The 125,553-nt window shown below is 53.6% G+C and overlaps 5 protein-coding genes across 10 annotated transcripts in view; 3 read left to right on the top strand and 2 right to left on the bottom strand.

The window, feature by feature from the left end:
• Positions 1-4,870: 4,870 nt before the first annotated feature.
• On the bottom strand, positions 4,871-10,596 carry MYL3 (myosin light chain 3). Its single transcript, XM_046652195.1, has 7 exons — positions 10,395-10,596; positions 8,068-8,095; positions 7,785-7,934; positions 6,817-6,990; positions 5,452-5,529; positions 5,300-5,342; positions 4,871-5,099 (listed from the first exon to the last, which is right to left on the bottom strand). Exons 1-6 carry the CDS (start codon positions 10,539-10,541, stop codon positions 5,314-5,316), a joined length of 606 nt encoding a protein of 201 aa, XP_046508151.1. The 5' UTR covers positions 10,542-10,596; the 3' UTR covers positions 4,871-5,099; positions 5,300-5,313.
• A 14,409-nt stretch (positions 10,597-25,005) lies between these two features.
• Positions 25,006-50,551, top strand: PTH1R (parathyroid hormone 1 receptor). 5 transcript variants are annotated; one of them, XM_046681149.1, is made up of 16 exons: positions 25,062-25,161; positions 27,369-27,425; positions 29,757-29,879; positions 40,461-40,563; positions 42,618-42,743; positions 44,482-44,592; positions 44,703-44,821; positions 44,989-45,083; positions 45,263-45,458; positions 45,985-46,138; positions 47,725-47,785; positions 48,124-48,190; positions 48,471-48,565; positions 49,240-49,381; positions 49,478-49,519; positions 50,028-50,551. In XM_046681149.1, the coding sequence occupies exons 3-16, from the start codon at positions 29,805-29,807 to the stop codon at positions 50,403-50,405; spliced, it is 1,764 nt and encodes a 587-aa protein (XP_046537105.1). In that variant the 5' UTR covers positions 25,062-25,161; positions 27,369-27,425; positions 29,757-29,804; the 3' UTR covers positions 50,406-50,551. The 5 variants fall into 5 exon arrangements, with proteins under 5 accessions (XP_046537134.1, XP_046537105.1, XP_046537095.1 ...); XM_046681178.1 differs by lacking the exon at positions 29,757-29,879 and having other exon boundaries at positions 25,006-25,161; XM_046681158.1 differs by lacking the exons at positions 25,062-25,161; positions 27,369-27,425 and adding an exon at positions 28,603-28,739.
• Positions 50,552-66,226: 15,675 nt separating this feature from the next.
• CCDC12 (coiled-coil domain containing 12) lies at positions 66,227-122,934 on the bottom strand. Its single transcript, XM_046684390.1, has 8 exons — positions 122,798-122,934; positions 122,446-122,644; positions 87,959-88,026; positions 70,966-71,045; positions 69,245-69,306; positions 68,757-68,791; positions 67,616-67,692; positions 66,227-67,518 (listed from the first exon to the last, which is right to left on the bottom strand). Exons 1-8 carry the CDS (start codon positions 122,893-122,895, stop codon positions 67,436-67,438), a joined length of 702 nt encoding a protein of 233 aa, XP_046540346.1. The 5' UTR covers positions 122,896-122,934; the 3' UTR covers positions 66,227-67,435.
• On the top strand, positions 97,234-98,783 carry LOC124251506 (THUMP domain-containing protein 3-like). The gene is given in 3 exon segments (XM_046684379.1): positions 97,234-97,694; positions 97,696-98,713; positions 98,716-98,783. Coding segments are annotated over 3 exon segments (1,509 nt in total). The 5' UTR covers positions 97,234-97,271.
• A 1,921-nt stretch (positions 122,935-124,855) lies between the features above and the next one.
• Positions 124,856-125,553, top strand: part of NBEAL2 (neurobeachin like 2) — a 29,782-nt gene continuing 29,084 nt past the window's right edge. For both annotated transcript variants that reach the window (XM_046684360.1, XM_046684343.1), the window contains exon 1: positions 124,856-125,109. In XM_046684360.1, coding sequence (XP_046540316.1) covers positions 125,059-125,109 — 51 coding nt within the window. In that variant the 5' untranslated portion in view covers positions 124,856-125,058. The remainder of the gene's footprint in view (positions 125,110-125,553) is intronic.

The following is a 125,553-nucleotide window of genomic DNA, read 5'->3' as shown; positions in this document are numbered from 1 at the left end:
GGGGGGGGGGGGGGGGGGGGGGGGGGGGGGGGGGGAAGGGCATGCTTATGTTCAGCTGGACCGAAGTATAAAAATCAGGAAGTTGGCCAAGACCTGAGACTTCCCAGGGGGCACTGTCTCCCCTATCTCTGGAGTCCTCGAGTCTTCCAGCCGCCTCACTCCATACCCCCAGCCCTCCATAAAGACTCTGATGAACGCATTGTCACCAAGGCCTCAGTGGATATGTGGGGTACCCAGACCCATAGGCCAGAGAAGGAAACAGACTGAAAGAAGATGGTGGCACCTCAGGCATCCTCAGTCAGGCCAAGCCCTTCCCAGCCCTGACCTTCTGGGCCCTTCCCCATCCAAGGGGCCTGGGCCCTGGCTGCTGAGACTGGAGGGGGCGTGTTGGGCGGTCAGCCCTGGGGAGCCTCATGTGCACACACTCACACACACTCCACATTCCGGTTGTGCTCTGTCAGCATTTGGGCAAACCAGGATTGTGTGGCTTTGGGAGGGCAGGAACAAATAACCCCCAAATCTGGGCGAGGGCGGGCCTGGGCTGGTTGGAAGGGGCTTGGGTGGACCCCAGGAGTCACTTCTGTGCTGGGTAACCAGGTTCAAGTCTGGGGTTTTCCTCCTGTTCTCTGAGGTGATTGGGTTACACTCCCCAGGGTATGGCAGGCCGGCCCTCTACCCAGACAGGCACATCCTTGCCCCCTCCCTTCCTCCCTCCCCACCAGCCAAGGCCTCAGGACCAACAGCAGAGCAGTCCAGCCTGGCACCCCCAAGCACCCACTTAGGCAGCATGAGGGCTGCCTGTCACATTGTTGCCCAGTTTCTTTTGCCCTCCTCCTCCTGCCCCTCATCTCCATCCCCTGCCCCTTTGATTCCATACACTCCGTTGCCTGGACCCTTTGCTGCTCCTCGTGATCTCTCTTAAGGTCTGCATCTGCCTTCTGTCAGCTCCTCTGCTGCTGAGTGCTTGAGCCCTACAGTCCAATTTCTCGTACCTGCAGGCTGATTTCTTTCCTTCTTGTGATCTGCTAAGATTTTCCTCCAACACGTGATTTCCTCAAGACCCTGCCTGACTTCATTCTACCTTGGCCTGAATTTCTGGCCTCCTTGAGCCCCCACTTTGTGCCATCTGATCCGTGTCCCAGTGGTGATCCCAGGATCCCTGCAGATGGCGTCTGGGAGAGAGGATGCAGGGTGTGGCAGGCTGCCAAGAGCCATGAATCGCCATACAGAGATGTCAGAGCAGAGGAGGGACAGTTGGTTCTGGAGTCCTGAGGAACTCTGCCCCTGGTCCCCCAACCCCTGACTGCCCCAGTGACCCTCTGGTTCAGCCTGGACCAGGACTAGAGAAGTGAATATTACTGCCACCTTAGAGAGACCTCAGAGATCAGGCCCCAAGCCAGATGGGGGAAGTGAGGCATAGAGAGACCCCAGACCAGACCCCAGTCTTCTGGGGCATGTGACCTGGCACTTGAAGCACAGGGGGGACCAGACTGACAGGAAGGCAAACGCCTTGCCCCCTCCCATCCTTTCCATCGGCCACAGGGCCACAGGATGGACCACCCTCCTTGGGGGAGCTGGGACCAGCGTTTATGCAACTGTGGGGAGGCCACAGCCTGGCTGGCAGTGCCACCCGCTCAGCACCAGTGCTGACTCAGCAGAGCTCCTCAGCATGTACACACTCAGACATGCACACAAACAGACACAGACATGCACGCATACAGAGGTGAACACCCACGTGCATATGCATAGGCACACACATACACAGGTATACACACACTCATAGACATACCCACAGACACAAATACACAGGCACACTTGTGGACATATGCACACACAAACACACAGGGACACAAAGAAATACATACACACTCCACCCAGCCAAGGCAGGTGGGAGGCTGCTGAGTGATGAGAACCCTCACCCCGCAGCTGAGTCTGGGTCCCTCCACCCTATCCACCCTGGCACTCACACCCACAGCTGCTGACTTGAGCCCCTGAACGACAGCCCACACGCGGTCAGCACAGCCACAGATAGCAGGTAAATGGCCCCAGAGTGGCAACATGGCCATGGCTGGGACAGAGACACATTCTAAGTGGAGTTGAGCCCTAATAGGTAGGATCAAACAGCCCCAGCCAGAGCTCATCAGACAGAACAGCCCCGCTCTGGCCCCGCCAGCACCCCCAGCCCACCCTCTCTCAGTCCACAAGGAGGACTGGTGGGTGGGGGCTGCAGAGTGTCTTGGGGGGATGTGTGGGATGCTCCCTTCCACTTCCAAGCCAAGCCAACTGGGCTAGTAGCTCCCAGGAACTAGGGGAACCTGCCAGGAGGCTATGTGTGGGGGAGCACTGGGGACACCTTAGGACCATCCTGGAAACTGGAGGAGGGGAGGCATTCTTGAGAGAGCAGGACACATATCCCCTGGGATCCAGAACATATATGAACTTGGAGGCAAGGCCACTTCTTGCCTGGAGATGAGTGAGAACAGGTGCAATCCCTGCCTGCAGGACTCCGGCCCTGGAGGGGCGTCCCCAGAAAGAAAATACTGAGACCACCCAGGCCTATGTGGCCCCTGGAGACTTTTGAAGGAGAGCTCAGCTGTTCCTGGGCTTGGTGTCTAGGAGCAAGGTGGCTGGAACAGGCAGGAGCTGGAGGCTGCCCACAGGGGTACTGTCCACATCAGGTGGCCCCTGCCGTGACTGGGGTCAAAAGGGAGCCTGCTCTCCTCTGTGAGGGTCCTCAGCCACCAATTGGCCAGGGAGGCTATCCAGAGTTCAGCAAGGTCACACATGCACATCGAGACACCCCCACTAGCTGAGGCTGCCACAGTGAGGCCACAGGTGCCTCAGTTTCTGCCCCATCAGCCGGCCAGACTATGCACAATGAAAGGGCAGATCACGGCCCCTCCCCTACCCCTGAACCAGCTCTGGGGCTGGAGTGGACTGCATTCAGATAAGGAAAGGAACCCGAAAGCCTCAAAATCCGCCCGAGCTGTTGCTGAGAGTGTTTTTAAAAATGACCTGGAATCCAACTACTTCTCACCATCTCCGCTGGGCCAAGAGTGCACCTGCTTCTCTCTCCTGGACGCTCCTAATGGGTCTCCCTGCTTCTGCTGGTGCCCCCGATTCTGTTCGCCACACAGCAGGCACAGTGATGCTGATAAGACATCTCCCCAGAGTAAAGCCCTTCCCAGCCCCCGGGCCCTCCATCACCTCTCTGACTCACATCCGGTCACCTCCCCATCGCACTCTGTGCCTCCATCTCAGAGCCTTTGTGCCCTCTGCCAGAAAGTCTTCCCTCAGATGCCTGCATGGCTCCCTGGAGCAGATGCTGAAGCACCCCACACAAGTGTTCCAGTCTGCCTTTGGGGCCCTGCCCCATACCGTGAATGGGAGCTGGTGGATAAATAATCTGGTTTCCTCATCCCTTGGTGGGACAACTCCACCATCTCCTAGAGGTCCCAGCGGGCTGAGCCCCATTGCCCACAGTTCCATCTGGTCCCATGCACCCTGTAGAGTCTTCCTTCCCTTCCCAGCTGCTCTCCCATGCTCCCTGGGTCACCTCCCAGGGAGAATCTTTGTGTTCAGGTCCTTGTCAAAGCTCCGCTTCTGAGGCAGCCCAGCCTAAGGCAGTCCATCTCGTGTCTCTTTTTTGTTTTTCTTTTCTTTAACAATAACTCCCCATTCTCCCCTCTCCCCAGCCCCTAGCAACCACCATTCCACTTTCTGTTTCTATGAATTTAACTACTCTATGTACCTCATTTAGGTCCTTCTGTATCTGGCTTATTTCACTTAGCATAATATGCTCAAAGTGCATCCATGTTGTAGCATGTGTCAGAATTTCCTTCCTCTTTCAAGCTGAATAATAGTCCATTGTATGGATCTACCACATTTTGTTTCTCTGTTCATCTGTTGATGGGCACTAGGGGTGTTTCCACCTTTTGGCTATTGTCAATAATGCTGCCGTGAATGTGGGTGTATCTCCAGGGACCCCAGCCTCTCTGCAGGGCATTGCTCTTTCTCTCCATCAAAGCCCTGTGCTTCACCTCCTCCAGGAAGCCTCCCCTCACTCTCCTCACTGGGGTCCAAGGGGAGGGGAGGGGCCCTGGCCCCAGAGCAAGGTGTGGGATGGGGCAGGGGTTTGCAGAGGGTATGCATTGCCTCCTGTCACTGCAGGGTCTGCACACTTGCCTTCTGCTGAGGAGCCTGGGGCTGAGGAAGCCACTGGTGTACTCCAGGTGCTTCCCCACTATGACATTTACCTCTGGCCTAGAGCCACACTGCAGGCAGAGTACCTCGATTTCCCCATCTGAGTCAGGCAGGGGTCTAAGGCCTCCTCAGTTCTGACAGGCTGGGGACAAAGTTAGCTCCTACCCTGCCACCCATTCCCAGTATGACTCAGGTGAGGCCCTTTTCTGCTCCGGGCCTCAGTTTCCCCACTTGTGACATGGGTGGTTCTGGGCCAATGTCCCATGGTTCCCTCATTGCCAGTCGTGGAGTGAGACAGCTCAGACAGTGTTCTCAGGCTCCCAGTGGCATCTCTGTGTTTGAGGCCACAGCATGGCTGCCGTCTCCAGAAGGCGGGGAGGGGGGGCCCAGGCCTCTTTTAGCTCAGTCTTGCTCCTACCCTGGTGGGCAGGCTCAGAGGGTCTGGCACACCACAGGGGGCAGTTTTGATGGGGTGAGCAGCGTTTCAAAATGACTCCCCTGGTTTTCTCCACGGCTCACCATGTGTGGCCCATAGATTTTACAGAAGTCAACCAAAGGACCACAGAGAGGAAAGAAGGAAGGAGGGAGGGAGAGATGGAAGGAGAAAAGAAAAGAAGGATGGAAGGAAGAGAGGGAGGAGGGCGGGAGGGAGGAAGGAAGAAGGAAAGAAGGAAAGAAGCCATTTATTAATGAGGCCCATGGGGTGAGGACAGAGACGCAGTCACAGGTAAGAGCAGCCTGCGAGGGGCGCGAGAGGACAGCCATGTCGACAGGCCTGCAGGGCTGAGCAGAGAGAGCTTGTGCAGGAGTCTTGATGAGCTCCCTCCTTCCCACAACTCCAGGCTGCTGGTGTCAGCATCAGGAATGGGAGACGAGCTGTCCCCAGCGTGGCCTCCCTGAAAGCAAGGGCGATTGCAGGTTACAGTGGAGGGGGTCGCGCAAGGCAGCAGGAGGTCAACTGAGAACTGGAGCTGGTGGAGATGGGGAGGTGGCAGCAAGGGATTTGGATGACAGAGGCACGATGAGGACAACAGGGCTGAGATCAGCAGAGGTGGCAAAGGTGGCAGCAGGTTTGGAAGGGAGTAGGGGGTCTCACCTGGGGTGAGAGGTTCAGCTGGCCATGATGTGCTTCACGAATGCTGGAAAGAAGGGGAGAGTGGGTGGCAGGGGTTCAGCCCTGGGAAGCCAAGGGTGGGAGCCTAGGGTCCCAATGCCCCTCCAGCAGATCCCCTGCCCTGCTCAGTCCACCTTCATAGTTGATGCAGCCATTGGTGTCCTCTTGCCCAGCCATCAGTTTCTCCACTTCGTCTTCTGTCAGCCTCTCACCTGGTGGGGGTGGGAGGACGAGTCAGCACCCCCCAGAGGTGCAAAGGGTGGGAGACCCACTGAGCCTCCCAGATGGTGAGTCTGCCTCTCCAGGATCCCCACACCTCATGTTGGCACAGCCATCTGTGCTCACAAGGCCTTGACCACCACCCCTATTTCTGAGACCAGGAGAAACAATGATAAGTCAAAAAGGGTGGGGCAGGGGGTGTAGGCCTGGTGCTGCCTCCGAGCCTGGGCTCTGTCCATTACAGTGCCATCTTGGTGTTCAAGTCACCAGCGCATCTTGTCCTCTGTCCTTGATAGGCTAATGGGGGTAGAACTGGGAACCTTGGGGGATGACTGTAGAGAGGACCAAGAGACAGCACCACTATTCCCCAGACAAGTCTGGCACTTTCCTGCCTCTATGCTTTTCTTTTCTTTTCTTTTCTTTTTGAGGAAGATTAGCCCTGAGCTAACATCTGCTGCCAGTCCTCCTCTTTTTGGGGAGGAAGACTGGCTCTGAGCTAACATCCACGCCCATCTTCCTCTACTTTATACGTGGGACACCTGCCACAGCATGGCTTGCCAAGCAGCGCCATGTCTCACCCAGGATCCCAACCGGCGAACCTTGGGCCACCGAAGCAGAACATGCAAACTTAACCGCTGCTGCCACTAGGCCGGCCCCCATGCCTCTGTGCTTTTGCATGTGCTATGCTGGTTCCCCACTGTAATGCCAACTGCAGTTTCTCCCCTGTCTCATAACCCCCAGCCACACATGCATACACATAACCCCAGAGGCCAGCACAATCTGAGTACACAGTAGGTGCTCAATAAATGTTGGTGGCAGGAAAAAGTCTCTTTGACAAGACACAGCTGTTCGATAACATTTGCTGTAAGAAAAAGTCCCTTGGAGAAGGGGCGTGCCTGCCAGCCAGGCACCTGATAGTGGGGATCAGGATGCCCAAGAGGCAGGCACGTGACCTACTCGGCCACTCAGATGATGTGGTCCTGATCTTGAGGCAATGAACGCCAGGACTGAATTGATCCTCCTGGATGTACCACTTTGCCCCACCCTGTCCCCAGAGCTGTGCCCATCCCCCTTTGGTTCTGTGAGCTGCACCAACACGCTTTCTTTATCCTCCACCTAAATTTCTAAATTCCCCACATTTCTATCGCCTGCCACAGAGGCACCTTGACGGTGTCACTCTCTATTTCACAGATGAGACACAGGCCCAGCAGGCAACCACGTGGTTTCTCCCAGGATGCCGGTGGGAAGGAGGAGTAGGGGTGGGAGGAAGCTGCCCTCACCCAGCGTGGCCAGCACGTGGCGGAGCTCAGCGCCCATGACGGTGCCGTTGCCCTCCTTGTCGAAGACCCGGAGCCCCTCCACAAAGTCCTCATAGGTGCCCGTGTCCTTGTTCTTGGAAATGTGCTGGAGCATGGGCAGGAACGTGTCAAAGTCCATCATCTTGGTGTTAAGCTCTGTGGAGAGAGGTCCTGAGTCCCACTGCTGAGGGGCAGGATGGGCACACCCTTCCCCTGTGCCTTATAATGGGGAGCTATTGCTCTCACATGGTTTCCAAAGCACTCTATACCAGTTTGCCATTTACAAAGCACTCCACCATCACAAGGCACTTTACAGTCAACCAAGAAATGCATTGTTTCCATCATCCTTTGCTGTTCACGAGGAGAGTTTGCTGCAGTGGCACCACAATTCTCCTTTTGGGAAACAGTCCTCCCCAGTGTCATTTTCTTATGGACTCCACCCTCTCCCTGCTACCTGTGACTGGTCAGGAGCAGCTGGGCTAATCAGAGATCCTCCCTGGGACTTTTGAACTATGGCGAGGGCTTGGGTCTTGCTCCACCTTGGGGCAAAGCAAGCAACCCTCTCTGGCAGGGTGATGAGGGAAGCTGGCCCTCACCCACAGAGAGATGCCGAGGAGGGGCAGGGGGAGCATGTGGGAGGCAGAAGCCAGGAGGCCCTAGCTCGCCCTCACACCAGCCACTGAAGCTAGTTTGCACTGTCATCAGTGCCCCACGACCAGGAGGCCTGATGAATTGGCATGGGACCAGATGATACAGTGAACCATCACTGGTAGTCACCTGGTCAGCATCACCTGAGACTGGCCTCAGTGTCCTCATCCAGACAATGGCAGGATGTCAGGACAGTGCACAGCAGGGAGCTTCCATGTTGTCCTACTACAGATGGCGGCCTACCCCTAGTGGTCTTCCGGGGACCAGCACTAATGGCAAGGTCTCAGGCTGGGTGTACCAACCTTCCTGCTTCGGCTTCCCCAAGACGCGGAGCACCTCGGCCTGCGTGGGGTTCTGGCCCAGTGCCCGCAGGACATCCCCACACTGCCCATACGTGATCTTCATCTCACACTTGGGCGTGCGGTCGAACAGCATGAAGGCTTCCTTGAACTCTGCCGGGAGAGGGTGTGAGCTGTGGACGCTCCCAGAGTCAGCCGGCCCCCCTCACCCCACACTGCTGGGGACTCGGACTGGGGACCCCGGGCCCAACCCTGCAGCCCCAGGGCTTAAGGCCTCCCCACTCACCTTCAATCTGCTCCGGTGTAAACTCGATCTGAAAGGAGACCCCAAAGATCCTGAGTGCCTCACTAAGAGGGTGGGGCCAGGCCTCCTCCTGGTCACTCCTTGGCCAGCCCAGGCCTCATCCTCTCAGCTGTCCCAACCTGCCCCTATCCCAGCATCCCAGCTTCCACCACCCAGGACCTCCTGCTGTTCACCTTGACACCCTCCTGCCTCCTCACCCCTGCCCACCTGCCCAGCCTGCAGGCCTTGGGTCTGTGTGCACCCAGATCCTGATACCTGGTAAGCAACAGCTGGGGAAGTGGTGAGGAGGGAAGCCTGGTACCCTGAGTCCCCAGCCCAGGAGGGGGCCTTACCTGATGACCCTGGTACTGGATAGATGTGCCTCAAGTCACAAGATCTGACCAGACTGGCTTTGCCACCACCACCAGGCCTGGGGCCCAGTGGGCGGGACTGTCCACATGTGTGAGACAGGAGGCTTCATCTCACCAGGGTGGTCGGGGCCAGGACAGGAGGAGCAGGGTGAGGGTGCAGGCCGGGCAGGGTCTATCAGCGTGAGAGCATATCCACAGGAAGGGGTGTGTGTGTGCATGTGTGTGTGTGTGACGTACATGTGTGTATACATGTGCATTCACATGTGTGTGCATGCATTTACACAACTGCCCCTCACAGAGCCCTCGAAGCGGAGCACTGTCGCTCACACGGCCCTGCCTACACCTAGGTGTTACCCACCCCGGTCCTGCAGCACAGCACGAGGCCAGAGGTGCTGTTGAGTGTTTGCTGAGGCCTCAACAGGGCCACCTGAGGTCAGGAGGCCTCTTGGGACCCGGTTTCCCCCTCCTCACCCGATACCAGGTCTATTTTTATCACTGCAGTCACTTGCTCCAAGGTCAAGGTCGCATGAGGGAAAGAGCTTGGGGGAGGGGGCGTGACTGGCACACCTCCCACTGCTGTGTCCTCAGAGCCCCACCAACTCCATAGTGCACACCAGCACAGAGGGAGACCTGCCCTGCCACCCTCCGTGGTTGTCCCCCTGGCTCTCTGGTTCAGTCCAGTGTGGGGAAGAACCAGTTGTCAATCCTGGCCCCCTGAGAGCTCTCTCTCCACCAGGAAGCCTGCTGAGATTAGGTTCCCTGGGCTCCCGCCTCCTGCCCTTCACCAGCCAGCCCAAGGGGGAGAAGCATGGGGACATATGAGGGGCCTCACTATTCCCTTTTCTCAGAGGGGAGACTGTGCCAACCTCAGATCCAGTGAGACTGGACAATGCCACCACAGGCCCAGGGATGTGGGCCCTTACCAGGGAGCCTGTGACACAAGCCCGGGGCCTGGGGGTGGTCAGGGGTCAGGGAGCCAACTCCAGGGAGCACTCGCTATGAATGATTCCCAGCAGCCTGCTAGGAGGGCTTATTGTTCCATTTCACAGCTGAGGAAACCAAGCCTCAGAACAGGGAAGGGCATGGAGCAGAGTTGGGATTTGAGCCTGTGTCTTGAGGGGCAAGCGAGGTGCCTCCCGGAAGGGCTCCGGAACAGAAGGTGGATCTATGCAGATGGGTTGCAGGTCTGGCTGGGCATGCGGGAACCATGAGGAGCTGGGAGGGCTCCTGGGCCGCTGAGCCAGCAGCCAGGGCAGCAGTGGCCGGTGGCCAGCCAAGAACAGGAACAGGCAGGACGCAGGGTGCGTGCTGCTATGTGGATGCCACAGGTGGGAGTCACGGCTCGTCCTCCAAGTTTAGACTCTGAGAAAGACTTCCAAGCCAGGGAAGGGCTCCTGGGGCTGCGGTCACAGCTCCGAGACCAACTTCCTGCATGACCTACCTAGCCTGTGCCTCAATTTCCCCACCTAGAAGCTGAGACCCTACCAGCTTTGGGGCAAGGTATCTTTGCAGGGAGGAGTGTGATCCAGGCTGGCAGGGGTCTCACTTCCCCTTACCCGGGACCTTGTCCACCCTGGGGAACTAGGCATGGACTTAAGACCCAACAGCTGGACAAGGAATATCCCTGCCTGACTGCAGGTGTCAGGGGACAGGTGGCTGCAGGATCCCCCAAGGATGTGAGGTCCAGAGAGAAAGGCAAGAGAGAATCAGTTTCCAAAACCAAAAAGACATTCTCTTCAGCAGCACTGGGGGAGTCCTGCCTGATGTCTGACCACCATCCCTCTTGCTGCAGCCCTCCTGATGCCTGAAGCGCCTAGGGCTCATCTGACCTCTGAAAGGAAGCTTCCAGCTTCAATCCAGCACTCACTTTCTGGAGGCTGGCCTGCTACTGGATAGGTCCACTCTGGAATCCGCTTACCTGCCGGGTCTTTCCTGCCAAAACCCAGCTCCCACACCCACCTTGATCTTGGAAGCATCAAACTCCGCCTCCTTGGAGCGATCGGGCTCAGGTGCAGGTGCAGGTGCCGGGGCCGGTGCAGGAGCTGGAGCCGCCTTGGAGGCTGCCTTGGCATCATCCTTCTTGGGCTCTGGCTTTTTGGGGGCCATGGAGGCTGTAAGCACAGAGGGGGACGTGGAGAGAAGGAAGCAGAGAGCAGGGTAGGTGAGCCTCTGGGGCCTGGCCTTTATCCTGCCTGGACCCCTCCTGACCCCAGCCCCACCCCCGCAGTGCACAATAGGGACAGGGCCATAAAAGGACATTGGCTAGGCTCAGGGGCTATTTTGGGGCCTGGAGAGGGCATTGTTTAGGCTCAGGAATGGGTGGGGGAGAGGGAGGGCTCTCCATTCCTCCCAATCACCTGTTGGGAAGAGGGAGGGGGAGGGGAGGACAGAGGCCGCTGCTCAACACACACACACCCCCTCAAATGCACACACACATACGTACAGGGGCCCTGCTGCCCCTTAGCAGGTCAATAAACTGAACAGGTGCAGAAGGTCGCACCAAGTGTGTGTCGTGTGCTGTGCTGGAGGCAGAAGGACTGGGATTACCTACACGCACCTCTCGAGTTAAACTTCCCATCTGTGCATCGAATTCCCACGTGCCTGAGTCTGTGTATCTACATGTGTGTGTGCTGGGGGGAATCCATGTGTGTCCGTGTATGTTGTCTCTGTGTGTCTGGGTGTTGGTATGTGTGTGTGTGTCTCTGTGTTTCCATGGTGGGAGGGCCTGTGTGTCTACGTGTGTTGTCTGGGTGTCTTCATGTCGGGGGAGTCCATGTGTGCTGTGCCTGTTGTCTCTGTGGAGGGTGGCCTGTCCTATCTCTGGGTGTTGGCTCTGTGGGTCTGTGTCTGGATGTTCACACGTGTGCACGTGTGTGTGTCTATGTGAATGTGTCTGTGAGTGTTGCTTCTGTGTGTTTGTGTCTGGCTGTTTAGAAGTGTCTGTGTGTGAGTGTCTGGTCCTGGCTCACAGGCAGCTGCAGCCCAGCCATGGGTCCAAGGGTCTCTGGGAACATGCTAAGGGGCAGTGGAAGGGAGCCGCTCCCTCAAGGACAGTCATTCAACTCAGTTCAACAGCCAGACAGCCCTACAGCCTCCATGAGCACCTTTCTGGTGTTCAGACAGGTTTCACCCTCAGTTCCTATTGCCCCCTCCCATAGCTACCCATGACCCACTTTCCCCACAAACCTCAGGGCCTGCTCCCTGCCAGACCCTCATTCACACTGTACCCTCTGCCCGGAGGGCCCCAGCTCCTCCTCTACCGGGCTCATTCAGGGCTCAGGCCCATGGCCCCCTCTTCCAGAATGCTGTTCCCACCGCCCCGTGTTTCCCTCTGTCGACCCTTTTGGTGGGGGGCCCTGAGGGGTCTGCCTCTCTGAGGGACCTCAGGGGGGTAGGTGAGGTGTGCCTCCTCCCTCTCAGTTCAGGGTGCTCATCCCTAGTTCCTTCCCTCGTGCCCACCCTAGAGTGCTCAGCCCTCAGCACACAGTAGCGACAGAGTGCAGCGTGGCCCGGCCTCCATTTGGGGCGGTGGGGGGAGGTGGGAGAGCTGAGGTGGCGTGAGCCCCTTCCAGGCACAGAACTCTGAGAGTGGGGACATCTTGCAAACACATTGGGCACCGTTCCTTGCCCAGCATCTGTGCCTGCGGGTGGGAAGGAGGTGTTCCTTGTTATTTTTAAATGCCTGGAGCCTTTGATAGAAACTTCAGAGGCAATGCCCCACCCCACTGCCAGGCCCCGGGGGATTTCCCGAGTGTGGAGAGAGGCTGGAGGCTGAGGGGAGGAATCACAGGGGCCTGTACCTGGGTACCCCCACCACCTGCCTGCTGGACCCAGCTCTCTCTCCTCCTGTCACTCAGCCTCATGGTGAGGGGGACAGCAGTCCAGGAATGGGCCAGGCCCCCTCCCAGCTGGAACACAGGACATTCCTCTTCTCATCTGGAGGGCAGAACACCCCACATCTGGAAATTTGACAACATCCGGTGCTGGGAGGGAGGCAAGTTTTTCACTTTTCTTCCAGATGTTTGGCAAGAGTATTGAGAAAGAAAGAGCTTGGGGGAGGGTCCACAGAGATGAGCCATAACACCACAAGAGGAGCAGACAGCCAGAGGGGACATACAGAGAGGGGCCTCTGGGGGGCCCCATTGCCCAGGCCTGCTGACCCTCAAGGACAACTGACTCTAGATGTCCCACGGGGACTCCAACCACCCACAGGCCCAGCCAAGAAGATACTTCCAATTCCTTTTCATCCATCGTGGGGGAAACCGAGGCCCAGGGCAGAGCACATACACAGGGTCACCCAGACTCCACAGCTCGTTTCTTTCATCCACCCACAACTACTGTCCCTCAGAAACTATCCAACAGCAGCTTGAACAGTGGTAGGTGAGTGACATGGGCCTCCTGGGCCTCAGTGCCATGACACGAGGTGGGCAGGCTCATGCAACCAGCCAGAGCCACACAGCACCACCTTCCTCTGCCTGTTGGGGGTGTGGGTAGGGTTAGTGGTGTCTTGGTCCTCTTCCTTTATCTGCTGGGCAGATGTAGTCCTGCAGAGGGGACAGCGTGCACAGAGCCATCTCCACTCCCTCCCCAGGGCTCAAATGGAGGCTGGGGCAGGGCCTCTGACTGTTTGAGCTCTGGCTCCTGGGAGCAACAGTGCCCCAGGGAGCACCCCACAGGACCACTCTCAACCTATAACTTATGCCCAGTCCCCAGCAGGGACTGCAGAGACCAGCCAGAGGAGCCCCAGGGCCAGGCCCCTTGACTGCCAGCAGGCCAGGAGGAAAGCGGCGGGGTGGGCAAGGGGGCAGGCAGGTGAACGGGGGAGGGGGCGTTGGGAGAGGGAAGGGCAGGCAGTGGGCAGCAAGGACAGGCCACACAAGGCTTGGCACTCACCTTTCTCTCCTAGATCCCAGCCCAAGCTCTGTGCTCTTCAGGAAGGAGAGCCCAGCAGGCAAGATCCTGTGGCAGGGCCTGGGGGACCTAGAGAACCTGGGGGCAGGGGTGGGGGTCTGGAGCCACCCCCTTGGCTCCCCCAGCTCCAGTGTCTGAGTCGTGACGCAATCTGATGCAGACTCACACGTCCCACATTCCAGAGCCGTCTGGTAGGGGGCAGTCACCTTACCTCCCCCTGCCCCCAGCCAATGGGAATGCTGTGGGCCCTGACTCCTCAGGGGCCCGTGGATACAGGCAGGAGAGTCCGGGCCACACTGGCCTCCTTCTAGGTTCTTTCCAGACTGCCGTGCCTTTGCACAGGCTGTTTCCTCCCCCTGGTACCCTTGTCTGGGACCCTGGCCATAGCTTGCTCCTTGTCACCCCCTGGTCTCAGTGAGATGTCACCTCCTCTAAGAAGCCTCCTCAGACTACCCTGGACCTGCTCCCTCTGCCCTGTCTCTCCCCCTGACTCCTCATCCCTGCATACCCTAAAAGGAGCTTGTTTCTTTGTTCTCTTGCCTCTTATGTGGATCCCCCCCACCCATGAGCATCAGCATAGGAGGAATTTTTGTTCTTCCAGAGCTGTATATCCCTAGAGTCTAGAACAGACCCCAGTACACAGTAGGCACTCCATAAATATTGGATGAGCAAATGTCCCAAACATCTCAATGTGCCCGCCTCTCACAGGGGGCAGGGACCCCTTGCCAAACCCCATCCCTGGAGTGGGGCGAGGGGAAACTGGGGAGGGGGGCATTCGCTGACTGACTGACAGGAGTTCTGGTGACAGCAGGGGGCATCCTGGGACAGCAATGCAGCCAGCAGCTGCCCCTAAGCCCACCTGCTGACACCTCACCCCAGGCCTGCCCTTCATGCCGCTCTGCATCCAGTGCTGAGACTCCTCTCAACAGCCTGAAGAGGTGGGGGGTAACCCCATGGTAGAGGCAGTGACCGGCCCATGATGACCAGCCAGCAGGGGGCATAGAAGGGACAAGAACCAGCCTTTGGGATCCTGAACCCAAACCCCAGATCCCAGGATCCCAACCTAGACCCCAGACTCCAGACCTGGAACCTGGAACCCCAAACCCAGACCCCAGACTCAGGTCTCAGGATCTGAATCCCAAACTTAGAACCTGGAACCTAGAACCGAGGACCAGACTCCATTCTGGGAACCCAGACTCCAAACCCCAGGATGCCAAACCCAGATCTTAAACCCCGACTCCAGGCCCGGGACCCAAAACGGTAAACCCAGACTCTAGGTCCGCAAACCCAAACCCAGACCCCAGACCCAGGACCCAGGACAGGGGCTGCTGGTTTTCCAGACTGGCGCTGCCTGCTGCCCTGTGTAGACAAGGGTGGGGCAGGGGAGGGTAAACTTTTGGCAAACAGCAAGCGTGAGTGCTTGGCAGACCTTCCTGGTAGTGTTCAGAGGGGCATGAAGAATGTCCCTCATCCTGTCAGAGCCAATTTGGGGAGCTCAGAATATGGTGGCCACGTGGAGGGAGTGGTGGAGGGTGAGGGGAGGGAGGAACGGATAAGGACTGGCTGTCTCTTGGGCCCAGAAGCCAGAAGCAGCAAAGGAGGGTCGGGCTCCCCACGTGCCCTTGTCCCCCCGGCCGCAGGCTCCACAGGCCGCCCTGGCCCGCCCCGGCCCGCCCCTCCTGGCCCATGGCCTCTGGGCTGGGACACAGGCCCACACTTCCCGGAGGAGTCGAGAACGCGGCCTGGGCCAGACCCAGAGCCTTAGAAGTAGGTCAAATGTTGCTGTGCAGCAGGTCCTGGGGACCCCGTCTGGGCGTGGGCAGGCCCAGGGGCTGAAGCTCACCTACCAGGGTACACGTGCATATCCACATAGATGTGAACCCACCACTGCAGGCTGGGTGCCTGTAAATATAGACCCCCAGGCAGGGCCTCTAGTCCTTGCCCAGCTGCACAGATTGGGGGACTGAGGCCCTAAGAGAGGCAGGAGCTGCCCAGCAACTCTGGCTAGAGGTGGCACGAGGCAGCCACGAGGACTCGGAGAAGAGGAATTTCTGCACCATCCCACATCCCTGGAGCCCTGAGTGGAAGTCTGACTCCAAGGAGGACTTCCCAGCAGGGCTGCTCTGCCACCAACAGGATGTGGCCTGCTTCCCGGAGGCACAGCCCCAGGTCTTGAAGGATGGGAAAGAGTAGCCAAGGAGGAGGCAGGAGACTCTATGCTCTTGTGACCCAGGCTTGTCCTGGCTCCTCTTGGCCTCAGTTTCCCCATCTGTGCAATGGCCATGTGTGGGACCAGAAGATAGTCACTGTCCCTGAGTCGCAGCCTGTCCTTGCCACCCCCACGCCACACACAGACAACTCTGTCCTCGGCAGGCCAAACACAACCCTCAGGCCCCTCCCTCTGCCCACTGTGCTGACGGGGACCAGATGCTCCAACCTTGTGGTTCTGGGGGTGGGGGTGGCAGGGCCCAGCGGGCTGGCAGGCAAGCCTTAGGTTTGGCCCAGGGACCTATAATCAGCTCCTGCCCCTCTGATCCCGGCCCAGGACTGACGCTTGGGGCTGTGGTGTCCTGGCCAGCTGTGGCCACGGCCGCTATATTTGGGAGTCCAAATGAGCATGAGGGAGGGGTGGGCAGGCGGATCCTCCAGGGACCAGTGCCTCATGGGGGACAGGATGGGGGATGTTGTTGGCCAAGCTTGGTCCATTATGGAAGGAGGGCATAGTCTTAACTTCAGGGGCCCAGTCTGAGGGGTATGCTCTGCTCTCAGGGGCCTGGCCTGGGGGTCATCAGCCCTGCTTTCAGTGGCTGGTCCACGGAGGTAGGTTGGAAATATGAGTGCACGAGAAAGAGAACGGGGGCTGACGAGGGTGAATGGGAGTGGGAAAAAAGCTCTTGAGGGGTAAGGTTTAGGGTAGAGGGGTCTGAGATGGGAGGGGTGGGAGGAGGGATGCCAATGTGCTGGGCAACAGAATGGAGAAAACAAGGCCTGAGGCTGAGGTCAGAGGGAGTGGAGTGAGGTGCAGCCCCAGCCCTGGCTTCCCAGTTCTGCCTACTGGTCCAGCTTCCGGAGGGGGCCCAGCCCCTCCCCCCAGTGTGGCCTGTGGCCTCCCTGAACTGCCCTGGACATTCTCCGCCACTGGGCCAAACCCTGTACTCTCCCACCAGCAGTTTCCCAAAGAGCAAATATTTATTGTCCTTGGAAGAAAAAAAAAGAATCCCCTTTTAGGATCGGGGTCTGGGAGCTGCTATTGAGGCCTGCAGGGACTCAGCAGCGGCCCAAGATGACCAGAAACCCCACCTAGACAGGCTGAGGGTGGAGGAAGGAGAATGTGACGTGAGCTGGCTTCAGAGGAGAGGGGCCATGGCTGCCCCAGGCCACTGGGCAGGGGCTCTGCCCATGCCTCCATTTCCCCAAGACTTCTGCAGATAGGTCTGGTGATGTACAGACACTGTAACCATGGCTTGAGGTACAAATGTGTGTGTGACCGTGTAGATGTGTACCATCTATGTATGCTTACGTGCATCTCCGCGGGCACGAGGATGGGAACACACATGTGATCATCTGGGCATCTGTCGTCTCATGCGCTCACGTGTCACACAAGGCTGTGACCACACATGTGTGTGAGCACGCCTGGGTGCTCCTGGCTCTGTGTGCGTGTCCATCTGTGAGCCTGTTCATCTGTTGGCATGGGGCGGGGTAGGGGCATGTGGACACAACCTCTGTTGAATGGCCAATTCAGTCAAAAATGCAAGTAAATTTAGCAGGGGAAAAAAAACCCCGTCAGTCAGATGAGGAGTCTGAATTGGGTGGTTGTTTGACTGGATGGACCAACTGTCTCAGGCAAACAGTTCACACTGGCTGGGAGGAGGGACTGGCTCCCTTGGGCCATCATAGAGAAACTGGAGACCGGGGACCCCAGACTGTGGCAGAAAAGAGTCACAGGGACTGAGACAGAGATGAGGACAGACTCAGAAACAGGGCAGGGAAGGTTGTTGAGGTGGGTCAGAGACAAGGGGAGCGCCCAGGGCAGGATGTAGCTTCCAGAGCCTACCAATAGCAGACGTGTGCTCACGCACAGCCCTCTCGCCCAGCCTCAGCTGGGAGCCAAGTACAAGGCAGACTCATCCTCACCTCTCCCCCTCAAACAGTCTGAAGTGGACAGGAATGGGTACTAGACTGCAATGCAGGAAGAGAGGATGAGCACGGGCAGCTGTGACAGAGGGGACAGTGACAGGAATGAAGGCAGTGCAGGTGACAGGGAAAGCAGTGGTGGAGGTGAGGCAGGAGGGTGACAAGGAGATGACAGTGGTGATGACAGCAGAAGAGGCAGTTGTGGCTGGGAAGGCCTTCCTCCCTGTCCGCTTGCTGATCCCACCTAGCTGTAGTGCACCACCAGATCCAGGGCTGTCCCCACTCCATCCCACCCAGCACAGCTGTGTCCTTGCCTCCAGTGTCCACACAAACACCTTCTGTGGCCTAGGGTGTGGAACTGCGTTAAAAATGGCCTAAGACCCCAGCCAGGAATAGTTAGGGTCAGTTCCATACCTGCCCGTATGGGTATTTATATATTATTTATATAGCCCGCCCACCGGGTGTGGTCATGTCTAAAATACACACACACACACACACACACACACACACACACACTCGGAGGATACACCACTCAAGCTAACCCACCCCTGCTGTGTGTCTGTGTGTCTGTCTGGAGATACCCACTGGTCCCAGGACACTCCCCATGCCACTTGGTCCCTTTCCGTCAACACTGAGGTCAACAGGAATCACACTGAAGTATGTGTGTGCACACATGCACACACTCACTGGGGAACCTCAGCCCACAGGTGCTTGGACCAAGAGCAGTCACACTCCTATGCACACACCTTTAAAAACAAACCCTTATGCTATATAGATGGCTTTGCACAAATGTGCATACACATGTTTGCACACACATGCTCTTTGAATACATATGTACGTGCATTCAAATGCCTTTGCATACACATACACACACACACAACACATCCACGAGTGTATAGCTATAGAAAGGGCTCTGGGTGGGAATTAGGAGCACTGGGAAGGAGGAGAGAAGCTGAAGGCAAGAGAAATCACGGAGCCGTAGCAGATCTGTCTGGTGAGGTCCAGGTGGCAGTGTGAGCGTATGTGTGTGTGTGACTGTGAACATGTGTGTCCAGGTGTTTGGGATCTTTCGATTGCCTCCTCCCCCAACTCCCTGGAGGGCCATCCCACCCCTGCCTTGTTCACAGAGGAGAAACAGAGGCCAGAGCAGAGCAGCTGGGCCTGGGGAGGTCGGCGTCCCCAGGTTCAGGGCCTGCAAGCCTTAGCATCTGTGTTGTTCTTGGCACGCTCAGGCCAGATAAGGACTGGGGTCAGAGCTCGGCTCTCGTGGGAAAGGACTCTCTGGAAGGCTTCCGACCCATTCCTTTCCCAGATCTTGGACCCCAGAGCAGGCAGGAGGGCAAAAGGGAAAGTGGGATGACTGGCAGACAGGCAAGTCCCAATCAGGGGCCCTTGAGGGCTGAGAGGAGAGCACTGCAGATTCAGAGACTCAAGGTACCTGGGAATGTGGAGTGGCCCTCAAACCAGGCCAAGGACCCCCAAGTGCAAGGCTTGGAGCAAGTGGAGAGGGGCGAGGCCAGGCATCCAGCTCCCTACAGCATCTGGACTTGAGACCCTCTGCTCCAGAGAGGCTCATGAGGTTCTGGAGCCAGGGCTAATGGCCAGGGACTCTGTGTCCAAGAAGTCTGCAGCCCGGGTGGATGCAGAGGCTGTTTGCGGGAGACAGTCGGAATGTTAGGGGGACACCAAAGCATCATGCCCCATCCAAAGCAGATCATGGGCGCCCGTCCTGGGATCAGTTGTCAGGGCCAGCAGGGCACCCAGTTCTGGCCCCGCCACTGACTCTGGAGCCTCTTCCCCTCTGGAGACCTCAGTCTTCACACCTGTACAGTGGGGCAGGCTCTTGGCTCAGCTCAGCAGGCACACAGTCACCCCAGTATGTCAGTTTGAGGCATCCTTGGACCTGAGTCTCCTCCTTCCCCGCTGCTACACCAACCTTTGCCCCCTGCCCAGGTCTCAGTGCCCTGCAGAAGGCTGGAGCTCCTTTGCTGGAGCTTGAGCTTAGAGTTGAGTCAACAGGAGAAACAATGGGCTGGAATTCTGTGTGAACACAGGGCTCATCCGAGGCTACAGATAAGTGAAGAGGGACTGGGGGATTCCTGCGCCCCTGGGGAGATTGGCCTGATAGCAAGCCCCACTGCTCTGAAGAGGGGCCCTGCCTTCAGGGGTCAGGTCTGAGGGGACAAGTAGGAGCCTCTCTGATGGGGGCAGCAGGTCCCTCCCCCAGCCCAGCCTCACCTGGCATGCTTATGGCCCCTGCCTGGCCCATAATCATTGTAGACACAGGCTGGGGTCAGGAACCACGAAGAGGAGCCATTCATTGCGGCTGCCAAGAGCCCTCGCCACCTCTGATACCCCCTTGCCTGACCTTGGGGTCCAGAGAGAGGGCATGCTCCTCTTCCCACCGCCATTGCTGCACTGAGGACAGTGGCCGCAAGGACGGCTGGGGTGGCCTGGGCTGGAGCACTGGGGTGGGCCCTCCCTCCCAGCAGCCCTAGGCCTCCCAGGCTTCAGTCTCCCATCTAGGAGCTGGCTCCAGTCCCTCCAGCTTGACCCTTGGGCTGCTCCCTGATTTGCTAAGAACTTTCCATCAGATGGGTTCAATCTCATAAGGCTCCCTGGAGGAGAACTTTCTAACAATCTTTGACAGGGAATGTCCAGAGGCCAGAGGAGGGTCCTTCTGAGATCCTGAGATTCCCCCCTTCCTCACGGGGAAACTGAGGCTCAGAAGAGGAGGGCCCATCCCATAGCCACTGAGATAGGGCAAGAGGGAACAGGGTGTTTGAAGTCTAAAACTCCAGCCAGTAACTCTTCCACTCCCGCAGAGATGCAGGACAAGATGACATTTTTTTCTACCATGGAGGAGTCAGCAGGACCACAGAGATGACTGTGAGTCCCCAGGGGCTCACAGACTCTTAGGATAGAGGCAAGAATCAGGAGTCCAAGGTCTCACTCTCCTGAGGGGTGGTGGGCAGATCCAGGAAGACCTTGAAGAGGAGGGGACATTTGAAGGGCATATGAGAGCTGCCAAGCCAAGAAGGGGAGGGCAAGTCAGACAGCAAGAAGCAGGGGCAGAGGTGCAATGTCACTGAGGGTTCAGGCAAGGGGAAGCGGGGGTGGGCAGGGACGTGGCTGAAGCAGAAGCGGGGCCTCCAGGTCTCCACGCCCAGCCCAGTACACAGTAAGTGCTCAAGCGTTTGAGGAATGATCCAGGGGGCCACAGGAAGGCATTTGAGCAAAGGAGTGGCCCATCAGGGCTGAGCTTCCAGAACATTTCTTTCTCTCCTCTTTCTGCTAGGTCATCACTTCCTTGCCCCCTCCACCTCCGAATAGCCCTCTGTGGTTATGCTAGAATCAGAAAATTGATGTGGGGCACTGAGTTGGAGGGGCAGGGGTGGCCACCCTTCCATCTGGGACCCAGCTCTGCTCTGGGCCAGGAATGGTTTCCAGAGCCGGCTGTGGGGCAGAGGGCATTGCTGGTGGGGACAAGATATGCTGGATGGCCCAGAGGTCAGTGCTCCTGTTCTCTGCCTCTGCACCCCTACACCAGCTCAGGAAGGCAGGGAAGGAAACGGGTGCAGTAGGGGTCGGGGAGGCTGAAACCACTGGTCTCCCTACGGAGAGCATGACTGAGTCTGCAGCCTTCGGGACCTCTGCTTTCCACCTGGGATATCAGCCTTGAGCTTTTCACTCACTCCTGAGGAGGGAGAGGGGGCCTCAGAGATGCAGCGGTGACCCAGCCTCAGCCAGTGCCCCTCCAGCTCTGGGGAAGTCTCTGAGCTATGCAAAGCCACTCTCCTGTTATCCTTGGAACCTCCTCCAAGGTGGCAATCCACCTGTCCCAGGTCGCAGCCCTTCAGCCTCTTCCACTGTTGATGGGAACCTCAGAGGGCCCTGGGTGTTGGGAAGGCCTTGGTACTTGGTCTGGATGAGCTGGGTGACCTCTGGCACACCGCTGCCCCTCTCTGGATGTCGCTCTCCCACACACAGTTTTATAAACTTCCCCAAAGTGCTTCCCCTTTCTGGCCAGTTCAGCCAACGTCCATGGTGCCTCTGGGCCAGGCTCTGTGCCGCATGCTGGATAGCCAGGCGGACACAGCCCTGATCCCAGCCCGAGATGTTCCCAGTGTCATGGCCAGCTCATTGCTTCACCCAGCTAGTATCCCCTGAGGCATTTAGAATGAGAGGAAACTGAGGCCCAGAGAGATAGCCCGGCTGTCCTCAAAAGGCCCAGCCTGACCAAGGACCACCCACATAGAGGGTCCGTCCACCAAGCAGGGCCCAGTGTCCAGACCCAGGGGACCCCCACCCAAGGTCTCCCCACCACAGCCCCCTGCCAGGACCCAGTCTCTGAGCTAACCCCCTTCCCACTGCCTCCTCCTTCCTGGCCCCTCGTCCCTTCAAACCGCAGGGCCCAGCCGGCCTCTGGAACGCGTGCCCAGGACCTTGGTGATATTTTGAGTTTAAGAAAACTTTGCAGTCGGCAGGAGCTCTTAAAGGTTATAAATAGCAGCAGCGGGAGCCCATGCCGGGAGAGGCGGAAACACGTGTCAAACACGCCTGGGAGGGGGGTATTCCGAAGCACAGACCCCCTCCCCCCACTAGGTACCCACCAGGCTTCAGGGGATTTTACAACCCCGGGAGCGGGAAGTCACACCCCACCCGGAAGGCGTCTGGGAAAGGAGACTCTGTTCTTGCCCCCAACCAGGGTCTGCGAGCATTTGGCCAGGGCATGTGGGGGCACTGCTGAAAGGGGCCTGGGGTGGGAGGTCTTACTCCTACCCTCTCCCTTCCGCCACCTAGGTCTCTGCTCAGCTGGCCAGCATGGGAACCCCAGGGCTGAGAAGAGTCTTGGAGCACGTCTACTCTAACCCTAGTCAGTGGCTGGGGAAACAAGTCCAGGCTGATGAAGGTATTATTCCAAGGTCACACAGGAGCGGGGTAGGAATTCAGACCCCCAGGCCACGGTTCTTTCTACCAAGTGCTGCTGCCGCCTCCCTTCCATTTCAAGGAACCACAGGACAATACCTTACTGCACCCGATTAAAGCACAGTTGGAGGACTGCAGACAGCAGGAAGGGTCCCCTGACATGAATCATGCCAGTCCTCACCTGGGGATGAGCAGGCTGCAGAGCCTCATTCCTCCACCACCCATCCAATCCCCATGTTTCCACTTCTGATGGAGACCCTCCGTGGAAGAGATGAAGACGTGAGCACTGGAGAGGACGAGGGACTCCCTCCACCCCAGCGGGCTGCGCACCCACGCCCACCCTGCCAGGGTGTGGATGTGGACAACCCAGAACCAGGTGTGGGGTCTCCACAAGGAAATCTGCTCTGGTTTGGGCCACTGCAGTCTCAAACGTGCCTTGAAGGCCATGTGATTTGAGGACATGCTCTCAGGAGCCTGGTCTGAAGGAACATAGCCATGAAGGCCCCACTGCTTTTCCCATCTGCTCTGAAACATGCATGAGCAGGATCTGTTACTGCAACACAAAGATTAGGAAACTGAGGAGTGTCTGAGGCTTCCACCACCATCCCTAGTCCTGCCTCATGCATGCCCCACCTGCTGCCCATGGCCCCCAGCAGGTCTGGGGGCGGCAGCCAGGCCTGGCATCCAGGCGCTCCGAACCTCAGGGAGCCCCAAAGGGTTTATGGGGCTCCCAATGAATGGGCCTGTTGAGCTCAGAGGGGGCCGGGCCCGAGTAAACATGACTGGGTCTGAGCTGCCATTCTCCCCCTGCCTCCTTCCCCAGGACCCAGGACCAAAATATGACTTCCTGTCCCTGGAGCTGAGGGCCAGAATCGCCCCTCAGAGCCCTGGGCTGGGGCCCACTGGAGGAGCACAGCCTGGCCTGCACAGACGGCCCCTGAGGCTGGAGGAGAGAGAGGACCTCAAGTTTCAGATTCATAGGTCTGCATCCAAGACCCGAGCGCCTGGGCAGTTTATGAAGCCCCTTCCAGCCTTGAACTGCCCATCTGTTAATGACAGATTTGCACACTGAGGGCACAAGCAAGGAGGGGACCCATAGGTGAGGGCAGAACAGGCACTGGACCTCAGTCTCCTGCTTCCCTGGCCAGTGAGGATGGAACAGTGGGAAGAGCAGGGGTGTGTGTGTGTGGGTTCAGAGGAGGGAGAAGCTCTGTAGGGGGAGGGCCAGGGCAGCGGGAACTCGACAGGGGGCAAAGGAGCTCTTCCCCGATGGCCACAGCTGCCCCCTGACCTGTAAAGCTGAAATCTGGCCCCGACTGGCTCTGGTCACAGAATGGCCATGCACCCTGGGATAGCCCCTTGGAGCTGCACACTTGGCAATCACCCAGCTCTAGGGGCAGGAGCCTTGTAAGTGCTGGTTGTCATGGTCTCACTGTCTACTCTCTAGGCCTCATTTTCTCCACCTGGAGGCCAGGTGTTGACAAGCTCCCTGTCTCCCTTTCCAGCTTGTGAACTAGAAAGTACTTTGGAAACTGTAAAGTGTGGTACCCTTCCCAGGAGCCTGGAAGACCTGGAGAGAGGTCGCTCTGGGGATGGGGGCCCTAGGAACATGTCCCAGCAGTTTGGGGTGGTTTGGGGTCAGCTGTCTCACGTGCTGGGCACTGGGGGCTACGGTTGGAATGTGCTGAGCAGCAGCTGCCACGTCAATCATTACACCTCGTCAGGTTGAGCCTGGGACTTCCAGACACAAACCAGCTTGGGCTGGACTCAGGTAGGAGGGCAGCCTCCCACCAGGGTCTTGGGGCCCTGGGGTGAGGTTCCAGGATCTTGCATGGTCTCTTCCTCCCCATCCTGTCCACGTCTTCACCCTCAGTGTCCAGATCCAGTCCTGTTTCTGCCACAGCTCATTCCACAGAAATACATAGGGAGGTCATCCTGTCCCCGTCCCCCTGCCTCTGTGACCTGTAACTGCATAAGCAGGTCCTGAGCCTGGGTGGCACTAGGGGGGCAGCCAGAAAGGGCTTCCTGGCAGCTTTCCCAGCAGGAGCCCATATTCCAGTGGACAAGGAGTCAGATATGGTGTGGCTGTGGGGCTGCAGGGGTCAAGAAGAAGGCTGGGTGGAATGAGGATTCCCACATCTCTCCTGGCTGGGGGATACTGGGTACCCAACGCTGGGAGGTCAGACCTTCTCAGGTCTGTTTTCCTGCCTGTGACTCAGCCTCTATCTGATTTCTCCACATGCCCAAAACTTGAATGAAGTCACTCATGGGGGTTGTGCTCATACGTTGTGATGGCCTGAAACTTCTGAAGGCCAGAAGGGGCAGACAGGGACACAGGAAGAGACAGAAGGAGAGTTAGTCAGAGAGAGGCTTGGTAGGGTGGGAGAGGACCACTGAGGCACACACACACCTGAGGAGCTGAGCTGGCCTGGGTGTCTGGCAGGCAGATCAACGGAGGGGGAGGAGAGCCCAGCCCAGGGCACCTGAACACTGGTGTGCTTCGACCTGCCTCTGCTCCCTGACCAGGGGGCTGGGACAAAGTCCTAGGCTGGTGCAGGGCTTGGTAAAAAATAATTAATTTTTCTTTTTAAGTGAAAGCTCTGACTCAGGCCTTTTCCTGTCCCGGACAGAAACATCTTTGCTTAGGCCTGAACCACAGAAGCTGCTCAGGACTATATCATGGCCTCCCCATGGCCAACCTGAGTCTACTCTGCAGCCACAGGCCCTACTTGGAAGGCCTTGTGAGCTCCAGGTGAGTGGGGTCTAGGGGAGCCCTGGGATCTGAGCACAGCTGGGAGGGCAAGGCTGTGTGGCACCCCAATGGGTTAGTGTGTGTGTACCTGTGCAGTGCCGTGGGGCAGACAAGGCACCTCTGCATGGAGATGTCTGTGGATCTGCCATTACCGCAGCAGGGGGCCTGTGACCATGTGATCAGAAAGGACAGGAAGCCCACACCCCCAGCCACCCCAGGAGAGCTCCTCACCTGGGGCAGAGCCTCCCGGTCCCCTGTGCCCCTGGTGTCCCTCCCTTCATCTTCCTGAGAAGCAAGAAAGCCAGGCTTCCTGCTGCAAGGGGAGGGGGCTGCCCAGCGGCCAGCTGCTGTGGGAGCCTCCAGTGACTCATCCGGGTGGGGGGTGTTTATGAGCAGCCGAAATGGCTGTAAAAGTGGCACCTCGGTTCACTTACGGCCTGGCCATCCCCTCCCCTACCAGCCCCTTGCCTTGAAAAGCTTCCAGAGTGGCCTGGAACCTGAGAGAAGTCTGGGATTGAGGCTTGGTGGAGGATCAGCCCGGGGTCAGGGTTCAGCCAGGGGTTAGAGGTCAGAATGGGATAAGGACTCAGCCTGGGGGTAAAGGTCAGTCTGAGATCAGGGTTGAGATTGGGATTCGGGCTGACTTTGGGGCTAAGGTTGGGAGATGAAGTGTTGGGGGTCTGCGGGCCAGTTTTCCCAGAGAGCCCGCAGGTTGTGGCAAGGGGTTTTCTGAGGGAGTGAGGCCAGGCTGTAGAGCTCAGAGAGCTGAGCTGCTGTCTTTCCTGTTTGAGTCTGGTGCCCACCCTGGCCCCAGGGGCTGTGTACCTTGGCCAGAGCCCTACTCCCCTTGGCGGTGGTGGTAGCAGAGGCCTGTCAGCCTAGGGCCGCTGCTCCAGTTCTGAGCTCCAGTGACCGCTTGGCTCCTCCTCCTAGGCCCCAGCCTAGGGATCAGAGAGGGGCGTCCTCACAGGGACTCATTCCCACTCTCCACCCCCAACCAGGCCTTTCCAAACTCCATTGAAACTGACCTGAAACTGACCAGAAACTGACCCTGGGGCCCTGTCAAAAAGGGCAGGCTGCCTTTGCCAGGCATAGGGGTGCTACCAGTTAATGTGTGACACCCCCACCCCCATGGTGGCACTTTAACCAGAGGCCTGGGGGTGAGTTAGGGGATCAGGGGCCCTACCTGCAGTGGAGGAATGTCCAGCAGGGGACTCTGGGGTGAGGCACATGAGTTATGACTAGGGAACACCCTTAGGGGCCCGGAACCCATCAGATCCCTCTCTGCAGCCCTATTCACAGCCCTCCCTGGTCCTCCTAAGTACAAATATTGTTTGCTTCCCAATCTCAAGCTTCCTGGTGTCAAATCTGAGGAGGACTCCCTCCATGAGCCCCTCAGTTCCCCCAACCCCTCCGTGAATGTTCTTTTGCTATCACTGAGGTAGGGCACTGGTCAGTAGTCATCAAACCATAAAACTTAGAAGAGAACCACTTAGAACAGACATAAAGATGAGATCATCAAAATATAACACTGAAGAACCACTTGTGTTCTTTAGGTGCCCACTCTGGTCATTTGGGCCTCTGTTCCCGTTCCCAAAGAGCCCACACACGATAGGGGGCAGACCCCAAATCCCAGCCGCCCGCGTAATGGAGCAAATGGGGGCACAAGGAGGGAGGGAAGCCCTCTACATCAGGCAGAGGAGCGCAATCCTGGGAGAGAATACTACAAAGCCAGGCAGGGGAGTGAACATGGGGAGAAGGCCAGGTGTCTCATAGACAGTACTCCTGGAGATAGTTATCTTTGGAGGAAACTGCCTTAAACGACACATTCCTTAAACACCAGGACAAGAAACTTGAGCGTAATGGGGCACAAAGGAGGGTATGGCCATAGAAATGTATGGAAAAAACAGCTGTGGGTTCAGTCTGGGAAACGGGTGGGTTTGAGCCTGGAGAGAGGTGGGCTGCCAGGAGGGTTGGCTACAGCTGGATTCCAGTGGCCTCAGGGCTTGGGCTTGGGGACCCATTCACATTGAGGGGAGGGGCCATACCAGAGATGAAGAACAGGTTTGGGGGTTTGGGGGAGCTTATTTCTACAAGCTGAGTCTGGGGAGCCCCAGAGCCCATATGGGTCTGCACACCCACCCTCAGATGCACCAAAACAATGAAAAGTGTCCTGTGAATCAGTTGTTCAACTCCCCATTTTGCAGATGAGGAAACTGAGACCCAGACAGCGGGAGAGTCGTCCTGCCCAGGATACACTATTGGTAAGCGGGTGAGCAGGGGCTGCCATTCAGCCCCGACGATGTTTCCCAGGGCCCTGACAGTCACATTAGCTTCCTCCTTAAAGCCCTCCGCTCCAGAAATCCCCAGGCCCAACCTGCACCTCAGCTTCGCCGCCTGGTACTGAGAGGCAGTAGGCTTGGGGTCTGAGGCCCCCTCCTCTTAGCACTCCAGTGGTCCCTCCCCGGCCCAAGTAAGTCCCGCCCCTGTCCAGCCCCTGCCCCAAAAGACTCCTCCCGCCCTTCCCCAGAATTGACGGTCCCGAGTGGACCAGAGCCGGCCAAAAGCCTTTGGGGGTGTGAAGGGGTGGGAGAGGGAGGCGGAGCCCCATGGCGGGGGTCCGGGCTGAGCTCCGGGTCTTGCGGCCTCGAGGCGCCCGAGGTGGAGTCAGGGGCGGAGCTGGAGAGGCGAGGCCGGCGTCTGGATGGGTCGGGACTCGGAGAGACCTGGACCCGGGGAGAGGCTGGGGAGGGAGAGAAAGGGACGTGAGGCCGGAGACACCAGCAAGGGCGGGGGCGGGTCTCCGGCTCAGCGGGCCGACCCACTCGGGAGGTTCCCGAGCCTGGGGGTCCAGGAGAGGGCGGGGCGGGGCGGGAGGGCCGCGGCGGAGCCAAGCTCCGGGCGGGCGGCCGAGCAGCCTCCCCGGGGACCCCGGTCCAGCTCGAGCGGGAGTCCCGGGGGCGAACGAGCAGCGCCGCGGCCGGGGCGCGGGGTACCTCCCGTGAAGAGGGCCTGCTTCTTCGCGGCTGAGGGCCCCTGTTCACCAGCCTGGGCCGGACGATCAGAAAAAATAACGTCTGTGCCTTCCCGGAGAAGAGAATCAAGCGGCGGCAGCGTCCGGGCCCACGTTCCCGAGCCCCGATGTCAGAGCTTCCCGGGCCCCGTTCCCTCCACACTCACATCCCGCCGCTGTGCGACCCCGGGCCGCGGCCTCTAGAGAAAATGTCCCGGGGCAGGGGGCACCGGGCTCCGTCCGCTCGGCCGCTCCACACACCCTTGTGGAAGGCGACGGAGGGGAGGCGGGGGCGGGAGAGGCCCGGAGTGGGCGCGGGGGAGGGAAGCGGCGCCCGGGCGCGGGGGGAGGGGGAGCGCAGACGCCGAGGCGAGGGACGCGCTCCGCGGGCGGCGGCTCCGAGCGGCGGCCGGGCGGGGGGCGCTGGAGGCCAGGCCGGCCAGGGGGGGATCCCGAGAGCTCCATGAAGTACCCCCGGGGCCGCGGACGGGGCGCTGTCCTGGGGAGGCTGTCGGGGTGTCCCCGACATCCATGGCTAGGCGGGGGCCGCGGCGGCGCGCTCGGAGTAAGTCGGGGTTGGGGGCTGGCGCCAAGGGGAGGGGGCCAGAGGTGGGTGGGGGTGACCTGACCGGGCGGGCGGGCTGGTCTGTCTCGATGTCAGTCGGCGGCGCCTCCTCGGAGCCCGGTGGAGTCGCCAGCCCCGCGCCGCTCGGCTCCGTGGCTTTTTTGGAAACTTGCAAATGTTTTCGTAGAGAAAGAAGGAGGAGGGGAGGGAGGGAGCGAGGGAGTGACCGAAACGGAGCTCGGGGCTGCTGGAAGAACGGAGGCCAAGGCCGGGGGAGCTAGAGACGGACTGACAGACAGGCCGACGGACAGAGCGTCCCGGCCGCAGGCGCGCTCCAGCGGCGCGGGCGCAGGCGGGGTTCCGGCCGAAGATGGGGAGGGGGTACTGGAGGCGGCCGCCGACGGGATGGGGATCTGAGCGGGCCGAGGGGCAGGGAGCTGGCGGCTCGATCACCGAATGGGTCAGTGTCGTTGCAAAGTTGGGATCGCGTCCCCAAGCTGCACACCGCGAGCGGCTGAAAACGCGCCCCCAGCCCCGCCCCGCCCCCCTACTTGCGTTCGCCGCGGAGCTAAAAATAACAGCCCGTTCGCCCCCCGCAGACCGCGACCCCAACCCCTCCCCCGACCCCTCCCCCACTGGGCGTGGGGCGAAGCCACAGCTCCCAATTCCCCAAAAGAAAAAAAAAAAAGAAAGGAAAGGCGGCGCGGGGGGGGCGGGGGGAGCGCGGGGGGCGGGCCGGGGGCGGGGGGCCCGGCCATATGGATGTGATTTCTCCGCTCCGAGGCAGACGGGCAGCTCCGCAGCGCTCGGCGCCCGCCCGCCGCCCGGCCGGCCCCCGGCTGCCTCCCTTCCTCCCTCCCTCTCTCCTTTGCGCTCGCTCGCTCTCTCGCCCTCGGCGCATGGGCCCCGCGCCGGGCCCCGGGGCCTCGGGCCGCCGGGCCGCCGGGGTCCCCTAGGCCCGGGCGTGGGCGGGGCAGCCGGGCCTGACGCAGCTCTGTACCCCACCACCAACACCAGGGCCGGCGGCGGTGGCTGGCCCGAGGGTCGGGGCCCTAGGCAGTGGCGATGGGGGCCGCCCGGATCGCGCCCGGCCTGGCGCTCCTGCTCTGCTGCCCCGTGCTCAGCTCCGCATATGCGCTGGTAAGTTCCCCGCCGGCACTCCAGGACAGGCTGCGGTCTTGCTCTGGGGTCCCTGGGGTGGGTCCAGGGCCCAGAGTCATGGGTTCCCCAAGTAATTTGAACTTTGGGTGGGGGTCCCCCCTCACCCGGGATCCTCGATGCCTGCTACCTCTGGGATGTCTGGATTCTGGGTTCCAGACTCCTAAGGTCTCCCTATTTCCGAAGCCTGGGTTTGGGGTCTCAGGTCTGGAAATCTAGCTTTTGCTTTTATGAGCACCCCTGCTCTGGTTGTGTCTTCCTGGAAGATGACAGTGTGATCCAGCGGAATACTGGGGTTTGGCCTTGATGTAGGGTCCCACAGACTTTTTGTGGGGGCCTGTGTTTTCTGCAAGTTTTGTTTGCAATCTGGAACACACGGCTGTGAGTCTGAGTTCTGAACCACCCAGGTGGGGGCTAGGATTTAGGGACCCCCTCCAGCTCTTGTGATCGCATGCATGCACACACACATGCACTCATGCCCAGCTTTACCCAGAATGGAAGCTGTTTGCCCGGGGAGGCGAGTGTGGTGTGGCACGGAGGAGGGATGGAGGTTTAACTTTGCAGAACACTCCTATAGGAGAAACACACTGGAGGGGGACTGTGAGTCAGGGAACTCTGGGAAGGTGGCGGGACTCCCATCTGTACCCTCCTGAGAGCAGAAGCCAAGAGGGAACCAAAGGGAGAAGGAGACAGAATGGGAGATAAGGCTAGAGAGCAGGAAGAGAGAGACAGAGACAAAGACGGGTAGAGATGAGAGCTCCCCAGAGCGGGAAGCATAGACAGACCAAGAAGAGCAAAGAAAAATAGGGAGAGACTGGGAAAGCTCAAGAGCTGGAGACACGGAGGGGCAGCACCCTCCTCATCCTGGGCCAGGGTCTGGGGTCCATTTCCTGGGGAGTCAGTCAGATCCCACAGCAGCCCTATCCCAGGGGACCAGCCCATAGCTGAGGAGGCTGTCTGCCTGTGTGTCTGACTTCAAGACCCCTGCTGCCACCCCCCCTACCCCACTCCTCCCAGGTGGGGGCATCTGCCTTCTAGAAAGAAAGACAAGCAGGCACCCTCCTTCTCCTGACCAGCTCCCTACCTAGGCAGAGCCAAAAGTGGGAAGGCGGGAGCTATGGGATTCTTCCACCTCTGCCTAATACCTGCATAGCCTTGGGTGGTTCTTCTCCACACCTCAGTTTCCCTATCTGTAAAAAGACAGCAAGAAAGAAACTTTTGCCTAAGAATCCCCTGATCTGAGACTCTCCTTTCCTCTGTGGGTCTCAGCACACCCCACCCGCTGGTACCCATCCCCTTAGGACTCTGGCTCCTGAAAGCCAGAGACATTGCCCCTTACAAGAGCTTGTAGATGGAGAAACCGAGTTTCAGAGATGGTCCAAACAGTGGTAAATGCTACGGCCCAGAGCCATTTCCCCACCCTCCCCTGGGGCCAGGCTCACCTTTCCCAGGGCCCCTTCTGGGGTGTGTGAGCACAGCCACTGTGCAGAGCCAGCCAGCGGGTCTGTGTGCACATACGTGTGCATGTGACTGTGGAGGCGTAGACAGGGTGATGGGTATGGGTGCCCTGAGAGTAACATCTGTGCCCAGGGCTCTCGGGGGCTCTGGCATGGCATTCTCTGGGTCTGTGTGAGGGTGAGCGTCGGAGTCCACGTGAGTTTGTGTGTCTGAAACTGTGGGTCTGCACATGACTTGCAGAAGCATAGTTGTGTGTGCATGTATGTGTGCATTTGTGAGCACATGTGCACCCAGGTCTATTGTTTTCTTATTTTTATTTAATAAATGCTTTTGTACTGCCACTTTCCATTGTTCTAAGCATTTTACAATATTAACTATTTTAATCTTTATAACAACCTTCTGAGAAAGGTTCTGTTATTGTCCCTGTTTTTTAACTAACGTAAATCACACAACCAACATGACCATTATTTATTGCATGCCAACCAAATGCTAAGCTGTGTGCCTCTGTGTGTGTGTGTGTGTGTGTGTGTGTGTGGTGGGGGGTTACGGGTCCCAGAGCCCCATACTGATTTCTGGGGAAGCTAAGGCACGTGGGGAGAATTTGCCTGGCTTTCCCTGGCCTAAGGCTGAGGGCAGGGCAGGAGGAGGGATGCCAGGGTTGAGTCTCTTCTGGGACCTTGTTGAGGACCTGTGGCTGGACACTTCGGAGTGCACTGGAGCCTCCCTGGCTTCAGGGCTAGAGGATAGGGTCACCTGATACCATGCAGGCCCCCTGGGCTCAGCTGGAGCCAGGGAGAGACTGATAGCCTGCCAGCTGCCTCTTCTGAATGCAGGGGCTGCCGCTCCCACCCACATGTGCACTGGTGCCCACCAAGCCCACCAAACTCAGCTGATGGCCTCTGTCACCAAAACTGTATGCTGCTTGCCCAGCCACCCCAGGACCAGGCTCACATCTCCAGGGACCTCATGGTTGGGGGACCAAAAATCATCCCATTGGAAGGACACTGGCTGTGGCCAGACTCAGCCGGTCCATCTTGTGCCTTACAGGGAAGAGTAACTGTGAGGCTGGGGATCAGGTGGAGTGAAGTTTGGAGAAAGGGATGGACCCACAGATTGTGAGTAGGGGGCCAAGGGGTGGTGTTATCGTTGGGGATGCCTCATCCTAAGGACACCCTGAGCATGCACACATGTGAAGGAGAGACTGCAGTGGGAAAGGGTGAAGGTCAGTGTAGGAGGCAGACCTTGAATGTCGAGATGTGACCTTGGGGTCCGACTCAGGAGAGACTGTGGTGGGTGAGAATGTTGGAGACCCTTGCAGCCTGCTCCAGGAGCAGTTCAGCCACGAGGCTCACTTTTAAAGACAGGAAGGAACCAACATGTATTGAGCAGTGACTGTCCCCAGATTCTGAGCTAGACACTATCACAAATGGTTTTTCACTCCATGCGTTCACCCATTTTATGGGAAAGAGCCCTGAGGTTCACACAGTGAGTCTGTGGCAGAGGCGGGATTTGAACCCAGGTCTTCAGACTCTTGCACTGAGCTTCTTCCTCCAAAGCAGGGTGAGGGCTCATGCTGGCAGAAGAGCCCTGTGTCCCAGGCTGGGTTTTCTTTTTCTTCCTTTTCTTTCTTTCTTTCTTTCTTTCTTTCCTTTTTTAAAAATAAAATCCTTCTGTTATTTAATTTTTATTTATTTATTAATTTATTTTTGAAGAAGATTGGCCCTGAGCTAACATTTGCCGCCAATCCTCCTCTTTTTGCTGAGGAAGACTGGCCCTGAGCTCACATCCATGCCCATCTTCCTCTACTTTATACGTGGGACACCTACCACAGCATGGCGTGCCAGGCGGTGCCATGTCCGAACCCTGGATCCAAACCAGCGAACCCTGGGCTGCCGAAGCAGAACATGCAAACTTAACTGCTGCATCACCGGGCTGGCCCCTATTTTCTTATTTTTAATTTCATAACTAATACTTGAATATGTACTTTCTTATAAATGAGCCAAATAGTACAGATTAAACAGAATTCATCCTTGATTACTCCCAAGCTCCTTCTCCCGTCTAGGGAAAATCATTTTTAACAGTCTGGGTGGGAGATGTCCTCCCGGACATTTTTCTCTGTTTTCAAAAGGTACTTCTTGTGTACATATAAAGTAGATAGTTTTGTTGTGTTTTCTGTTTGTTTTTAAATAAATGTTATCAGTTTGTAGATAGGGCTCTGCAATGTGCATTTTTCTGCTTAAAGGTGTGTCTTGGAGATCTTATGGTCAGTAAGTGTAAATCTATCTTTTTTTAATGCAGCATAGTATTCTAGAATCTGGAATTCATTAGGCAGTCCCTAGGAATGTATATTTAGATCGTTTCTGCATAACTTTCGTGTGTGTGTGTGTGTGTGTGTGTGTGTGTGTGTGTGTTTCCAGATGGTGGCAGGGACGCTCCTTGAAATGCCCTCTCCTATCCCCGTGTAGGATATTTCTAGATTCTGTCATTGCTGGGTCTGAGAACATACACATTTTTTACTTTAATAGACACGGCTTAACTGCCCTCTAAAAAGCCGGTGCTGGTTTAGACTCATACCACCAGGAGTGACCCGGAGGGCATCTTCCCACGCCCTCTGTCTCATAGGCTAGGATAAGGATTTTCTTCACCTTTGCCACTCTGATAGGTGAAAAATGGTGTCTCTTGTCATTTTAATTTGCCAATTACCAGTGAGCTTTTGGACTTTATGTTGGTTTATTGTCCATCTTCTAAGAGCTTGCTCAAAGCCATTACCCATCTTTCTATGGGTTATTTGTCTTTTTCGTATTGATTTGTTGAAGCTTTTTATATCACCTGCCTTTAAACCCCCCCTCCCCCAGCTCTGGGAACTGTCTGTGGACAGAGCAGCAGGAGGGGGCCAAACCCTCCCGGGAACTTGGGTTTTCTTCGGAATGTTTTAATGAGGCGTCAAGCGGCCTCCCCCAGATTCCTGTTATGGGCCTTCTGGGGACACTCTCTGGTCCAGCCACCATGTCAGGAAGGCAGCTTGTTCGCAGAGAGTCCCCAGGAAAAAGAAATGGTGGGATGAGGGTTTTGCAGACCCCTGAAATTGTCTGCAAAATATAGTGTGACAGGGAGAGGGGCAAAGTTTTTCTCAGATTCACAGAGACATCAGAACCTCCAGACCCTTAAGAGTGCCAGCTCTGGGACCAGCCTTGTGCAGAGGTGAGACCTGGGGGGATCCTATTCTGCTGACCCGGCTATGGTTAGGTTAGGCCATCCTGTCTTTCTGGGCCTTGGTCCCCCAGCCCAGGTAGAGGCTGCTTGTGAAGATCCACGGGGTCCTAGCAGCCAATTCCGCCATCCCAGGCTCCATCCCACCGCCTGCCCCCAAGGCGTCCACGCTGGCCAGGATGAGAGGCGTCACAGTGCCTCCCCCCAGCCCCTCCCAGCCCTGAACACAGGCAGCCTGTTCAGGAAGGCCTGGCGAGGGGGAGGAAAAGTCAGCACTTGTCAGTGGTGGCGGGGCAGGAGTGTCCCCGGCAAGGAGCCCGTCCCAGCCTGCTAGGACCAGCCGGACAACGGAGGGCAGCAAGGGGTGGGGAGCAGTTCCTAGCCAGTTGGCATGGGAGACATTAAGGGGTGCCAGCACAGGTCCCAGTAGTGGAACCTGGAGAGGAGGTGCAGGAAGGCCAGGAGGTCACGAAGGGGTCTCCTGTCAGTCAAGGTGTTCTCGTTATGGCTTTTCTGGAGGCACAAACTCTCCTTGCTTCTAATAACCAGGGCACAACTGTCTTCTGCCCAGTTAGAGCTGAGCACAAGCTGCCATCACCAACACCATCACCATTTGATCACCTCCACGTCTACCTCCCCCCCGAATTACCTCTTTGGAGGCTGCCTTAGGTGCTCTGCAAAGAGGGGCTTCCTTGACTCAGAGAAAGATATAACCCAGAAGGACCCTGTGGAAAGCTGGTATTGAGGCTGGCACTAGGGGTCCGTGTGGCTGGGTCCTTCGTCCTTTCTTTCCTTTCCTCCAGGGTTTCTGCTTCACGTCAAGCAGACCTTAGCTCCAGTCCTGGCCCTCTTCTTTCTCACTGTGACTCTTAGCCTCAGTGTCCCTGTCTGTAGGATGGGATGTGGTGGAAGGTGAAAGAGGTGTGGTTAGTAGCTCCAGGGGCAATGGCTAGTGTCAACAGGCAGAGAGGTCCAGGGATGACCCAGGCAGATTTGCTTTCTCTAAAGGGAAACAAGAAGCCAACAGCCACCTTCCCCCAAGGAGACTAGGCTGAACCCCGATAGAGGGAGGGATGAGATGACCCAAGAGGGCATCGGGGGCTAACACCAATGGAAGAAGCCCCTTTCCCAGAGGCAGAGGTGTCAGCAGCTGAAGAAGGATCCCTTGTATTTCTTCCTTTGTTTTGCCTGGAGGAGGAGAATTTAGGGATGTCTGGGATCACAGACAGCAAATGTGTGGAATTTGGCAGTTAGGAGAGGAATGGAGAGGAGTGGCCCTCATTTGGTCAGTGGCATGGAACTGGCTTTCTCCATCACCAGTGTCACCATCACGCCTCCATTACCATCACCAGCCTTGACATTGCCACCTCACTGTCTTCACCTCCACCCCCCCTGCCACCATCACTGCCATCCCCAACTCCAACACCATCCTCAGGGGTCTCCCTGGGAGCTGAGTTACACAGAGCTGTTTGCCCTGCCCCTCCCCCACCCCTCCCCAGCGGGAGGGGCAGTGAGCAGATGGCTTTTATCCTCCTCTGGGCTTCTGAACTCAGGAAATGAGAAATGCATCCGGGCCTCTTGACCACACACTACTCTCTCCCTGGGACAGCAGCTTCTATGTTTGTAAATAACATACTGGCTTCTAGCCCCAACCTGCACCCTGCCTGGAGTGCCACAAACACCCGCTCAGTGCTCCCAGACTGCCTCTCTCCCTGTTCCCCCAGCTCAGGGTTAAGGTCAGGTCATCAGCGCATCCCCTGCATGTTCATGAGCTGCACATCATGCACACATGTGCACACAGGAAGGTTCCGTGTTGGGGGGTTGAACATGGGGAAAGTGTGCTACACGGGGGGACACTGAAGTCGAGCCCTACAATGGTTAGGTTAGGGGAACTCAGCCCCAACCCAAGACCATAAGAGGGATGTGGGGGGGATTTGGGGCACCTGCAGCCAGGATCTGGTGGCCCCATTAGAGGTGGGTGTGGACTAACTGACCCCAGGCTGTGACCCAGCCCCAGGTCCCTCAGTCCTCACCCCTGAGACCCAAGATCTGCAGACTCTCTGGATCTAAAATGATGCAAGTCTGAGTCCCCTGCACCAGGAGCTGGGGTAAGAAGATCCAAACTCTGCAGGGGGAGAGGGGCTGGTCGGGTCGGGGGAGGGAGCAGCAGACGAAGTCGCCAGGCAAGGAGGAGAACAAGAGCTGTCAGCGTTTTCCTAGGCACCCCCAGGAAAGAAAGCCTCTTCAGAGCAGAGGCAGAGGAAGGGCCCTCTTGTCCCTCAAGCCCAAGCTTGGCGGGGCATGGCAGTGACCTTGAATCTTCGTGTGGGTCCAGGGCAGATCCAGAAATGCAGGGAGTTATTAGGATGTCCTTCTACCCCAAAAGCTTGCCAGCCATACCTCACCCTGCAGGAAGTCCTGTATTCCCTGTTCCAAATCCTCCCTGGTGTCCCACCTCCCATCCGCCCCTCCCTGCAGCCCCCTGGACTCAGTCATCTACCCAGACAATTTCCCCCTGCCACTTTGGGTCCCCAGTCTGGGGGCACCCACGGCACCTGGCTGCAGGGGGCCCCATAGTCAGCATGGGGAGCCATGACTTGGTGCTGCTGCTAACAGTAGCAATAATAGCAACCACTCCTGCCCGGGCTTTTCATGCAGTACCTCATTTAATCCTCACAACAGCCCTATCATTATCCTGATTTTACAGGTGGGAAACTGAGGCACAAAGGTTAAGCAGCTTTCCCAAGACACAAAGCCCGTCAGTGGTGGAGGTGGGATTCAAGCTCCAGTGCTGGTGGCAGAATCTCCTCGGATGAGGAGAGGGTGCAGCTGGAGCGGGGGTGAACATTCCAGCCAGGGGAGCTGCACTCTAGGGCAAGTGGCAATGCACTGGCTTGGAGCTGTCCTCCTCTCATTGGGAAAGTGCTTCCTTCACTCTGGCCCGAATTCCTCTTGCTGCAATGGCACTTCAGCCCTGATTGGGTGACAGAGAAATGGGTCCTACAGTTCAGAGAGGCCAGAGATGGGGCCTCTGTCCCTGAGGATGAATGAAGGAGTTTGGGGGCCATGGGGTGCTGGAAACACGTACCTTCCCCTCTCCTGGGCATTCCCAGACCCACCATGGAAACGAGACTCCAGAAAGGAGAGTATGCCCCCTCTGGGCCATGGAGAGGGTGAAGCCAACAGTAGTCGGTGGAGGCTGAGCAGATGCTTTGGGCCTGTGAGAGAGTTGGTCAGTTCCTGGTCATCACCCAGCTAGCACACCTGTCTGTCTGTCTGCCACACAGGCTGTTTTCAACCCTTGACTGCCTGCCTTTCATCTAGGCCATCAGCTGTGACCCTCAGTCACATACGTGGGTTAGTCTGTCTATAGAGAGGGCTGGTGGAAGCCTCAGTCAGTCATTCAGGAGCTTTCCATCAGCTGGACAAAATATGGTACATTATCTGTGTTGAGAAAGATGGCGGTGGGCAGAAGGAGAAGGGGTGGTGGGGAAGGGGACATGGGAATGGGACAAGGATAAGACGATGGCAAAGGTGGTACTGACAGTGGTTATGGGGTTGGTGGCAACATTGGTGATGGCAGTGATGGTCTTAATGTTGCCTTTGGCGGTAATGGTGCTGGTGGAAATAGCACTGGTGGTGATGATGGTCATGATGTTCTCCCAGTTGCGATGACGCTGATGGTGATAACTGTGGTTATACTGATGGTAACAGTAGTTAGTGCTCATAGTGGTAATGGTGCTGCTGCTCCTGCTGCTGATAATATTGGTGGTTGTGGTGGTGGTGGTGGTGATGGGGGTAGTGGTGATGATGGTGGTGGTGGTGATGGTTGTGTTGGTGGTGCTGGTCAATTGATGATGGTTGTTGGTGCCGGTTATTGAGGGAGGTACTAGTTGCAACAGTGGAAATGGTAGTGAAGGGGTGCTGTAATGGGGGTGGGGTGGGCCGGGCAGCTACACAGGGGTCAGACCCCTCAGCAGCCTGGATCCCCAGTGCCGGAGGCACAAAGAGTACTTCAGGAGCCGGCCCCCCCCCCCCCCCCCCCCCCATTAGGGCAGGCCCTAGCTGTCCTCCCTCAAGCCCCATCCCCCTTGTGGCCACTGCAGCCCCAGCCTGCTCAGCCATAGCTGAGGAAGCAGGCCAGAATAGAGGAGCTGTGGGGGGGTAGCAGCCAGCACATGGGAATCTGCTCTGTCCCTTTCTGGAGGCCCATGGGTGTTGGGTCCAGCTGAGATCTCAGGGTCCAACTCAGACTGCAGAGACACGCAGAAGCATGGACACTCAGACAGACATGTTAAGGAGCAACCGCATCATACACTCGCAGACCTTTGACCAGAAACACATGTACACGTGCACGTTCACAGATAACCTCAGGCTCACATCCCAAACGTGCATGCTGGACAACCCCCACGTGAGAATGCACAGAGACAGGGGCACACACAAGTGCACACACCGGCCTGACAGTGAGTGCGCGGGGATGCGCCGCCACTCACACGCGCACGCGCAAAGACGCGCACTCGCCTCCGCTAAGTGAAACCAGCAGAACCCAAGTCCGGCCGAGCCAACTGGAGACTCCTTGGCCCTGGAAGCCCTTGCTGCTGCCACCAAGAGACGCGGTCAATTAACTTCTCCCTGCAGCCAGGCTCCCTGACTCGCCCGGTTGGCCAGCCCGCCCCCACCCGCTGGTGCCCGCCCCTTGGACCCGCCTCCTTCCTTCCCTGCCTCCTCCTGGTTCTCCCGCCCTGCCAGGGCATGTCAGAGGGGATGCAGCTCTGCCTGTTGAGGCGCTAAGGGGACCAGGATCTGCCTTGTGAAGTCAGAGCAGTCACAGCCCTGCCCTGGGTCTGAGGGGTCTCAAGGAGCATGTCACTGTCCTGGGTCTGAGGGGATGCGGCCCTGACCCCGGGGGGCGAGGGGGTCTGAGAGGATGCACTAACCTCTTGTGGGTCCCATTCATGGGGGTGGCTGGGCTAGGGCACACTGAGCTGTCCCCAGGGCAGGATGCTGCCCTTATCCTCTGACTCTCTTCCAGTCCTAAGTCAGGGGAAAAGAGGCTCAGGTGAGACCCCACCCTCATCCCCATGATGTTCCTGTCCCCTTAAAATAATGCCAGTGAATCACAGTGGGTGGCAGCCAATGTCCAGGGTGTGCAGGTTGGAAGGAAGGACATTCCAGGCAGAGGGAACAGCAGGAGCAAAGCCCTGTCCACATCATCAGAGCACATGGTCTGCTTGAATGGAGGGAGCTTCCAGATAAGCAATGGGATGTGGGTGGCTCCCACCCACAGCCTGCACAGAAGTGCCCGCCCAACCCAGACCACTTGCCAGCAATTCCTCCATCCTCCCTCTCTTGGGACCACAAGGGTGGGAGGGGCTGAGGCACTCACCATTCACTGGGGAAAGCATTGCCTGGGGAGAGGGCCAGCATGGAAATTGGTGTCTCCCAAGGTCCCCCAGGGCACTAGGACTTGAAGGAATCCAGGCCCAATTTGTTTCCCCAGAGTTCACCACTCCTTATCCACCCCCCTCCCCACCCAGGTCCCTAGCAGACAGCCAGGATCCTCTGAGGATCCATCCTGGGACATTCCATCCCTTTCCCATGTACCCTTGGGGAACAGACTGGACAGGGAATATCAGTGGCTACAGCCTATGGGGTTACTAGCGGGCAGGCAGGGGACAGCTCCCCCTCCCCCTCTCTTCCCTTTGGTAGGACAGGCCCTACCCCTTGGAGTGACAGCTTCCCATCTGTAAAATGGGAGCTACATAAGGCAGATTTCCCACATTGTAGAGTCAGGGCCTTTGGAAAGGGGGAAATCCCTTAGGGAGGTTGGGATGGTTGTGGGACCTGCTGTTGCTCTGGGAAGTCCAGTATGTGGTCTGACCTTTGGCTTGGTAGGTGGATGCAGATGACGTCATGACCAAAGAGGAGCAGATCTTCCTGCTACACCGAGCCCAGGCCCAATGTGAGAAGCGGCTCAAAGAAGTCCAGCAGAAGCCAGGTGGGGATAGAGCTGGATGGGGCGGGGCCAAAGGAGGAGGATCTGGGGGCAAGGTCAGGAGAAGGAGGGGTCAGACAAAGGTGTGAGCCCAGGATGCAGAACCAAGTGGCACTAGGGGAGGGTGAGGCCGGGTAAAGGCGGGCCAGGCCAAAGTGAGGACCAAAAGTGGGGTGGGTCAGGCAAGATCAAAGTCAGCAGGCTCAGAGATGTGCTGAGTTTCCCCTCCCAGTGTGGGGGTAAGGCAGTATAAAGTCAGAATCACCCCCAACCAGCTTAGATCCAGTGAGACATGCCAGGATCAGGAGCACTGACTAGAGTGCCAGACCCCAATGGGGCGGGCTGGGACAGCTTCCTGCAGAGCAGTGATCCAAGGCAGAGCCAGAGGGATGAGTAGGTCTTTGAAGGAGGCCACCTGGGCAGAGGGCAAGGCAGAGGTGTCCAGGGTCGGGAGAATCGAAGGTCCGTGGGGCTAGATGGGAGGAGGATAGAGGGATAGGGATGGGTATCTGTGACTCTGTCAGTCATGGCCACTGTCTGGGAGAGGGGGCGTGGCCTGGGGTAGAGAGGGCTTCCGCCCACCAGCACAGCATCTCCATAGGACCCTCTGCCACTGTGAAGTTGGGAGTGTTAAACAGTGAAAATGAAGCTGAGCCAGAGCTGCACTGTGTAAGTCAAGAAGCAGGTGGTGTGGAAGACAAGAGCAAGAGTGTGCAGTTGTGCACCTGACTCCACAGTTCCTACTCCCATCTCAGGCTGGTCTCTTCCTTGAGTCTATTTCCTGGAAGCAGAGATAGGGCCTCATTAGCCCCCATCCAGGCCTCTGATGTGTGTCTGATTTATCTCAACCTGGAAGAGGCCCAGGCTCTGAATGACTGCCCAACAAGCTTCCTCCCCTGGGCTGGCCCTTAGACTCCTGGGGGAGGATGCTGATGCACACCCAGGACATAAGCACATACAGAGACCCACACTCTGTAGCACATGGACTTTGCTTACACTCACAGGGACTCACATGGTCTCTGCAATCAAAGCCCCACCCACACTGGCCCCATTAATGGCTCCCTGGTCCCCTGCCCCAGTCACATCAGGGTCTAGAGGGTCAGGGGGCCCCCCCTCACTCTGGGTCCTGAATCCATCCCTCTTCCTGGTTGTGGAAGCCTGGAGGCATCCCCTACCCCCTCTCTGTTCATGATGGAGCCCCTCTCTTCCTGCTCCACTCCATCCTGCTACCCCCACCCTACTGATGCCCAAGGCTGCAGGCAAGAAAATGGACACAGGCATTCCATCCTGGAGTGTCTGCACTCAGCTTCCCACTGTTGCCACAAACCCCGTCAAGGGAGGGCCAGGAGGCCCTGGCTTGGGCTGTAGCTGAAGGGATGCAAGTCAGATAATGAGGAAGCCTTTTCAGGAAGGAAGAGAGACCTCAAGCATCTCTCCAATGGAGAGAAAGGCCAGGCCCCATCTCAGATGGAGGGCCTCCAGGGTCCCTTGTGGAAGCTGTGCACCCCTTACTCAAGCATCCTAGGGCAGGGGACAGGGTAGGTAGATTTGTCTGTCCACCCTTGACAACTGCACACTCTTGCTCTTGTCTTCCACACCACCCGCTTCTTGAGCTGCACAGCACTCTGGCTCGGCTTCATTTTCACTGTTTAACCTCCCTTGATATCACCACTACTGTCTACTTTTGCCATGCGCCCCCTGGTGGGGCCTTCGCCTCCTGTGTGGACTCTAGCTCCAACTCCTGGGTCTGAGGATACCACCTCTACCCATGTCTTACCCACATTAATGCTCCATCCACTAGTTGGCCCCACACCGCATGGTGTTCATTTGAAACCCCTTGTTGGCAGTGTCCATCTCCTCTGATTACTTCTGCACCTGGCAAGCACTTTACAATTTATAATGCACTTCCTCACTTGTGATCTCAGCTCTCCCAGCCACCTGGGTGTTAGCAGGGCAGGGACAACCCTAATTGTACAAAGGGGGGTCAGGGGTAGGAGGGTGCCCTGGGTCTCCTGCCCAAGCACAGGTGACAGCCATAACTACCTTGATTTTTCCAGCCAACATAATGGAATCAGACAAGGGATGGGCATCCGCATCCACATCAGGGAAGCCCAGGAAAGAGAAGCCATCTGGGAAGCTCTACCCTGAGTCTGAGGAGGACAAAGAGGACCCCAGGCACCGAGGTACGTCTGTCTGTACTTCCATGCATCCATCTGAGACGGGCTTGGCCCCACCCATCCCACTGCTCTGTCCCCATCAGTGAGCTCATGCTCCTCAGCTCTTGTGGAAAGGAAGAGGCTGTGGCCTCCTGCCCAAGAAAGAGGAGCTGGGAGGAGACAGAGCCGAGGGGGCAGCATTTGAAGGGGGCAGGCAAGCTGGATGGGCTCAGGCTTGGGGAGATGTGGGCAGAGAACTTGCCCCGCACCCCCCGGGGTGGACCTAGGGCTACAGCCCATCTCATGGAGAGAGGTGGCAGTGAACCCCGGAGACAAAGGGCATACACAGAGGGGAGATACACAGAGACAGACAGAGGCACGTGGAGAGAGATTCACAGAGACAGGGAGCAGCTGGGAGAGACCCAGAGATAAAGAGAGGCAGGGAGAGATAGAGAGGACCAGGAGGCACAAACTGAGGGTCTGGGATTCAGTGTGTCAGACGAGGTGCACCAAGACGCAGAGTGAGGTGGGCCACAGAGGCAGAGCAGGAGAGGAGAGTGGCCGAGGAGGGGTGGGGCCAGAGACAGTGGGACAAGGAGGGAAGAAGAGAAGAGAGGGAGGGAAATGCGGGGCTGCGTTGTCCCTCAGGGAGGTGAGGAGAGACAAACACAGAGCCCAGGCTGCAGCCACAGGGCCGGTTTGAACCGGCTGGGTGGGCAGCAGATTTCAGATGGGCCACATCTGGGAGGCTGTGGTCACCCTGTGGCTCTCCAGGGACCAGAGGGAATTGTGGGCCTGGCCAGGCGGGGCTGGGAATATGGTGCCCAGGACAGAGAGTCTTTCACCAAGCTGGGGTGGGTCCAGCCGTCAAGGCAGCCTTCCAGGGTGGCTGGAGAGCCCTGTGGTTGGAGCCCTGCAGGCAGAAAGAAGGGAGCTGGGGGGTAGAACAGAGAAGATTCAGAGGCTGGGGACCTTTCAAGGTCACTTAGCATTTCTGCTGTGAGGCTGGGGCCCTGAAGTGGGATGTGTCACCTTGCCTTGAATCCCACAGTTAGCACTTAGATGTGGGGGATTGCGTCCCTCTCCACGAGTGAGCCGCTGAGGGAGGCGCACAGCAGGTGCTTCGGGCAGGCCTGGGATGGCGGTGGAAGCGCAGGCTGATATGGTTAACCCCAAGTTTGCAGGGAAGAAACTGAAGTGCAAAGAGGGCGGACACCTGCATGAGGTCGGCAGCTTCCAGGGAGTCCAGCTGGCACTGGAAACCAGACTTCCTGCCTCCTGTCCATGGTCCCTGAGCAAGGGTCACGTAGGGAGCCATTCTCAGCTCAGAGGGAGCTCCACTCTCAGAGGGAGAGTTAGCCTGGGAACTTGCCCTTCTCCAGGGACACCTGGAAGATGGGAGCAACAGCAGAGAAAAAAGAAAGAGGCCTGGCTCAAGGCCGAGCACTGGGCCCTGGGCTGCATGACCTCAGCAAGTCACTCGCCTCTCTTGGCCTCTGCCAGCGAATCTGGAAAATAGGGCCAGTGCCAGTACCTGCATACACGAGCTATAGTGAATTCTGTGAGGCCAGGTGGGTGCAGGGCACAGTAGGGAGTAAGAGCTCAAAAACCTTCTCTCCAGAATGCTCCAGGCCTGAGTTCTCCAGTCCTGGGGCACACTTGTCCTGAGGGAGTCAACCACCACAGGTGTGTTCATCCCTCTGGGACACTAACCATGGACTTGACTGGTGTCCCCCACCTTGTCTGTCTGTCTCTGTGGGCACAGGGCGCCCCTGCCTGCCCGAGTGGGACCACATCCTGTGCTGGCCGCTGGGGGCACCAGGTGAGGTGGTGGCTGTGCCCTGTCCCGACTACATTTATGACTTCAATCACAAAGGTAAGGCAGGCTGGAGTAGGGGGTGGATCACTGGGGTACCAGGACTCAAGCTCAGGGCTTCAGTGGCTCCGGATTTCTCTGCCTGCCCTGACCCTCCCACGGCCCTGCAGGTCATGCCTACCGACGCTGTGACCGCAATGGCAGCTGGGAGTTGGTGCCGGGGCACAACCGGACATGGGCCAACTACAGCGAGTGTGTTAAGTTCCTGACCAATGAGACTCGTGAACGGGTGCGAGACTTCCCCTCTCCTACCTGACCACCCCATAAGGTCACCCCACCCCTTTAGTGACACCCACCTAGTCCTGACTCCTCCAGCAACCTTAACCTGGCCTCTGACCCTTAACCTGATGCTCCGCCCGAGTTCCAGGAATCTGACGGTGTCTCCCACCTGCACAGGAGGTGTTTGACCGCCTGGGCATGATCTACACCGTGGGCTACTCCGTGTCGCTGGCTTCCCTCACCGTGGCTGTGCTCATCCTGGCCTACTTTAGGTAGGCGGGGCGGGCCGAGGTGGGCGGGGCCTGGGCGGGACCGAGGTATGGTTCCTCCCTTAAGCCTTCGCTGCACCCCTAGCCCTGCCGGGGGTCCCTACCTACGGCGCACAACCCGGCTTCCTGCCCACCCTCTGCGCGTCCCCGTACCCCAACCCACGATGATGTGCGCCCCACAGGCGGCTGCACTGCACACGCAACTACATCCATATGCACCTGTTCCTGTCCTTCATGCTTCGCGCCGTCAGCATCTTCGTCAAGGACGCGGTGCTCTACTCGGGCGCCACGCTCGATGAGGCTGAACGCCTCACCGAGGAGGAGCTGCGCGCCATCGCTCAGGCACCCCTGCCGCCTGCCGCCTCTGCTGCCGGCTACGTGAGTGCCCCCCGCATCCCCCTGGCGTCCCCAGGCTTTGGGGCCCCCTGCCACCACTGGCTTTGCAGGAGCCCCACCCTGCTGTGCCCCGACACCTCCAGCCTGGCCCTCACCCCTGCCTGTCTCTTGCTACTACTGGCTTCAGGCGGTTCACACCCACTTCACTGTCCCTCCTACCCCTCAGCCCTGCTTCCAGTCCCTTCTGCTAAGGGCTTTGTGAGTGCCTCCCATCCTGGCACTTTCATCAACACTCCTGTGTCAGCCCAGTACCCCAAACCACCCCACCTCTTCACCTTGTCCCCTGCCGTTGTCGTGAGTGCCCTCTTGCCCCTGGCAAGATTCCCCACACACACCCCCCTCAGCCCCTACCCTTAAGCCTTGAACAGAGCCTGTCCCTTCCTCCCTGGCTTGACTAGCATCATTTGTCCTATCTCACCAGCACACCCCTCCCTGCCCATCTCCCACCCAGCCCCAACTTCCCCAGATGCAGACCCTACCCTCTGGCTAATACCAGCTGGTATCCTAGGTGGGCTGCCGGGTGGCTGTGACCTTCTTCCTTTACTTCCTGGCCACTAACTACTACTGGATTCTGGTGGAGGGGCTGTACCTGCACAGCCTCATCTTCATGGCCTTTTTCTCAGAGAAGAAGTACCTATGGGGCTTCACGGTCTTCGGCTGGGGTATGCAGGCATGGAGGGCGGTGAGGTGCAGGCAAGGGTGGGACCATTGGTGGCTGGGTCAGAGGGTACCCCTGAGGGTAAGGCGTCCACACAGCATATCCCATCCTGGATCTGGGGCAGCAGGTGGGCCACCTGCCCACCCTTCTGTGACTCTGACCCATCCCAGGCTCAGAGAACAGGGCTTGGCCAGAGGTTCACCTGGGGCTGGCCCAGCCTGAGGTTGGGGCTCACCTGGAGGCAGATTCACCTGGGGTTCAGGCTCAGACCAGGAGAGGGAGGGGGCACTCTCAGATCAAGATTCAGCTCAGGATCAGAGTGGGATCTCGGGTCACAGGTGAGCCTGGGGCAGGAGTTGGGATCTGTGATCCTCCCTCCACCCTGAGCCCTGTTTCCCCACCAATCCCCTCACTGCGTGGAGCTGTCCATGCCACTGCCATCCTGCCCGCAGGGTCCGTGGCCCAGAGCCGCTGGCCCGCACTCTTAGTATCATCTGGGCTTCGGCAGCCCCCCTGCAGAGCGGTTGCTGGGGCGCTGCACTCCTCCCCCACGGGCTCTGGGATCGAGTTACCGATAATTGTCCATTATTGTTGGCAGCTCCAGAGCTTGGCTGGGCTCCGGGGCAACTGGCCAGACTGCAGAGGGGTAGGCCGGGTGGCGGGAGCCCTCCTGTGCTCAGCACCCAGAGGCCCTCAGATCGAGAGCCACAGCCTCCCTGCTCCAGGGCACACACTCTGACCTTGACCTCACCCATGGCAAATCCCAGAGTTGCAGGAGACCTGGGCCTGGTCCAGGAACTGACGCAGGCTCTAGGGCTAGAGGGTGTCATGGTGGGCAGAAAACATGCAGATCAGGGAGCACAGAGAACTTTGTGGCATGGGAATGTCATAGCTCTTTTTCTTACCATAAACCCAGGCCATACTCTGCCCCTCCTAAGGGTGCACCAGGCCTAGAATGAAGTGTGAGGGGGTGGAGGGTGGGGACCTGGGCTCCCCTTCTAGAGGCAAAGCTCACTCAGATTTACCATGTGCTATCTGAGCTGGCTTAGGCCAGGGCACAACAAGGTCCCCCTGTGGCCCTTTATTCCGCCTGGGATGACAACCCTCACACCATCCAGCCTCATCCATGGGGGCTAGGACCTTTCAAACTGAGTGGGGGGCATGCTGGGACAGAAAAATGCTATAATAGGCCCCCTCCTGATAGAGACCTCAGCTCAGAGCAGCATGCTTCAGGGGGCGGTGGTGGAGGGGGAATGGACTGGGCATGGATGAGGTAGTGATACCTTATTTCACTATGTGCCCAACCGGTGTGCCCATGTAGGAGATGCAGAACCAAGATGAGGGCAGAGGGTGGAACTGGGTCCTGAGGGCTGGAGCCCTGAGGGGAGGCTGTTGGGGCAGCACGTGCCAGAGTATGGCTCTGTCACCAAGCAGCCCACGTGCCCAGGGTGAGGGGGTCAGGGACAGTGATGGGGTAGGCTGGGGGTCATCAGGGTTGAGGGGAATGGGACCAGCAAGGCGGGCTGAGGAGGGAGACATCGTGGACAGCATCTACAGTCCCTTACATGCTGTCCCCCTCTGCGCCCACAGGTCTGCCTGCCATCTTCGTGACTGTGTGGGTCAGTGTGAGAGCCACCCTGGCCAACACTGGGTAGGTCCAGGTGGGGAGAAGGGGGCCAGGGGCTCTGACACAGGCCAGGAACACCCCTGGTACCCTCTTCCTCTGTGAAGCATATAAGGGGGCCTCCTGTACCCTGGCCCTGAGTGGCCTCAGCTTCAGGAGTTTTCAGTCCACCTTTGATCCAAGTACTCCCTCAGGGTCACAGGAGGCTACTTCAAAAGAGGCCTCAGGCTTGGCCACACCAGACACTGCCCTGTCCTTTGTCCCCAATGGCTACTGTCAGAGCAGAGCAGCTCTGGGGTCTCTCTGTGGGCAGGCTCAGGGTGGGGACAGGAGGGGGTGGGGAATGATGGCTCAACCTCCCCCAGGTGCTGGGACCTGAGCTCTGGGAACAAGAAGTGGATCATCCAGGTGCCCATCCTAGCCTCCATTGTGGTGAGCAGGGGTGGCCACAGGGCTGGGTGGGGGTGTGGACCACAGGCCCAGGGACCAGCCCCTGACAGACTATAGAGGCTTCCTTGGACCCCAGGGTCAGAGCCATAAGGCCTGAGAAGCAGCTGATCCCCATCATGGTTCAGATGGGGAAACTGAGGGCCCATGGAGCCACCTGGAGATGCAGTGGCAGAGCAGAGCCTGGGCAGGCCTGGGTCCCAGAGTCCTTGCCCTCACCCTCTGCTAGAGCGCAGCCTTGAGACGCAGCCCTCTCACTCTCCAGCTCAACTTCATCCTCTTCATCAACATCGTCCGGGTGCTCGCCACCAAGCTGCGGGAGACCAATGCCGGCCGGTGTGACACGCGGCAGCAGTACCGGTGAGCCACGCCTGCCATGCCCAGGCTCCTCAGAGTTTAGGGGTCATCAAATCCCAGTGCCATGTACAAAAGCAAAGATGGAGGCCCCAAGAATGAGCCTGTCTCAAGGGAAGGACCCAGCTCCTGACTCCCTGGCTGGCCCTGCCCAGCCATGCCGGGATCTTGCCCGGCCTCTTGAGACCCCTGGGGCACCCCAAAGCCAACTTGGGCCACGTGGTGCCAGGCCCTGCACTAGAGCTGGCATTTGCAAGAGCAGGACAAACCCAGATCTCTCCTCAAAGAACTGGTTGCAAGGAGTATAAGGGACAGGTGGGTAGTGGGTGGCCTTGAGAAGGCAGTAGCTCAGCTGAAACCTGAGGAGTGGGGTATCAGATAATGAGGTAAGGCCATGAGAGAGTGAGTGCCAGCAGAGGGACCAGCAGGTGCAAAGAGCCCTGGGACAGGGTGACATATAATTTATGGTCCACTCTAGGACACTTCAGAACCAGGGGCCCTATTAACACTTTGCTGAGATGACAAAGTGCTGTCCCAGGTGAACTGGATTGTCCTCTGCTGGTGGCAAGAGCCTCGGGTCCCTTAGTGGCTTCTGGAGCCTGGGGCTGGCAGGTGGAGGTGGCATAGTGCCTGCTGAGAGGAAGTGGCTCAGCCCTGACCCACCTGCCCTGCTGGTCCAGGAAGCTGCTCAAATCCACACTGGTGCTCATGCCGCTCTTTGGCGTCCACTACATCGTCTTCATGGCCACGCCGTACACCGAGGTCTCAGGGACGCTCTGGCAAGTCCAGATGCACTACGAGATGCTCTTCAACTCCTTCCAGGTGCGCAGCCCTGGCCGAGGCCAGGCCGAGGGTGGGAGGGGTCGAAGGGGCAGGGGACGCTGCTGTGGGCCTTAACCTATACACCTCTCTCCCCAGGGATTTTTTGTCGCCATCATATACTGTTTCTGCAATGGCGAGGTAAGCAGTGGGCTGCAGTGGAGCGAGGCAGGGAGGACACAGAAGTGCCAGGGGTTCTCTAAGTCCTGTCCCTCCATTCTCCTACCTGGTTCTTCTTTGTTCCTCCAAGAACATCCCTGAGGACGTTCTGAAGGCAGAGAGACATCTTTCCAGATGATTCAGGCTCAGATGTGCTAGGATTTCTGGGCTCTTCAACCTCTGGCATAGCCAAGTGTCTTCCCAACCCCAAGGTTGAATTCTCTGTAACCCAGATTGAATGACTCAGCCACCTTGCAGATTCTTGAGCCTTGCAGATTCTGGGTGTGTCAGAAACCTTCCAGCCGGGCACCATGTTCTGAGGAAGACGGGATTTTACTGGACCTTGGAATTTTCCAGTAATACCCCATGCCTCTTGTTTCCATTCAGTGCTGTTGTAGAAACAGGGATGGGGGCACTGCTGGGGTTGGGGGGGCATGTGGCAGTGGGATTAGGGGCACACCTGACACCCACCCTCCTACTGCCATCCCAGGTTCAGGCTGAGATCAAGAAATCCTGGAGCCGCTGGACACTGGCACTGGACTTCAAGCGTAAGGCACGCAGCGGGAGCAGCAGCTACAGCTACGGTCCCATGGTGTCTCACACAAGTGTGACCAATGTAGGCCCCCGCACGGGACTTGGCCTGTCCCTCAGCCCCCGCTTGCTGCCCGCTGCTACCACCAACGGCCACCCCCAGCTGCCCAGCCATACCAAGCCAGGGGCCCCAGCCCTCCAGACCACACCACCTGCTGTGGCCACTCCCAAGGACAATGGCTTTCTCAATGGTTCCTGCTCAGGGCTGGACGAGGAGGCCTCCGTGCCAGAGCGGCCACCCACCCTGCTGCAGGAGGAGTGGGAGACAGTCATGTGACCAGGGACCTGGGGGTTGGACCTATGGACATAAGGGCGACAGACAGATGGACCAAGAGATGGGTGGTTGGATGGTTGCCCACTCAGGGCTAGGGCCAGGAGGACAAAACAGGAGGAAAAAAAAAAAAAAAGAAAAGGGAAAAGGAAGCAGTGTGTGGCTTCCTGTGGTCTGAACTGGGGACTCACTCCAGGAGGGGAGGGGGCTGGGAGCCATGGGAGTGTTCTTGGGTCCCACTTCATGAGGAGGCCTAGGAACCATGGGCTGGTCCCTGGGGTTGGGGCACAGTCCAGCAGAAAGGGCCTGGGAGAGGCTGCTGTCTAGGCCTAGAGAGGCTCAAGTCTGCAGGGGTCACACAGCCAGCCAGTGGACCCATGCAGGAGTTGGGCCCCAGCCTTTCCCTGCCACAGATGCCACCTCGGCTGCTCCCCACAAGTGTACCCATGCCCCAAGGGCGACCCAGGCTGCCTTTGGCCCGGACTCCTCTGGGCCAGCTTCTCCGCTTGCTGGCCCCCAGTCACTGGTCACTCAGGACTGAAAGGACATTCTTTGGGTCCATGGCCATGCCCCCAAGCCTGAGGCCCTGCTATAGGCCTGTCTGCTGGCCATGCCGTGCCCCTTGGAGGCTGGGCCACTCAGAGAGCCCTCTACATGTGACTCCCAGTCCCCACCCTGGTTCTGATATGCCTCTAGCAACCAGACGGTGCAGAGGGAGTGCCAGGGCCAGCAAGTGAAAGGTAGGCTGCGGTCTTGGCTCTGGCTCAGGAACTGTGGGGGAGCCAGGAGCCTGAGCCCAGAGGGCTGGCTAGGTTGGGGGTCTGCCAGACTCAGAACATCCACTCATATGGACCCAAGATGGTCACTAAGCATCCCTACCCAACACCCACCCACCACCTTACTTGCCCCCTGCCCACAGCAGTCTTGGGCCCTAGAATAGCCCAGGCCCTCCTCGGCCTGACACCTGAAAACCGAGCTGACCGCATCCCTACCCCATGCTCCAGCCACAGTGAGCTTGCCCAAACCTGCAGATGGTCCTGCCTCTAAGCCTATGTACAAGCTGGTGCCCCTGCCTGGCCCTGCCTTCCCCTCATCTCCAGCTCAAACTGTCTTGTTTTTCTCCATGGACTCAGCACCTGGGAAGTGTTCCCCCTCTCCAACAGCCCCCTACTTCATTGGGGGCTAGGTGAGAGGTCATGAGGCCAGGACCACCACTTAGGCAGTGGGTGGCTTGGACATATGCTGAGCAGCCTCAGGCCCAGCCCCACCTGCCCTTCCAGATGGCGGGCAGGGGAAACAACTGTCCAAAGGCCTGGTGCACTCATGGACTCAATGTAGTATGACCTGCTTGGAAGGGTGTGAGAGAGGAACAGGCCAGGACTGGAAGGGCCACTGAACCAAGCTGAGCATCTGGAATTCCTGTGAGTGCTGGGAGCCACCTGAAGTTCTAGAGGGAGAGCAACAAGGTCTGAGCAACATTCAGAAGAGTTCTTGCTCCAGTGTAGAGGCCAGAGAAGATTACAGGGGTCAGGAGAGATGTAGCCTTGTGGGATGCAGGTGGCCAGATGGGGAGATGATGGGAGTGGGAGGTGCTGCTGTCAAGAAGGACCCTGGATGAGGCACTGACTGGGGGAAGGAGACCTAAGTAGGACAGCCCCCACTCCCCTTCCCAGGGGTGTCTGATGCCCCTCTCCAGCACTCAGAGCCACGGGCCCTCTGGACCACTGAGGCTCCAGGATAACTTATCCTGCCCACCCCATGACAGAGTCACTAAGGGCCCGAGCTGGCTGGGCCACAGGGCCCCATCTTCCAGCCCAGACTCCTCCATCAGGAGGCTCGTGAAGTAATGAGTCCATGAGATGCACTCACCTTGAAATGTTCAGACTGGGAACCCCCAGGCAGGGCTGTACTCACCCCTCAGACCGGGTGCCCTCCAGGCCAGGGCTGTGTCTCCCACCTCAGACTTGTTACCCCCGTCCCTTCAGATGGACCCCCAAGATAGGGCTGTGTTTCCCCTTTGGACTAAATGCCCCCAGGACATGCTGAGTACCCCCTCTCAGGTTTGGTGTCCCCAGGCAGAACCAGGCCTTCCATATCCAATTGGACACCTCCTTGATGAGGCCGGCCCGCCCTCCCTCAGGATTTTTGCACCTAGGACAGGGTCAAGCCTCTCCCTTTAGACTGAGCACCATTTCTTCCCTCAGACTGGATGTCCAGGATAGGACTGGACCTCTTACATCAGTCTAAGACCCTAGGCCAGGACCAAGTCTCCTCCCTTAGACTCGGGGCTCCTGGGCCAGAGCTGGCCTATCCACTCAAAGAGGCCCTGAGCCCCGTCTGGGCCATCCAGGTGTTGGCAGAGGAAGTGGGAGCCCTCAGCGGGCCTGGCAGGCAGTCAGGACCCTGTTTGCCTTGAGCAGGGGCTGGAGCCAGGTGGTCACTTCTCCTTCAAGGCCTCACAGCCCAGCCAAGCCGCAGGGAACACGTAAACACCAGCCGAGCCGGGCAGTGGGAAGGCGGGGAGGCAGGTACCAAGAGACCCTGACTCCTTAGCCACGGTGTCTGGGCACCTCACTTGGACTCCAAATCAGGCCAGTGAGGTGGCCTCTAGATCCCACCTGTCTTGGGCATGTGGACAGGCCCTGCACCTCTCTGGCTGTTTCTCCCCAGCCCAGGCTGGGAGAGGGATTCTGAAGACCCTTGGAAGGAATGTACCCTCCTGAGGGCCCTGGAACACAGGCCTTAAGGTGAGGCTGGGTGAGTCTTTGATTCCCCGTAGATGGGGTTCAGGGGAATCAAAGAGATTGTTCTCCCACCCCTCAGCCTGCAAGCTCATGGAGAACGAGGACTGAGCTGGGTCCCACACACCTGCCCAGAGTAGGCAGCCCTCACCCTGGGGAAGTGGTCAGAGGGAGAAGAGACAGGGGAAAGGGGGCTGAGTTCTCTGAAGTTCAAAAGGCACATGACCCTGCCCAGGAATCTGAGAGGACACAGCTCTGCTCTGGGGGGTGTGAGGAGGACACAGCCCTGCCTGGGGGTGGAGGGTGACAGGACACAGCCCTGCTCTGAGGGTGTGTGAGGACACATGCACCTGCCCTGGGGGGTTCTAGGAGGGTCCTGGCTCTGCCTTGGTTGTTAGCAGAGTGGTCTGCCTGTAGGGACCCTAGTCAGAGGGGCAGGAGGAGTGGGGCTCGCTGCACACCTCCAGCACACAGGCTGGGCTGGGTCCCGATGCTTGTCCCTGATGCCTCCTCGGCCAACTCCAGGAGAATGATCCCAGCCTGAGGCTACCATGGCCAACTGAAACAAGCCTTGGCTGGGGCAGAGGAGCCTCCTTTTGGGCAGAGGAGGAGGGGACTCCAGAGCCAAGCAGGGGCCTGGGCCCTGGCTGGCTCCGTGGGTGTGCTGTGTGATCCTGGGCAAGCCACCTTCCCTCTCTGAACCTCAGCTTCTCCTCTGAGGTCAGGTCCCTGTCCAGGTCTCCTGGAAGATGGGGCCCTGTGGCCCAGCCAGCTCGGACCCTCAGTGACTCCGTCCATGGGGTGGGCAGGATGAGTTGCCCTGGAGCCTCAGTGGTCCGGAGGGCCCATGGCTCTGAGTGCTGAAGAGGGGCATCAGACACCCCTGGGAATGGGAGCCGGGGCTGTCCTGCTTACACTGCTTCCCAATGGGCCCCCAGGTTGGTCTTTGCCTGCCTGGACAGGGCCCCTATCTTCCCCTTAGGCAGACTTGGGGCCCTCAGGACCCAAGGCCAGGACATCCCCAAGTGATAGGTATCCTCTTTCTTCAGCATCATGGTCATGTAGGCAGTGAGGGCCAAGAGGTGACGGGGGTGCCAAATCTGTGCAACTCCTCCCTGTCCAAGGGCTGGGGGTCAGGAAAGGGGCCAGGGTCTGGGAGGCAGAAGACAGGATTCTAGACCCACAACCATTCCTGCTGACCTGGGCCTTCCATCTGTGGGTGAGAGGAGAGGTGGGGCCCCTTCATGTTCCTGCGTTAATTATGCACCTATTCTTCAGGCCCCTCTCCCACTCTTAGTGCAGTTTGGTTGGAGGTAGAGAGGCAGTCTCAATCCTTCCAAAGGCTTCCTGATTCGAAGGTCCCGTGGTTTTCAGTCTCCTTCTCCTCAGACAGAACACTGCAGGGTGGGGACATTGCCAGCGGCTCTGGTAGGGAGCTCTGCAGACAGCAGCCCCCATGGGGCTCCTGTTGGCTTTGCTTCCCAATGGTGAGGAGGAGACAGGGTTGTGGGCATGCGAGGGTGGGTTTATGGCCACCCCATGCTCCATTTGCAGAGCCTCAGTGCACATGGCTCCAAACTCCTCTCGCGGCCCTGCCACGCGGAGCCCTCCACCTGCTCTCTCCACTGCCCACGCTGTGCTCTCCAGTCAGCCCAAGACAATGGGTTCCTCCTGGGACCCTTTGCCCCAGCACCCTTTTCCTGCTCCAGCATGTCTGAGTCAGGGGACAGCACTGGTGTGAACCATGCCCTGGCCCGGCCCAGAGGCCACACTGCCAGGTTCCCTGTCCCCAAGAAGCTCACCCACATCAGAGATATAGAGAAGTGTGTTGTGTGTCTGTTATGTGTTTGTGTGTATGTATGTATCTATAATCGTGTGTTTATTTGTATATTTGTATGTATGTGAATTTGTATACATGTGTCTGTTCATTTATGTGCCTAGCTGTGTGTCTGTTGTGTCTTTGTATTGTGTGTCTGTTTGTGATTCTATTTGTATGTATGCCTGTGTGTGTCTGTGTGTATGTTTGCCTACATGTGTCTGTATATGTATCTATATGTCCATTTGCATATGCCTTTTGGTGCGTCTACTTGTGTGTGTGTGTGTGTGTACCAGTGTGTCTATTTGTATTTATTTGTATGTATGCCTGTGTATGTGTGTGTCTATTTGTGTGTGTGTCTGTATGGATCCGTGGTCTGAGAATGCCGCCTGTGGGTGGAATTTGGCTCAGAGATGTGTTTGGTTTGGCCCTCACAGTATTTTCAACATCTTGAGCCAACATTTAAAAATCAGGATATTTCACATAAAAATTCAGCTTTCCAGCTTCTCTTAAAAATTCAGAAGCCCTGGCAGCCTTGGGCCTGCATTCCCATGAGGCCACTCTCCTCCGAAGCTACACAGGGGCTGCCTCATCTCCCCACCCTCCACAGCCTCACCACTTGTCTCGCCCACCAGTGCCTTGAGGATGACTGAGTGTGTGACCCCAAAGTGTGTGGTCACAACTGAGTGTAAGCCTGGCTGTCAGGGAGTATGTGCATGAGTGTGTGTGTGGAGTGAGTCTGCATGTGTGTATGTGGGTGATGAGGGGCTGTAAGTACATATATGTGTGCGTGAATCGAGTTGAGATGGGGGGTGTACACGTAAATGCATGTGAGAATGTGAGGCCAATCTGTGTGCATGGGGTGTGTGTGTGAATGCATGTGTGTGTGCATTAGGCAAATCTGAGTGTGCAAATGTGAGCGTCTGCACATGTGGCTGTGAGGTATCTATGCGTAAGGGGGTATACATGTGTGAATGCACGCATGTACACATGTATGTGTGCATGGTCGTATTCATGGCCATGTGGAGTGTGTGGGCCACTGTGGTCTGGCATGCTCTGCACAGGGGCCTCTTCCGGCCTTTGACAGGGAATTGGATTCCCGGCTCCTGGCTGGGCTGCCTTGTGGGAGATTTATTTCTGTCTCAGTGCCGACCAGAGGCCTGAGTAATGGGAACATTTAAAGAAAACCCGTAAATACAGAGAGAAGGGGCAGGCAGGCCGGGAAACTCAGTCTGGGCACCCCTGCCCAGCCAACAGCTGCCAAAGGCCAGGCCTGAGCCAGAGAGCGAAGCAGCCCTAGGACCCAGCAGGCACACCCTCTCTGCCCTATGGATTGCCCACTTCTGCCTTTCTAGTAACATCTGGTACGTGAGATGCTTATTCCACCTGGATGGCCCCTGGGTCAACAGTAAGCATCTTGGGAGCTTGACTCTGAGCAACAGATGCTCAGGACAGGCCCAGGGGATGCTACGTCAAGCCTGGCCCAGGGGCTAAGGGAACCTGACCCTCCTGGCTGGCCTCTTTCCCAGCCAGGCTACAGTGGGTCCACATCCCTGGGTATTCTGTCCACACAGGTCTCACACATACTCAGACCCTCCCACAGGAGGGATGAGGCTGCCCGTGACCTGGCAGAGCTGGTGCTGCCCCCAGGGCTGGGAGGGCACTCAAGACACTCCACCTGGCGCCCACACACCCTGGAGTGCCTGGTGCCTGGAACCTGAGGAAGGCCAGCCTGGGGTGGGGTGGGGTGCTGCTGTTCTCCCCAGGACATGGCCCCCATTGTTCTGGGTTTTGGGTAGACTAAGCCTCACTTTCAGGATCATCTCTGATATCAGCCACTTAAATGACACAGGCCCTGTGTGAAAGGACAAAAGTTCTTCCTCTGGTAGGGTGACGTCCATTACATAAGAGCCACTGCAGCAGTGGGAAAAGCAGGCTGTGCTGACCCACGCTTCCCTTCAGGGCCCTGGTTGGTGTCTCCTGCTGCCCCCCAGCGGCCATGTGAGGACAGGGGGGAAATAAAGTCTGCCTGGAGATTCTGGTCCATGGAGTCTCTTGGCTGAGTGGACTGGCGGCGCCCCTGAGGCCCCAGATCCCCACCACTCACTAAGTCCCACTGTAATGCCCAGCCAGACGGTTCTGGGGGAAGTGAGGTATTTCAGACTGGTCTGAGGGAAGGGGCTTGGCTCCCAGCACAGATCCAAAGACCACCTGGAAGCTCGGCTCCTGAAGGGCAGGACATCATCGTCCCCTGGAACAGCACCCAGCACAAGACAGGTTCTCAGAAAACAGGATGAATTAGTGCCTGAATCTCCAGCTCCTCTAGGGTGGGCGGTGCTGTGACAGGCACTGGATGTGGGTCAGAGTCCCACGGGGAGGCCACCTGAAGGTGAGTGCATCTCACACACTGGAGCCAGAGGGTGGTGAGCAGCAGCATGGAAGCCCAACAGGGGATCTGCCTGGGAAGATGCCCGGCACTTGAGGCTGGACAGAGTCCAGGGGGACTAGATTTGCCTAAACTGGCTGCCTTCACATACCTGACCTGCAGCCTGCTGGGCTGACAGCAGAATTTTCCCTTGTAACTTTAGGGGCTGTGCCTCTCTCCTGACCCCGTCTGCCACTCCTCACTGGGGTTCAGGCCCTGTGCCAGCCCAGATGTCCACCTGGCCCCGAGGGGCCCGTCCCCGCAATCCCAGCCCTCTTGCTGCCTCCCCGCTTCCCCAGAGGCACCAACCTTGGGTCTCTGGGACAGCAGGTCCTGTTCTCCTGTCCTCTGCTGGGGAAAGGGCATCTATGCTGTCGCAGAACATTCCAGGCCTGACACCTCTGAGATAACCCAGAGGCTGGATGCCCTCCATGATTTCAAGCAGGGGGGACCTGGAATGTTAGGAGGAGTCAGGGCTGTCCTGGGAAGTGCATGGTGAGCTGGGCAGCGGTAGGCACACTAGGGTTCCATCCACAGAGCTGGGTGCTGTCACTTGCTGGTCCATTTCCTCAGCCCTGTGACAAAAGGCTGCTGGGGCCTGAGTGCCTCCTACCTGTCCCTCCAGCCAAGGCCAGGATTCACTGCAACTGACCTTGAACTACCCTATCTGATCTCCCACAAGACTGTGATGCAGACTCCAGAAAGCTTGTTCTGTCTTGTTTTTAAACGTGGAAAGCACACCTTTAAAAAGATCACACATTTCAGCTTATAAATATGTTTTACCAGTTTCTTTGCTCACCACTGAAAATAAATTTTTTTTTATTTTGAAATAAAAATATAGATTCATAGGAAGTTAAAAAGACAGTACAGAGCAGCCCTGTGTACCATTCACTCAGCTTCCCCGACGTAGAGGACGCCTTCGTTCCATAAGTATAGTACTATATCAAAACCAGGAGTTTGACGCTGTACGATGTGTACACTTCCATTCCATTTTATCACACGGAGATTCGTGTAACGACCACTGCAGTCAAGAACTATCCCATCCCCAGCAAGATCTCCGTCAAGCTACCCCTTTTTACATGGAGCCACTTACCTGTACCATTCCCAACCCCCAGCAACCACTAATCTGTTGTCTATCCTTACGATTTTGTCATTTCAAGAATGTTATAGATATGGAATCATACAGTACATGATCTTTTGACATATTTTTTTCACTCAGCACAATGCCCAAGATCCATTGAAGCCGCCGCATGTGTCAGTTTGTTCCTTTTTATGCTGAGTAGAGCAGTATTCCATGGTATGGATGCACCGCAGTTTAACCAGGCACCTACTGAAGGGCATTTTGTGGGTCAATTGGTTGGTTTTTCTACAGAATAATAAAAACTTTAAAAATTTTTCACTCCATTACTCCCAAAAGTACAGAACCAAGTGAAGGAATGCCCTTGTAGATTGCAAGCCATGTCAGAAATTTATTACTGTACTTATTTCACCCATTTGTGTGTAATATTTTAATTCCAAACTGAAGGAAGGGAAATTATACTAAGACCTAGATCTTTGATGATGACTTGGCAACCTCCATTAAGCGGAAGATCTGTGCTCATTTTTTTAACTGATGGAGCATAAACAACAAATTCAAATTATCCAGCATTCATTAAGCAAGAATGCAAGCAACATTTGGGGTTTTTTTAAGCTTTTGGTGATTAAAAAGCTGCTATGAACATTTGTCTAGTTTTTCTATTTGCTATGTCCATTTGTGGTGGACATAGTTTTCATTTCTCTGGAATAAATGCCCAGGAGTATGGTCACTGGGTTATATGTTAAGCACATGTCTAGTTTCTTAAGGAACTGCCAAACTATTTTCCAGAGTAACTGTACCACGTACAGTCCCAGCAACAACATACGAGAGATTCAGCTTCTTCAAATCCTTGCCAGTAGTTGGTATTATCACTATTTTTTATTTCAGTTGTTAGGTGTGTAATGATATCTCATTATGGTCTTAATTTGCCTTTCCCTAATGGCTAGTATGTTGCACATCTTTCATGTATTTGCCATTTATATATCCTCTTCAGTGAAATATCTCCACATCTTTTGCCCTTTTTTTTTGAGGAAGATTGGCGCTGAGCTAGCATGTGCTGCCAATCCTCCTCTTTTTGCTGAGGAATACCGGCCCTGAGCTAACATCCGTACCCATCTTCCTCTACTTTATATGTGGGACGCCTACCACAGCATGGCTTGCCAAGTGGTGCCATGTCCGCACCCGGGATCCAAACCAGCGAACCCCAGGCCGCTGAAGCGGAACGTGCGAACTTAACTGCTGCACCACCAGGCCGGCCTCGCTTTTGCCCATTTTCTAATTGGATTTTCCTTTTATTGTTGAGTTTTTAGAGTTCTTTATGTATTCTACATGAGTCCTTTATCAGACACGGAGTTTGCAAATATTTTCTTGGTCTGTAGCTTTTCTTTTCATTCTCTTAACAAGGTCTTTGTTGGAGCAAAATCTTTTCATTTTAGTTAAGTCAAATTTCTCAATTTTTTTCTTTATGAATTGTGCTTTCGGTCTTGTGCCTAACAATTCTTCACCAAGCTCTAGGTCCTGAAGGTTTTCTCCTAAAGTTTTTATAGTTCTACATTTTACATTTAAATCTATGATCCACTTTAATTTTTGTATAATGTCTGAGTTTTAGGTTGGGGTTCTTTTTTGGCCTATGGATACCCAATCACTCCAGCACCATTTACTGAACACTATCCTTCCTCCATTGAGCTCATTTTGCACCTTCATCAAAAATCAGTCGGCCGTACTTGTGTGGGGCTACTTGAGTTCTCTGTTCTCTTCCACTGGTCTACGTGCCTACCATCTTGATTACTGTAGCTGTGTAATAAGCCTTGAAGTGGGGAGTGATTCCTCCTGCTTTATTCTTTTAGTTAAAAACTGTTTAAGCTATTCTACTTCTCTTGCCTTTCCTGATACATTTTAGAATAATCTTGTCTTTATCTAAAGATCTTATTGGGATTTTGATAGGAACTGCATTAAAGCTGTATATCAATTCTCCAGTAAAACTATCTAGCCTTGGAGATTTCTTTTTCAGGAGTTTTAAAATTATGAATTCAATATTCTTATTATGGAGCAAATTATCTACTTCATCTTGGGTGAGTTGTGGTAGTTTGTGCTTTTCAAGAAATTGGTCCATTTCATCATCAAATTGTCATATTTATGTGGGTACTTATAGTATCCCCTCACTGTCCTTTTGACGTCTGTGGGGTCTGTAGTGATAGCCTTATTTCATTCCCAATAGTCATAATTTGTCTTCTTTTTTTGTCTTGCTAGAGGTTAGTCAATTATTGATTTTTGCAATGTTTACCAGTTTCTTTGCTCACCACTTCTTCCTGCATCCTGTGGCAAGCACTGCTGGCTGCCTTCCCAGTATTCTTTCTACCCTTCTTCCTTTCTCATGGGACTTCAATTTCAATCATGGTGGCAACGTGCCCAGCTTAAAATATCGTTACTCCCCACGTCTGCAGTCAGGGGTAGATCTGACACAGTAATGGGTGATCAGATGTGAAGGCAAGTCTGGTGGACTGGGCTCGTGGCCATGGTTTCTTCAGCTAGCTTGCCCTTTGCCCTCCCTGCTCCTGCCTGTAGCTCAAACTTGGGGGTGCAAAGGCTCCTAGGGGAGTTAAGGACGGCAGCTGTGGAGAGAGAAGGGACTCAGTCTCAGGAGGCCTCAAGGAGCCACTGTACCACCTTGGACTTAACACAACAATAAACCCCTCCTTGTTTAAGGTCCTGTTTGTGAGTGTCTGCTAAATGTAGTCCCAATTTCCATAGCCCCCTCCCTGACCCCACCTCGGCTCCTCTCGCTACAGAGCATCCTTTAGTCGTTCTTTCAGCAAAGATCTGTGCACAGTGAACACCAGGTGTCATAAGCCTGAAAATGTCTATCTTGCTCTTATTATTTATGACAATTAAGCAGACTGACATTTCGTTTCCTCAACACTTAGGAAAAATGTGTCTTCTAGTATCTACTATTGATGAAAAGTGAAACTCATTCATTCATAAGCAATCTTTTTTTCCCCCCATGTAGCCTGCATGATTTTTCTCTTTACCCTCAATGTTCTAATCTAGACCATTGCAGTGAAACTGCAGATGTGGCCATTTAAAAAAATTCCACTTCACACTTACTGAGAAATGTAAGTTGTGAATTCCAGAAACCTCTCTTTAAAAAAGTTTGTGTGTGAAATACAGCACATATACCAAAAAAGTGTGTAAAATGGAGAATAAGATGAATTCCTGTCACTCAAGCCAAAAAAAAGATTATCAGCACCTCTAAGGGCCCCTTCCCTGTGCTAACTGCAAGTCTGGTGCTGAGGATCACGCCCCTGCTCTTCTGAGCCGACTATACCATCCATGTGTGTATCCTCAGAGTATATGGTTTTACTCTGCCTGTTTTGGAACATCACACCAAGTGGCTCATATTCTGTTTCTTCCTTCGAGCTCTAACCATGATCTCGCACATGGCTAGAAGCTCATTTCACCACTATGGGGTATTTCACTGTAAGAATGACAGCTTCTCACTACACTGTGTTTTATCTTGAGTGCGTGCGCACACTATTATGAACAAAGCACACAGCTTCTACAAGCATCCCCGTCCGTCTCCTGGTACACCTGTGCCACAGTTCTCTAGGACACCAACAGTGGAACTGCTGGCCACAGGTGGGTGTGCACGTGTTCAGCTTTTCCAAAGTGGCCTCACCACTCAACCCTCCCCAAGGCGGCAGGTGCAAGGCCAGCTGCTCCACCGCACACCAGGCAGGGCAGCTAACGACACTTCTGTCTGGAGGTTTTCCTGTCTGACACTGCGCAGCTCCCTCAGCTTCCTTTTGTTGATTCTGAGCTTGAGAGCTTTTCCAATCCCTTTACTTTCAATATTTCTGTTTGGGTTCAGGCTTGTATTTTTTTAAATGGCATTGGATTCAGTTAAAACCAAAAAAAAAGGCGGCCCAATACATAATTATAATTAATGATATATTTGAATTCATTTACTTGTCTCACCTCTTCTCTTTCTGCCTTCTTTTGGATAATTTTTTTTTCTCATTCCATTTTCTTTCTCAACTACTTTGGAAGTGGTACACTGTTCTTTCAGGGTTACCCTAGAAATGCCAGCCTGCCTTGCACCAGTCTTAATCAGATGGAGTCTTTTCTCTCTTCCTGAGTGAGCTCCGTAGAGCTGAGATTCCATCCCCTCTCACCTCGGCCCCATGCACTCCTGCTGTCTCATGTTCTAAGTAGCCCTTATTATACTTCTACTCCACAAAACACTTGTTTTATGAGGTCAATGACTACTAAATTTACACTTTCTTTCTCTCATTCCATCTTATCTCAGATTATCCATCTGGGATCGTGTCCATTCAGTCTGAAGACATCCTCTAGAATTTTTTTTAAGGAGAATGCTCATTTATTTCATTTTTTAAAAACAGCTTCGCTGAGATATAATACACATCTCAAACAATTCACCCATTTTAAAGTGTACAACTCAATGGCTTTTAAAATATTCACAGATTTGTGCAACCACCACAAGCCATTTTAGAATATTTTCATTACCCCCAAGTAGATTTTCTCTTAGTGTGAGTCTGCAGGTGACCAAATCTCTGGTTTGTCTAAAAATATCTTGTATTTGTAAGATATTTTCTCTGGGTAAAGAATTCTAAGTGACAATTTCCTTTCGTCCAGTTAACACTGATACCAGAAGGTCCCTTTCCAGTTAACGTTGGCCGTGGTTGCAACATCTGCTGTCATCCTGCTCCCTGAAAAGTAATATATCCTTCCTAATTTTAACATCTTTTCTTGGTCTTTTTGTTCTGCCAGTTTATTACACTGTATCTAGGTATGTATTGGTTTTAAAATACATGGACAAATTCTTAAACAGACCTCCCTTCCAGAGGTGGAACCTAATTGAGTGTGGGCTGGACATAGTGACTTACTTCTAACGAAGAGAACGTGGCAGAATATCACTTCCAAACCAGGTCATAAAAGGCCTAAAGCTTCCTCCTGCTTCCTCTTTTGGATTGCTTTTTCTCTGGGGAAAGCCAGCTGCCACGGCATGCAAACACTCAAGCAAGCCTCACGGAGAGGTCCACGTGGCAAGGATCTGTGTGCACACTATGCTTCTCTAAGCACTCCTGTGAGCCCCAGGAGTGGAAGTTGTCCTGGAAGCAGATCCTCCAGCCCCAGTCAGGCCTTCAGATGACTGCTGCTCTGGAGTACATCTTGACTGCAACCTCAAAGAGACCCCAAGCTAGAACTACCCAGCTAAGTCTCTCCTGAATTCCTGACCCACAGAAACTGTCCGATAATAAAGATTTGTTGTTTTAAGCCATTGAGTTTGGGATAATTTGTATGTAGCAATAAATGATTAATACAAATGTGAAAAAAATTTTAAGCAAACTTGCTTATTGAGCTATAAAAACATACAAAAAATGCACAAACCATATGTGCAGCTCAATGAATATTCATAAAGTGAATATAGCTAATTAATCACCACCCATATCAAGAGATAGAACATCAGACTGTAGATTTCTGTTTGTTGCCCTGCTGGAGATTTGTTGACCTCCCTGAATCTGTGGATTGGTGATTTTGAAAAGTTCACAGTCACTTAAAAAAAATACTAGGGGCCAGCCAGGTGGCACAGAGGTGAAGTCCGTGCACTCCACTTTGGCAGCCCAGGTTTCACGGGTTTGGATCCCTGGTGCGGACCTATGTACCACTCATCCAGCCATGCCGTGGCAACATCCCACGTACAAACAGAGGAAGACTGCCAAGGATGCTAGCTCAGTGACAATCTTCCTCAAGCAAAAAGAGGAAGATTGGCCACAAATGTTAGCTCAGGGCCAGTCTCGCTCACCCCCTAAAAAAATATATCACCTCTGCCTCATCTTTGCCTTGTTTTCCTTCCTGGAACTCCAATCACACGTGTGTTGGATCTTCTCACTGTCCTCCATATCTCCCAGCCTCTTGTTCTACGTTATCCATTTGTTTATCTTGCTGGGCTGCTTTCTGGATAACCTCTTCAGATCTCGCTTCCCATTCACAAATTCTCTCTTTAGCTCTAATTCATAGATACACGGCTTTTAATTGCTATAATAATTTTTATTTCCAGAGCATCACTTTGGTTCTTTTGCAAATCTATTCCTATTTTCAAGCCTTTTAGTTCCTAAGTCATCTTTAAACATTTAAATGATCTGATAATTCTAATGTCTGAAGTCCTCGCAAGTCTGATTCTACCATGTTCCTTTTGATGTCCTTTGCTCTGGGTGCTTTGTTGCCTAATATATCTGGTGAACTTTTCTGTAAGCTGCTCATTTTTCTTGGAACTTTATCGGTGGGCATTCTTTAAGGATGAATAAAGGTTCATTCAGGTAGGATCTGCATTTCCTTCTATCAAGTGTCTGAGACCCCTACATTCTGGGACCACTTTAAATTCCTGGCTTGAGGTTTGTCATGTACAAACCCACATGAGGGCTTGCTCAGTTCTCAAGGGAGACCTTTTTTCACTCCAGTAAGTGGCAAGGTTCAGTTTTCCTCTGAGATGCTGAGAGAGCAGATTTATTGTTAGTTCACAGAGGGTGCTGCCCTTTGGGGCCCCACCTTTATGGAGGGCTCTGCTACTAGGCCCCTTATTATGCACAGGTATTAGGTTGTCTGGGCCCCAGGCACCGAGAGCCCCAAAAACCAATGCTCAGCTTCACGTGGTTTGTCAAATGCCTTCAGGGCATTCTGCTGCTTCTCTTACCTTTTTGCCTGAGTATTCCTTAGTTTCTTGCCAGCTCATTGGTGCATTTAAAAAGTACTTGTCATTATTTATTTACCTGGTATTTTTAACTGTACGCAAAGGATCAGTTCAGGTAACTATTCTACCATGATGCCAGAAACAGAAGTGGTCAGCTATTCCTTCTTCAAGTAACTTCTTTCTTAGATTTTATTTTCCCAAACTCCCGTCAGCTAAAGGACGTCTATCAGCACGTTAAGATTCTCAGTCTACCCTCTCCCTCTCCGCCACCTTTTGGATCTTCAGCTGTAACTTCCAATTTATTAATCCCTTCCTTGGCTGTAAATTATTATTTAGCTCTTCTAGTGAGTTTCTTATTTTAATAAACATGCTTTATTTCCCAGATTTCTAATCAGTTCTTTCTTATATCTAATCCCTGTCACTTGAATTATGGGGGTCAGTCCCTCTTTTATCACTCTGGTGATAAACAAATGCTCATTTTAAAGCCTGTTAGGATGTTACTGTTTCAGTTTCCTCAGGGACAAATTCTCCCAATTTATGGTTGCTGGTCATTCTTTAAGGCATTGGATTTTCTCACATATTTTTAAATTAATTCATGCATAATAGTTTTTGTTTTTCTGTCTCCAGGTAGGGCAGCTTTCCTGTAGTGTTGTAAAAGCAGAAGCAGACCTGCATTAGCCCTCTGGCTCACACTGTGGGGTATCCTTGCTCTAGTCCCAGGGCGGGTGCTGAGCGGAAGCCCAGTTCCCAGTCTCCGGGTGTCTGAGCTCACACTGCCGCAGACAAGCACCCTGTTCCAGTGCAATCCCGGGAAGTGGGGGACGTGCTTTCCTCCTTTATTCCTAGGAAAAGATGCCCAGTCCCAGAGCCCGGCTCTCAGAGGGAGCCTGGCTCCAGTCCTGACACCTGTGGGCATGTCTGATCCACGTCCCTGTGGGAATCAAAGTCCTAGCCTTGTCCCACTGCTCACCACAGCAGCCAGCCACCTACCACTTCAGCCCTCACAGCTGTAAGATTCTGCTTCTTTTTTACACAAGAATTACCTTCTTAGAGTAGTTGCATAATTTTAACTTAAAGTATTTACTTTATTGAATGAGTGTGCTGGTCCCTGTGTGCACATATTTCACCTCTATGGCCCAAGTTCTCAGCACTGCCTCCCAGAGCCAGGCCATCTCAGCACAGAGGAAAAAACACACTGGGATGACTCAGGGGCAGGAGGCTCACGGGGAAACCCTGGAGGAAACTCAAGAGTGTTATCATTCTGAGGGAGATGAAATTCTAGTTGGCCACAGGTACCTGGAGTCAGAGTTGTGGCCAGCCAGTCACTCTGGAGAGTCAGCTCCACAGAGGAGGCTCATGGTCCAAAAGCCAGGACCTGGGGGGCCAGGGTCCAAGACCACATGTGAAACCCAGCTTACCATACTCTAGTCTCTAGCAGAAAGGGCCACCCTCCCCCACACAGGGGCCCTGTCCTAGGGGAGCCATAGTCTAGCTGACTGGTGAAGTGGGGAGAGGGGCTGCCTGGGGCTGGGCAGAGTGGAAAAGAACAGTGCTGGGGGCCTCAAATCTGGAGCAGCCTAGAGTTGAGGCTGGCCAGGGTATAGCTCACCCCCTTCATGGGCCCAGTCTCTTCCCTCTCCCTCTCACCCTCTGAGGGGGTCCACAGAAGACCAAGATGGGAGCCTCTCCAGGCTGTCCCACAGACTACTGCAAGGCCTAGGCCTGTGGGAGGTCTTAAGAATCCTCTCAGACCATGTCTCTGTCACCCAAGGGTTTGAGATGACCATCACTGACCAAGGACTGGGTCAAGACCTAGGCCCTGAAGGTCACACCTGGGCCTTCCCCACTCCTCCAGCCTCAACATGCTCAGCCCAACACAGGGCTTACAAATTAAGCATGACCTCTGTAGCCACCCTGTCTTGGGGCCCGATCCCACAGTGCCCCAAGGACCCAGGAAATATTTGATAGGTTTCTACCACACACAGGGGTCTGCTTGTTTCTATTTCCAGAGATTAAAAAAATATTCCAAACACATACATATGTACAGACACAGCCAGTCTACAGAATTGCTGCTGGCTCTGTCCCCACTCAGGGTGGTGGGGACCACTCAGGAGACAAGGAGTTGACCTCACTCCATGGGGGTGGGGGGTTTTCAGACTGATGGGGCAGGGAGTCACTGCTCTGAAGCCAAACTGGAAGTGATGGCAAGCCCAGCCCCTACCCTTGCCCAAGGACAGGGCTGACAGATGGGTGAGGGGACAGGGCACGCCTCAGTCGGAGTCGCAGGCCTCTTGTTCTGTGTTGGCGTCCACCGCAGAGGCCAAGCTATCCTCCTGGCCTTTCAGCCTCTCGCCTGGATAGATGGCAAACAAGAAGGGTGAAGGGGGGGCCTTGTGCTTGGGCCACCACCCAGAGGGCAGGGGTCCCGCATTCCCAGGCCCTGCACTTACGGATCAGTTCAGCAATGGCTCTCTGGGTCCGCTTTTCTAACTTCTCCAGCTTCTTGGCTACGTCTCTCTTGAGGTCCCTGGAGCAGAGAGGTGGGAAGAGTCTGGAGGCTGAAGGCTGGCCTGGTGTGGCCTTGGGGCCCTCCCTCCCACAGCCCCTCTGGCATTAGCAATCACACTCGGTTGTCTGAGGAGATTGCCCTGAGGAGGAGGCAGGTTTCTCCTCTCTCTCCCTTTCTGCATCTTCCAAAACCCAGCATCAGCCATCCCTCCCAGTCCCAGTGAGGCAGAGACTAGCACCACAGACCCACCCGACACAGGGCACTGAGTGGGTGTGCAAGGGTAGATGGTTTCTCAGGGGTCCTCTCTTGGTCTGGTCCCCTTGGTCACCATCAGGGAGTGACTTGTCCCAGCCCACTGTGGGTCCTGCTTATCTTCCAGCCACATGTTCACCCTCACCACCGGGAGCTTCCAGAAGTGCACACACACTCAGCGTATTTTCTCTGACTCTGGGTTTCCTAGGACATATGCCTCATGCTTTTGTTTCATCAAATTAGAACACCTTCAGCTGGTGCTGTACTTGACACAGAATTGCAGGCGAGAGGGATATGCCCACACCTCTGGCCCAAGGTAAAATAGAACACAAGCCCCAGGTCACATGGCCTCTCTCACCTTCTTTCTCAGCCCAGTCACAAGGACACCAGGGAAGAACAAGTACTTCACAGAGAGGGAACTGAGGCCAGATGGGAACAGGCTAACTGATGGCAGCACTGGGTGGCAACTGCCTTTGCCACCATCTTGCCTCCACCTGTGGCTCCCAGAGGCAAAGGTCGGACTTGCTCAAATGGAGCTCTCTGAGGTAAGGTCCTCACGCTTTCAGAAGGGACTTCTTGAGCAGACTGCTGCTCTTCCCTCTACCTGAGCCCCTCCTCACCCTCCAGGTGTCATCTCCCATCACTTCCCTCTCATTCTCCATTTATGTCCTTCTCAACAGTGATTTCGGACAGTAATTATCTCGTGTAGCTGTAAGTTTATACTGTCCATATCCCTGCTGTGAGGGTGCAGAAGGCCCAGCCTGAGGCCCATGTCTGGCATCACAAGAGCCCCAATCAGTATGCACTAGTCCTACATGGGCAACACTCACCAATCAGGCTTCCGGGGTGCAAGGTTAGCCAGGTCCTAGGGAGGGAGGAGACAGAAGTCAGGGCTGGAAGGGCCCAACCCCAAGGGAAGTAGGAAGACAGGAGACAGAGATAGGAAAACGGGAGAAAAGGGAGGATCGAGGAGGGGGGTGAGGGGAAGCAGGGAGGTGGAAAGGAAATAAAGAAGTGGTGAGGGGCCGGCCCCGTGGCCGAGTGGTTAAGTTCACATGCTCTGCTTTGGCGGCCCAGGGTTCGGATCCTGGGCGTGGACACGGCACTGCTCATTAGGCCATGTTGAGGCAGTGTCCCACATGCCACAACTAGAAGGACCCACAACTAAAACTATACAACTATGTACTGGGGGGATTTGGGAAGGAAAAAAAGAAGTGGTGAAAGGAAGGTGGAGAAAGGAGAGAGGAGAGTAGGTGGGTAAGAAGAGAAGGACCCACAGAAGCAGCGAGGGAGAACAGGGCCACCCGCAGGCACTCACCACTTCCTCAATGACGGGCTCTGGCTTGGCGGCCTCCAGCTGCTCCTTCACCTTCTCTTCCACTAGAGGGTGCAAGACAACAATGGAGGCCTGTGGGAAAGGTGCCCACTCTGCAGCGACACTGCAGTATGATACTGCACACTGCAGCTGCCGGAGAGGGGAAGAGGGTGCAGGCAGGTCCCCGGGGAGATCCTGGGCTTTCTTGCCCCTATCTCTCCCCTTGGCCCCCAACCAGCCAGAGGCAAAGCCCCTGCAAAGGCAGGTCTGGAGGAAGGGCTGCAGTTTCCTAGGATGAAGGCAATCCTGAGGTGAAGGAGGGCCAGCGGGAGGCAGCTGGAGCAGACAGAGCCCAGAACTCCAGTTAGGAATCATCTCAGCCCCAAGCTCCCCAGTTGTGAAATGAGAGAGTTGCCTGGATATATCCAAGGTATGGTTTTTGAAGGGCCTTGAGGACTGGATTTTTCCATAACCTCCACGGGCTCCTGGCCTCCGAGGACATCCTCTGGGTCCTGGACTGGCCGGGGCACAGGAGGCTTTTCTTCCCATCCCACTAAGATGTGTGCTGCCAAGACCAAGGGGACAGCCACTCTGAGGAGGCCTGCACTCACACACCTCCTGGCTCCATCCAGCTGCTGAGAGCACAATGGACCTCTGGGGAGAATGACCAGGAGGGCTCTGCCCCTGAGAGGACAGATGCCGAGAGCACTGACAACAAATCTGGGCTCCATGGGCTTCCTCTAACCCCCCTCACAGTTGCCCCATGTTCCCCCATGGCTCCCTGGCCTGCCTCACCTTCCTCCAGCCATAGGTGCTGATCCTGAGGCAAAGAACCAGCTCCACATCCGTCTCTTTCGTCCTGCCTTACTGCCTCCCACCTACATGTGCCAATGTCCCCCCCCAGTGGGGCCCAAACCATGAAGCAAATCACCTGGTAAGTGTGTGACTCTCAGGGGTGAAGGACACGGGGAAGCAGACTGGGGTGTGGCCAAATGGGTAGCACTTCATTCTTTTACAAGATAAATGTAATTACTCATTTATTACTCATAAAATAGAAAATTGATAACAAAATCAAAGAATAAAAACAGCACCAGGGATTTGCATGATAAAGTACCCAGCATCTCCAGTGTGGACGGCTGTGGACAGGCCTCAGCTGGCCAGATGCGCCTGGCTGTTGTGCTGTTCCCCATGCCATGGCGAGACTGGGCAGCCCTTGGCCCGGGGCTCTCTCCCTACTGGTGAGAACATCTCTCCCCATCGTCTGTGTTCTGGCACTGCCACACCTCAAGCCTGGCGAGCATCTGCCTGACACTGCTCTTTGAGCACCTGAGTGGTTGAACCCTCCTCAGGGTCTCTCACTCCAACCCTCCAAGGCCTGCAGGACCCATCTCACCCTGCCCCTGCTGTCCAAGGCTCCAGGGCCACTTCAACTTCCCAACCCAGAGAGGTTCTGAGGGGATGTGGTCTCTTCCCTCGCAGATCCCTGGGAGGCCTCCAAGTCAACGTGTGAGCAGGGCAGAGCAGGCACAGCAGACCTCTTCACTCCCTCACTGGCTCTCTGCTCTCACTCAACTTGTGCATCTGCTGTGAGATGGTGACAGGGTTCTGGAGGCCCAACTTCTAGCCCTGGCACTACAGGTTATTCCCAAGAGAGGGCAACACCAGCCAAGGCGGAGGCAACTGACAGTGCCATGGAGCAGAAGTGGAGAGATGCAGCCACCTACCCGCGACTGGTTTGGCTGGGGGCACCCTCCTCCTCTTCAGGTCCTCATCCTCTGGGACATAGTTCCGCAGCCTGAGTTCCCTGCGAGAGCACAGAGATCAAGCAGAGATGTAGTAAAGTGTGTGACAGTCTCATTCACCTCATACACTTGCAGGTCAGACTGTGATGAAGCCACACAAGCTGGTTATTTCCCGACTTTCCTAGGGTCTCTGGAAATGGCCTGGTGAAGAGGGAAAACATGGGAACAGAAGCATCATTGGGACAGGCACCCTCTCTGAGCCTCAGCCCCCTTATCTGCCAATTAGCAAGCAGGCTGGCTGCTCTCCCAAGGCCCTGCCTGCACTGGAGGCTCTCGTCCAGAGCTGGGGCCAGGGATGCTCGGGGAGCATCCACTAGCTGTCTCTCCTGGATTACCTCCATTTAACAGTTAAGGGAACTGAGGCTCAGAGAGATTGCACCATTTTCATAAGGTCACACAGTGGTGGCTGCAGCATCTGAGACCAAGACAAGGTATGACTCCAAGTCAGGCCAGAGCTCCTGGGCTGAGCTACTCCTAAAAGAGAAAGCCAGCACTCACCCACTGGCTCAAGCCCAGCCTCCTTCTCAGAGCCTTTGTGTCCTGGAGCCACTGGTACACAGTCCCTCAACAACTTGTGGCAAGAGTCTGGGTGTGCTGGGAGTGGCTGGCAAAGGCTGAGGGACGGGCATGACAGTGTGCAAGACTGGGAAAGCCACAGTCCACCTGGACAGCCATGAGAACTGCAGAGGCCCACTCCTGCAAGAGGCCTTTCAAATGCTACCAAGGCAGAGCCCAAGACCTCTGTGAATGGGGAGGAGCCACAAGAGACCAGGATTACACACTGCGATGGGCCAGCAACAGTGGTGTTATTTTCCTCCTATCTCAGTCTCCTCAGGCACGGCTGGCTGCACCAAGCTCTCACTGGGGACCTTCCCAGCTCAGCAGCTCATCAAACCCCAATCCACACACCTAGAAGCTTGTCTGCAAGAGGAGAAGCCCTTGGCTAAGTGCACAGGGTGGCAAGGGGAGAGTTCCTAAGGCTGCTGCTTATTAAAGGCAAGACAGAGAGAGACACTGGAACAGACCATCCAGGTTCCAGGGGAGTGGAAGCTGTCCCCCTACCTGTCAGCCAAGTGAGACTGGGATGTGGGTGGGTCCTCCTCCTTCCCCACTACTTCCTCTGAGCCCTTTCAACGACTGCTGGTCCCTCAGAAGTCCTACGCCTACAGAACAGGGAAGACTGTCCCAGCAGGAGGCCTCCTACAGTCTGTCATCTACCAAACCCTCTGTCCATGCCAGGCAAAAGCATTGCTGACTTCCATAGCCCCCAGGCAGGCAAGCTCTTCCAGAGGTGAGGCAGCAGGTGTCTATGGCCACACAGTTAGCAAGTGGCAGTGGTCTGAGCTTGGAGGCTTTCTGATGCCAAACCAGGCCCCTATTCACCAGCTCCACCTGCCCGCTTCCCCTCTGCCAGGGCCCCTGAGGCCCACAGCCCTGGGGTTAGGCTAAACCTTTGTGCCCAGGGGGCAGTACCAGCATGGCCTGTGTAGAGGAAGCCTGCCACGCACTCCCAGGGTCTGCTTCCTCTAGGGAGCAGGGACACCCACCCCATCCCCATCCCCTAATGCCTGCCTCAGGCCTGGTGGTAAATGTCAGCTCTCACCGGGAGAGAAAGTGGTGCAAGATCTGGTGCACTGACTTTCGTTCATAACAGGGTGGGGAGAAAAGCAGAAGAGAAACTGGGTGTGGGAAGAAAACTGCAGGGATTAGTGAAAAAAAACAACAACAAACTGTCACTCTCAGAAACTGGCTCCTGGGTTCTGTGAGAAATCAGCAAGAGAGGAGTGCAGAGAACTGTACCCAGAGCTTACAGGAACAGCACCAAGGCCCCACACCTTCAGCCCACAGGTGCCTGGGCTTCAGAAGGCCAGGTGGAAGGAGGGAGGACACAACAGGGAGACAGAGAAAGGCCAGAAGTGACAGGAAAGAGTAGCATCGGCTGGTGGGCTGACTGTATAACACTCTTCTGCCCCCCACAGCTGGGCCACTCACTGTCCTCTGCTGCTTGCTAGAGTTGAACACTGGGGTCCCAGTCACTGTGGGACTGTCCCATTCTGTGCCTCTTTTTCCACATCTGTAAACAAGGAGGCTATGCTGGGTGGGTCCAGCTCTGTCGAGCTACATTCAAGCCCTCCTCTGGTTCTCTCTGTGAGAGCTACTGAAGAGACTGTCCCTCACAAATGCCCAATGAACTGCCCCTCCTACCCCACCCCACCCCTATCACCACCAAAGGCCAAGAACCTCTGGGAGAGGTCATGGGCACTGGGTTCTGCTCAGGGGGCTTGGCTTTTCCAACACAGGACCAAGGTTTAACTCCTTGTTTCTGCAAACAACTCAAAAAACCTGACAGCGGGTGTATTTAAAGAAATCTATTTGTTGGCCTTGGGGAAGTACCAAGGCACCGAGGATCTGAGGGGCTGCAGCCACAGAGACAAGAGAAGTGCAACAAGGAGGGCCCTGACACTGGGTGTCTCTTTCCTCTTAAAGCATCTGTCCATTTACAAGCAGAGGCTGAAAAGCTGAGACCAAGCAGAGCTTCCTGCGATCTCACGGGGCTGAAGAGACAAAATCTGCTTTCAGTAAGAGTAAGCCTCTTCATCAGTCCTGAAAGGGTGGGTCAGGGCACCCTGAGCCTAACTGCCTGCCAGAAGCTGGAATAAATTGTCTTGGGAGGAAAATAAATTATTCAGAGCCCCAAATTACCTCTAGAACTTTTCATACACAATGTCCAGGATTCAATCAAAGCCATGAGAAAAAATAACGACACTAGAAACACACTCACGGGAGATCCAGATATTGGACTTATCAGAAATAAAATATAAAATAACTCAAATTAATGAAAGTTCAAGAAGGTATACCACAGAATGGAGAATTTCAACAGAGAATCTAAAACTGTAAAAATTAATCAAATGGAAATTCTACAGCTGAAAATATAACCAAAATTAGGAACTTAATGGGTTCAACAGCAGTTTAGATATAGCTCAAGAAAGGATTAGTGAGCTGCAAGACAAGCCAGAAAGTATTCAGACTGAGACAGAGAGGGAAAAAAGTTGGAAAATACGAAAGAGAGCATAAGAGACATATAGAACATGGTGAAAAGATCTAACATACATAACATGCAATTAGAGACCCAGAAGAAATATTTAAAGAGATAATGACTGAAAATTTTACAGAATTAACAAAAAACATCAAGCCATAGATTAAAGAAACACCATGAACTCCAAAGAAAAGCATACTTAGGCAAATCACTGTCAAATTCTTAAACACCAAAGACAAAGAGAGATTCTTAAATAAAGACACCAACCTTCAAAGGAGAAGCTCAAACTGATAGCTGACTTCTCAACAGAAACAATGGAAACCACAAGACAATGGAGTGATACATGGGAAGGGCTGAGAGTAAATAAAATGCCACACCAGAATGACAAATCTAGGTAAAATAGCCTTCAAAGAAAGGCTTTTCCAGACAAAGAAGAGTTGGGAAAATCAGTCATCAGATCAGAGGATGTGTTCTTAAAAAATACATAAACGGAGTGCTTTAGATTGAAGAAAAATGATCTCGGAAGCATGAAATTGCAGGAAAGAATGAAACGGATGAGAAAGAGTAAATATGTGGGCAAATCTAAATGAACATTGACTGTATAAAATAGTAATAAGGACTTGACTTGTGGGATTTAAAATATAGCAACAAAGCACAGGATACAGGAATAGTGGCAAATGGTGTTAAGGGGTTCTGAGGTCCCAGTCCTTTGGCAAGTTAAGGATGTATGCTGTATCCTTATGGAAACCCACTACAGTGTCGAGAGCAGCCATAGCTCTTGGAGATGGGGTAGATGTGGCTACACGGTGCCAGCCAGGAAACTCTGAAGCTGCCTGCACTCACTAGGTAGGCACTGGCATCTGGAGTTCACTCTTCTGGAGGCCACTGGAGCCAAACACTGGTTCTGCTACCCCCATTTGAGAATGAGGAGGCTGCTGGGGGAAGAGGTGCTAGAGACCTGGACTTCCAACAGTATGACCCGGGTCCAAACCCCAGCTTTGATGTTTTTGAGATATGGATAGGAAGGGTCATGTTTTCACTGGCCTCCACATGGAAATCAAAGATATCCATCTCTCGGGGCCAGCCCCATGGCTGAGTGGTTAAGTTTGCGTGCTCCGCTTCAGCGGCCTGGAGTTTCACTGGTTCAGATCCCAGGCGCAGACGTGGCACTGCTCATCAAACCATGCTGAGGTGGTGTCCCATATAGCACAACCAGAAGGACCTACAATTAGATACAACTATGTACTGGGGGCTTTGGGGAGAAGAAGAAAAAAAAAGAAGATTGGCAACAGATGTTAACTCAGGTGCCGATCTCTAAAAAAAATATATACATACAGTTCACTTTCATTAAAAAAAAAAAAAAGGATATCCATCTCTCAGGAGGCTGTGTGTAGGTGACGCAGGTTGTGGACATCAACACTGAACAGAGTGATGTCCTGTAGGGCAAAGGTCAGCTCTCTCAGGATCGCCTCCTTTCCACTCCACACTGCTGCCCCAGAAGCCCCTCCCCAAACCCTGAGAGCTCTATGTGCTATGACGATAATATAGCAGACGGTCCCAAGATGGGACAGTCAACCCTCCAAAGTCCAGAGAGTAACCCTTGAGTGCAGTTGGGAACGAGCAGCCCAGCAGACACATACATGGCCCATTAAGGACCCTCAAAATACCCCCCAATGAGCTGGGGTGCCCAAGGAGATAGAAAGTGGTCCTTGTGTGGCCCACAGGGTGGCAGGGGTGCGCCTATTTCTGCACACCGCACACTATGTGGCAAGGCTGGCCAGGGCACACCACCAGCAGCTGAGGCCTAGCCAAAGAACAGCCTCCTCCCTACTCTCTCCCTGCCTGCCTCCCCAGTGTGTCTGGTCTCCATGAGCCTGGCATTAGTGAGACTAATGAGTCCTAGAACCTGGGCTACCCAAGAGCCTGGCTTCTTATCTTACTCATTGCTGCAGCCCTTTCTGCTCAGAACTGGGAGTGGAATGACTCTGGACTGAAATCTTCTGGACAGGAGAAGGAGAAACCAGGCTCCAACTTCACGAGGCCTTCCTGCACCTGAGGCAATGCTTGAGCAAGAGGCTACAGGAAGTGTGGGCAATCCAGCCAGCCCTCCGCCAGCCTAAGGCTACAAAACACATGAGTCCTGTGTCAGGCGCTCTGGAGAACACAGACACGAGAGCCCCTTCCCCAAGCTAATCCTCTCCCAGGAGAAGGGGAGGGCACCACGCAAACCCTGGTTATGTGCCCTTTGGCCCACGTCAACAATAGAATGCCACATGGCCAAAGGGACAATGAAAATGCGCCTTATGAACTTTTGTGGAGTAATTGCCAAGCTGTACTGTTACACTGAAAAGTGCAAAGTGAGGAACAGTAGGATAGTGTGTATCACATGTGTAAAAACAAGCATGTGTATGTGAGGGACAGATCAGCGTATCTGTGCACAGCCTAACTCTGGAAGGAGCCAAGAAGCTGGTCCCAAAGGTGGTCTTGCAACTGGGAGGTTGGGAGCGAAGGAAAATTTTTTCCCCTGTATGCCTTTTCAGACCTTTTGAATTCTGAACTATGAATCCCTTACATACCCCCCCCAAAAAAATTATACATACAAAAAAAAAAGTGTACAAAGAGACACCTAAATAGCTACAGACATTAGATGGATCATTGTATAACCACTGAAAATAATGTTGGCAGAAGATTGCTCTGAACGTGTAACAGAAAATTAACAAAAAGAAAAACCCAAATATTGACAGTAATTTTCTAAAAGTGATTTTTACTTGCATCTTTGATTTTCTGCAGATTCTACAATTTCTAATATAATTAATATTCTTTCTGCACAGAAACAATCAATGAGACAAAAGGAAACAAAAAAAGAGGAAACATGCAGAGCAGACATCAGTGAGGCTGGCCTCCAGAAGCAGGGGACTGTGGTGGGCTCGGCATCAGGAAGCCCTCTGCACCTGGGCGCCAGTGGCCCCCAGTTTCTGTGGCCTGGGGTCAGGCTATCCCCCTGGCCAGAGGGAAGCGGAGACCAAGCCTTACTTTGGGGGCTTTTTGCCTGGAGTCCGTGGGCAGAAGGGCAGCACAGGGAGCCCTGTACCTTCTAGGACCCTGCACTTTGCACCCAAATGCCCTAGACCACCCACAGTCCCCTCTATGTGGGCAGCCACCTGGGTACCTCCACTTGCACTCTCTCTGGTCCAGGGCCCCCAGTGTCCCCCAAACAAGTCTAAACTTCTTAACACCATCCTGGCTTCAATCCTCATGGGTCCCCAGAGCCCACAATCAAATGTTCCCTGGGTCAGTAGCAGCCCTGCCTGCTACACACTTCTCTGCCCAGTAAGAGCTAGCTCAACAAGGTGGCACTATGAGCAGCCCCTCCCCTTTCCCAAATGTCCCCACCCACCAAAGACACAGCTGACTACTCTCCTGTGCCCCTCTTTGCCCCACTTGCCCCTCTACTCTCTACCCAACAGCCATCACATCCTATGCATGTGGCCCCTTGATGGCTGTATGTCTGTCCTGCATGCCCTGCCCTACAAGTTCCTAGAGACTCAGTTCTAGCACTTAGCACCCAGCAGCTCCAGGAAGGGCTGGGCACATACTTGCCTCCAGCTGGATACACGCACTCAGAGAGGCCACTTGGGAAAGTGTTATGGGTAGCTTAGGGCTCTTTGGGCCTTCTAGCACTTGGGAAGACAACGAAGGAAGTAAAGAAGCTGTGCCCAGGAGACGCAAACAGGGCAGGAATGTGGCTGGGTGAGAGGAGCCAACTCCTAAGTGACTTCCATTGTCTTTGTGGCAAAGCAAGAGGGCGATGTCCAAGTTCACATCCTACTGAGTCTCCTTTATTTTTCTTTTTGCTTTTTGGTGAGGAAGATTGGCCCTGAGCTAACATCTGTTGCCAATCTTCCTTTTTTTTCCTCCCCAAAACCCCAATACATAGTTGTATATCCTAGTTGTAGGTCATTCTAGTTCTATGTGGGATGCTGCCACAGCACAGCCCGATGAGCAGTGCCACGTCTGCGCCCACGATCTGAAGCGGAGAACCCCGGGCCGCCAAAGTGGAGCACATGAACTTAACAACTTGGCCAGGGGGCCGGTCCCTGAGTCTCCTTCTTAAACCAGGAAACGTCCTTTTCCATTTCCTCTCCTCCGCTTCCACACCAAGGTGTGGGGAGACCTGTTAAGTGCCCGAGCAGGTGTGGTGACCACTGTGAAGTCTTCCTCAAGGCCAGCTGCAGGGACCCCAGGTGTGGGCTAGCTAGGAAGATTCCTGGGAAATCATCCCGTGGGAGTGCTTTTTCACACCCTCCATATGTGCCATTCAGGGGAAGGGGGTAGGGGTAGAGAGAGTTGGTGTTCTCTGTAAAATATAAAACCCAGGAGTAGAGTTCTAGAATGTCCAAGCGAAAGGAAGTTTCCAGATTATCTGGTTCTCCTGGTAAACAATGGTAACTCCTTCAATGGTAAACAGACCTCAGAGAAAGTCTACACTGCTCATGGAGGCTTCCTAGCCCCTGGCCCACTTCACCAACTCATTCTTAACCATTTGGGACATTAGCCTCTCTTCTCACCTCATAGATCTTGGGGTCACGCCACACTCAGCCCCCTGCCCTGGACCCCTGGAGAGAGGCCAGAATGGGACATTACCACATGGCCTGCTCCTTGAGAACAAGGTCCACTCCACCTGGCTACCTCGGTCCCTCCTTCCCATACAGGCCCCCTCAGGGACCAGAGAGAGAGTTGTCGTGGAGCTCTCCTCATAGTAACAGATCACAGGGAAAGTCAAGCCCAGAATGGGCCTGCATGGCTCCTGGAGGCCAGCACTGGCTGGAGATATGAGCACTTCTAATCGCAGAGCACTTTCAGTTTTAGCATTCAGAGTACAGAGACTCAGGAGCTCTTCCAGGAAAACATTCGCACACACCTAATCACCTTTTATTTGTTTTAGGCTCTGCACATGGACACTCACCTCAGGTCCCCAACATAAATAACAAGGCCTTGTTTGCTGCTGCCAGAGGCCAGGCCCTAGAGGCCCAGGAAAACGAGGTGAGAGGCAACTACCCCAAATGATGTGCACAACTGCTCCAGAGGCAGTCTGGTCATTTCCTCCAAAATCCATGAAAATGTTCAAACCCCATGACCTGACAATCCTGCTCTGGGGAAACTATTCCATAGAAAGAGTAACAAAACAGGGACAAGCAAAAGAAAGCATTCTATGTACAAAAGTTTCTGGTAGCAGAATTTGTAACAGCCATGAGGCAGACACCTCTGTGCTCTCTTCTGGCAGAGTCCCCTAGAGTAAGCTACGAGCACCCTTCCAGAGGACCGCCAAGATGTGGGGGTAGGGCGGGCTCAGGACAGTGAAATCAGAACACCCGGAAATTTCACCCTGATAGGGTGAAGTAGGAGACGAGGGCAGAAAGAACGCAGATACTGGAACTAGATGGGCCATGGAGGGATGTTTTCGTTGGGTGGTTGTAAAACAGTTTAATTTAGGACACTTGAGAGTGGCTTAACAGCAAATGGACCTTTGATTGATTTATTTATTTTAATTTAATTTTTATTGAGTTAATGATAGGTTACAATCTTGTGAAATTTCAGTTGTACATTATTGTTTGTCTGTCATGTTGTAAGTGCACCCCCTCACCCTTTGTGCCCACCCCCCCACCCCACCTTTCCCTTGGTAGCCACTAATCTCTTCTCTTTGTCTGCATTTTAAATTGCAAATGGTCCTTTTACAGAGCCCAATAGCTTCCCCAGCTGTCCCGGAGAAGGACAACTCTGGCCTCCATCTGTGCACAAGGAACCGAAACAGGACGTTAAAAGCTCCCTCTCCTAACCAGCCAGCTCCACCTCCATCCTGCCAACCCACCCCAGGCGTCCTGTCCTTCTGACATACAGAGAGGACGCAGGTCAGCTGGAGGACAGGACACAAGAACTGGCCACGTGGACAGGGCCATGTCACATGGACAAAGCTTCCCAAGCAACCCCTGGCAAACAGTTCCTCGGAAAGTTTCAGGAATAGGGCTGGGAGCTCCTGTGTCCTCCAGGCCTTGATGTCCTGCCCCCGTCCCCAAACTGCAGACAATCACGAATGGATAATGCTTCCTTCTCAGCAGGAACACCCTCCACAAGCGGGCTCTCAGAGGCTGCCTCATAGGACTGCCCTTCAACAGAAGATGGAGGTGGTTACTGACATTTTCCAGGTGTGGAAAGCAGTCCAGAGAGATTCATGGATGTGCCCAAGGTCTCGAGTGAGGGAAGAGCCAGAGCTGGAACCCAAACCCAAGTCTCTGGCCTTGAGGAGGACCCCTACTCCAGCTCCCCACACCAGGCTCCTCAGGGACCAGCAGTCACTGTGGAAGAGTAAAGGCCTCCTGACAGAGTGACTGGGGTTCCTGCCCAGGGTTGCAGCTAGCTCAGCCAGCGCTCCTGGCCCTCAGCATTCCTTGAGGGAAAAAGTCATCCTGGGTCCCCCTCACTCCCCAACCCCAGGAGTCTGGCCTCCAGCACCATTCTCGAAACTCCATCCTTTCATCTCTCCCAGCTGCCAGGACCCTCCTTCAGCCCCTAAAATCACAGTGGGTCACAGGTGTCAGAGGCGGAAGGAGCTTTAGAAATAATGCAGTTGTGCCTTTGCCTTAAAAACAGGGAGGCCAGAGGCCGGCTCGGTGGTACAGCAGTTAAGTTTGCACGCTCTATTTCGGTGGCCCAGGGTTTGCTCCTTTGGATCCTGGGTGCGGACGTACACACCACCTGGCAAGCCGTGCTGTGGCAGGTGTCCCACATATAAAGTAGAGGAAGATGGGCACGGATGTTAGCTCAGGGCCAGTCTTCCTCAGCAAACCACCCCCCCCCCCCCAAAAAAAAACCCACGTAGGCCAGAAGAGCCAGAGCCAGCAGGGGGTGGGACCCACGTGAGAGCCTCACCAAGACAAATGAACAGCCATGATGACCCAAATTCACCCCACCAGTCAGCCCCAAGGCCTGCTAAGAACACCAGGTGGCTAGCACCTGAGGGATGGTTTAGAAACAGCAACGACCAGGCCCAAGAGTTAGTTAAGTCAGGCCCCTGCCCAGCGGGAGCTGCCATCACATCTGACTCATGTGGTCTGCACCCACTCCCACCCAGGACTCTGCAGAGTCCAGTCCAGGTTCTCTAAATTGACAGGCTGAGCTTTGCACCCATCCCACCTGAAAACACATAGCTAAGGGGCGCTTAAAGAACTAGAAACAGCTGATGCACCAAAACGCAAGGACTGAAAACTAAATTATGGTACTCTCAAAGAAATATCAATCAACCATTAAAGATTTTATAGAAATACATTTACCAAAAGGTGGTCATGATATGGTATGTGAAAAAGGTTACAAAACAGCAGGATATGCACAGATACATGTCATTCTGTAGTTTCTACAACTGAAAAAAATCTATAATTGATGTACTTTAAATATCAATTTAAATTTAAAAAGAAGAGGGGGTAAAGGTTCATGGCAGCTGAGCTGAATCCCAAAGGGCCCACAATATGAGAACTGGACTGGCCACACTGGCTGTCTGGGGCTCAGATGGTGGGGGGACAGGAGCCTGCACCGTCTACTGCCCCCAACCCTCCTGGGGCCCAACCTACCCACAGACCACTCCAGGGAGGTGGATTGTGCTCAACCCCGTCAGGGTGCCCTGTGCCACAAACTGCTAGCTCTGCTGCAGGCTGTCACAGAAGGACCTTCCACCCTTCACCGCAAGGCTGCCTGGCACCCCTGCTGCCCACCCCTCCCGTCCCAGGCAAGAAGGCATGTGGGACAAAGACCACAGCACCTCTCCATTTGGGGGCAGCACTAAGGATGAAGGCGATGGAGCAGAACTAGGCCTGGCCTGCCTTGGGAGCTTGTAGGCAGAGGACAGGAATGGCTCCATTTCCCCAGTTGTCACCTGATGACTGGACAAGCTCAGCTGTTCTCCACCCTGACTGCACAGCAGACAGGGACCAGGAGAGGGTCCCAATGGTTCTCCACTCCCTCTCAGTTGGGAGATCTTAGGCAAATCACTTCGTCTGCATGATCCTCCTCACTCACAGTTGACCACTCCTACCCCCAGAACAGGGAGGATGACTTCATGAGAAGGGCTTTGAAAGCAGTGAAGATCATGACCTACAAGATCATGACTTTTTCCCACACAGCAATGACCCAGTCAGGGGAAGCACCCAGCCTGGTCACACGGTTGAGTTGGCTTCCCATGACACCACCTTCTTTAAACCAGTTCTCTCTTGATTCATTCTCCCACATTCCTGGGCCGATTACTGAGCAACAGGATCAGGAAAAACAGGGTGGCCGCAGGTCCCTGTTCTGCTGCCTCAGCAAAGAGTCATGGAGCCACAGTCCATCCCCGATGCCCACGGCTGGGACACCCTCGGGCCTGGAGTGGGAGTAAGATAACTCAGGAGGTGGGGGAAGGCACTCTGGTTGTTACCACTCGAGTGGAGCAATGTTTGCCACATCCAGCTGACGTTGTGGATCTGTGAGCACGCCCTGATGCACAGAAACCATCCTCAGAATCCAAATTGCAGAGGGAAGGCCTGGTATCTGCCAGCCTACGGGGTTTGGGCAGTAGGCCAGAGCTGGGCTGGGCCTCAGCTGGGGTGGGACCTCTCTCCACATGGGTTGGAGAACCGGTTTTCCATCCTGAAGAAGGAAGGCTAGTGGCCCAGTTTCTCCTGCAGGACATGACACCCACTCCAGGGTGAACCACTGTCCCTGGATGGTGACTGCTCCAGCTGGGTGCAGACCTTGAGCCAAAGCCGAAGGGAGGTGGCGGCTGTGGGGGCTGAGGGTTTGGGACTGCTTGTTCAGGCACTCAACAAGACACGCTCCCCTGCCCCATGCCTGATAGGGTGTGCAACACTTCCCTTCTCCTTCCACCTGGTAGGGTGGCCGTGACTCTCGGCCACAAACCATACCCTAGACATGCCACCACAGCACATGTCAGCCGACCAGCCATCAGGAGGAAGTGACTGAGGGCTTAAAAAAAGCAAAAGCAGCTGATGTGAATGCCCCTTTCTGTGGGCCAGCTTTCCAGGGCCACCAGATCACATCTTATCTAGGCAATAAGCAGGGGGCCGTGTTAGAGATGAGTCATGGACATCCCTGCAGAGTTAGCTACAAGGGAAGGTTGGCTGGGAGAGGGCAGATACAGCCCAGACAAGAAACAGGGGCCCTGTTGGGGACGGGTGCACATCCTTCCTTCCCACAGAGCCTGGGCGGGCTGGCTGACCTGCAGGGGCTGATTCCCATCCAGTGGGGATTTGACTGTATGGGGATGGGATAGGATTTATCCTGAAAAGAGTAAAAAAACATTTAAAGAGGAATTTTGATTTATAGATTCCATGCAATTCCAATGAAAATCCTAGCAAGCTTTTTATGGAAATGAACAAGCTGATTCTAAAATTTATAAGGAAAGGCAAAGGAACTAGAACAGCTAAGATTCTGAAAGGGTCTCCCTGGGGAGACTGGCAGAGAGGGAGGAAGCGGTTCTCCAGGAAGGCTGGTGAGGGGCGAGGTCCTGGGGTGCCTGCTCCAATCCTGTGGGATAGTCCCATTTCCTCAGCTACAGGCCCTGGCCCTCCAGTGTATCTGGTCAGACAACAGAATCTGCAGAATGAGGCCACTCATCTTACTTCCGGAGGATAACCTACATACCAAGCAAGGGAGGCGATACAAAGAGGTTCCTGACCATTACTTTCTTGGCCACATATGCTTATTTCTACTCTCATCCACTCACCTCGCGGTTTTCCCAACGATTGCCCTCTTCGTACAGTTAGCACAGGCCTGATGTAAAAGTGAACTCTGCCTTTTCCAGGTGTCTGCAGTCCTTTAGCTCTCTCAAGAGTGCCTCAGAGTGTCTTCCTTCCACCCAGAGCCTCGGCACTAGCCAGGTAAACAGCTATGGCATTTGCTCCTCTTATTAGGGAAGAGCGTTTTATTTTTCTCCCCATCTTTCAGTTGAAGATACTCAGGTGAGACTCACTGAGGCAATGTGACTTGCCCAGGGTCGGAAAGCCAGTAACTGGCAGGGCCTGGCTTCAAACCCAGGAGCTGCTTCCAAATCTGGAGCTCTCTCCACCTGCCTAGTTCCTCCAATTCTGGGGCCTGCTGCTGAACAAAGAATTGTCTCAGCATTTACTTCCCTGAGTCTCATCCAGTGTCTAAGAAATGGCTCGATGAACTACCTAACACGAGTCAACGGAATAGGCCCCCTGTCACGTCACGTGTCTGTGCAAGGGCCTACAGGCCACCGCTAATCTTCCTCCCTGTTCCAGTGACCTGTATAAAGCTCGGGTTGGGGTTTATGTGCAGGGGGTTTGGGGGTGTCTGTCCATGCCTCCCCAACAAGGGGTTACACCACTCACCCTTTCACATTGCTGGTTCACACCTCTGCGCCTTTGCTACCCACATCCTACCCTCTAGAATTCCAGACTCAAACTCAAGAGGAATGTTCTCCATGAGGCCTTGTCCTGCTGCCCTCAGCTGAAGGCAGCCCGGTGTGGGCACTGCACTCCTCTCAGGACACCTCAGAAGGGCTGGTGCCCACAGGGCTTCCCACCTGGCACTTAGGCTCAACCCAGGCTGACCTGAACTGAAGTGGGCTGTTCTTACCTCCCAGCAGCTGAGGAAGCCGAGATGCTCACTGGCAACTGGCCTCAGAGGTCATTCCTCCCCTCCCAGTGGAACTGGCAGGTCGCCCCTTTCTCCCCTTTGTCAAAGGTGGCTGTGGCCTAGGGGCCCTGTGGAACCCGCTCCCACGCCATAAGCATCCTGCTGGGAGTCCTCTTCCAGACTTGGGGTACAGATGAGGAGAAAGGCCCCCCTTCTTGGGATGGACACAGACTGCTACCTCCTGCTCTTCCTGGAAAGCCCACACCCGAGCCCTGGACCCTGCAGTCTGGGGTTAAGCCCACACAGATCTGGCCCCTTGGTACAGAAACCAAGGCTCTGCCCTGCCTTCCTGAATAACCCGGGCAAGCCCTTTACTCTAAGCCTGTTAAAGTCAGGAGAGTCCACTTTTCCTAGGGGGCTGCAAATACGGATACAACTCCACTGCAAGCTAAGGCTGGGCTTCCTGACAACTGAGAGTGACTGAGCAGCCCTGCCAGGTAAGGGATGCTTAGAGAAGTCAAACTCTGCCTGCCCGAAGTCTCTAGAGGGACAGGCCCAGAAGTGAAGCTCCTGATTACCAGGCCAGACCCGTTCCACCACATTCCACCACCCAAAAAAGGCCAGATCAGAGAAAAGCGAAACAGGATCAGCTGAAGCAGAACCCAATTCAATGTCCAGCATGTTTGGTCCCTGGGCTGCCATGAGCAAAGGAGTGGCCCTGCACTTGCCAGGCTCGGCGGGCTGAGCATGGGACTTCAGAGAGGGTCTCATGCTCTACCACAAATGACACATTAAGACCTAGCAGGTGAGCAGGCCTCTGAAGCTCGCTGACAGGAACGTGGAACTATGCATCTCCCTCACTCTGTTTTTCACACTGTTTTCATTATGAAATATCTCAGGCACACAAAAAAGTTTAGAGTAACACAACACATGTACTCACCTCCCTGTGTGAAGAAAAGCAACATTTTGCCATATTTGAGACAGGTTTCTTCCTTGCTCTCTCTTTTTTCTTTTTTTATGAAATCACATATTGAAGCCAGTTAAAGCCTTTCCCTAATCCTGTTTCCTCCCTTTCCCAGCAGCCAATGTGAGGCCAGGAGCCGGTGATGCCCCCACGGGCATGTTTACACTTCTGCAGCTTCCGCTCCACCGCCCCAGACATCTGACCACACATTTGCTTCCTTGTTAACAGTCTGTCGCTCTAGAGAATGTCAGGACCACGAGGGGCTCCCTGACTGTGCTTTGTCCACTGTCCCTTCCCAGGGGACTAGAATGGTGCCCTGTACAAATCATACAACCAATCAAGTCAGTACTTGTTGACTGAATAACACACATATCACTGGGCGCGCTTTAAATCTGATATAAATGTTCCTGCCCTGTATGTCTCAATTCTGAAGTCTGCTTTTTCTTCCACTCAACACCATGTTTGAGATTCAACCATATGGTTCAACATTCAAGTCTTCTACTTATGATCCACCCACCCCCCTGCTAATCAGTGACCCTTCTCTTTCTCATTAAGGAGATGGAGGCTCAGAGAAGGGACTTCTCAGCAAAGCAAAGATGGCCCGGAAACTGGGACTCAAGGCTCTAGCCAGCGACTGAGAACCTAAGAACAAACCAGAAGTGAACCAAAGGTTCTCTAAGCAGTTACCACAGAATGGGGGAAACTGTGCAGACACCCACCCTAAAACCACAAAAGGCTGGGGTCACTTAGCAAAGGAGCAACAACCTGGCCTTCATCTCTGTCATCAGTGCAGACCCCCTGAGGTGCTAGGGGCACTAAGGCCCAATAAAAAAGCACAGAGCCCAGAGCTAGGATGGTGAGGGTCTTGGCGCTGCCATTTAGCGTCACCAGCCTCTCAGCACAGAGCCGTTACCACCTCTCAGCCCAAGTGAGGTGGCAAGGACTCTGCAGGGCTGCTGTGAGGACAGTGTGAACGCACTTTGTAAACTGTCAAGTCACACACATGCACGCACACACACCCCCCTGCAGACTTGAAAAAGCCCTGTTTCCTTTGAGACAGGCTGCTGAATAAGAAGGCAGAGTTGAGGGGCCTGTACCTGGGGAAGGTTCCAGTCACACTGTGAAGGCAACACGAGGCTGTGGCATCAGGAAGGCCTGCTCCCAACTGCCGGCCCAGTTTCCTCCAGGGAGCATGCGTCCCCTCCTGCTGCACCCCCTCAACACACAGGCCATGGAGGCTGGCTTTCTCAGGGCATCAAGATCTACTTCCCCAGTGAGTAGGCACCTGCAGAGGCCCTGCGCCTGAAGGAAACTGCTCAGCGCAGTGGACATCAAGACCACCTGTCCATACAGACACCAAGTCTGATTCCAAGCAGAGTTCTCCAGCTACCTTGTGGCCCCACCTCAGGGCCTGGGCACCGGAGGGAGGGCACAAGATCTCTGGAACTTCTGGCATGGAAGTGCTAGGAGACATGAAGGTTCTCCCCAGCTCACCAAGACCAACCACACAGCCCCTCCCCACCCCACACAGTGGCTCCACAAATGTTTCCTGGGAATTGCTGATGCAAAGCAGCATCCGAAGCTTTGCAGAGATTCTAGCCCTTGAGACTGGGGGTCGGACAGCGTGCCTGAGAGCATGGGGAAGAGTGCTAATGTTTAGGTGATTTAAGCTGACTAAACTAGATGATGAGATTTAGAAAAATAAGATAAACACTCTCCACGGATTACTGAGGGGGGCAGGGGAGGAGACAAAGAGAAAGAAGCAGAGACCTCTGAGCTGAACTCTACAGGAAGACTCAGATGTCAAAGGTAGACAGGAGATGAAAAGGAATTCCAGGCCGAGAGGACAGCATAAACAGATGACACCGTCAGGGAATGCTGAGTGCCCAGGGGTGCTTAAGCGAAACCAGAGGAGGCTGGACAAGGCCAGATGGCCCAGGCAGAGATTCACACACCAGGCAGAATTTGGACCTGACTTTGCAGGTGCTATAAAGCCAAGCCATGCAAGGCGTTTGAGGATCAGAGTGATGAGACATAAAGTGAGGGTCAAGAAGAAAATGCTGGTGGCTAAGTAAGAGCCAGATGCCCAGTGGGGGAAAGGGTGCAAAGAAGGCTCTGACTGTGGAGAAGAGTGAGATTTTCAGGTCTGAACAGGCAGCATGGGGTGGAGAGGAAGGGACAGGGTAGACTAAAGACAGAGTTGGGAGGATGCGGAAACCAAGAGGTGCTGGAGCAGAGCGCAGGGCAGAGAGCTACACATGGGGCATTACCTGTGTTTCTCGCCTTCCTCCTCCCCTTCTCTGAGCTGCTTGGTCTTTGGCTCCCCGTCTTCCTTGTCCTGAAAAGGAAGGCAGAAAACCACCCGCTCAGCTGAACACTCCTACTTTCAGTCCATACTGCTTAAGCAGCCAATGAAGAACAGGACATCTCTGGAGCCAGATGCCCTCGCAAGGACCAGCCTGGTCTTCCAGCCTCCAAGTGGGGCACATGCCTGCTGCAACCAATGGGCACAACGCTGGAGCCTTGCTCCATACCCCTCAACTCCCCTTGCAGAATTTAAAAATCCATGACGTCAGCCCAGGCCCAGGCCCGTGGTGGCCCTCAGAGAACACTAGTAGGAGGAGCTGGAAGGTTTTAGGCCATGAGAAACAAAGCTGGTTGGTGCCACGGAAAGCCCATGCTGGCAGGCCAGCAGTCACCTTCATGGGTCTGGATGGAGCCACCTGCTGAGCTGGGAGAGATTTGGGAAGAGCAGTCACCAGCAACCTGGGCAGGACAAAAGCTCAGGACCCCCGACTTCCCTTCAGGCCAGAGGCCTCTCCAGCAACACCAGCTCCCTTTAGGGGTAGCATAACTCAAACTAGGATGGTTGTAACAAGACTCACCCTTGCAATATACTCAGGGGGATGGAGGAAAGGGGAACAAGTTCAAAGTTTCTATGAGAAAAATTTCTCCTAAATCTGTTTTTTTTTTTTGGTCTTCCTCCTGCCCCCCTAACTCTCTGAAAGTCTAGCGAAGCCATGTTCATCTCAACTTTGACATAGCATGCTTGCTCTCCATGCACACCAAGGCCACAACAAAGGACACCTCGATGCTGCTTCCACCTGCAGCAGAAAATGCCTTCCCGGGCTTTCTTCCTTACCATGTGACTACTGCACTTAGATGAGACCTGCCGTGAGAGAAACGGACACGCAAGGTGTGTGCAAGTGTGTGTGTTCAAATGCATGTGACCACGCCCTCAGTGCTTGGGTGAGAGGCTCCAGGGCAGTCTTCTTCCAGGGTCTCCCCACACACCAGGGTTGGCCCTCCAGAGGGTGTCAGTGTGCATTTCATCCCTCGCAGCGACCTGCCTTTGACTCTCACTGGAGCACTGTTCTGAGGAGACATCTGTAAGCCCCGCCACAGGGAACCTATGCTGATGGATATAAGAATGAGCTGACATGTAAATTATTAGTAAAATAGCTGCTGGTACTACTTCTCCTAGAAGTCTGTTTATGCCACTGACAAGTGCCTCCTGAGATGGCATTCGCTTTATGAGTCACTTCCTGCCGGTGTTCATGATGGAGACCCTGGGAACAACCAGACCCCACCCTACCTTGGCCTCACAAATACGGGGGAGGAGACCACCAAAACTAGGCAGGAGGCCTGGCCCAGAGAAAGGCGTTTGTGACGTGAACAAATCAAGATCCCCGCCTCGTTCTCTCAACCCAGGGCAGCTCAGTCTCATGAGGATGAGGCAGAACGAGTGATAGGAGCCACATGAGAGAGATCAACGTGGTTCTGTGGGGTGGGAAGAGGACTTTCTACCAAGGGATGAGCAGAATTTGAGTGCTGCAGGATGGAGAGACAGGAGTAGGAAGGGCATTCCTGGAGGGGAGCACAGCTTGAGTACAGGCGGGGTGTGGTCTGAAGAACAGGCAGGTGGTTGGACTAACAGTCAGGGTGAAGGTGAATACTGATAAGGCTGTGAAGGCAGGTGGGGCTGATCACATAGGGCTCTGGCTGGAGTCCTAAGGCAACAGAAGCCAGAGGACAGCTGCTGGAGGAAGGACCAGAGGCCTGTCCTAAGCACCTGCTGACCTCACTGGGTAAGCAGGCCCGGGGGTAGAAAGGCAGTTGTTTGATGATGACCAAAGACGGAAGGGAGGGCAGAGTATAAACTCTTTACTGAGAAACAAGTTAGGCTTCTCCACATGGCTCCCAGGGCTGCTGGGGCCTGGGTGTGACCTTCCACAGAGGCCTAACTGACACATGCACCCTCCCTCACTAAATGCTAGCCAATGAAGCAAGCCAGAAGCCTGGATATTTGAATAAAAAGCTCCTTCCCAATTGCCAGCCAGCGGACTGCTTGATGGCCAGATATGCCAGCTGCAGGGGAAGGGGCTGGTGGATGTCTCCTTCTGGTGAGTAAGGACAGAGGTGGAAGAGCAGAAAAGGCTCAGCTTTCCCCAAAGTGGGCTGGTGAGCAACCCCACATAAAGGCTTCTTTCCATGTGGGCTCTGTTAATCTGGAGCAGCTGGTAGAAGGGCGTGGGGACTGTGGGAACAGCCTTTGGGAGGAGTCCTTTGCAAACACCACGCCTCTTCCCAGCCCTTGAGCAAGGGCAACTCAGTGGCCACCGCTGCCACCACCCTCCTGGAGTCCCAGAGACACTCAAGTGCCTCGGCAAAGGCCAAGTTATTCATTAATAAATGAGAAAACACCCAGCTATCTAAATGACATTTAAAAAAATGGCCAGCAGACTGGTGAGTGGGGTGCAGCAGTAGCTTTGCAGATGGCACGAGGTTAAGGATGACCCCAGCCTGAGATGCTGTGCAAAGAGCAGGGGCTCAGGAACGATAAGAAGCGTGTGGGGCAGGAGCAGGTGAACAAATAAATAGGCCACATCAGGGGGACAAGGAGGACTCTGGTCTTCCTGCTAAACAGTGATTCAGTTAGGACAGTGAGCATTCATGAGGAGGAAAAGAGCCTTGAGGCGATCCTGGCCTAGGCCACAAGGCAGGACCCTCACTGTCTGGGACCGTGTGGGGGAAGTGCAGACCAGCCTCACGGCCCACCCCAGCCTAAGAGACTCAGAGAACCCTCAGAACTGAGGGGCTCGCAGGACCATTGCCTTCCAGGTCCTCAATTCAACCCACAGGGACCCCAGCAAACTGCCGGCAGGGCAAGGGGAAAGATCTGCCCAAGGTCACAGAGCCTGTCAGTGGTAGCTGCAGGTCTGATCACGGTCCTCCTGATCCCCACCCTGCATTCTTGCCCAGGAGATGAGAGATAATGCATCTAAAAACAGCTCTGATCCCAGTCACCTCTTCCAAGCTCCCTAACCGTTGAGATCTGGCCATGTGTGCTCAGACCGGCCACGGCCAGCTCAAGTCTAGTCTAGGTCTAGGCCCTGGAGCACGCTCATGGGAGTGCACGCAGGTCCCGAGGTGCATGACAACCACAGGGAATCGAGAGAGGCCTCGCCCACCCCGAGACCCTCAGATCCCACTCACTGCCTAACCACTCCCTGAACACACGCTTCCCAGATCTCCCTGCCTTTCTCCCTCCTTCCCAGCCCGTGTTCTCCATTACTCCCCCATCTCCTGGGTCCCCAGCACAACCCAGCCCCCAGCTATTCCCCTCCACCCTTGCCTGCCAGCCAGCCAGTCTGCCACCCCTTCTACTCTGGAGAACGCAGCTGCCTGCTGCCCTTTTCTCCTTTTTCTAACCTGAGATCTCCCCTAAGTTTCTTGCCACCTCATCCATCCACATCATTGGCGTCCTCTTCAAAGACACCAGTCAGATCATACTGCCCTGGCCCTCTGCTCAAAGCTCTCGCGGGCTCCCACACCCCCAGGACAACAGTCATTCCCCTCAAGGTGCAGCCTCCCCAGGCCCCGACACTAGCTCTGCAGCCCGTTCACAGTGGCCCCTGTCCAGAATACTCTGATACCTGACTCTGTCCTAAATCCTGAAATGTCCATTCTGATATCCCCAAAGAAAACCCAATCTCTGGCCAGTCCTAGAGGCCAGCTTAAAGGTAACCTCCTCATGGCAGCCTTCTGAGGTTCCCAGGCAAAGGGTTCTGTTGCTCCTCTGGGTCTGATCCTAGGCCAAGACACAGGCCTGTGGTCATTCCTATTCATATCCAGGCCTTATTAGCCCTTCCCCAAGTTCCTCTCAGTGTGGGGGCACCACCTGGAGCCTCCTCAGGCCTACCCCAGACAACATTCATCACCTCTTTGCCAGCTTAACTACTACTCTCTCCACCAACTCCAGAAGAGTCAAACTCTTAGGAATACTGGTGGATGGAGGACAGGAAAGCCACAGCCTTGACTGGGGTCCTCCCTGCAGCCCGCTTGCCTGTTCCTGGAGGTACCCCATATTTCTGACCCCAGCCAGGGTCTCCACACCTAGGCCCCGCCCCTGACCTCACCTTTCCCAGAGCCTGCAGGAGGAAGGGGCTTTTGAGGCAAGACTTCAGGGGGTCTCAAAAACAGCCCTGGCCAAAACAGAGCCTGACTGATCTGTTTCATAATGTTTGAAATCCTTTCCCCAGGAACAAAACTCTGTGTAGGATTGCTATTATTTCTTCCTTAAATGGGTGATAAGACTTCGATGAAGCCATCTCGGCCTTAAGTTTTCTTTGTGAGGTTTTAGACATAGGGCTATACAGATTTTCTATTTCTTCTTGAGTTGGTCTTATTAATTGGTATCTTTCAAGAAATATCCATTTCACCTAAGTTACTGAATTTACTGGCATAAAGTTGCTTATAATATTCCCTTATTATCCTTTTAATGCCTGCAGGATCTGTGGTGATATCCACTGATGTTAATAATTTCTATCTTTTCTCTTTCTTCATTAGACTAGATTAGAAGTTTATCAATTTGGGGACACATCCAGACTTGGTGTTTTAATGACATGTTTGCTTTTCGGTCTCCCCCTGGAAGAAGCCCCCACAAGCTGAGCACACTTGTCTCTGGATGGGGAGTATCAATCCACATTTGTTGCCTGAATGTAGGACGACCACCAGAAGCTCCATCGGCCACCAGAAATGCAGCAGAGAGAGGCCGAGAAGGAGGCTGCCGCATCTCCTCCTGCTGCCCTTTCCACCTAGGCAAAGGCGAGGGTCCTTCTTCCTCACACCCCCGCCTTCCATCTGTGTGCCGGGTATGTCGTGGGCACAAGGATAAAGGAAACAAGAACCCTGTCCTCGAGGACCTCAAGGCTACTCAAAGGAGCAGACTTAGAAAGTATAACTCGGTGCCACGAGTGGTGAGGAAAGCTTCATTAAATGTTTTGTATACTCGGAGAACTGGCAAAGGACAGGTGTTGTCAGGGAAAGAGGTAACCCTTAAACTAAATTCTGAATGTCCCATAGGGGGTTACCAAGTGACTAAATGCAGAACATTTCTGGGAATGATAACTGCTTGGCAAAGACACGAGAGCAGAGCAAGGACACTATCAATACCTGCAGGGCAGACCCCCGTGGCTGGCCCAGCTGGGACTGAAGGAGGTCAGGAGTAGAGGGACTGACAGGGCCTTCCTCCAGAGCTATGGGCAGGCTGAGCCCAGGATGAGGGCAGACACTCCGGCAGCCTGGAAGGTGAGTTGTGGGAAGAGGCAGGAGACCCAAAGCCAGGTGAGATGCTTCACTCCCAGCCTGGACCTGTCCCAGCCTGCAGCTGTTTGTGCATATGTGTCGGGGAGGGTGGTTAAGATTAAATGAGGAACTGGCATCAGGGGCAGCTGTGCTGAAGCAGGAGCACTTGCACTGAGGGGACAAGAAGCAAGCCCCTCCCTCATCCTAAAAGGAGCTGCTGCCTGGGGCTCTCTCTTCCAAGAGACTGAAGGAGGCAGGCGAGGGCGGACAGAGAGACATTCCACTTCAGCTCTAGGTTCCTCCCACCATCAGACCATTACTGAAGCAGCTGGAGACCCAAGAGGAACTCACAGGTGCAGAAACACTTTCCAACACCCAGCAAACATGGCTCGTTAGCTGAGTATGCCTGGTGTATTGTCTATGGAAACAGCCCTTCTGTTCAACAACCCCAAACCCTAGCCCCCTAAGAAGAGGTGAAACTGGCCCCACTGTGAGCCTTTCCAGTTTTGATTTGGGCCCAAGGTGGGGAAAAGTCAGAAAGATGGGCACGTATACCCAGGGGGCAGGGGGAGCAGGAAGGGACTGACAACGCTGAGGGCAAACCTGGCAGGTTTCACAATTTCACCCTGCTGCCCATCCTCAGAGCCAGGGCAGCACCATGCTGGGGCACAGGGACTTCCTGTCAGGTACAGCTTTGGTGGGAGCTGTGCTCCAAGGGCACTTGGGGATAGGGCAGTCACCCAGAGTCTGACTCACCCTGAAGTTGAGGTGATAAGCCCTCGGCTGAAGGCCACCATGTCTGGGCGCAGAAACTGCACAGCTCTCTACTGCCCAGAGACTGGGGAAGAGGGAGGAGAGGGGAGGGGAGCGTCTGACTCTCCTGAGCAGGTAGTGATTCCGGTGGGCTGCAGGGCCCCTGGCACTCAGTTTGCTGCTAAGCCCACCTGGCCCATGTGCCCACACTGTCTGCCGAGCAGGCAGTGAGTTCCTTGAGGACAGAAGCTTACCCATCTGTACCCACGGGCCTGGCATGGTCTTCAGCAGGTACAGCACAGTGGTAAACCTCGCAGGCTCTGGACAGGAACACAACTGGCAACCCTGGCTTCATTTCACCCTGAGGTGTGACCCTGGGCACGTTATCTGACCTGTCTGGCCTGGGTTTCCTCATCTATGAAAACAAGGACTGTCATGCTGGCATCACGGCACTATTATAAGGATGAAATGACCAGGTAGGAAGGAGAAAAGCCTGCAGCTTGGGTGGACAAGGCAGTAGATCTTGAAGGGCAGGGAGACTTGGGCCAGGGCAGGAGGGAAGGTCTGCAGGCCCAGACTGCTTGCCTCTGTGCAGGTCATGGAAGTGTTCACCTTCACCGTTCTCACCTGCTGTTCTCTACGCTCCCAAGCGCAGACAAGCAGTGTTAAAACCTCCGCTTCACAAAGACGTCAGAAGATGTGTCAGAGAATCTGTGCAGAGGAGACAGATCTTCTGACTCCCCATTCGGTGCTTCAGTAAGAAGCAAGCGCAGAGGGTTTGGCAGGGGAGGGTGGAGACTAACATCCAAGAGGCTGGGGTGAGCTGAGAGTCCTGCTGTCCTGAGGGTGCGGGCATTCCCCAAAGGCTTGTGAACAAAAAACAAAGTGCTGGGAGAACAGTAAGGAAGCTGGAGATAAGGACTAAAGATAAGAGCTGAACTAGGTCAGTGGCAGTGGGACGGAACAAGGGGGGCCTGAAAGCGGTGGGGGACAGGGAGGAGTCAAGAAGAATGAGGTTCTGACCATGACTCAGGAAGAATAAAGGCGCCATTGACAAAAAAGCTGGTGGCACTTAGGGCACAAAGAGAAAGGGTGTGGTGGCTTTCAGGCAGACCAGCGTTGAGGCCTGATGTCTGAAGTCTGACGAAGGCCACTGCAGATCAAGGCTCTCAGTCCACTGCCTGTCAAGGTGGCCTCAGCAGCGGAAGCCCACTCCTCAGCAGAGGCGGGGTTGGCCCCACCATCAACACCCCATTCTCAAGGCCCAGGAAACAGCACGACAGGCCCATCACTCGGCCTTGCCCCAGATGACTGCTGACGTCCTGTATGAGGCAGAGCAGTGTGGGGACCTGGCCCCAGGCCTAGTCTGGCCCTATGCTTACCACAAGCGCAACTGGGAAAACAGCTGTACTCAAAGGAGATGGCAGATAAGCCCTCCAGCAGGTTTTTCTTTATTAGTCAACAAATATTGACTGGCTCCCTTATGCTAGGTGCTCCACACTGGGTGCTGAGGAGAAAAAAGAACAGGTCGGCAACTAACGTTCACGGGCCAGGGTGGGGACTCTTGCCTGGATCCATGGACTGGATTCCATAGATCAATGACCAGACACACACACAGGCCAGGTGTGAAAAGGTGCAGATGTCTGGAGTAAGAATCCATAGCTCTTCAGGTGTCAAGGGGGCAGTGACCCAGAGGAGGAAAGCGAAGGTGTCCGCAGCATGGGGGTTGGGGGAGAGTTCTTTGGGTGGCACATGAGGTGTGTGAGGAGGCTCTCCAAAGGAAGCACCACCTGTCCTGCAACTTAAAGACTGAGTGGGAGCAGGGGCACGGGGGAAGGGAAACAGAGGGCACAACCAGCACTGTGAGAGTGCAGAGGCTTGAAAGAGCCCCTCCCACCACCCCCACTGCCAGCAGGAAAGCCCAGGGAAGGTCATGCCAAGGTCAGAGCAAAGACCAGTCCCCACCTTTCCTTCACTCACAGCCAGCCTGGACCAGTTCCTCTGGGCAGCCAGGCAAGGCTGTAAACTCCCGCCTGGCCCCCTCCCTGTAGGAGAGGACGGTGGAAGCCTGGGGCAGCAGCACTGGACAGGCAGGCGGCAGGTAAATCCCAGCAGCTCCGCTGCTCACCTTGTGGTGGGACTGCAGGCAAACTGCAGGACCTCTCTGAGGCTGTTTCCTCCCCTGTCAAAGTGGGGCTGGAGCTACCTCAGCAGGGGTGTTTGAGGATGAAACAACGGAACCTGGGTCCACCATCTGGTGCAGGACCCCACACACCTACTGTGGGAAACAGCCTACTAGCATCCTGAGGTGTTCCCAGTCCTGCTGTCCTTGGCAACGGGCCTGACTCAAACCCTGGCTCTTGCTGCATCTTCCTGGGGAACCAGATGTTCCCTCTGTTCTCACCTCCCATCCCTTGCCCTGAGCCCCCCACACCAAAAACCCCAAGAAAGTAGAAAGCCAGTTGAGTTTCGGGAACCACAAAAGAATGAACAGGTGCGCAGGGCCCCCGGCCCAGATCCAGGCTGGGAAATGGAGGGCCCATTAGTATTAGACCAACCAACAGGGAAACTCAGCTACATCCGACAGGGATTTTTTAGTTTTGCTGAGGAAGATTCTCTGTGAGCTAACATTTACTGCCAATCCTCTTCTTTTTGTATGTGAGCCACCAAGACAGCACGGCCATTGACAGACGAGTAGTGTAGGTCTGTGCCCAGGGAACTGAACCCGGGCTGCCGAAGCCAAGCACACTGAACTTAACCACTAGACCACCGGGGCTGGCCCTACATCTGACAGTTTTTAAATGTAGTAACTGAGAAGAAAATGCATTATCTTTTCCTGATAGTGGTATTTTTTTGTTTTTTTAAAGATTTTATTTTTCCTTTTTCTCCCAAAGCCCCCCAGTACATAGTTGTGTATTTCTAATTGTGGGTCCTTCTAGTTGTGGCATGTGGGACGCTGCTTCAGCGTGGCTTGACGAGTGGTGCCGTGTCTGTGCCCAGGATTTAAACTTACGAAACCCTGGGCCGCCAAAGCAGAGTGTGTGAACTTAACCACTCAGCCACGGAGCCGGCCCCCTGACAGTGCTTTCTTATATTTTTGCCAAGTTTCGTGGATGACAAATTTAATTTTAAAAATGAGGCTCAAGGGTGTGACCTGGGCGCGTTGGGCTGGCGGATGCCGCAGCCGGAAGGGTCTGCGCTGGCGACCGGGACTGTATCAGGAACCTTGGAAGCACTGCCAACATGTCTGACGTTCAAGAAGCCACCAACCAGCTCCTTGATGTGAACCTTCATGAGAACCAGGAGTCTATACAAGTGATGGAAAGTGGCCCCAGAAGTGAGTCCGAGCAATTCCAAGTCACTATTGGAGCCACTGTACCTACTGGCTTTGAGCAAACAGCTGCAGATGAAGTGAGAGAGAAATTGGGGTCATCATGCCAAATCAGCAGAGACCGGGACAAGATATATTTTGACATTTCAGTGGAAAGTCTGGCTCAGGTTCATTGTCTGAGATCAGTTGATAACTTATTTGTGGTTGTTCAGGAGTTTAAAGATTACCAGTTCAAAGAAACAAAGGAAGAAGTTTTAAAGGATTTTGAAGAAGTGGCTGGGAAGCTCCCATGGTCAGACCCTTTAAAAGTATGGAAAATTAACACGAGTTTCAAGAAAAAAAAAAACAAAGCGCAAAAAGATAAATCAGAATTCAGGTAAAGAGAAGACTGATGATGGACGAGGAGACAAGACTGATGAGAGAGATGTTAAAAAAGCGTTCACTAGCAATCCCTTAGATTCACATATCTTAGACTATTATGAAAATCCAGCCATCAAAGAAGAGGTATCAACATTAGTAGGTGACGATTTGGCATCTTGCAAAGATGAGACTGATGAAAGCTCAAAAGAAGAAACTAATCCTGAAGTGCTGAAGTTTAGAGTCACGTGCAACAGGGTAGGAGAGAAGCATTGCTTTTCCTCAAATGAAGCCGCGAGAGATTTTGGGGGTGCCGTTCAAGAGTACTTTAAGTGGAAGGCTGACATGACCAACTTTGATGTGGAGGTTCTTTTGAATATCCATGATCATGAAATTGTTGTGGGCATTGCATTGACAGAAGAGAGTCTCCACCGAAGAAATATCACACATTTTGGACCCACCACTCTTAGATCTACTGTTGCCTATGGCATGCTCCGGCTCTGTGCTCCTCAACCTACTGATATAATAGTTGATCCGATGTGTGGAACCGGGGCAATACCAATAGAGGGGGCTACTGAATGGTCTAACTGTTATCATATTGCTGGTGATAATAATCAGTTGGCTGTGAATAGAGCTGCAAATAACATCTCATCTTTATTGTCCAAGAACCAAATTAAAGAAGGCAGACCCTCCTGGGGCTTGCCCATAGATGCTGTCCGGTGGGATATCTGCAATCTGCCATTGAGAACTGGCTCTGTGGACATTATTGTAACAGACATGCCATTTGGAAAAAGGATGGGCTCCAAGAAGAGAAACTGGAACCTTTATCCTGCTTGCCTACGAGAGATGAGCCGTGTTTGTAGACCAGGGACAGGCCGAGCTGTCCTACTCACTCAGGACAAGAAATGCTTTACCAAGGCATTATCCGGAATGGGACATGTATGGCGGAAGGTGCATACTGTCTGGGTGAACATAGGGGGTCTTCATGCCACAGTTTATCTCTGAAATGAACGCCTCAAGCTTTTGTTCATCCTTCAGAGCAAGATGGAGAAAGAACTCCTTGGTAATGTAAAGAATGAAGATGATTAATAGCATTTGTGCTTCCCCACACTGGAAATGTCAGCAGGAAGAACTTGCTTTGAGAGAAAAATAGTACTAACAGAAGTGCAGTTTGCACTGTTTAAAAAAAAAAAAAAAAAAATGAGGCTCAAATTAAGAATGACCTGTCTGATTCCCTCAGGGATGAGTGACACTAGGTGTCAGGCTGGAAGAGGCACCCCATCTGTGAGCCTACAGAAGCCTAAACTCTGCACCCACCACAAAACTCCATGGGAGCTCAAAGATGCTTGGTGGGTTTCAGCACTTTCTCTGGTGCAGGTCGAAGGTGACGCCCATTTTTCGCAGAAGGGTGTTCTTCCGAGGCAGGCCCTCTGATAACCATCCCAGACAGTGGATTTTACCTGGACTTGCCTACATGAGATTTTGTCTGTCATCTGCCTTCCCTCCTAGTCTGGAAGATCCGAGTGGCCTGTCCATCACTGTTTCCCAGCAGCTGGACCAACGGCAAATGCATGAATGAACAACCCAGGGGAGGCAGGAGAGCTTACAGAGGAGGTTCTCCTCCCCGATGTGCTGGAGCCTTCCATCAGTGCCCGTGCATCAGGTATGGCTAGGCTTGCCTCACAGGTGCAGGCACTGAGGCTCAGTGACACGTAACTCAGGTCTGTGCGTGTCAGACTCCACACTCTTTCCATCAGTTTGGGGACATGAACAACTGGTAGCCCAGTTCCTTGCTGCCACACACACAGTTCTTTCTACCACACATACCTGCTTGTTCACCCCTTAGTTGTCTGTTCTGTCCTCCCCTTCCACAATTACCTGTGCCTCTGCTGCTTTCCTGTAAAATGAAGGCAAAAAGCCCAACTGTGCCCACTTCTTCGGAGGGTGGTAAGGATCAAATTTAACTAGGTTCCATAAAATTAGAAGACTTCCCAGTAGAAGGTGAGCTCTGGGGAGGGCTGGACCCATCTCTGTCCTCCTGTATTTCCTACAATAATAGCAGTCATAACAGTATGTCAGGCAATTGATTATTCAATTAATTGAATATAATCAATATTATTTAATCATCATAAAAATCTAGTAAGGTCAGCACTGCTTTCTCCTTTTACGGGTGAGAAAAATGGAGGCCCAGTGCCATTAAGTAACCCCCAGAGTTGCAGAGCTTGGGGTTGCAAGGACCCAAAGAGCAGGGTGGGCTTCAAGCCTAGGCTGCCTCCCTGCAGAACCCAGCCCTCGGCTCTAGCCATCCTCCCACCCCAACCTGGAGCACACAGGTAGTCTCACTAGTGTTTAACAGCACCTTAGCATCACATCACAGAGCTGACATCTCTTCCTGGTATCACTTCAGAGAAACGACCAAACCATCAGGAGTCCCAGATATGGCCATTTCTGGGCCAGGAACTCCCATCCCGGAAAAGCATCACAAAGAGACAAAAGAGCGAAGTGTATAGAGGTGTTTCTAGCTGTGTTTCTCACAATCGAGAGAACTGGAACTACGAGGTGAATCCAACCTGCCAGACACAGTGAGGCCAGCTGCTCATGAGACTGGCCAGAGTAGTCACTAAAATAGCACCCTGACAGGCAGCACCGTGAAACACCACACACACAGGACGGCGAGGGACACGGAGCCCACACACATAACCATGAGCGAGACGATGGCAACACTACATATACAATGGCCAAAGACTTCACAGGCTCACATAACATGACTGTGGGTAGTATTTTTTCCATTTCCTTTAATTCTCTTGTCAAAATGATTGAAAAACAAAATGACTTAAAAACAAAAGTAGCTAGAGGAACCCAGCTGCCTGTGGCTCACTGTCTTGACTATATTCACACCCTAAACAGGCTCACTTGACGTTCACCTGGCTCAATGGGAAAGCAGGAGACAATGGCTGGCCCTCCGGCCCAACACAACCCAGTCAATGTTCAATGACCTTTCTCAAGCTTAACAAAACAAAGAACAAAACCCAGCATTGCTGGGAGGAGACGAGGACAGACTGGGGCCTGCACACGCCAGTGTCCCTCTACAGCCCAGGACTGGGCACAGCAGCCAAACCAGCAGCCATACTGCAGGTCGAGGGCCCTCCAATCAGGCCGAACATCTCCCCCATTCAGGGCAAAAATTTCAGTTACGAAATTAACTGATGGTGAACGATGAGGTTACGTCCCCACTCTCTCACCCAGCCTCACCATTTCCCTTTTTTTGAAGGGGGAAAACGCTTCCTCTGCCACAAAGCAGAACTCACAACCACCAGGACTTCCTCACCAGGGTAAGCTCACAGCTGGAGCAAGAACAGGCGAACTGCAAAGGTAAATGATAATGTCCATGAAGCCTGGAAGCCCCCTGCCCTGGTATGAGACAGCCTCGTGTGGCACTGGAGGGCTGGCCCAGAACCCCCTTCCCATCGCCTCGCAGTGGACAGCCAGAGTCAGCAGGCAGGGAACTGAGACCCAGCTGGTCAGTTTTGGGGAATGGAATAGCCATGCAGAATCTCTGGTCCTGAGGACACACAGCGGGTGTCTGACTCTCTCCAGATCCACCAGGCTGAAGAGCAAACAGGCTTCCCCTTTGCATATGAACTGCAGCTCGTTCACCTTAGAGGGGAGAGGGAGAAGGGAGCCTATCTACTGTGTGTTCACCATCCTTGGATCTGATGCAAATAGCAAGCAAGGGCCTGAAAAACCCAGTGAGTGGCCCTGACAATGATACCCTTCCACCTCCCACACACACCCTAGGCACTTGTGCCTGTTCACACCAATGCTGGGTCCCCCCAGAACAGTTCCTTCATAGCTGCCAACAGGACCACATCAGGGCTCCTGTAATCCACATCACGCCACTGGCTTATTCAAAATTTGCCACCAACTAAAATGCGCAGCTCTTTTCCATGTAGACAGGTGTTAAAGCACCCCTAGTCCATGTCTGAACAACCGATTTTGGAAACTTAATTGTCTTAACAGACACACAGTGAAGATCATCTTGGTGGTTTGGCTGCAGCCTGCAGACTTTTAAATAAGCCCCTGGACTCCTCCCAGCTTTTCCCTGAGGAATATCTCAGCCCAGCCAAGTCCCGAATCCATGTGCCTATCCAGTTGCTTCATGTCTTCATTTGAATATTTACAGAGTGTCTCTGAGTCTTGTCAACTGGCAGACAAAAAGGTGACTAAGACATGATTGCTGCCCTCAGGGAGCTCAGGCACAGGTGAAAGGGGAAGCAGACAGGTGAATGGATAGTCACCATACAGCGTGTCCAAAGTGAGCACCGTGACTTCCTAGGGGCTGGGAGAATGCTGAGTGACTAACAGCTGAGAAGAGGAAACCCAAGCTCACCTGCGGGGAGAGCACTTGTCTGGGAAGGAAGCGGAAACACTCCCACAGAGCGGGCACAGGGGTGCTGCAGCAACAGGAAGGAGGGGTGTACTGAGCCAAGCCCTGTGTCGGCGGAGAGGGCGGAGACATCCAAGGCACACTGGGGCGGGGGAAGGAGGAGCAGCAGGGGAACGCCTGCCCGATGGGCTACAGACTTTCTCCCACAGGCACTGAGAAGCCAGAAGAAGTTGGAGGACAGGCAGAGAAGCGGCAAACAGCATGATTGGAGTGTCATTTATAAAAAGTATTCAGAAAGGGCCAGAAAGGAAAGGCAAGGGTCACTGGTTAAGGCTACCAAACAAACAAGCTGGATAAAGGTCAAGAGAGACACCTTCTTTCCCCAAGTATGGCAGATGGCAGCTGCCTGAGTCTGTCTGGAAGGACAGCCCCTTCCAGCTGCACGGTGCCATGTAGTGCTTGCAACGCTGCCCACATTCCACTCCCGTGCTCACAGGGCCTCTGGCCCCCACAAATACCCTGGGTTAGGTATTATCATCCCAACCAAACGATGAGGGTCAGAACAACTAAGGGACTTCATGGCTCACAGCTAATAAAAGATGGGTCAGCATTTAAACTGAGGTTTTCTGATTACATTATGCTTCTAAAACTCTTTCAAATAAACAGCCCCAAGGCTTGGGTGTGCTTTCTGCACAACAGCCAGAGAAGTGCGACCACGTCCATTCTTACCAAATGAGAGAAGTTACGAAAACCACAAACTGTTAGGGCTGCAAAGGCCTCAGATACTGTCCAGTTCAGGATGAACTATATATCCAGTGGCCTGGGGAACACGTTATAAATAGAATATACCAAATCAGAATCTTCCAGGGTAAGACCTGGGAATCTAAATGTTCCAAGAGCCTGCCCACTCCTGGGTCATGATTCTACCACATGGCTCAACTGAGGGGCCTGAATCAGACCACATCCCTCCTCTTAGACAGGCTGACCCAGGGGGAGAAGTGACTTGTATGAGGCCACACCAAGCTGCGTGAGGGCCTACTGTGGTCACCAGGGTGGGCTGTGGACACAGAGCAGGCAGGATGAGAAGAAACACAGAGAAATCACTCACACAACGTAAACGTCCTGGGAGCCACAAGAGATCCAGGTAAAGTGTGCAGTGTGGGAAGGGACAGAGCTAGGGCTGGACCTCAGGTCTCTTGACGCCAAGTTGACTGGTCTGTCTACTTTATCATGGAGCCTACTGCCATAGAGGAAGGTGACTGGAACCTGAGTTCTGAAGTCATTCTACGGGCCGCCCAGTGCCTGGGCACCTCCCTTACTTGGGGAGGCTCCACCTTGAGCCTTGGGGAAGGAAGAGCTAGCTGTATACTGTAGAAGCTGGAGTATCCCACACTCACTTTCCCAGCTGGGGGGCCAGCAACACAGACTTCGTGGCAGCTACAAGACTGATCGCAGGGCTGCAGTGGCAGCAGAGCTAGCTGAGCTATCTAGTACTTGAAGGCAGTAGTGGTTTCCTCACCAAGCCATTTTTCCTGTGACACAGTGGGCTTCTTTCTGGCTGCATACCTCCAAAGGTGGCTCTCCTTTTTTAAACACACACACAAACCAGCCAGAATAGATTTCTGTCGCTTGCAACTAAGAACCCTGGCCCCACATCACCATTTATAGCAATAATCTAACAGGAAATATGTGCAATACTTTAAGGGCTCAAAGTTGTCTTAGGTTCCCCAGCTCATCCGATCCACAGGGAAACCCTTGGTGCAAGCAGTGCAAAGGTTCTGACGCCCACTTTGCAAATGGAGAAGCAGGGTTCAGGATGTAAACTGTTCTGTGGACTTGGTCCCAGCATCCCCTAAGTCCATCACAAAGGCCAATTGCTGATGCAAGCAAGCCAAGGCACTCACCTCACCTGGGGTCCATCTTCCCATTCCTCTGTCCCAACATGGAGCTGAGTAGGAAATGTACAGGGCCCCAACACTGGCACCCAAGTTTGAAAAGCAAATTCTTTACAAGTCAATTCCCAGACAAGCCAGAGGTTTACAGAGCAACAAAGTGTGCTGAAGCTCCTAGGAGACTAGAAGCTATTTTAGCCTCTGATCACCTGCTTCTCAGAGCGTCACAGACTGAGGAGAAGTAAAGGTAAGACACTTGTCTCCTCTCTGGTGTGATCTACAAGTGATAAAATCCTAATTAAAACCAAATTTAAACTACAAGTCAGAACTGGCACATTTATTCATGGGGAAAAATATTGCTTAAACAAGGCCTTTTGATCGTCACCTACACATATTTCCTTCAGAAGCAGAGCGTATTTTTTTAACCAGGTGCTGGGCTGAAAGGCTGAGAGGGCAGAACCACACAAGGAAGCAACCCCCTGCGCTGACAAGGCTTGCTGCGGCCCTTGGGCGAGTTCTTCAGTTTCTCAGAGCTGCACGTCCCTCAACTGCAGAGGGGTGTTAAACGAGGGAGCAGATGTGATGTGATAAGCTCTGTGCGCTGTGGCTGGCACTGAGTAAGTTCCTGATCAATAGGTAACAACCATGGTGATGATGACAGCAGAGCCCAACGCTCTCGTCAGCACCTTCAGCATGCGGCCTGTGAAATTCCTCCCTCCAGGTGATGCCCATTCTCCCCACTCCACTGCCAAAAAGAGTCACATAACAGATCCCCGAAGCATGCCTCTTCCCTTCCCTCGGTTCTCCCAGAGCAGCCACCACTGCCATCCAGAGGAAGACCCAGCCCTTGCCCTTGAGCTCTTTAGACAGGAGAGCCTACACGCATGCGGAGAACATGAGTGTAAGTCAGAAAAGCCAGCCACAGTACGCGGGGCGACTGAGGGAGCTTTCACAGATGGTCTTCCCAAATGCACACCACCTCCATACCTGCCTGTTCTGCTCCTGCCCCTCCTCTTCCATGCCTCCAAACACCTATCACCCCTCCAGGCCCTCTCTAGTCAATCTCTCCTCAAGGTTTTCTCAGCGCCTCTGTCAGGTGATCTCTACCTTGCAAGTTTTGCAGCCTGGGGCACAGAGCCCAGATGGGGACACAACCCATAAGCCAACCAGTGAGATAAAGCAGGGTAAGTGGGCTCAGAAGCTCCCTCCTCTATGCAGCCTACTGCGTGAAGTGTCACCTCCTACTCCCTTGCGGCAAGCCCTCCCTCCAGGACACTCACAGCTCTTGGACACCCCTCCACAGCGTACAGCAGTACACTCTATTATAACTGGTGGCACACGTGTCAAAATCCCCACAGGGCCCCAACCTGCCCTTGCTTGAGGCAAGGACCAGCCTCATTGACCTCAGTCCCCAAGCCCTTCACAGGGCCTGGCACACAGCAGGCACTCCACAATAAGAGTAATGACAGCCGGGTACACAAGAAAGGAAGGGTAACTTATTTCTCACCCCAAAGAGGCTAGCACTCACTCCCACTCCCTAAGTAGACCGACCCTGCCTGATTATGGACTCCTGGACCCAGGGCAGGAAAGTTCTGCTCTCACCTGATGACTTCCTCTCCCAGGCATCAAACTACAATGCAAAACATCTAGTAGTACCCTGCCCTGGTCACAATGGGGGCAGGGGGAGCGCTGTCCTTGAAAGGACAAACGTTTTCTGCTCCAGCCACTCACATTTTCTCTAGACAGAGCAGCTCTTTACAGCCTTGAATCAAAACAGTCTTGGAGTGTGGATTTTGCTCCCCACAGGGCGTCGTTACCACAGCAACTGTTTTTCCTCTTGGAATTCTTTCAAGGGCACAAACTGTTGCTTCCCTCCAAAACAAACCAGGGAGAAGCCAGGGCACCAGGGAATAAGGGACGGGCCCTGAAGGAAGCAGGGCCAGACATGAGCAGCCACATCAAGCTTTGCCGTGGCATCTCCCAGATCTCTGCAACAGCTTAGAAATGGTGAGTCTGAGTCCCTCCAGGTTGCTCTGTGTGTGTGTGGCGGGGGGTGTTGAGGGTATGGGGCGGTTGTGAGTATGGGGGTGGTGCTTGTGAGGAGGTTGGGGGTATGTGAGTGTGCATTTTTGGGAGGTGTGGGATGTGTGTAGGTGTGGATTGTGGGTACTGGAGGCTAGGGTGAATAGGGAGTGCGTGTGGTCTGGGGGTGCTGTTTGGGGTATGTGGGGGAAATGTGTAAGAAGGCGCTGGGGAAGTGTGAGGAGGTATGAGATGCATGGTATGCACTGTACGTAGGGGAATGGGTGGGGGGTTCTGTGTGTGTTGGAGGTATGTGCGGGGGGTGGGCTGTGGGGAAGTATGTGGGTTTGGGTTGCAGGGGAGGTGCTTCTCAGTATCCCAAGATGAAGCATAGGACATATCCTCCCCTGAAACAAGAACACAAAATGCACTTCAATCCTGTATTACAATTCTTAGTACTACAGATCAACCATATCCAGGTCTAAATGTCTGCAGGGGTCAATTTAAAACATACAGCCCAAATCTGAAACAAACAACCTAGAAGCAAGTCTGTGAGGCAACTCATATTTCTAGTCAAAACACCCTGGTCAATTGGTCCAGAGCATGGAAAGAGCCTGGATGGCAGGTCCAGGCAGCTTTGGGGGGCCTGGCTTGGTGGGTCCCTGTCCTCCCTGCAAGTCACTGGTAAGCCCTCCTCTGGTATAAGGGGCTCAGAGTCATGGGACAGCCAGTGCAGAGCCACTGCCACAGGGAACCCAGGAAATGTCTCAATGCTTTCTTAAAATAAGTTTAAGAGATGTTCCTGCCTACAAGGAGCTGGCATGAACTGGGACTTAGTAACATTCAAAAAAATTAGCTACTACTACTACTATTATAACTATAATTATCACCAAGATGTTGTGGGAGGTCAGCATCATCAAGGACACTGCATACCAACCATCCACAAGAAAATCATCTTCTTTCTAAAAACCAAATGCCAAATAATAAATAGTGCTGAGTCATTGCTATCCTTACTGGGGCGGGGGTGGGGGGTGGGGTGGGTAGATCTTAATCCCTACCTCATACCATACAAAAACAAATAAATTCCAGATGGATTGGAGATCTAAAGGTAAAAGGTAAAACAATAAAACCTCTAGAATATAACATAAGAGCATACCATCCTGGGGTCGGCCTGGTGGTGCAGTGGTTAAGTTCGCATGTTCCGCTTCTCAGCAGCTCGGGGTTCACTGGTTCGGATCCCGGGTGCGGACATGGCAAAAGCCTTGCTGTGGTAGGCATCCCATGTATAAAGTAGAGGAAGATGGGCACGATGTTAGCTCAGGGCCAGGCTTCCTCAGCAAAAAAGAGGAGGACTGGCAGTAGTTAGCTCAGGGCTAATCTTCCTCAAAAAAAAAAAAAAAGAGCATACCATCCTGACCTAGGAGTATGCAACTATTTCCGTAAACAGGCCACATAAGGTATTAGGGAAAAAATGATAAAAGTGGACTACATTAAAATTAAGAACTTCTGTTCATCAAAGAGTGCAGTAAAAGCATGAAAAGTCAAGGCCCAGAGGGGGAGAAAAAGACAGTCATAAAACATATACAGAACAAAGGATTCATCCAGGATCCAAATAAAGAACTCCTAGAAATCAACAGGAAAAAGTGTCAGGCACCCTAATAAAAAAGGGGAGGGTCAAAGACCAGAATAGGTACTTCACATAAACATACAAAAAGATACTCAGCTTCCTTAGTTAGGAAGAAAATGCAGATTTAAACCACAAAAGTATACCACTACACCTCCACCAACATGGCTAACATGAAAAAGACTAACCATCCCAAATGATGGAGGAGAACTCTCATACGCTGCTGGTGTGAGTGTAAAATGGTACAGTCATTTTGGAAAACTGGCAGTACAACCCTACGTGTACCCCATGACGTAGCAATTCTACCTCTAGGCATATGCCCAGCAGATATATGTACATATGTTCACCAAGACATGCACAGGATTGGGAATAGCAACACAATCCATAATAGCTCCAGCCTGAAAATCGAGAGTGGAACGGATAAAATGTGGTATATTCAAACAATGGAATACTGTACAGCAACAAGAATGAATTAATGCCACAGCCAACCACTCACAAACATAATGAGAAATATAATAAGACAGATACAAGAGTATGTACTGTATGATTCCATTTATATAAGGTTCAAAAGAACCTTGTAAGAAAAGCCAACCTATGGTGTTAGCAGTCCAGAGTGGCTACCCCTGGGGTGCACCTGAGCAGGGAGGAGAATGGTGATTCTGGGATGCTACCATGCTTCTTGATCTGAGTGACTGATCACATGGATGTGTTCACTTAATACAAAATTACTGAGCTGATTTGTGTACTTTTCTCTATGTATAACATACTTCAATTAAAAGGTTTTTTAAGATTTTTGGGGTTTTTTTTGAGGAAGATTAGCCCTAAGCTAACATCTGCTGCCAATCCTCTTTTTGCTGAGGAAGACTGGCCCTGAGCTAACATCCGTGACCCTCTTCCTCTGCTTTATATGTGGGATGCCTATCACAGCATGGCTTGCCAAGCAGTGCCACGTCTGCACCTGGGATCCAAACCAGTGAATCCCGGGCCGCCAAAGCGGAACGTGCACACTTAACCGCTGCGCCACCAGGCCAGCCCCTAAAAAGATTTTTTAATACTTCTAAGGAGTTTCTAAAAACAAAAAACTTAAGCCCATTTAGAAACCAAAAATAAATCATTAAAATTTAAAGAGAGGACTAATTCTGTCCAGAGGACTTAAAGAAATAAGTCCTCCAAAGAGAGTAATATCTCGGGGCCCCCAAGCACACCCAGAAGGCAGCTACTTGGCCTCCAAGAGGGAAGCACACCCACCCACTCATGGCCTCCTGGCTCTAGGAGACAGGTGAAAACAACTGAAGGATCCACCATCAAGGTCACACAGATTCTTCTGTTGCAAAAGCTAACAGAAAGATAAAAAACCAACCTGAATTTCAAGATTCCTTTGCTTTCCAATTTCCTGTCCCCCATCAGTGAGGCCTTGAGAACACCCAGTTATATCTTGTGATGCTATAGAAGTCACCCAAAGGGGAAAGTGAGGCCCAAACAACTGTGTCAGTGGTGGAGCAAGAAAGAGGGACCTTGTCTGTGGCTCCCTGTCCAGAACTCCTTCCGCTACATGAGGCTACCTCAGCCACTACAGGTGAGCTAAACAGTGAAGGATCCAGAACGGCCAAGCATCTTCCTCAAGAAGCCCCACTCTCCAAGGGAAACTTCGAAAGAGGGTCACCCCTTGCCCATGCCAGTAGCTTCTTCCCAGGATGTCAGACCAAGCTGAGAGAAAGTCTCATTCTCTTCCCTGCAGCCCCCTGCAGAGCCCTTCCCTGCACAGCTCCAAGGGGGAGCCAGCACCAATTCCAGCCCACAGGGAGAGCACCACGGAACTTGGCCATGAGGTGGTGGGCTCCCCAGGACCCATCTCCAGCGGGGAGATCAGGGTCAGAGGACCAGGGGGTAGGCCCTGTGTGACTTTGCACAGTCCCTTGCCTTCTTTGGGTCCCAGCTGTCACATCTGTAAAATCCAGGGCACCTCACTAGGGGTAAGACAAGAGTATAGCAGAAAAAATAAATGCGCACATCACACTTCCTATTTCTCAACTCTCTCTGCACACACCGTCTCACTTCATCTTTACCCTGGGAGGCAGGGGTTACTGCAGCCCATCTTCCAGCTGAAGAGGCATAAGCTCAGGGACATGAAGAGACTTATCTAACTATCTGTCCCAGAGTTAGCAGAGTGGCATAACAAGGTGGCAAAAGCAACCTGTCCAGGGAACCCCCAGCGCAGAGAACCATGACTACGGCAGCATTCAGCTCATGTGGGAGCCACCCTTAGGACCTGCCACCGAGCAAAGCCACAAGAGCACTACCTCAACTTGGTGCTACCTCTCCTCAGGGGAGCAGTGGGTCTCACAGCTAGGGTCCGGTGAGGCCTTAAAGCAGTGGAAAAGAGGCCCAATTCACAGTGAGGCTGTCGCCACCAAGCTGTATCCCAATCTGGCTGGCCTGAACCCCACTGGCACCTTCACCTCCCACACACTTTCCTGAAAGAGCTGGACTAAGCTTGCCTACCACCGTGTCCTGCCCAAACCCATTCCAGTCCTCACCAGGCTTCTCTCAGCCCCACTGCCTCGCCTCCTCCCGACCCCCCACCCCCAGTTTCCTCTGCCGATTCCTCCTAAATTCCTAAATGCCCGCAGGCTGAGCCTCAAAGCACAGAGTGTCCGTGTCCTTCCCCGTCCATCCCTCTGTGTCCCCCGCATCCCCCCTACCCCCTGTCCTCTGTCTGCTGTGGAAGCTCTGTACCTGGAGTGGCCTCATCTTAGATGTCTATCAGTCATCTCAGGCTTACTGTGGCCCAACCCAGACTCCTGATTTTCCCTTCAAAACCACTCTCCCCTGCTCTTCTCATTTCAGGAACAGGCACAATCACTCATTCCCACAGCCCATCTGTCAGGATGTCCTGTAACCCTCTTTGAGTGCCACTGCCTCACACCTGGGCTGATGCACCAGCCTCCTACCTCCACACAGGCAGGGCAGGGCACCCATGCTCAGGTCTCCAATGGCTCCCATCTCCCTTAGAGTGAGGTCCAGCCTCTGTGGCCCTAGCCTCCCAGGCCTTCTCTACTCTCAACCCCACCTCACCCTCCAACCCTTTACTCTACTCCTGCCCCGCAAACAAGCCAAGCTAGTTCTCTGCTTAGCTTAGAATGCTCTTCCCTAGACCTTGGCATCCCACTTCCCCCACCTCCATCCCCCTCACACCTTTCCCCTCAAAGCTCCCACTGCCAGAGGTCTTCCCATCCCAGAGCAGGGGCACAGTCCCTCCCCCAACAGCCCCCCCCCACCCCCGCAACAAGTTCCCGACTTTATCTTCCCTGTTTACATGTATAGTGTCTACCTACCCTTCCCATGGAAGTCCCTTGAGGCAGGGAGGCAGTCTCCTTCACAGCTGCATCTCCAGGGCCTGGCACACAGCTGGTGCTCAATAAATACACGTGTGGTGGCTGGCTGCACAGTTCCTGCAGTGAGGATGGGCCGCTAATGCTCCAGGGAAAGGAGGTGTTCTACTTCCAATGCGAGAATGTTGAGGGAGTAATCAGAGATTTCCAGGAAGATGAATCATCTGGGGGGCTTTAAAAATGCACGCATTTCTAGGCTCTACATCAAGATCCTGACAGGAGGTCTAGGGCGGGACCAGAGAAGAGACTGCAAATTGTCTCCCCAGGTGATTCTCAAGCACAGGTAGGTAGGTCTGAGATCCTCTGCCTGATCCAATGTCTTTATTTCACACATGAATGAGTCAAGGCCCTCAGAGGGATGACTCAATCCAAAATTTCAACACTGGCTCATCAACAGGTGTCTGTGCTGGAAGCCCCAAACCTCCACCCACAGGTTCCCCTCTCACTGGCTCCGAGATCTCCAGGTCTGAGCAGGGCTGAGAAAGAGAAGGTCAGTCCTCAGGAAGAATGGAGATTACAGACCCCATCTTGGCTGTGGCTCTGCAAACTCACTTTCTCATTAATCTAACACTTTGCACTAAAAATGAATTCTACCTTCAAAGAATTAGGGCTAGGCTGAGTAAAGCTGGGGACCAGGAGGATGCCCTCTTTGCTTCCAATGAAAAGAGGGCCAGCTCCACCCATGATCACCTAGCAGAGAGGGCTGGAGGACCACCTGGACTTCCCCACTTCCGAGAGGGCAGGTGAGAAAGAACAGACATCCCCGTTTATAAAAGGCCTGCGTGCAAGACCTCAAGATCGACATTTCACAGACATCTTTTCTGTTCTCCCAGCCACTGATGAGGTCAGAAGCTGTCTTGATTTTACAGACCAGGATACACAGGGAGGCTCAGAGCTTTAAAGATCTGCTCGAGGTCCTACAGATATGATGAATGGAGCTGAGATTTAAACCAGATGTGCTTGTCTCCAAAGCCCATGCTCTCCACTCTGCCTCACGGCTCCCAACAGGCATCCTAATGGCAATTTGTGTGTGTGATGGGAAGGAGATCCCTTTCTGGGGGCTGCTTGCTCCCCAGTACCTGGGGATGGGGAGTAGAGAAGGATATAGGCCAGGGCTTAAGGGACCACGTAGGGCTGGCAACATCCCAAAGCATCCCTGTAAGTAGTCCCTTCAGCCCCAGGTTTCCTAATCTATTAAATATGGATAAACCAACACCTACCCCAAAGGACTGCTTCAGAGATTGAACAAGTAGTGTGATTCCCATCACAAATTGCCATGTAAATGTTACGACTGCCAACCTGCAAAAGGTTGTCAACACAGGACCTCCTCAGCTCACTTTGTGACCAGGCTGTTAGGCACAGGGATGTGGCCACACGAGGTCGAGGTCACAGACAACTTCCTGAGGCTTGAGGAGGCCATGGACAAGTCTGACTTCTCACCCAGCACACTGAGCTCTTCTTCACTGCCCTCCCTTTGCCCCCTAACACTTGCTAGCCCCTCCCTCCAGTTCCTTCCTCCACTCTCACCCCATATTGGCCAGGGACTATCCCTGGTGCACCGAAGTCAGAAAGTATCAAGTGCTCCCCTTTCCCTTGGCACTGCTCCCACCCTCCACACTGCAAATTTCTTGAGTGCGTAGATCACAACTATACCACTCTGAATTGTCAGCATTTAACTCCATGGGTGCACACACAGAAGGCCAGGAATAAGCATCTGCTGGAGACACTAGCCATGAAGACTAACAGCTTCAAAGCCCCCTGCCCCAACTCTAGGCTCCCCAAGGCTCATCTGATGGTGATCTGGGTTTCTACCTACTCTCTCCCTTGTAGCTCTCAATAAAAGGGAGTTTAGGTAGAGACGTGATCCTTGTAAGTTGGAATAGAGGGAGCAAGTCCTCCAGAGATGCACTGTCCAATAAGGCAAACATTAAGTCACAGGGGCTGTTTAAATATAAATTAATTAACATGAAATAAAATTAAAATGTCATGTTAACCACATTTCAAGGGCTCAAGAGCCACATGTGGCTCGTGGCTATGGTACTGAACAGCACAGAGTATATATAGAACACTGCCATTGTCGCAAGAGCAGTGCTTCTCTAGTCTCTAGGGCTAGGTGAAAAACAGGAACTGCTGCTGAACCTGCAAGCTGACAGCCAGACCTTGGCCCTGAGGGGTTGGCCAGCGGGGCAGCCAATCTCCCTCTGCCTCAGGGCAGAAAGAGACAGCCTAGTCCAGACCAAATGCTCTGGAAAGCCAAGAGCCAAGGGCAAGTGTTTAGGCCAAGTTAATTACCTTTAGGAGCCACATGTGGCCACCGAGGGAAGAGGTCAGAGGAGGACAAAGTGACCTCACACTGCCCTGCTGGACAGCACAAAGGGAGATGCCACAGAGCTTCATCTACACAGCCTTGAACTGTTCACCTACTCACCCAGCTTCAAACTTCTGGATGAGCCTCAAGAAACGAGGTTCAAATACAATACAGAAAAGTGTGCCTGGGCTGGCTGCCCTCCCAGCTGGAAGCCCTGGTTCCTGCAGAACTTGGCTACTGAAGCAACCAGCAGCACTTTCAAACCTCACCTCTGCCCCAGTTACCGCCAACTGCTTGCTGACAAACCCTATGGAGCATCCCCCACTGTCCCCTGTGTCCCTGAATGTTCCTACCTCCGAACTGCTCCCTTAGAAAACTCCTTTCCAGCTCCCTCAATACTCCCCTTCCCAGTCCCATCCTCCACAGCTCAGCTCAAGTTCCACTCTGCCTTCCCATGAAGTGTCTCCAGACTCCACTTGGCTTTCCCAGGAAATGAACCCCAGCAGTAGAGACTACTATTGTATGTAGTCCTTCCACCTGTCAACCTAGGCTGGCTGACCTCCAGGATGCTGCTCTGGGCAGTGCTGCACTCTGTATAGAATCCCCTGCCCACAGGGGGTCTTGCATGGGCTGGAACCCGGGAAAGTCACTTATGCTCCATGACCTTGGGCACCCCAGCACCTCTTGCTTTGCCCCCTCACAAATCAGTCACGTCAGGTGGGTTAACAACAAAGTGCTTTATAAGAATGCCAAGCTGCACGACTACGACAGGGCTTTACTGCTGAATAATCTATGGAAACCTTGTGACTCTAATTTTGCCTTCATCTGTCACAATCTCAGGACTAATGCCTCCATAATATCACCAAATTATGAGCTGATGTTCTGGTGGGGGATAGTGGGGAGAAGATAACACCAATAGGGAAATCAACCCCATGCCGAAATCCTGCTGTCTCCAGCAGAACCATGCACACAGTAAGGATCAAGGAAGGACCTGCCACTGACTGCTAGGGGACCAGCAAGGAGCCATCCCCATGGGGCAAAGCAGGCACTCTCCATCAGCAGGGGTCGACTGAGAACGCACTCGACACTGGAGTCCGTCCTACAGGAACTCATCCTCACATCAGAGGACTGAACTAAAAGTGTGGAGCCACTTCCCCACTGAGGGAAGAGACTCCTTGCTTCCTATTGCAGGCAGGCCATACTTCCTCCCCAGCCTCACCACTCACAGATCCCACAAGAAATGACTGTGGGCTGGAAAATTAACTCAAACTTTAGACCCTTGACTGTCTTCCTTCCAGGCATTTACCCTAATAGAAATGTCACTCAAGAACTGTGGAGATTAAATATGACATTAAAAGCACAAGCAACAAAAGAAAAAACAGATAATAGAGAATTTTCACTTCATCAAAATTTAAAAACTTTTGTGCATCAAAGGACACCACCAAGACAGTGAAAGGACAACCCAGAGAATGAGAGAAAATATTTGCAAATGTCGTATCTGATAACAGTTTAATATCCAGAATATATAAAAACCTCAACAACAGAAAGACAGATAACCTGATGAAAAAATGGGCAAAGGACACGAATAGATATTTCTCCAAAGAACTCATACACGTGGAAAATTAGCATATGAAAAGATGCTCAAGTGCACTAATCATTAGGGAAATGCAAACCAAAATCACAGTGAGATACCACTTCACACCTACTAGGTTAGCTATAATTTTTTTTCAAAAAAGGAAAATAACAAGTGTTGGTAAGGATGCAGAGGAATTGGAACCCTCAGGCACTGCTGGTAGGAATATAAAATGGTACAGCTGCTGTGGCATACTTTGGCACTTCCTTAAAAAGTTAAACACAGAATTACTATATGACCCATTAATTCCACTCCTTAGGTATATACCCAAAAGAACTGAAAACAGGGACTCAAGCAGATATTTATACACTAATAAGTACACCAATAGCAGTATTAGTCACAATAGCCAAAAGGTGTCCATCAACAAATGAATGGATAAACAAAATGTGGTATATACATTCAACGGAATATTATTCAGCCTTAAAAAAGGAATGAAATTATTCCATGCTAGAATATGGAAGAACCTTGAAAATTTATGCTTATGCTAAGTGAAATAAACCAAATACAAAAGGACAAATATCCTAAGATCCCACTTATATGAGATATTTAGAATAGGCAAATTCTTTGAGACAGAAAGTAGATTACAAGTTACAAGGGGCTGGGGTAAGAGAAGAATGGGGAGTAATTGCTCAGTGGATATGACTTTCTGTTTGGGGTGATGAAAAATTTCTGTAAATAGTAGTGATGGCTGCACAACATTGTGAATACACTTAATGCCACTGAAAAATGGTTAAATGGCAAGTTACCATAATAAAAATAAACACACACACTTACACACACATAAAACGAACTATGGCAAATAAGGCTACACTCATCCTTGTCAGCGGGAAGGAAGGCCAGAATGAGGATCCAGAGAGGATTAAGGCATGTACCTATGGGCAGCTTGGACTTGGGGCTATACTCTTTTCCACTGTTGTTTTTCTGACCAGGTAATTCACAAAACCTAAAAGCTATCAGAATATATATAGCAAAGTTTCTCAACCCACCCCTACTCTGCATCTGGGCAAACAGGACAAGTCAGTGCGTAAAGAGTCACCACCTGTTCTCACGGTCCCTCCTAACCCTAACCCTCACCTGCAATACCTCCTAGTTAGGGGGCCTTGGGCAAACCACGTCACATTTATTGGCCTCAGTGCTTCCACCTATAAATTAACTCTCCTCCTTCCTTCTTTTCAGGGTTGTCATCAAGACCAGACAAGTCAGGCAGTTGGTATCATTAGCCATGTGAAATCTGAAAATACTGTTGTCTTTAATAAAGAAAATTAAACTATCTCTCCAGCTAAATGAAAGCTGCTTGTGGTAGACACTTCTGTCTGCTTTGTTCACTCACTGCTGTACCTTCAGTGCCTGAATGGCGCACAGTAGGTACTCAGTAACACATCTGCGGAAGGAATGAATTACCAGATCCAAAAGCCCATTTTGAACCAACCCAAACAACACTTCATCACCTGCCACTGTTCTTCCATTCACACCATAGCTTGGAAACTGAAGAGTCAACAGAAAATTCCAACTTCCCCTTTCTATGCTGGAAAAGGACAAGACAGAGTGGAAAAATCAGGAGCTCCTGGATAGTAAAGGCACGCCAGCAAAGGAAAAAGCTTCCAGTGGAGTCAAGAATGTGACTTCACAATAACTCTTGTTTCTTAAAAAGGATGCAAGGAAACTCCAAAGGCCAGTGAGCTCTCAATTCCAAGATAGAAGCCACGTGATTTCCGAATGCACATTTTTCATAAATGAGTTCACAGCCAAGAGCTTTCTGAAGCCAGAACTGTCAAGATTAAACTCAATTAAAATAGCAATCAGTATGGCAACAAATTGGGTAATGTCGATGAAATGGACAAATTCCTAGAAACACACAATGTACCTAAACTGACTCATAAAGAAATAAAAAATCTGAACAGACCTATAACTAATAAGGAGACTGCATAAGTAATCAAATACCTCCTGACAAAGAAAAGCCCAAGGCCAGATGGCCTCACTGAGGAATTCTACCAAACATTTAAAGAAGAATTAACATCAGTCCTTCTCAAACTCTTCCAAAAAAATTGAAGAGGAGGGAATACTTCCTAACACATTTTATGAGATCAGCATTACCCTGATTCCAAAGCTGTAAAAATTTATAAAGGAAACCTTGACTAAATTTTAGTCCAGAAAGCCTGTATGGGAAGCCCTCACACTCTATCACACATGGTCAATTACTCCCAACAGGAAGAGGCACAGGCTTGCATCTCCAACTGGAAGGTGTTTACTTCTTTACTACCCAGCGGGAGAAAGGAAGATTTCTGTCCTTGCCCAGCAATAGCCCAGCCAATGAGAGACTGTAGCAACCCAGCCAACGAGAAGCCTCTGTACTTTGGTTTCCCAGTTTCCTCCTATGGACATTTTGCTTACTGTAGCCCCTCCCAACTCCCCCTTTTCCACTATAAAAGCAAGCCCCTTCCTTTGTTTCACTGGCTTTAACTATGGTCCACCACAGCCTGCATTTCCTTTGGCTATTCCCAAATAAACTCATTTTGCAGGTAAAACAATTGGCCAATTTACTTTTTAAGTTGACAAAGCCAAAGACACTACAAGAAAAGAAAACTACAGACCCATATCCCTCATGAATACTGATACAAAAATCCTCAACAAAATACTAGCCAACTGAATTCAGTCACATATTAAAAGGATCATTCCTTTATTCCATTATTCCACCATGACCAAGTGGAATTTGTTCCTGGGATACAAAGATGGTTTAACATACAAAAATCAATCAATGAGGGGGCTGGCCCCATGGCCGAGTCGTTAAGTTCGTGTGCTCCACTTCAGCAGCCCAAGGTTTCACCGGTTCAGATCCTGGGCACAGACATGGCACAGCTCATCAGGCCATGCTGAGGTGGTGTCCCACATGCCACAACTAGAAGGACCCACAACTAAAATATACAACTATGTAATGGGGGGGGGCGGAGAAAAAGCAATTCAAAAAAAAAGAAGATTGGCAACACTTGTTAGCTCAGGTGCCAATCTTTAAAAAAAGATCAATCAATGTAATAAAATAATAGAATGAAGGAAAAAGAAGAAAAAACACATGATCATCTCAATTGAAGAAAAAGCATTTGACAAAATTCAAGTCCTTTTCATGATAAAAACAGTTAACAAGCTAAGACTAAAAGGAAACTTCTTTAACATGGTAAAGGCCATATTTGATAAACCCACAGAGAACATCACACTCAATGGTGAAAGACTGAAAGCCTTTCCCCTAAGATCAGGAACAAAACGAGGATGCCTGCTTTCACTTCATTCAACGTGGTACTGAAAGTTCTAGCCAGAGCAATTAGGCAAGAAAAAGAAAGAAAAAGCATCCAAAATGGAATAGAAGAAGTAAAATTATCTCTGTCCAAGACGGCATGATCTTATATGCAGAAAATCCTAAAGAGTCCACAAAAAAACTGTTAGAAGAAACAAATTTGGCAAAGTTCCAGGATACAAAATCAACAGACAAAAATCATTTACATTTCTATACACTAGCAGTGAACAATCTGAAAAGGAAATTAAGAAAATAATCTCATTTACAGCAGCACCAAAAAGAACAAAATACAAATAAATTTAACAAAGGAGGCTAAAGACTTGTACAATTTTAACCAAGGAGACTAACAGCTTATACAAGAGAACGTCGCTGAAAGAAATTAATGACTTAAATAAATGGTAATACATCTCACACTCATAGACAGGAAAACTTCATTTATTAGGATGTCAATATTCAAAATGATCTACAGATTCAACGCAACCTCTATCAAAATCTCAATCATATTTTTTGCACAAATAGAAAAATCCTAAAATTCATATGGATTCTCAAGGGATTTCAAACAGCCAAAATGATCTTGAAAGAGAAGTAAGTTGGAGGATTCATACTTCCTGATTTCAAAACTTACTACAAAGCTACAGTAATCAAAATGATGTGGTACTGGCCTAAAGACAGACATATAAGACCAATGGAATAGAAGAGAGCCGAGAAATAAACCTATGGTCACACGATTTTTCAACAAGGGTGCCAAGACTATTCAATAGGGAAAGGACAGTCTTTTCAACAAATGATACTGGGAAAGCTGGACATTTACATGCAAAAGAACGTATTAGACCCTTACATTATACCATATACAAAAATCAGCTCAGAATGAATCAACGACCTAAATGTAAGAGCTAAAACTATAAAACTTTGGGGCCGGCCCCGAGGCTGAGTGGTTAAGTTCACATGCTCCGCTGCTGTGGTCCAGGGTTTCACTGGTTCGAATCCTGGGTGCGGACATGGCACTACTCATTAGGCCATGCTGAGGCGGCATCCCACATGTCACAACTAGAAGGAACCACAACTAAAAATATACAACTATGTACCAGGGGGCTTTGAGAGAAAAAGGAAAAATAAAACCTTAAAAAAAAAAAACTATAAAACTCTTAGGAGAAGATATAGGAGAAAAGCTTCATGATCTTGGATTTGACAATGGTTCACTCAAAAGCAGGATCAACAAAAGAAAAGACAGATAAATTGGACTTCATCAAAATTAAAAACTTTGTGCAAAGGACATTATCAGGAAAGTGAAAGGACAATCTTGGGAATGGGAGAAAATATCTGCAAACCACATATCTGACAAGGGATTAATATCCACAATATGTTAAGAACTCCTACAACTCAACAACAAAAAATCCAATTAAAAAATGGGTAAAGGACCTGAGCAGGCATTTCTCCAAAGAAAATACACAAATTGCCATAAGGCACATGAGAAGATCCTCAACATCACTAATCATTAGGGAAATGCAAATCAAAACCACAATTTGATATCATTTCACACCCATTAGGATGGCTATAATCAACAGAACAGAAAATGACAAGCAGTGACAAGGATATGAAGAAATTGGAATCCCTGTGCACTGCTGCTAGGAATGCCAAATGATGGGGCTGCTATGGAAAACAGTATGGCAGTTCCTTAAAAAGTTAAACATAGAATTACTATATGATTAAAAAATTCCACTTCTGGGTGGTATATACCCCAACGAATTGAAAACAGGGACTCAAACAGATATTTGTATATTTGTTACTCACAAGAGCCAAAGGCTAGAAACAACCCAAGATGAGTGAATCAACAAAAGGTAGTATACATACAATGAAATATTATTCAGGGGCTAGGCCCGTGGCCGAGTGGTTAAGTTCGTGCGCTCCGCTGCAAGCAGCCCAATGTTTCATTGGTTCGAATCCTGGGTGCGGACATGGCACTGCTCATCAAACCATGCTGAGGCAGCGTCCCACATGCCACAACTAGAAGGCCCCACAACGAAGAATATACAACTATGTACCGGGGGGCTTTGGGGAGAAGAAGGGAAAAAAAAATAACATCTTAAAAAAAAAATATTATTCAGACTTTAAAAAGAATGAAATTGTGACACATGCTACTTCACAGATGAACCTTGAAGACGTTATGCTGAGTGAAATAAGCCAGTCATACAAGGACAAATACTCTATGATTCTACTTACATGAGAAACTTAAAATAGTCAAATTCACAAAGTGCCAGGGGCTGGCATGAGAGGGGAATAGGCAATTATTGTTTAATGGGTACAGAGTTTCCATTGAGGATGACAAAAAAGTTCTGGAAAGAGATAGTGGTATAGTTACAAAACATTGTGAATGTACTTAATGTCACTGAACTGTACACTTAAAATAGTAAATTTTGTTACGTGTATTCTACAATTAAAAAAAAGTAAAGAAAAAATAACAATCAGACCATATTTTCAGCCCATTGAGAGAATCCCTCTTTAAAGGCCAGTTCTCCTGTTGGTCTCGGGCATCCTTCCCATGGAAATGGGCCCTGAGGATGTGATCTTTGTATGTCTCCATTCCAACCTCAAACCCAGTACCAATAATGTAAACCCTAAGCTGAGCTCTAAATCTAGACCAACAGCACAGGTCGACCAGCCGCTGTTTGAGAGGCTGAGGCTTGAGCTTCCTTAGGCCAGTTTGCAGGGATAACTGTCTGACAGGCTGACAAGCTGCCAGCAAAAGCAGAAGCCAATCTGGCCAGCTTTCACTCTCTATTACTTCCCCTTTCTCTTTCCCACAGGACACTAGACAGCCACCCAAAAAAAGAAACAGGGGCCAGACTGATCAGCCTGATTTTTTAAAGTTCGAAAGTGAGTCCCTGTTTCCTCTCATCCGTCACAGGTCTAGATATTTAATATCCTTTGTATTTTGTAGAGTTGAGAACAGAGTCTTCGCCCATCCAACAACAGCAGAACCAACAACCCCTCTGTAGTCTTTAGGGCCCTTTCATACAGATTATCCTCTTTGCTCTCAACAGAACCCAGTGAGAATGAACGAGCAAGGGTTGTTATCCTCTGCAGACATGAAGAACCCGGGACTCAGAGAGATGAAGCAATCTGTCCCAAGTCCCACAGCCCCAAGTGACAGGGCCAGGGTTTGCACATAGGTAATGAACCTCAGTTCTCCTTCCTCTCGATTACTTTGGAAAGATGGACACAGTAGAAATGGAATCAGACCATTTTGGTGTCAAACAACAGCAGGGAAAAATGCTTCGAAGTTTAGCAACTGACAGGAATAGGAGGTCCATCCCCAGAGCAGCAGCCTGGGAAAGAACGAAGCGCCCTCCTCTTTCTCTGAAGCCACCCTGATCTAGAAATGTATCTTTCCTTTTGGATTTTTGTACTGAACCTCCAGCTGGGTGCCCAGGGCACAGTCCTCTGCTGCCTTGCCCAAGGCGCGCAGACAGACAGGGGAGGGTCTGCCACACTCAGGCAATTTCACCAGGGGTGGAAGGCCAGCTCGGTCATGCAGAAGCGGAATGTTCAGCGCGCTCAGAGGCGAACAAATCACACTTAAACCAACGAGCATCTAAAACTGGAAGCGGGGCGGGCCTGGTGGCACGGCGGTTAAGTTCGCACGTTCCGCTTCTCTGCGGCCCGGGGTTCCCTGGTTCGGATCCCAGCTGCGGACATGGCACCCCTTGGCAAGCCATGCTGTGGTAGGCGTCCCACATATAAAGTGGAGGAAGGTGGGCAAGGATGCTAGCTCAGGGCCAGCCTTCCTCAGCAAAAAGAGGAGGATTGGCAGCAGGTGTTAGCTCAGGGCTAATCTTCCTTAAAAAAAAAAAACCCAAAAAACAAAACAAAACAAAATAAATAAATAAAACTGGAAGCGGCCCTGGAGACCTACAGAGGAAACACGGAACACGAGCCAAACGGCCTGCAGGCAGCCGACCACTGCCCTACCAGGCCCCGCGCAGGCGCGGCTACGGGACCGACACTGGAGGAGCCCGGCGCCAGTCCACCAAGCCTAGCGCTCAGTCCGCGCCCATGCTCCCCCCACGCGCGCATGCGCATCTTCCGCAGCTGGCTTTATCCTAGTAGTCCCCTACCATCCGTCGTCCCTGTTTGGGATCCGAACGCTGGCTACCTCAGCCACGGCCCCCACTCCATATTTCTCACCTTGCGCCCGGTTTTCTCCCGCAGAGCCTTCAGCCGTTCCTTTCGCCGCAACGCCTCTTCCTCTAGCCGGCCCACACCGGCAGGAGTAGCCGCCATCTTGCCCGCCCTCCTCGTCTCTCGTCCCGCATCGCGCAGGCCCGAGGAGTAGATGACCCCTTTCATGGCCAATCCAGGGACGAGGATGGGAGAGCAGGAAGTCCTAAAAGCCAATCAATGCTGAGTTGCTACAGGAGGGCCCGCCCACCCCCTCCTCCGCAACTCGCCCAGGCCGTGTAGGGCCGGCAAAGAATGGGGCTCTAAGGCTCGATTCGTCCAACGCCAATCAGTGTGAAAGCAGCAAGAGGAATCAGACCTGAGTGAAGGAGGATAGAGTGCGTCGATCGCTCTGGTTTTGCCTAAGCACCAACCACAGCTCGCTCCATGCCGGCCGCTTGGAATGCGCTGATCCATCCTTGTCTACTTGTCCTGATCCTTCAAGGCTCGAATGCCTTCAGGAAGCCTGAGTCTCCCCTGCGACCCCAACTTAATAAGAGGTCTGCCTCTCCCTTCCTTTCCAGGTATCAATTGCTCCCTGGATGCACTTGTCCATGGGCCCCTAGACCCTTCTGTGTCCACTCTTAGCAGACAAAGCCTGCGCCTTGCAGGGCTTAGCTGGATGGCCGTTTCTCTCCAGGCTCGTGGATGATCCACTCCCATCTCTAACCCCCCTAGAGCAGCAGAGTATCCAGGGTCAGACTACCTAACCCGGAGAAGAGCAAACCCCAACCAGGGCCCAGTAGGCCCCAAGGAACTCTGAGCTTAGTGAGCTTAGTTCTTGAGAACTAAGCTCAGAGAGTTGGTTTGGCCTCGACTGCAGCAGGTGGCCATTGAGGTGCACTTCTCTCCAGCAGGAGCTGCCAGTCTTCTTTACATGCCCTGACAACTGGGAGACCACTTTGGCTGAGGTCACTATCTTCTGACAGCATGTCTGGGTCCCCAAAGCCACACCGCCTCCCACCTGGGGAGGGGAGATCACGCCTCCCTCTTCCCCCCCACCCACACCATGACTTGTCTCTCAGCAAAGCCCTTCCCTGCTTGTGGCCTCCTTTCCCAGGCTGGCAGCAAGTGGACACCTGCTCCTCCCTTTCCAACTTCCTTCAGAGGCCCCTGTGCCACAGACCCCCATCCAGCCTCCCCCTAAAATGACCCTCTTGACCTCATTGACCTGGCCTTTTGGTATCCTCTCCCTGCGTCAGGCGGGGTGCCCTGCCTGGGCGTAGTACGCAGGTAGTACTTTGTACGCAGCTAGTAGGTGTTCAGGAAATGTCAGCTCAGAGGTGGGATAGATGGGGCAGGAGAAAAGGCCAGAATAGAGGGGCTGCCCAAAAAGCCAGGAGGACAGAACAGAAAGGGAATGGAACAGAGTCTTTCTTCTCTTGGCCACCCAAAGTCTAGGAGGCTCCAGACTGGTCAATTCCTCCCACCGATGGTACCTCTCTGGGCCCCACAAGTTCCCCCCAGTCCCAACAAAGGGTCTGACCCCTGCCCAACAACAGGTGGGGGGTCCCTCACCTCCCAGGCCGGCTGAGGGGATGGGCTAAGGGGTGATGGGAGCAGTGGCCCAGCAGAGTCAGTCAGGCTTCCGTCCCTGTCCAAGCTGTCCCTGGCTGCCCAGGTGGCCCTCATTTGGCCCATCTGGGCCTCAGTTTCCCCATCTGTAAAACAGAGGCATGAGGCACCTTCTTGCCTTTAATCTCTTAAGGTTAAAGAAAACAAAAGATGTGAAGCAAGTGCGGGGCCCTGGAGTGGACGGAGCCTCTAGTAAGGCTTCCTGGAGGAAGGGACCCTCAAGGATTGCCTAAATCTCCCAGGCATCTGCCTGAAGGATGGAGGGCACTGCTGCCCCGGAGGAATTTCAGGCTTGTCCTGCTGCTCTCTGATCCCGCCGCCCCAATCTTGCTCCACAAACAGTAGGAGCAAAATAGTGGCACTATGGTCTCCCCATAAAGCGCTTCGAACAGCACCGGGCACGTGGTAAACTCTAAAAGTGGTCATGACGGTCGTTGTAATCATTACATACTTGTTGAAGGACCCTGGCCATCTGCAGGAGGTCCGCAGCCCCTTCCCCCGACCCCGCGGGGCTGTCCTTTGTAGGAGTGGTGGCAATTCCAGCTAGGCGGGCTGCGTCCCGGGCGGATCTAGACCCGGGGCAAGTCTGGAATCTCTAACCCCAGATCTATAATCCCTGATTTCGTCCGGGAGGCTCAGATTAGCCCCTCCCGAGGCACTGGTAGCGGCGCGGACTGAGGAGGGCGGGGCTGCGGGGCGCCCTGACCTCAGGCTCCTCCTCCCGCGGGCTCCCCGCCCTTTGCACGGTCCCGGGAGAGGCGGGGCGGCGGTGGCGGTAGCGAAGTGCAGGAAGCCGGGCGGCGGACGGCCGGGAGGAGGAGGAGCATGCAGACTTGGGTGCCTCAGCAGGGCGCGGGCCAGTACTACTTCCCCCAGTAGTACCGCGCCGCTCCGCCCCGGAGTGACGCCCTCCGCTCATGGGCCTGGCCGAGGGCAACCGGAGGGCGGCGCGGAGGAGGCGGCGGCGGCAGGTGGCGCGCAGCAGGGCCGGAGCCGGGCCGGGCCATGGCCGCCTCGGAGCGGCTCTACGAGTTGTGGCTGCTCTACTACGCGCAGGTGAGCCCGCCCCGCCTCGCGCCCGCCGTGCCCCCAGCTCCGCGCTCCCTGCGCCTGCTGCACCTGCGCCCCCCGCCACCCCGGCCCCTTAGATGCGCGCGCGCCGGGCTTGCTCGGGCTCCGCACACACGTGTGTGCCCCCGGCCCGCCGGTGCCTCTGGCACCCATACCTGGGGGATGACCCTCGCGGGCGCGCACCTCACAAGAGCTTCTTGGGTGGGGGCTTCGCAGTCTCAGTCGTGTCTTAGGAGAGGGGCCTGGACCACGACCGCCGGGCACTTCCCCCTTTTGCAGATGGGGAAACTGAGGCCCGGAAAATAAACGAGAGATTGGCCGGGTCGTGAGGGGCAGGGAGGCTTAGTTTGAATTTGGGCTTGCCCCTCCTTGTAAGCGCGGCCCCGTTGGGTACTCATGGCCGACGGGTCTGAGCGGGGCGGGGGTCCC

Source organism: Equus quagga, chromosome 1 (genome assembly GCF_021613505.1).
Source record: "Equus quagga isolate Etosha38 chromosome 1, UCLA_HA_Equagga_1.0, whole genome shotgun sequence".
Classification (NCBI taxonomy): Eukaryota; Metazoa; Chordata; class Mammalia; order Perissodactyla; family Equidae; genus Equus; species Equus quagga.
Note: the sequence above shows the minus strand (reverse complement) of the source record. Positions and strands in the feature narration are given on the sequence as shown.

Coding starts and splice junctions, on each gene's coding strand:
- CCDC12 (XM_046684390.1), bottom strand. CDS start 122,895: ATGGATCAGCGCATTCCAAGCGGCCGGCATGGAGCGAGCTGTGGTTGG. Junction 69,307..70,965: donor CCCAGCCAAACCAGTCGCGG/GTAGGTGGCTGC, acceptor TGCACCCTCTAG/TGGAAGAGAAGGTGAAGGAG. Junction 67,693..68,756: donor GCACCCCGGAAGCCTGATTG/GTGAGTGTTGCC, acceptor TCTCTGCTCCAG/GGACCTCAAGAGAGACGTAG.
- PTH1R (XM_046681139.1), top strand. CDS start 28,638: ATGAAGTACCCCCGGGGCCGCGGACGGGGCGCTGTCCTGGGGAGGCTG. Junction 44,593..44,702: donor TTATGACTTCAATCACAAAG/GTAAGGCAGGCT, acceptor ACGGCCCTGCAG/GTCATGCCTACCGACGCTGT. Junction 48,191..48,470: donor CCATCCTAGCCTCCATTGTG/GTGAGCAGGGGT, acceptor CTCACTCTCCAG/CTCAACTTCATCCTCTTCAT.
- MYL3 (XM_046652195.1), bottom strand. CDS start 10,541: ATGGCCCCCAAAAAGCCAGAGCCCAAGAAGGATGATGCCAAGGCAGCC. Junction 5,530..6,816: donor CCACGTGCTGGCCACGCTGG/GTGAGGGCAGCT, acceptor CACCCCCACCAG/GTGAGAGGCTGACAGAAGAC. Junction 5,343..5,451: donor TGGCTGCATCAACTATGAAG/GTGGACTGAGCA, acceptor CCTTCTTTCCAG/CATTCGTGAAGCACATCATG.